The 144179-nt window shown below is 45.8% G+C and overlaps 1 non-coding gene and 1 pseudogene across 1 annotated transcript; one reads left to right on the top strand and one right to left on the bottom strand.

The window, feature by feature from the left end:
- Nucleotides 1–20115: 20115 nt before the first annotated feature.
- On the bottom strand, nt 20116–20188 carry TRNAS-UGA (transfer RNA serine (anticodon UGA)). The gene has a single exon. It is a non-coding gene; the product is annotated as a tRNA-Ser (tRNA).
- An 8126-nt stretch (nt 20189–28314) lies between these two features.
- Nucleotides 28315–110600, top strand: LOC146174878 (uncharacterized; annotated as a pseudogene).
- The last annotated feature ends 33579 nt before the right edge of the window (nt 110601–144179 follow it).

Here is a 144179-nt window from a genome sequence, read left to right as displayed (position 1 = left end):
CCTTAGCTGTGACATCCTAGGGATGGAATGGCTTTTGGGTGCGTGTCGTGGCCGGAAGGTGACGTTTCCCGGCGACTTCCAAAGCCCAGTCCACCAGCTGCCATTGGGCAACCGGCTCAGAACTGGACACCGCAGCCTCCCATCGCTCGAGGTTTGTGAGTTGCCATTCGGAAAGTGGAAGATGCTCAGGGCAAGAATAAAGAATGTGAGCAAAATCCGCTTTTGGAGCACCACAGAGGGTGCATTCTGCGTGAACAGTCCCGGGTGAACAAGGGCGAGGTAGGCAGGGGAGAGGAAAGTGCGGGATTGTAGCTGGCGCCACGTCACCTGCTGCAATTTAGTGAGATACTTGTGTGTAGGTGGATAGGCAAGACGTTGTTCGCGGTAGTGCACAGGGATCTCGTGGTATGTGACCATACGATCTCGAGCGTCACCCCAGGCGTCGGCGGCTCCTGCTCGGCTGACGAAACCTCGAGCAAAAGAATGAGCCGCCTCGTTACCTGGGTGGCCGGCATGGGCTGGGACCCAGAGAAGCTGAATAGGTCGGATAGGAACGGGAGATTGGCTGAGAAGCCGGAACGCGGGTTCGGAAACACGTCCTTTCGCAAAGTTTCGGATGGCTGTCTTCGAATCAGTAAAAATGAGGGTCGCGGATGTAATAGAGATTGCTAAGGCTACTGTCGCCTCCTCCGCTTCCGCGGAAGTGGAAGCGATGACAGTACCTGCGGTAAGAAGGGTGGAGGAGTTTGACACTACAGCTAGGGCAAAGGCGGGAGAAGATGTCTAAGAGGCAGCATCAATGTAGACGGTCTCCGGCTCTGTGCCATAGTGTTTGTGTAGGGCGGCAGCCCGAGCAGCACGACGAGCCACGTGATGTTCGGGGTGCATGTTCTTGGGTAGGGGGTGAATGGTAAGGAGTTCTCGTGTGTAGCGTAGAGAGAGAAGGTGTGGGCGTAATATCCAGGGGGACGTAGACCGATAGCGTCAACAATGTGACGGCCGGCTAAGGTGGAGGAGAGCCGATCAAGTTGTCAGACCGATGAGCGTCGATGAGTTCGGCGAGGGTATTGTGTACGCCCATCTTAAGAAGACGTTCATTCGACGTGTGGCGGGGAAGGTTGAGGGCCGTCTTGTACGCCTGGCGGATAAGGCAATTGACCTTGTTCTCCTCTATTCGAGAGAGGAAGAGGTATGGTAGTGAATAGACTACCCGACTAAGAACGAAAGCCTGGATCAGGCGACGGAGGTCGTGTTCCCGCATGCAACTGTGTTTATTAGCGATTCGTCTAATCAGGCGGACTGTTTGGTGAACGGTAACACTGAGCTTGGTGATCGTGGCAGCGTTCTTGCCATTGTTCTGAAGAATCATCCCCAGGATGCGAACTCTCTCCACCTCCGGGACTCGGACGGCACGAATAGTGACCTCGATTCTAGGTGGGGGAGCTTTGTCGATTCTCGCTCTAGGCGGGTGAAGGACCAAAAGTTCAGATTTGGTGGGTGAGCATGCAAGACCGACCCTCTGAGCATGAGAGGTCACCACATCTGCGCCAGCCTGCAGTCTCTCTTCAATGGTTCCCACATTACCTGTGGAGGTCCACAGGGTGATGTCGTCAGCAAATAGAGAGTGCGACAGGCCGGGAATGACTGACAGAGCCTTTGTCATTGGGATGAGAGCAATTTTGGTCCACAAATCATGCACAGCAACCACTGTAGACCTTGACCTACACAGCGACATTGAATATACCTTCATAAAGTTGCTACCACAACACCGTAACAGCAAGGGCACCTATATACTCAATATATATAGTCGCCCCAAACAGCGCCGCGCAGCCTTTGACGCTATCTTTATCAAAGCACTAAGAGAAGCTCACACAGCTCCCCTAGCTATAGTCGGCGACTTTAACGCTTCTAGCCCATTATGGGGATATCCAAAGGAAGACACTAAAGGCAGGAAACTAGCTTCCGCCATCGCTGACATGGCACTCACCTTACTTACTGACCCGCAGCATCCGACTCGAGTCGGTACCAGCATAACTCGGGATACCTCCCCCGACCTGACGCTCGTCCGCAACGCCCGCAACTATGAGTGGCTCAATACGGGAGAGACCTTAGGCAGCGATCACTACATGCTGCAGACCATCTTTGAAAGCAACAAGCACAGCAAACCTCGTGGGCAAGCCAGAATGACAGACTGGGAGAAATTCAGGAAGGATACTAAACTAGTTACATCGGAACAAATAACTAGTTACGAAGAGTGGGCGGCATCTATTCTCGACCTTAAAGAAAACCTCACAAAAACCCTTGCCACCACGGAGGACCACCCAGCTGTTAACAACCATCTTCTACACCTTTGGGAAGCTAGGCGTAGTCTCATAAAACGGTGGAAGAAACAAAGGCACAATCGAAAACTCAGAATTCGAATAGCGAAGCTAACTACTCAAGCAGACCAATACGCATGGGACCTCGCTCGCACCAATTGGCTAAAAAGGTGCGAATCCCTCAAAGGTCGCCTAGACAGCAAGACTACGTGGAACCTTCTCCGATGCCTAATTGATCCACCGAAATCGAAGAGTGAACAACGTAGAAATTTGCATCGAGCCTTACACAACTTTCAAGGCACGGATGATGAACTCATGGATGAACTCACGCGTCGCTATATCTGCACTTCGAGAGACGCAGAACCCTCAAATCCAGAATACCGGGGGGAACCGAACGAAGACCTAGATAAAGACTTCACTTTAGAAGAAATCATAGCAGCACTAGCAGATATGCGCCGAGGTACAGCCCCGGGACAAGACAAAATTACGGTCGGACTTCTAACCAACCTCGGCACGGAGGCACTGCAGCAACTTACGGATTACGTTAACGAATGCTGGCGCATCGGCACCATTCCACAGGCATGGAAAACAGCCAATGTACACTTTATCCCCAAACCCGGCAAGAAAATCAGCATTGAAAACCTACGCCCCATATCCCTCACGTCGTGCGCAGGCAAACTCATGGAAAAGGCAGTCCACGCACGTCTCTCCAACTATCTAGAGAACAACGAGCTACTGCCACACACGATGTTTGGATTCAGAGCACATCTGTCCACCCATGATGTGCTTCTGCAACTCAAACGCGAAGTCATTGATCCAGCACGCAGAAACAGTGACCGAGCACTTCTATCCCTCGACCTCAAAGGAGCGTTTGACAATGTCAAACATTCCACAATCCTCCAAAATCTCCAGACCACCAACTGTGGCCAGCGAGTCTACTCATACATCTATGATTTCCTTAAAGACAGAACAGTCAACATCAGCATCGGCACTAAACAAACAAAGCAAGTGAAGATGGGCACGAGAGGCACTCCGCAAGGGGCAGTATTATCCCCACTTCTGTTCAATATTGCACTCCGCAATCTTCCACCTCTTCTAAATCAGATACAGGGCATACGACACGCCCTGTACGCTGACGATATAACCATCTGGACAACTAGGGGTAGTATGGGAATGATGGAAGAACAACTACAAACAGCGGCAACAACAGTTCAGAATTATGCACGAGCGTGTGGACTAACCTGCTCTCCCGAAAAATGTGAACTCCTAGTCTTCCGCCAGCACAAAAATCAGGCCACGATCGACATCCACGTTGACAACTCACCCATAAAGGAAGTTCAGACCGTTAAGATACTGGGTCTATGCATCAATAACAAGGGCAACAACCACCTCGCCATCCAGAAACTCCGCCTCGTGAGCGAGCAAGTCGGCAGGATGATCGCCAGAATAACGACACGGAAATCAGGGATGCGCGAAGAAGATACTCTCCGACTGGTGCAGGCCTTCGTCGTGAGCCGCATCGTCTATGCGGCACCCTACCTTCGTCTCAAGAAGTTTGACATCAAGAACCTCGACGTCATAATCAGAACAGCCTACAAGAAGGCCCTGGGCCTCCCTCTTACGACATCGACGGACCGGCTTTTACGACTGGGCGTCCACAACACGGTAGACGAGCTGATTGAGGCACACCTCACGGCGCAGGTGGTACGACTCTCCACGACTCTGACTGGCCGACAAGTCTTGAACGATTTGAACATCAATTGCCCCGAACAGCTAGACCCTAAAAGCGACATCCCAGCCTCATGGAGAGGACAATTCAAGGGAACTCCATTACCGAGGAATATGCACCCCGACTTTCACCAGCCAAGAAGACAAGCACGAGCGGAAGCTATAAAAAGGCACTACGGCGGGCGCGAGGGCGTGTTCTATGTCGATGCTGCGGGTCCTGAACAGGGAATGGCGGCCGTTGCGGTAGTACACCAAGATAAAACAGTGGATGGACTAATATTACACAGCCATGACACACTGGCCGCGGAGGAAGTGGCAATTGCCCTAGCTGCGACACACACTACCTCAGAATACATTCTTACAGATTCACAGACAGCATATCGCAATTACCTCAGGGGCAGGATTGCACCGCTAGCAGCTAAAATCCTGCAAGATAGTTACACCCGTGGCTACCAACCCATGGATAAACACTTAGTATGGGTACCAGGTCACCAGGGCATCCCAGGGAACGAGAGCGCACACGCCTCAGCCCGAGCATTTCTCCCCCGGGCACCCAATACGGATCTCGTGGAACCTCCTATCCCATTGCTAACTTACACCGAAATACTTCAGCACTTAAGATTATCTCGCCGGGTCTACCCTCCACCGGCAAAGACACTAGACAAAGGGGAGGAGATACACCTCCGCAAGCTACAGACCAACACTTTTAACAATCCACGCAGACTACACGCAATAGATCCAGAGTCATTTGACTCACAATGCAAATTCTGCGGGGAGAAGGCGGACCTATACCATATGGTGTGGGCATGCCAGCGAAATCAGACTGTCACTATTAATAACCAGCCAACGCAGGAGGGGTGGGAGGCAGCTCTGACCAGCTCGGACGCAAGGGTTCAAAAAGAACTCATCGGAAGAGCGCGGACAGCAGCCTACGCCAATGGGGTTCCGGACTGAGGACTCCAACCGCCGCTACAACCTCCTAATCATTTTCATTAAAATATTTTTACCACCACCCTGAGGCGTGCCTCGGTTACCAAGGGTAAAGACAGGGGAGCAGAGGGAGCCAAATGTGATTTCAACTGTGCGCTGGCGAAGAAAGGCTGAGATGTATTGATGAATATGATGTCCGACATGTAGGGATGACAGAGCGTCCAAAATGGCCGAATGGTGTACATTGTCGAATGCTTTCAGGTCGAGGGCAAGCACCGCGCGCGTGCGTTTCCTGTTGCGGGGGTGAATGATGTCTTCTCAGACCTGCAGCATGATATCTTGAGTGGAGAGGTGGGGTCGGAATCCTATCATTGTGGGGGGAAAGAGGAGTTTATCATCCATGTGTTTCTGGAGACGAGCTAGGATTACGTTCTCGAAGAGCTTCCCGAGGCAAGACGTAAGGGAAATAGGGCGCTGATTTTTGATATCAAGAGGCTTGCCTGGCTTGGGGATGAGTTATGCAGGCATGAGTCCACTGTGAAGGGAGGGTTCCCGTTCGCCAGCACTGATTGAATAGGTCCGCTACAGCCTCTACAGACGAGCCGTCGAGATTGCGGAGCATCTTATTAGTGATTTTTTTAGCGCCGGGGGCTGAGGTGGTTCGGAGTTTGTGCATGGCCGCGCGAATTTCTGCTGGGGAGATATCCGCGTCGAGCTCCGGGTTGAGGCTCCCCGAATACGGAGGAAGAGGCGTGGGAGGGGTTGTGGTTAGATGTTGATCTTTAAGGGCTTGGATAAGGTCGTCGTCTGAGAGGGGGAGTTGATGCCAGATGTGTGAAATATTCCTGTGTTGGGTAGCCTTGGAGTGACCCGGGTCGAGGAGATGCCTCAGTAGGGACCAATTATTTATGAGGCCTAAATTGCCACTCATGCGGTCGCAGAGCTGTCCCCATTGTTGATGGGCTAGGTCGCGTGCATGCGCTTCAATCTCGCACACAAGGTTAGAGATGCGTCGTTTAAGAGGTCTATTATGCTTTTGACATAGCCAGCGCCGCTGACGGCTGGCGTGTGCTTCCCACATATGGAGAAGGCGGCTATCAGCACCCGACGTGTCCTCAGGCTCGGGAATGGTGGAAGTTGCGCGGGCGACATCGCGGGTGAGGGTATCGGTCCATTCAGAGAGGTCTGTGATGGTGTCCAGGGCCAGCCTCCGTATCTGGCGGAACTTGTCCCAGTTCACCACTTGAACTCCTCGTCGTTTTAGCGGGGTAATTGAAGAAATATTGAGCTCTCTGGAAATTATATAATGATCACTGCCAAGTGAATGGTTTGTGTTGACCCATCGGCTGTCATGGATGTGTTTGCTAAGTGTGAGGTCTGGGCTGGTGTTGTGTTGAACACTTGACCCGATCCGCTTGGGGAACATGGTGTCATTAAGCAGGGAGCGGCCTTCGTCCTGAATGAATGACCATAGGGAGGTGCCTTTACGACAGTTTTTGCGATACCTCCAGCTGATGTGGTTGGCGTTGAAGTCACCCATTATAAGCAGTGAGTTGTTCGAGCTTATCGATATCGCCTTGCGGAGAGCAGCAAGAAGAGGGGCAGGAGGACATTTGGGAGGGCTGTAGAGATTTAGGATGAAAAGACTGATTTGCGTGTGCTGGGGAGGAGCTCCAGCAAGAGACCGCCCACGTCGTCTATCTCTAACGGGTGCTCTATCGCAGTTAGATTGCGATGGACTAGTGTGGCGACCATGGTCTGTGGTGGAGTAGCTGGTTCGTATTTAGTGTAATTACGGAGCTTGACTGACGTTAGCGTTTCCTGAGGCGCAATGACACTGGGGGTGTCGCAGCTGGAAAGGGTCTGTAAGTGAAACTGCAGGTTGTCTCGTTTTGAACGAAACTCCCTGCAGTTTCACTGCCATGCCTTAATGGTTTGGGGTTCCGCAGCCATTTTGGACAATGACGGAGAGCGCGGAAGGTGTAACGGGTGACGTATGACCTTTGGGGGGACGCTCGAGAAATTGCGTTTGGATTTGCGCGACAGACGCCTCTTGATTATCTGGCGTGTGTCGAGCGCCGCCACGCGGTCAGAAATGTTCTTCATCCACATTTGAGTTTCAGTATAGTGCCTAGATATTCTAGGCACTATAGTTTCAGAGCGGAATGTGTTAAGTGTCGCCATCATGCGTTTCTCAAAATCTTGCATGAATGACGCGACCTGATGTACAAAGTTGTCAGTGACTCGCTGGGAAAGCGAATTAGCATCATCAGCGGGCTTCCGCTTAGCGGGAGCCCACGTGCTGGTGACGTGGCGCGTGAGGAGGAGGTGGAGGGGGTAGAGACAAAGGAGGAATGGGCATGTTTGGATTTGTCGGGGGTTGCACCACTGGGGGCAATGGCGCTGGAGAGCGTTCACGCCTTAGGAGGATTTGGAGCTGCTCTTTAAGAGCAGCGATTTCACGACCTTGGGATGATAATTTGGCTCAGCTCCGCGTTTTCTTTCTCGAGCGAGGAAGGCTGCAGCCGCCAGCTCACCTGGTTTTTAGATGAATCCTGGACCTTTTGGCCTGGAAATGGCGGGAAGGACACGGAACGGCTCCGACGGCGGTCAGTTCTTGAGCGGGAGGAAGAGCGTCGGCGGCTTCGCGACTCCCTGAGACTTTTGGGTGATGGATTTGGTGGTAGACCTGCTGGGGGCGTTGTCCCAGTATTGGAGACAGGCGTCTTGTTGCCGGAGCGTTCTAAACGCACTTTGCACTTGCGCGTTCCTGTAAAGTGCGCTCCGTTGCAGATGATACACTTGGGAGTGCAATCCGGCGTTCCTTTGATGGGGTGAGACGCACCACAGCGTGGACAAAGTCGTTCCTTGGGGCACACATCAGCACGGTGGCCTGGCTTGCGGCAGTTGGTGCACGCTTCAACTTTCGCCTTGAAAGGGTAACATGCGTAGGGGGTGCCGTAGAAGACAAGCTGTTTTGGAACCTCCGTAGTGTCGATGAAGGTAACCAATATTGACTTGGTGCGTCCTAGTTGGTGAGCGTCGGCGATCGTAAAATGCCGGCTAGCGTTCAGCGCCGCAAGGTCGGAGAAGATTTCTTCTTGCGTCTGGTTATAAACTGCGTTGTAAAGTATCCCCCTGACAGCGTTGTCAGGGGCAGCGACGTACGTGTTCACCGGGTACTGTTGGTCGTGAAGTCGCAGTTCTTGAATCTGGACATAGCGCTTCATTCGAGCTTCTGAACGCGTACTTACGGTGAATGAGTTGTAAGGGTTAAGCCGTAGCTTGTCTTGAGCCCAAGCATCTGCATAGTCAATCTCTGTGCCAGTGCAGAGAAGGTGGAGAAGAGCACCGCCATTCACGAGACGCAGGTCGGGACGACCACCCGGGCGGAACACGATCTTGAAATCTGAAGTTGGTAGACGAGGAAGGGGAGCATGCTTCTTGATTTTGTCTGTAGTAGATACGCCTTGCAACGACTGGGCCGGCTTGCCTGGGCCTGCCTGGGAACTGGACTCTGCTGATGCGTCATTTGATGACTGCTTCATGGTGGGGTAGAGTTTGTTGCGGGCCCGGACGGCGCGGGTCCACCGTGGATCATTTTCAAATTCTTGAGAAGAAATTTCTTCGCCTTCGACGGCGTACTCCATCTATGATGATGTAGGCTCGAAGACGCACGAGGCGACGAGCAGCCGGCGGCGTTAAGCCTAATCGGTGCACGTTCCTACGCCCGGCGGGACAGGAAAAGCTTCTTAAGTCGGTCCCAATGAGCGGAAATGTCTGAACAATGTTTCGTAGAGGTGCACGACACCTTCGCTGACAGTGTCGGATGGAGTCCAGGTCAGTTTAGCTGCGACGAGTAAACGTTCACGGAGCCCATGCCACGCACGTCCGCACGGCTCGAAGGCAAACGCAGCACCGTCCCAGCACACGGGCGCCCAGCTTTTCGCCTTCATCGAAAAGCGGTAGTCGGGTTTCGATCCAGCTTCCCTGGGAACAGTCGGGCTTGGGTTTAAAATTGATTTACAGCATAGAGAAGGCGCATTATCTATCACGATTCTCCGCGGAAACGTGACCGACGCCGCAAAGGAATGGAGGAATTTGAAACAGTAATCTCCATCTTTACTCGAAGCATCATTCACCGCCATATTAACCACCAATGTGTAGCAGAATTCGGCAATCAGGCTTTCAACGTTAACCACCTTATTAGTAAAGTGTCTCGTAAATTTTTCAAATAGGTAGGCAGGGTGGGTGAAAAATTTCTTCAGCCTCACAACTACTGAAGATTGATATGGGCGGTTGCGAGGCAAAACAACAGTATAACCTTGTTATTGTTTTAAGCGTGCTGACATATTCTTAGGAAGCTAAAAGCGAGAGGTTGTATTGCTTCCTTCAAATCTGAATTGTCATTTTCACTTAAATACACACGAACGGACACAATATGGTCGGTTTGTGGGGTTTAACGTCCCAAAGCAACTCAGGCTATGAGAGACGCCGTAGTGGAGGACTCCGGAAATTTCGACCACCTGGGGTTCTTTAACGTGCACTGACATCGCACAGCACACGGGCGCCTTGCTTTTCGCCTCCATCGAAAAGCTGCCGCCGAGGCCGGGATTCGATCCCGCGTCCTTGGGAACAGTAGTCGAGCGCCGTAACCACTGCGCCACCCCGGCGGGAACGGACAAAATATGTATATATATATATATATATATATATATATATATATATATATATATATATATATATATATATCATCATCAGCCTGATTATACCCACTTCAGGGCGAAGGCCTCTCCCATATTTCTCCACTTAACCTTGTTCTGTGCTAGCTGCATCCACTTGACCCCTGCGAACTTCTTAATCTCATCCGCCCACCTAACTTTCTGCCGCCCCCTGCTACGCTTTCCTTTCCTTGGAATCCAGTTTGTTACCCTCAGCGACCATCGGTTATCCTCTCTTCGCACTACATGTCCTGTCCATGCCCATTTCTTCTTCTTAATTTCCACTAGAATGTCGGTAACTTGAGTTATTTCTCTGACCCACTCTGCCCGCTTCCTATCTCTTAATGTTACCCCTACCATTTTTCGTTCCATAGCCCTCTGGGCTGTCCTCAACTTAAGTAGAACTCTCGTGGTTAGCCTCCACGTTTCAGTTATATATATATATATATATATATATATATATATATATATATATATATATATATATATATATATATATATATATATATATATATATGTGTGTGTGTGTGTGTGTGTGTGTGTGTGTGTGTGTGTGTGTGTGTGTGTGTGTGTGTGTGTGTATGTGCTAAAAAGCAAGCCAACCGTCTGCAAGGCTAAAGAGAGCTTTTTTTTATGTTTACAATTTGCTTTTTGCCTAAATTGGTACCGTAACCGATTGATGATGAAAATTACTTAACCACGGAGAATAAGGGGAAAAAAATCTAGCGGGGGACCACTAAATTGCGGTGAGACGAAAGCATTCATAGCGCGGTGGCAGTATCCTTCCACTATGACACCACTTTCACTATTTCGTTGTTCACCCTTTTCTTCTTTGCCCCGCCACGATGGCACAGTGGTAAGATGCCCGACTACTGTACCCGACTTTCTGGGTTCAATCTCGACCGCCGACGGCTGCATTTCGACGGAGCCGAAATGGAGAAGCGTCCGTGTACTGTGAGACGTCGGTGCACGTTAACTGTCCCCAAGTGGCCGAAGTTACACCCTTGACCTCCACTATCGCTCCTCTGTCTCTCTTTCCACTTTCACTCGCTCATTCATCCCTTTCCTTATTTATTTATTTATTTACAGGATACTGCCGGCCTCAGTTTGAGGCCCTTAGGCAGGAGTGGGCATATCAATAATACATCAAGAAAACGAACATAGAGAAAACCATCGCAAGTATTTAAGTGAGAAGTAGAGACGAAGTCCAGCAATAATAATAGTAACGAAAAGTAAAGCGCGACAAAAACAAGGCGCGTACACAGCAGCATGACACAACCACGCATGCTCAGTCACTTGAGCAAGAAACGAAATGTACAAACAACCTGGTTATAACTTGGTTCAGGCGTCCACAGAAAACGTCTCACAGATACTGCGTCTTTCCTTTCCTGTGAAGCAGTTTATTACGTAATATTATTAACTTTTTTCCTTTACTTACAGCGTGGGCCAGCTGTCCGAGGAAAAATGTGAGGTACAGCGCCTGTTCTATCCTGTAACCCAATTTGAAGCCGCTGATACTTTCTTTACTGGGTCTTCAGTATGCGGTTTGGTGCGGCGTTCGAGGATTAATAATAATAATAATTATAATCGGTTCACTAGAAGGGAAAGGCGTAGTATTTGTCCCACTTGTTTCTGTGGACACCTGAGCAGCGTCATAAGGAAAGGGAGGAAGCTGAGAGTGAAACTGGATAGAGAGAAAGTAGAGCCGTAGCGGAGGACTACGGAGTAATTTCGACCATCTGGGGATCTTTAACGTGCAGTGACATCGCACAGCACACGAACGCCCCTTCGTTTCGCCTTTATCAAAACGCCAAATGAAAGGTGCAGCACGGATGCTTGATCGGAAACCTGGCAGGGTAGTTATGTTGTTGTTGAGGTGTACGAAAACTAAACAAAATATGTACAGGCCTGACAATGGCTCAATCACTGGTGAAGTCTAGTGTGACAAATGTTGCGCCTTTCCTTTCCCCTTGCTATCTCGATGTGGGACACCTACCTCTCTATTGTGTTGTCAAAGCGAGCGCTATGCCTCCAACAGAAGGAAAGCAGCCACGTCTTCACGCGTGGCCATCCGTGTGCTAGGGCTAATGCTCCACTCTCATGGCGCGCACGGAGAAGTCATAAAGGCTCTCCAAACACACGCTCAACAGGCCACCCGACTGATTCGCCGCATAGCGAACCGCCGGGCTGGCCTACGCGAGCGAAACACCCTTCGCCTCACCCAGGCTTACATCATAAGCCGCACCGTATATGCACTTCCATACCTACCCCTCCGACAGAAGGAGAGAGACCGGGTAAACGCGCTCCTGCGGAGTTGCACGAAGATGGCTCTACGCCTTCCCCCCAGCACATACAACGATCGGCTTCTCAAACTCGGTGTCCACAACACCTTTGAGGAACTTACAGAAGCCACCTTTACGGCACAAATATACCGTCTATCGAACTCAGAGGCTGGCCGCGCTCGATTATCCAAATTAAACCTAAACCCAATTACACACACTACCACGGGTGTCCCCCTTTCTTCTATCTTCCGCTCTAACCTCAATATACCCCCCTCCCCAAGAACATGCACCCTGAGCGAGATGGGAACCGCAGAATAGCACGGGCTCGGGCCCTCCACAAACAGTATAGCGAGGACCATGCGGTGGTCTATGTGGACGCAGCGGAATATACGTCAAGCCACCGTATGGCCCTGGCGGTAGCCGACAATCAAGCAAAACTTCTAGCCTCCAGCTCAGTCATCACCAATTCGGCCATAGAGGCAGAAGAGGCAGCCATCGCGCTTGGTTTGACCTCTACATCTGCCAACATAATTATCTCTGACTCCAAATCTGCCATTCTCAACTATGGCAATGGCTACATATCTCGCACCGCTGCTCGCTTACTACGCTTCTGGCAGCCCCGGCACCCTGTAACCCTTATCTGTACGCCAGCACATGCCGGCCTCCCTGGCAACGAAGAAGCTCATTCTCTAGCCCGAGGTCTCACCTTCCGGGCAGGAGGAGATGAGCCCCTTCTACAGGCCGAGGAGCATCTGCTCTCCTTCCGCGATATTCTCTCATATTACCGGGACAAACGAAGAGAATACGCACCCCCAGCCCTGGCCCTTACCATAGCGCAGGCCGCACACTGGCGACGACTACAAACTCGCACTGCTCCATACCCCATACTACTACATTCCAGATACCCAGACCAATTTCCCTCCTCATGCAAACTTTGCGGCAAACCAGGAAATTTCCTACACACCCTCCTCACATGCCCCACCGTCCCTCATCCCCCATCACCGACCGTGGCGGAGTCTTACTGGGAAACTCTACTGACCACCACATCTGCTCAAGAGCAGCGCCGGATCATCTCCAGTGCTATGAGAAGGATAGCGCTCCAAGGACTATCCTTCGCTTTGTAAGGGTGCCCTCCTCATAGTGAGGGAGCACTCAAGTGCCATGTAGGGGCTACGCCCCCACTATTCATATTATTGGCATTAAATGTTTTTACCACCACCTTCCAGGCATGTAAAGCTTTCGCCCTAAAACAATACGCCGATAGTAGGAACCAAAACTATGACCCGTGAATATAGCGTTCGGGACTCTGCCAACAGAGCTGAATCTACCGCTGTCTGGTCTGCTACTTTCTTGGGTATTAACGTTGTCTGTTATCAAACTTCTTCTGAATATAAATATATATATATATATATATATATATATACATACACAGGAGAAAAATTGCTTCATACTGTTTCCAAGTTTATTTGTAGTCGAGGTTTCGGCAGGAACCCTGCCTTTCTCAACACTGAGGGTACATGATTCTTGTTCGTCTTCTTATAGCGTTGGCAAGAGGCGATTCAAACAGAATATGGGCACATACAGCTGAATCAGCTGGACACGCACAACACACACATACACACACAGGTGCGGAAAGCAGGCTAGGCCCAAAGGGTCATCAACCCAAGGCACCGGCCGCCGGGCGTCATCTGTATACAATACACAATACAGGCAACCGCGGAACAACCTTGAAAAAAAAGAAGAAGAAAACAGGTGGGGGAAAGTGTTGGCTGCAGATGGTGAGAAAATTATTTTTCTTGTTCTCACTAAAAGATGGGAGCGCTCAGCTTGATGAAAGAACCAGATGGACATTGATGGTTAGAAGAACCTGACAGCGGCGAGTAAAGTTCGAGCAACTCGCGACGATAGATGAACTTCAAAGAAAGAATAGGAAGAAAAAAAAATATGTGGGACAGTAGAATGGTGAAATACTTTGAGGTTTTCGCTAATTGATGTGAGCGCCAAGCATGAAGAAGGTTTTTTACGAGAAGTGGGAGGTGGAGGGTATCAAAGAAGCGGAGAAAAAAAAGGGGGGGGGGCGAAGAGGGGGAAGGAAAAAAAAACGAGGCAAAACTGTAAAAGGATAATGATTAATATATGTGCATGGCATTAAACTTGCAGGGCTTGTAAGGACGATATTGCCCCAATGTTTTCATTTATCCCAGTAATAATTGTCCTAAATTTATAAATAAAGTAGGACACACGCTGCTCCCGCTCCCGTGTATTATTGAATCCCCCCTGAAGATTTGTTAGTTTGACTGAGTCCAATTAGTGCTGTTTCTGGTTGATATTTTTTGAAAAAGGAAGGTTGGGCAGAGAGCTGACATGAGCTCGGTGATTATTAAACCGCATTCGTAGAGGGGTAGCTGTCTGGCCAATATACTGCATGCGGGATACACCGCATTCTAGGAGATATATAACGTTTGAGGCATCGCAATCAAATTTACCATCTATTCTCCAGTTAAAATTTGACGCTGTGCTTGTTGCGCAGCTTGATGTCTGCATGTGCCTGCACACCAGGCATCTACACTTTCCGCAAGGCAGGCTTCTCAACCGCGGGTTATTACCTATTTTTGAGTGGCCTAGGATGTTGCGGATGTCTTTCGGTCGTCGGTAGACAAACTGGGGAGGAGTCGTGAAAATACTGGAGAGACGTTCGCTCTGTTCTAGAATGTTGAAATGTTTCTTAAGTATTTTGTTCATGTTGGGGGGGGGGGGGGGGGGGGTACTCGTGTAGGTGAGTACCAGGCTTGTTCGATGGTCTTTGTTTTCCTTTCGTGGACGTCCATCCAGTATTTCCTCTCGGTGTAGTTCATATGCCTTTTTTATGGCGTCGTCAACAATATTTGCGGGTACCGTAGTTTCGTCACGACTTGTTTCGTGCGAAGTCCTGATCTTGGGAACAAATTCTTTTGAATGGATGAGCCTGAGAATTTTGAACGCTTGTTTTGGAGTGATGGGGATGAAAGCTTTGACAATGTAAGTATTGTTGGTGGTCCGTGGGTTTTCTGTATACGTTTGTGGTGAGCGAACCTTCATGAACCGCAATTTCAACATCCAGAAAGTTAATTTTGTTTCAGGATAATGTGTGCCTGAATGATATGCTAGGATGGAGGAGATTGAAGTTTTCAATGAAATGTAGAAGTGATTGTTCTGTGTCAGTCTAAATTAGGAAAATATCATCCAAGTAGCGTTTGTATAGGGTGGGCTTAATAGGGGAAGTAAGTAAAAATTCAAATTCAATGCTATGCACGAAGATATTAGCATAAGTAGGGGCCATTTTTGTACCCATGGCGGTGCCGTTAATTTGTAAGTAGTGTTCGTTGTCGAATTCAAAGTTGTTGTATTCTAGTACTAGTTTTGTCAATACATCTAGGACTTCTGTAGTGGGGGATCCTTCCTTCCTACCCTGATTATAGGCCTTAATTAGAGCTTCGATTCCGTCGGAATGCGGGATATTTGTATATAGGGAGACTACACCTAAGGTTACAAGGAAGGCCCCCTGAGGAAGATTTAGACCTGCTGTTTCGCGAAGGAAGGGGTTTGTGTCACGTATGTTAGATGGGTGTGTTTCAGGTATGTGTCCAATTAATGTGTCAGTGTACCTGGAGATTGGTTCTGTGATAGTGCCGATGCCAGATACTATAGGGCGGCCAGGATTACCCTTTTTATGAATTTTCGGAAGCATGTACAATCGGCCCGGCGACGGGTGTGAGGCGGTCAGGGCTTTGCATAATCGCAGGGATATGTCCCCACTTTTTGCGAGCTCATTTAGGGTCCCTGCTATGAAGGTTTGATGCTCTAGAGTGGGGTCCGCTATTAGGTGCTTATAAAATTTAGTGTTACAGAGTTGTCTAATTCCTTCCTCAGTATACTTGTCCTTGTCCATTACCACTATGCCGCCTCCTTTATCTGCCGGTTTGATGACCACATCTTTCCGCCTACTGAGCGCCTTCAATGCGTCACGTTCCTTTTTGGAAAGGTTTTCCTTCCTTGATCTGTAGTCCTTATAAGCTCTGATTACATCGTTCTGGACGGCACTAATGTACATGTCCAAATGTTTATCTCTCCCCGTATTCGGAGTCCACTGGTGATTTTTAAGGCTGAATTCTTTGCCATGCGCCGTGCTCTGTGTCCCTTCGAAAAAGTATTCCCTCAGTCTCAGAGTTCGCGCAAAGTTGTCAAGGTCCCTTAATACCGAAACAAAGTGCCGCAAGCGGGCCCCCTAAGAGAAGGAGAACCACTGCAGGCACTTCTCTGCACACCAAGGACCATGTGAACTCTGAAGCCGAGGGCATGATTCCGAGCACACCTGTGTCGCGTTACGATTTGTGAAAGCGCTGTGGTTCGGCACAACGCATCCGTCATGACTGACATCCAGGCCGCGTAGTACGCCGACTCTCTTCTTCTCACATTGCCAACAGCCTTCCTCAGATAACTCCAAATTTTTAAAGTTAAGAAAAATTGTAGATAAACGTATTAGACATGAATTTCATATCCGTAGCCTTAAGATTTATCTCCAGTCCAAAATCACACCAACGGGTTTGCAGGTATCACTGTCACCCTCAATGAATAACCTGTGTGACGAGGACAAGGAAAATTGGAACCATGTATTGAAATCTGCATCTTTAGATCTCCTTAAGTCGCCATTTCCCATCTTGAGAGGGTGTTGGTATCCTTGAGAACAGAGGAGAGTCTTGCTCGCAGAAAAAGTGCCCTTTCCACGCTCCAGGCCACCGAACTCATGCTGTTTGAGGAAAAACGAGCGACCGAGATAGCTGAAATCAAACGAAAAACATTTACCCGTGACGGTGTTCCTTACATTATGATCGTAAACCTAACAATACCGGAAAAAAGCTCGAACACAGAAGCAGTTACGCATTATTACCCTCTGGTTGAAAGCTCAGATTTTGATCCCGAGGACAGTATTATAAACCTTTCATCCACCCCCCTTACGGCCGAGGAACGATCTGTACTCTCACGTGGACTTACATTTTGCCCTACTACTGGAAAATTTAATGAATTTTCATATTGAAGGACCTTGACAACTTTGCGCGAACTCTGAGACTGAGGGAATACTTTTTCGAAGGGACCCAGAGCACGGCACATGGCAAAGAATTCAGCCTTAACAATCACCAATGGACTCCGAATACGGGGAGAGATAAACAATTGGACAAATACATTAGTGCCGTCCAGAACGATGTAATCGGTGCTTATAAGGACTACAGACCAGGGAAGCAAAACCTTTCCAAAAAGGAACGTGACGCATTGAAGGCGCTGAGTAGACGGAAGGATGTGTTCATCAAACCGGCAGATAAAGGAGGCGGCATAGTGGTAAAGCACAAGGACAAGTATATTGAGGAAGGAATTAGACAACTCTCTAACACTAAATTTTATAAACACCTAAAAGCGGACCTCACTCTAGAGCATCAAAACTTCATAGCAGGGACCCTTAATGAGCTCGCAAAAAGTGGGGACATCTCCCTGCGATTATGCAAAGCCCTGACCGCCTCACACCCGTCGCCGGGCTGATTCTACATGCTTCCGAAAGTTCATAAAAAGGGTAATCCTGGCCGCCCTATAGTATCAGGCATCGGCACAATCACGGAACCAATCTCCAGTTACATTGACACATTAATTGGACACATACCTGAAACACACCCATCCCACATACATGACACAAACCACTTCTTTCGCGAAATAGCAGGTCTAAATCTTCCTCAGGGGGCCTTCCTTGTAACCTTAGATGTAGTCTCCCTATATACAAATAACCCGCATTCCGACGGAGTCAAAGCTCTAATTGAGGCCTAGATTCAGAATCGGAAGGAAGGATCCCCCACTCTAGAAGTCCTAGAGGTATTGACAAAACTAGTACTAGAATACAACAACTTTGAATTCGACAACGAACACTACTTACAAATTAATGGCACCGCCATGGGTACAAAAATGGCCCCTACTTATGCTAATATCTTGATGCATAGCATTGAATTTGAATTTTTACTTACTTCCCCTATTAAGCCCACCCTATACAAACCCTACTTCGATGATATTTTCTTAATTTGGACTGACACAGAACTCCTACATTTCATTGAAAACTTCAATCTCCTCCATCCTAGCATATCATTCACGCACACATTAACTTTCTGGACGTTGAAATTGTGGTTCATGAAGGTTCGCTCACCACAAGCGTATACAGAAAACCCACAGACCGACAACAATACTTACATTGTCAAAGCTGTCATCCTCATCACTCCAAAACAAGCGTTCCATATTCTCAGGCTCATCGATTCAAAAGAATTTGTTCCCAAGATCAGGACTTCGCACGAAACGCAAAATGTATGCGGGAAGTCCTGACTAAACAACGGTACCCGCCAAATATTGTTCACGACGCCATAAAAAAAGGCATATGAACTCAACCGAGAGGAAATACTGGAGGGACATCCACGAAAGGAAAACAGACCGTCGAACAAGCCTGGTACTCACCTACACGAGTAACCCCCCCAACGTGAACAAAATCCTAAAGAAACATTTCAACATTCTAGAACAGAGCGAACGTCTCTCCAGTATTTTCACGACTCCTCCCCAGGTCGTCCACCGACTTCCGAAAAACATCCACAACATTCTAGTCCACTCAAAAATAGGTAATAACCCGATGCCAGGTGTGCAGGCACATGTACACATCAAGCTGCGCAACAAGCACAGCGTCAAATTTTAAGCGGAGAATAGATGGTAACTTTGATTGCCATGCCTCAAACATTATATATCTCCTAGATTGCGGTGTATGCCGCATGCAGTATATTGGCCAGACAGCACCCTTCTACGAATGCGGTTTAATAATCACCGAGCTCATGTCCGCTCTCTTACCGTCATTCCTTTTTCAAAACATATCAACCAGAAACAGCACTCATTCGACTGAGTCAAACTAACAGTTCTTCAGGGGGGATTCAATAATACATGGGAGCGGGAGCAGCGTGAGTCCTATTTTATTTATAAGTTTAGGACAAATAATACTGGGATAAATGAAAACATTGGGGCAATGTCGTCCTTACGAGCCCTGCAAGTTTAATGCTATGCACATATATCAATCATTATCCTTTTACAGCTTTTCCTCGTTTTTTTTCCTTCCCTCTCTTCGCCCCTCCTTTTTTTTCTCCGCTTCTTTCATACCCTCCACCTCCCACTTCTCGTAAAAAACCTTCTTCATGCTTGGCGCTCACATCTTTTAGCGAAAACCTCAAAGTATTTCACCATTCTACTGTCCCACATATTTATTTATTTTTCCTCTTATTCTTTCTTTGAGGTTCATCTCTCGTCGCGAGCTGCCTCGAACTTTACTCGCCGCTGTCAGGTTCTTCTAACCAGCTATGTCCATCTGGTTCTTTCATCACGCTGGGCGCTCCCGTCTTTTAGCGAGAACAAGAAAAACAATTTTCTCACCATCTGCAGCCAACAGGTTCCCCCACCTGTTTTCTTCTTTTTTTTCAAGGTTGTTCTGCGGTTGCCTATATTGTGTTTTGTATACAGATGACTCCCGGCGGCCAGTGTCTTGGGTTCATGACCCTTTGGGCCTAGCCTGCTCTCCGGCCTGTGTATGTGTATGTGTGTGTTGTGCGTGTCCAGCTGATTCACCTGTATGTGCCCATATTCTGTTTGTATCACCTCTTGCCAACGCTGTAAGACGAACAAGAATCATGTACCCTCAGTGTTGAGAAAGGCAGGGCTCCTGCCGAAACGTCGCCTACAAATAAACTTGGCAACAGTCATCATCATCATCACCAGCCTGATTATACCCACTGCAGGGCAAAGGCCTCTCCCATATTTCTCCACTTAACCCGGTATGGAACTTGGAAACAGTATGGAGCAATTTTTCTCTTGTATGTAACCTCTAGCAACCAAGTATATATATATATATATATATATATATATATATATATATATGACGGAAAGCCAACAGTCGGCGAGGCCAAGGAAAGCATTGGGGATTGTACTTTGTCTTTTTTTCTTTTTTTTAATTTTCACTTCGATAATCACATAAATTAGTGATGTAATCTGTTTAGGGGAAAGAGAATTGAACACAAAGTAGAAGAAAAAACAACGTGCCGATGGTGGGAACCGAACCCACGACCTCCGAATATCACGTCCGGTGCTCTTCCAATTGAGCTACATCGGCCGCTGTCCCCCTGCTACTTTCTTGGGTATTAATGTTGTCTGTATACGAACCTTGAGAGTGTTCACCAGCGCCACCCTCAGCCATATCGGTGGGCGTAGAACGTCCTGTGTTACCGCCAGTGTCACGTAGAACGTGATCAAGAGCGAGGGCGACAGCTGTGCTAGAACCCTCTTATGCTACCTATGGCTACAGTGGCTGGAATGATGTACTATGACTTCAAGACTGCCAGAACCGAGACCCCCGTAAGCTACAAGCCGATAAATGAAGGGGAAATGAGGGTGCTCGTTATAATACATGACAGAAAGAGCCAACAGTCGGCGAGGCCAAGGAAAGCATTGGGGATTGTACTTTGTCTTTTTTTCTTTTTTTAATTTTCACTTCGATAATCACATAAATTAGTAATGTAATCTGTTTAGGGGAAAGAGAATTGAACACAAAGTAGAAGAATAAACAACGTGCCGATGGTCGGAACCTAACCCACGACCTCCGATTATCGCGTCCGGTGCTGTTCCTTATATATATATGTATAAGGAACTTATATTATATATATATAAGTTGAGTGTTACAGCACACCTGACTGTTCGTTTATTTTGTCGACAGTTTCGGGAATGGTATTTCCTTTGTCAGGACAAGTTTACGAGGTCCAGTCTTGTGATCATCGGCTTGGAGAGGAGGTGTGACCCTGCCCCAGCAGCTCAGTCGAGAGTGAGGGCGAGACCGCAAGTATGCCACACTCAAAACGCGCCGCTTCGCTAAAAAAATTTACTAGAAAAGCAAAAAATAGAAGCGGGAGGGTAACAAAAAAAGGGCGAGGGGGGGGAGGGTAAAGCGACAGAACAACATTGAACGCAGCTCACAATGCGGCCGGAGGCAGCCACCACCACGAAGCCGAGCGTCAGCGGGCGGCGTATTTGGGTTTGCTCCGTACGGTGGCTCCGCAAGGGACAAAACGACAGAAGAGACGAAGAAAGCGGGCTGTTCCGACTAGCATCTACCGCCCCCAGGAGCCGAGCAGCCTAGCGATTACCGGCGCATGTTTTTTCAATGGGCGTCATGTTAGACGCGGCACTAGCTTGAGAGAGCCTATAAAACTACTACTACTACTACTACTACTACTACTACTACTACTACTACTACTACTACTACTACTACTAAATAATAATAATAATAATAATACACAAAGTAATATTTCTCTGCTAATGATTATTATTATTATTATTATATTATTATTAGTAGTAGTAGTAGTAGTAGTAGTAGGCCGAATTAACTGGCTAAATATCTTCACAGTTTTAATTAATAGTAATAATAATAATTGGTTCACAGGAAGGGAAAGGCGCAGTATCTGTCACGCTTGTGTCTGTGGACACCTGAACTACTCCGAAGCCCTCCACTACGGCTCCTCTTTCTCTCTTTCCACGTTAACTCCCACTTTCATTATTATTGCTATTAATTAAAACTGTGATGATAATATTTAGCCAGTTAATTCGCCCGTTACGTACAGACAATTCAGTGCCAACCTCGTGAAACGAGTCTTCCTCTATACTACTACTACTACTAATAATAATAATAATAATAATAATATTAATAATAATAATAATAATAATAGTAGTAGTAGTAGTAGTAGTAGCGTAGGCTTTCTCAAGCTAGAGCCGCGTCCAGCATGACGCCCATTGAAAAAGCATGCGCCGCTAATCGCTAGTCTGCTCGGCTCCTGGGGGCGGTAGATGCTAGTCGGAACAGCACGCTTTCTTCGGCTCTTCTGTCGTTTTGTCCCTTGCGGAGCCACCGTACCGAGCAAACCCAAATACGCCAGCGGGCGGCCCGTATCAGGTGTCCGGACGCGCGCTCTCGGGGAGGTTCAGAAGCAACAACCGAATGCCAATTAAATACCGCCGAACCTGCAACGGCCGCTGGCAACACCGCTTTCTGTGAGCTTTTGTTGCAATCCTTCTCTTGGCGTTACGTAAATTTGCTTCCAGACCGCGTGGCGCCTTCCTCCCATAAACATCAAAGCAGCCTTTCAAACATTCGCGGCGCATCTTTTTCCACAGAAATTGGGGCCCCATGAAAAAAAAAAGAACAGGGTGCTAGAAAAAACTGATTGATTTATAGGAAGGGAAATGCGCGTAACTGTCTCACTTGCTTTCTGGGGACACCTCAACCACGCCGTAAGGAAAGGGAGGAAGGTGGGAGTGAGGAGCCGTAGTGGACGGCTACGGAGCAATTTCGACCACCTGAGGATCTTTAATGTGCGCTGACATTGCACAGCATACGGACGCCTTTTCGTTCCGCCTCCACAGCATGCTAGAAGTGCTGCACATGCAAGACGAATGAGAAGAGGATTGAGAAGGACGGAGACATCTGTCTCATGAAGACATGGCGCTATAAACGAATAGCAATTGGTTCGCAGGAAAGGAAAGGTGCAGTATATGTCACGCTTGCTCTATGGACACCTGAATTGCGCCGTAGAGGAAGGTAGGAAGGTGGGAGTGAAAATAGGCAGAGAGAAAGGGGAGGGTAGTGGAGAGCTACGGAGTAATTTCGACCACCTGGGGATTTCTAACTGCGCCTAACTTGCGCTGACATCCTGGTTTCAGTTCCTGGTCCTATGGGGTTGGGACGGTGGGCCAACGCCGCTTGGTCGGGGGCTAGCCAGCCAGCGAAATTTTATCTGTTGTAGGCCGTCATTGCACCCGCCACCGCTTAGGTGGTGGTGGATGACAGCTGCTGTTGCGGCGCGCGTCTTTCTCTCCCTCTTCTTTTTTCCTCTCTATTTTCTCTTCTGTCCGCACGAGGCAGCGGAGGTGCCTCAGCTACAGAGCCAGTAGCAGGCCCGTGATTTTTCTTTTCCTTCGTTCTATAGCCACTACAACAACAACAACAACTGACATCGCACAGCACACGGACGCCACTCCGTTTCGCCTCCATTGAAATGGTGGTGGTGGTGGTGAGAACATTTATTATTATAATACATATAGGTATGTACACTAGGTGGGATGCCTAGACAGGCACTCCGTTGGCGTTTGCCGCAGCCTTGGCGCGCTGCGTTAAGACCTTTTAGGCCTCTAGGGTGCAGCAGCCGGACAGGGTCGCCTCCCAGTTCTCTCGGGTGGGGTTGGAGATAGGGGGCAAAGATGGGTTTTTCTGGCAGGCCCACACCATGTGGTAGATGTCAGACACCTCCCCACAGTGCGAGCACAGCCCGTCGAATTGCGGATCAAAATGTTTTAGAGTAGCCGGGCACAACATTGTATTGGTGAGCAGGCGCAGGAGCACCCGCTCTTTAGCCTTCCCCAGCCCTTTGCACGGGGTGGGAAGAGTTTGGTGCGTAGATCTGTAATATTCACATATTTCTTTAAATTTGTACACTGGGCTGAAATCAAAATCCTGGTCCGCGTCGGGTCACGTGGGAAATGCCCGGAGAGAAAGCGCGCGGGCGGCGGCGTCGGCTGCCTCATTTCCCTTGGAGACCTTGGTGACCTGGAGCCCAAACGAGATCGGTACGCGGGCGCCGGGGTGGTGCAGTGGTAAGACGCCCGACTACTGTGCCGGAGTTCCCGGGATCGAATCCCGGCCTCGGCGGCTGCGTTTCGATGGAGGCGAAACGAAGTGGCGTCCGTGTGCTGTGCGATGTCAGCGCACGTTAAAGATCCCCAGGTGGTCGAAATTACTCCGTAGCCCTCCACTACGGCCCCCCTTTCTCTCTATCCACTTTCACTCCCACCTTTATCCCTTCCCTTACGGCGCGGTTCAGGTGTCCACAGAGCAAGTGTGACAGATACTGCGCCTTTCAATTCCCATGAACCAACCAACCAACCAACCAAATCTCGACTGCAATTTTGGTATATGCGGTAAGCTAGAGGTGCAGTCCACCCTTGCTGGACGTTCCGACAAGCCCCTCGCGAGTCGGTTATGATGTATTTGGAGGAGGAGTCAGAGGCTGCGAGGGCGATGGCAACCTCTTCTGCGTGTGTTGGTGACTGGGCCTTGAACGTAATGCCATCTACTGTTTTGCCCTTGTGGATGACCGCGGCTGTGTACCAACCCCTAGGGTTTGGGCAGGAGACATCCCCTTAGAAAACTCCTGGTTTGCTTCCATAATGGTGGTCCAAAGCTCGCGCCCGCGCCAGGCGCCGACCATTATGGTCCTCTTTGGACATGTTGGTGGGGAGAGGCCGCAGATGGAGGGCGCGTCTCCATTTTTCGGGAATGCGACATCTCTCCTCTGTGAGTTGGGTGTGTTGGATGTGAAGTCAGGCAAGAAGACGGCGACCCGACTCTGTCTTTGTTAGACGCGTGTACTGATTGGTGAGGTGGGCCTCCCGAAGCTCCTTGAAAGTATTCACCACACCCAGCGCCATGAGACAGCTGGTAGAGGTGGAGACCGGGAGGTCCAGTGCTCGTTTCATGATTTTACGGAGGATAACTTCGATAGTATCCTCCTCCTGTTTCCGCAGGTGGAGGTAGGGAGTCGAATACAAGATTCGACTGGCCACGAATGCGTTCGCCAGCCGCAAGGCGTCCTTGCATCGTAACCCACCGCGCTTCTTGGAAACCCGGCGGACCATGTGGCAAACCTGGTCCGCCACCTGCCAGAGCTTGGCGAGTGTTGTGTCGCATCGTCTCTGGTTGTGTATAAAGAGCCCAAGAACTCTGATTTCCTTAGATTCCTGAATGGGACCGCTTTGCAAGGTGAGATTGATTTGAGTCGAGCATGAGCGCGAGGGGCGCAGATGCACGAATTCAGATTTCTGCGGTAAGCATTGGAGACCACAGCCGCGGGCATAGCGCTCACCTATGCTAGCAGCCGTTTGCAGGTTTGTCTCCATGTCCCCCAGACGCTCTTGCGTGGTCCAGAGGGTGATGTCGTCGGCGTACAGCGCGTGCTGCACACCTTCGACCGCACCCAACCGAGCAGGCAAGCGCATCATTGCAACGTTGAATAGCAGAGGGGACAGCACTGCACCTTGCGGAGTGCCCCTAGCGCTGAGCAAAAAAGGTCCGTGTTCTTGATCCTGTATTCGGATATAAGACAGTCTGTCTGTGAGAAATCGTTTGATGTAGTTAAAAGTGTTCGTTCCGCAGTGCGTTTGACTCAAGTGCGTGAGCATGACCTCGTGTGTTACATTGTCGAATGCCCCTTTGAGGTCCAGGGCGAGGACGATTTTGTCATTTCTTGTGCATGTGATGGGGTTCAATATTTCGCGGTCGAGTTGAAGCAGGACATCCTGTGCGGATCTGTCTGGGCGAAATCCGAACATGGTGTCCGCAAAAGTGTTGTGTTGTTCAAGGTACTCAGACAGCCGATCCCGCAACATCGTCTCCATCAATTTGCCCACACACGAGGTGAGAGAGATGGGTCGGAGGTTGTCCGTGTCGACTGGTTTCCCAGCTTTGCGAATAAAGGTGACGAGAGCTTTCTTCCATTCAATGGGACGGGGGTTTCCCCTGTCCAGATTGCATTGATATAGTCAAGAAGGCACTGGTGCGCCATGTCAGGGAGGTTCGCCAGAAGTTAAACGGTGACCTTGTCACTGCCTGGCGCAGTGCCCTTCTTCATTTTGGCCAGAATGGCCCGCAGATCGTGGAGCCGGAATGGGTTATCCAACTCCGAGTTTTCCCTGCCTGCATAGGAATAGGCCGATCCGCGGGGGTCCTGAATTGTGCACAGGTAGCGATCGCGTAGCGCCACTGCCAGCTGCATTGTATTTCCTTGGAATGAGTGCATGGCTTTGTGTAGATGTTTTTCCGTTTCCGTGCGCGTCTGTGTTGGATTGGTGAGGGCTTGGAAGAGCCGCCACGTGTTGCGGCTCGACATTTGCCTCACCGCCGTTTTGCAACGGTCCACCCAGTTAGAGTCAGCGAGTTGGGCCGCGTACTCTGCTGCCTGCCTGGTGAGATCCACAATGCGAGCTTTCAGCTTCTTGTTGTGTTTCTGACGCTTCCAGCGGCCCGTGAGGCCACGGCGTGCTTCCCAGAGATGCAGGAGGTGGTTGTCCACATCCGTAACTACCTCTGTGAGCTGTATTTGTTTCTCATGGGAGTGAAGGTGCGCCATGACTGACGGGGACCAGGTCGTGTAGCCCTGCTCTGTGATGTTCGTGTTAGTTTCTGTTGGGAAATTTTGGCGAAAGGTAGTCCAATCGGGGATGCGGGATTTCGTTGTGAGGCGCTTCTGAGGGAGTGTGTAAACTGTTGTGTTGAGGATACAGTGGTCGCTACCGAGGGTCCCCTCGGTGTTGATCCAGTCTGCGTGTCTCATGCTGCAAGTGAAGGTGAGGTCCGGGCATGTGTCTCGGGTCACCGAGTTGCATACGCGGGTGGGAAATGCTGGGTCGATGTGGAGGGTGAGGCCCAATGTGGACGCCAGTTTTGCCAGCATGCGCCCACGCACTTCCTCCTTACAATAGCCCCATAGCTGGCTAGGGGCGTTGAAGTCACCCACAATCAGCAGGGGATCACGACCCGCCTCTTTAAGCGCACGGCTAAAGAGGACCGCGAAGGTCACTCGCTTTATTTTCGAGGAGCAGTATACGTTAAGCACGTGCAGGACAGGATCCGATCGCCTAAGAGGTAGGATCCTCACCATCATGTATGAATAGGGTATGTTGAGATCGAGGTCAATTTCGGTGGCTGTGTATGATTTGTGCACGAGGAGACACGACAAATGGTCATGCTGGAACGTCGCGTAAATAGTCAACTTGGCTGCCACTCCTGGCTCTTGGAGGGCGACCACGGCGGGCAAAGCCTCGAATGTTTAGAGGTAGAGACGCAGGTTCCCGCCCTTTCTGCCGAGCCTTAAAGCTTCCACAGTTCCACTGCGTTACGGTTATGGAATTGTGAGCTTTGGAAAGAGAGGAACGCGTGTTAAGCCGTCCTTGCATGATTAGGAACGGAAATGATAGATGGGGGGTTATGAGACTCCGACCCAGAGCCAGCACCGGGTGGGGGTGCGGGTTTGGAGTCCTCTGATTTCGCATATGTGGGACTGACGACAATTTTCTTGTGCCTGTTGAAGGCTTGGATCCCTTCGAGCCGATGGCTCGTTCGGGTGGTTGATTTCATGCAGCGGGTGATGGCTGCAGGGACCGATGCCTTACATTTGGTCTCCAAGCAGCCCATGGCCGCTTCTACCATTTCTGGAAATGGGAGGTGAGGCGCGCCTCCATCGCGGCCATTGCCGACGCGAACGCGGGCGGCAATTCGGGCTCACTCTCCATGGCGTCGGGACTCGAGACACCCGTCACAGCGGACAGTTTTTCCTCTAAATTTTGAATTTTGGCGAGCAGTTGCCCGATCTGCGCTTTAAGCTGCTCATTTTGCCTGCGACTTTTGACATCAACGCCGTGTATCGAGGAAGGGGAAGCGAGTGAGGATGAGGGAATGCAGGAGGCGGCCCGCGCCCAGCTGCTCACCTGAGTGTTTTGTTGCTGCTCCGGGGCCCGGGATCCGGCAGCGCCATCTGGATTGTGGGCGGGGAAGTACTTAGCATCGTCTCCGTTGGGGGGCGGTGGCGGCGTCTGCTTTTTTTTCTTGTTTTTCTTCTTCCTTTTCCCCTTCTTCCCAGTTGACGACTGTAAGGGAGAGGAGGACTCTGTGTTCACGTCACTTTGGTGTGAGCCGGTAGTAGGATCGCACCGTGGCGCTCCGCCATTGGCTCTGCCGGTCGAGTGACCTTGCTTGCTTTCAGACGCTGGCGTCTCAGGTCCTTCAGGTTGTGAAGGTCTGGCTCCGCAAGATGGAGTCGGCGAAATTTGGCCGTGCAATCTCTCGATCCCGTGGGGTGGGCTAATCCACAGATTGCACAGGTCGGGTTGCATTCGTGTGGCGCAGGACCGTCCTGCGTCACAGTCACAGTTTGGCCGCAAAGGCCGCACCTTGGCGAGTTCGGCGTGGAGCAAATGTCCGAGCGGTGTCCCACAGCACCACACTTTACACATGCCGGCACAGTTCGCTTATATTCTCGGACGGGTGTAAGTTCCCCGTTGTAGTGGACGTATCGCGGGACCACCTTTCCCACAAATGTGATGAGCGCGATGGTTGATTTTCCGAGCCGGCGGATGCTGGCGATCTGGCCTCCTCGCCAGACAATTTGGGCAGTGAGCGTTGCGCTTGTTTCATCGTCCATGCCTCCGCTGATACCGCGGCACACGTCTCCGGTAAGCTTTAAATTCCCGTGCACTGGTAGGGGGCCTTTACCAGTTGGCAAATTAAATTCGCCGATGAGGCGATCGGCGAGGTCTGGATTTCTTGTCCCTACAACAAGCAGATTCTGCTCCCATGCGGTTACAATGTCGAGAACATTGTCGGCAGCAGAAATGCCTAGGTGCGAGTTCAGTGCCTTGCCTAGCTCACCGCGTCGGAAGGTGTTCCTCAGGTCCGCGGTTACCCTGGGCTTGATGATGACAACATAGTCTTGAGGGTGCATCCATGGCATAGGACGGGGCTTCCACAGACACGGCTTAGCTTGCTTTCGAAGCGATGAGGCAGATTCGTGCGCTGGCGCTTGCTGCTTGGTTTGGGACGCCGCCGGTGTGGCAGCCGCTGTGTTGGAGCCGGCTCTGGAACGCCGGCTGAGAAGTTAAAAGAGCTCCTCGTGCTTGAAACGGGCAGGTTCCGTCACAGCTTCAGGTTGGACAGTCGAAACAGTCTTCCAGACCATTTAGGAAGGGTCGTATCCCCTCAGAGAAGCTTGAGACGCCATCTTGATAGGTGACGAGGGTTAGTCACTGCCTCCGGGAGCGACGCAGCCGTTAGGCGTAGCGCCAACTCCTTGTGGCAGAGTCAAAATCTCCCCTCGCTAAATGAAAATTGGGCCACCTGGATATATTTGGCGTTCACAGTATCCTGATGATGTTAGGAATACAGTAGTACAAATTTCAAGAGGGCCCCAGTTGATATGCCGCAATAATTAGCGAAACTTGACGGAGACGATGTGGCATGCGTCCGCTCGCAGTCACCGCAGAAGCAAGCGTCCTCCATTGAAATGCAGCCGCCGTGGTCGGGTTCCAGCCCAGGAACTCCGGCACAGTAGCCGGGCGTCTTACCAATGCGCCACCCCGGCGGGGCTCTAAAAGAATTACAAGTTACAGTATTTTAAAAGGTTTGTCTTAGGAACAATGCCTTGAGACAGCCATGGTCTCATTATTTTCATCTATAGCACATATTCATAAAGGTGAAAAGAACTAGTGAGACGTTCAAATGCTTATGCGTCAAAAAAATGATAAAGGACAGGAAGAAAAAAATCTTAAATAAATTAAGGTACTGAATGTTACATGTACATCAAACATAAAAGTTTCATGCTGACAATGTTTTCGGCCTGCGGAACTGTAGTGTGGTCTCTTTTTGTCGCTGGCTGATCTAAAATTAGCCTCCAGATCCGACACGTCTGTTTTACACTTCAACGCTCGTTCCGTGCGCAACAAGCGTGACGAGATCGATAAACTATTGCGTGGATTCTCCTTCAAATTTAGTCCTAATTATATCTGAAACTTGCTGTATTCACGCATCAGACATCCCTCCAATTGAAGGTTACCAACACTTATTTCTGAATCGCCCCTGCAGACGAGGTGGAGGCTTGGTAATTTACATTGCTTAAGAATTGCATTGTGAACAAATAGAATTTTCCGCAATAACAGCTAATGTTGAAGTGCTCACAATAAAAACCAGTAAGGAAATCATTAGTGCTGTGTACCGACTTCCAAATGGCAATGTCGAATACTTTTTTACGTTTTTTGAAAGCCTATTGGAGTATCTTTCTCAAAAGAGTTTTGTTTTCACTTGTGGTGGTGATTTTAATATTGACATCATGGACGAAAATAACAACTGTGATTTTGATGCTAGGCTGCTTTCAGCCGGTTACAAAAATGTTATTACCACTTCAACACGTGTTACTCCTTTCACCTCATCAACGCTTGATCTTCTTATCACTAATCGAAATACAGATATCCTCAGTGCGGGTACTATTTCATCCGACATAAGAGATCACTGCCCTGTCTTCATGACTTATCCAGGCCCTAGCAAAAAGCACTTGTCCCAGGAATTTATTTACCAGCCTATTTCCGAAAGTGCGTTAAAATCTTTCAAACACGAAATTACTGCGCATGACTGGAAATCTATATTGGAACTCAGTGATGCTAACTGGGCCTACTCGGCATTTTTTGAAGCTTTTCTTCTTATCTACAATAAACATTTCCCTTTTAAGAAAGCAAGACGATTGCGGAAAACTAGGAAACCTTGGGTGGCCTCAGAACATGTCAAGCGTATCAAAGAAAAGAACAGCCTTTATCACGCTTTTCTTCGTTTGCGATGCGAGGAAAAGCTCAAGGAATTTAAGACTCTGCAGAATAAACTAAATGCAACACTAAAACAGGCAAAATGTTTGCACTACAAAACTCTCTTCGCTGAAACTATAACTAATAACCCACCTGTCGTATGGAATATTGTCAATGAAATTCTTGGCCGTAGAAAGAAGACCGCATCACCACAAACAGTAATTAATGATGGCGTAGAGCTGTCTGGTGTGCAACTTGTGGATCACTTCAACCGGCACTTTGCTAACATTGTCTCAGCAAGTAATGTAGCCCCCCCCCCCCCCCCCAAGTATGAACACCTTGAGCTACAGTATCTCACAAAGTTTGTTTCTTGAACCGACTGGCACCGAGGAGGTCTACCACACTTTCTTTAACATGAAAAATTCTAAAGCGCTAGATTCTAATAATATACAACTAAGACCAGTCAAATTGGTAATAGAATGCATTGCGCCTGTTTTAGCCCACATTTTTAACTTGGCTCTTGAACTGGGAATTTTTCCAAATGCGATGAAAAAGGCTAGAATTACTGTAATGCACAAAGGGGGTGATGTAAATGTCGTGAATAAGTATCGGCCAATATCTATCCTCTCGATTTTTTCAAAAGGACTGGAAAAGGTAATTTTTCATAGCTTTATTAGATTCTTTGAGAAAAGTAATGTAATAACTGACTGCCAGTATGGGTTTAGGAAGGGACGATCGACGGAAATAGCCCTGCTTTCGTTAAAAGAAAAGATAGTTCAAAATATAGACACTAGTCTTTTTAATCTAGGTCTGTTCATCGATTTCAGCAAAGCATTGGACTCCGTTAATCATAGTATTCTGACAGGTAAGCTATCACAATACGGAATGAGAGGACAGCCCCTCAATTTAATTGCGTCATATCTGAAAGACAGAGTCTAATGCATCCGTACAAATAATATTTAGTCATCTTTATTGCCTCTACATTATGGAGTACCGCAGGGTAGTATCCTCCACCCACTGGTATTCAACTTATACATAAATGATATAGTACACATTACCAAGTCAGCTAACTGGTTTATATATGCTGATGATAGTAGCCTCCTCTTTGCCGGTAAAGATCCAAATGACATGGCTGTTCAGTGCAACGAAACTCTTAATAAACTTGCATGGTGGCCCCAGCCAAACCGCATTGTAAATAATCCTACAAAGACGAATGTTTACTGTTTAGGTCCCGCAATAAAACATTCACACTTCAAAATTCGATCAGCTTTATGAATGATCGCAGATGAGCACAAGGTTTTGGGCATTACACTAAACTGTCATCTAAGCTGGTATCACCATATTAACAATATGTGCAAAGAGCTCTCAGTGGTAGCACGCACTCTGTCCTGCGGCAGGAATATACTTCCAGAACAAATGTAAACTGCAGTTATATCATGCTCTATTTGCAACTCACGTAAACTAGTGTGCTCTTGTTTGGAGCACAACAACAAAAGGGAATAATAATAAAATCAACGTGCTTCAGAAAAAAGTCTTGCGCTATGTTGCGAACGTTGGCATAAACACAACTACAAAATACCTATTTCCGAAGTATGACATTATCCGAATCACAGACAGTTATGAATTTAAATTGTTAAACCAACTCTACTTCTCTTATGCTGAATCTGTCGATTTTATTAAGCTTGTTGCATCATTACAACCCCGGATAACAGATGTATGCATTAGAAACCTTCCTCGCTTGTTAGTTCCCAATTTCCGCACTGAATACAAACTTCAGTCCTTAAAACATAATTTACCATCCCTTCTCAACAAATACCCTAAACAGGCGTTTTCATCTAAAAAAGAACTAAAAATATTCTTTTGTAATCTGTGCTACAATAATACGCATCACTTTCATCTTCTCGAACTTTCTGTTTCTGTTTATGTGCCTTGTCTAGGTAAGACGATGTAGGTGTTAGTTTTGGTTTGTGATGTGCTTCTGCATTACGACAGTTTCTATTTCATATGCATCTGCGTTTGGCACTAACTAGCCCTGTACATATTTTTGCGGTTTTGAGAGTGGATTGCTTTTATTATTCTTCATGTAAACTGAAAACTGCGTCGACTCCTGTCTTGCACTTTGGCCCCTGGGCGGTCGTCAAGTTGCTAAGTGCAACTTTTAGCCCAGGGGCCATTCAGAGTTGCTTTGTAACTGCTCTGAAAAATAAATGAACTGAATTGAATTGAAATAAACTGCGGATATGTCAAGGCTTGAGCCTTATTTCTGCGACTGCAACACTACAAGCGCTGCCATCAAATTTGCAGCGCGTCCTAGTCATGTAACTTCGTCACGTGACTCGCTGACCTATCACTTTTTGTAGGTCATCTTTCCTATGTGATTGTCGGATCATCTGATTACGTTATCAATTGTTACAAGTCAATGTGTTTTTCTTTATTTTGCTATGCAACGGCATTATCACATTTTTTACTTGTTACCTTGGCCATGCGACTCAAGTGTGATCTGGTGACGCCATCCATTTTCTAGCTAGTCATCGTAGTGATTTGACTAAATCATGTGGCTTAAAGATGTTTTCACCTTATTTGCAAGTCAACTTTGTCATATCACTTGATGAAATGATTGTCTTTTTATCTATGGCACACCACTCCTCTTTTTTTAGACCTCGCCCACGTCATATGACATCGTCATGATACTAATGATGTCATCATGTTTTACAAGTCAGCATTGTCATTAGACGCCTTTCTTTGTGACATCAAAAACTACTTAGGATTTACTGCTGCATGATTTCTTTGAAACTTTTTCTCGTCATATGAATCTTTCAAGACAATAATGACGTTACCATTCTTTATGTCATGAATGTCATCACACTACGCCATACTGATTCATCGACGCGAACATTTACAAGTTTCTATGTACTACTCGATCAGGTTTAGAAACCCTCCTGTAATAAAATTTTTCAACGATATCGTTTTCCTCGGTGCATCAAGCAGTACGTGATCAAGGATGAATGTCTGAATAAAAATAATGAATTAAAGGCTTGCTGATTGTATGCAGTCCCGAAGTGAGCGATATTGTGGTCCCTTCGTCCAGGCAATCTATGAAGCAGGATTTCTCAGGGAAAGGCCCGCTATAGGCCAAGTAGCGCAATCATGTCGGTTTCAGTGCTAAGTAGTCCCGCTCGAAGTGGTGAGTGCTGGCTGGCTTCAATAGTTTCACATTTCCATATCGAACACCGTGGCCGGGGATAATATTATGGAAATTGGACAACGTCAGATCAAAGACAGGAGCGATGGCAACCCTGACCTGTTGCCTTAGAAGCGCAACATGCTCTGCACGGGTGTGTCTGCCGAGGAGGGTAATTTCAATCAGATGGAGAGCACGTGTGCGGCGCCTAAGATGTTCCTTTCTCGATACTAGGAGAGCAGCGCGTCTTTGAATTACGGAGCCGAGGCACTGATGAGCCTGTGCACATGAGGCGGTTCGCTAAATCTGCATAGCTTTGAGAAAGTTCCAGTGGAACCTAGCCAATGGGTATAAAGTGCGGGAGGCGTGCCACGAGCTGGTGGATATCCTGACAAAGTACTGGGCAGCGGCAAACACGTCGCTGTAAGCGTACTGCTTGAAGATCATCAGTCCGACTGAGAAAGTGGGCTATAGAAAGCACCGTCATGATGGCTATGGAGCAGATTACCGTTTTATTGCGGATTGCAGCGAGCTGAGCACAAAAGGACGGAGAAGACTCATAATTTGAAACGTGGAGGTCTTATTAAGGCCAGGTCTGTACGCTGAGTAAACTGTTGTTTTCGATAAAGCAACCTTGGAGGCTTGCATGCTTGTATTGAACAATAATAACTTGAGACAGATGAAACTTGCTCTTCAAATGTTTGCCGATCGACGAGGTCCATTTTTAGGACGTTGGTCTGATATTATCTGTTGGGTAGTCGCTGAGCAATACAATCCTGAAGGGAGAAATTTTGCTGGCGCTGAAAAATGCAGTGGGAAGTTACATAAGCCCTGAGTGCTTGCATGAAGTGCAATATACTGACCTTCAGTCTGCGAGCATCACGGCTCTGCTGCAGCAACTCATCGGTTGAGTTGATTTGCGCATTCTCTGGTAAGGCCACGACAGTTGTATTGCGCGTAAGGCATGTAATTGTCCTTAGTCCTCATAGCTTCTTGCCTCACTGCTTTAAGCAGATCCGATTGTGCTTTCGTTTTGCCTTGAAACCGGGCTCTATAGCTAATACGTTGCTGCAGAACTGCCCCGACCATTTGAAGTGGAGCAGACGAGCCAGCGCTACCCAATTGAGGAGAAATTGGTTTAATTAAACTGACAAACTGATTACCTTGTTTTTTGTTTTGCTGAAAACGCTAAGCAGTCACTGTCCTGAATAGTGAATCATCTTGTATATTTGCACTACCACTTTTGAGTAGTGGAGACATGATAGAGAGAGACGAATTGAATATACTTCACATTTACGGCATCTGCAGCGTTTTGTAACCATCATGGATGTAGGTTTGCTTACGAACACCTGATGACCAATTAGTAAAATTTATATAGATGTAATATCCAAGGCAGATCGCATGGCATCCATCTGAGCAAGTAGATCTTGGTGAGTCCTCCGCCCCCTTTTTTTCTCAGGGATCCCGTTTAAGAGCCATGCCAGCGGGATGCGAGGAAGATTAAATAACGTAGGTGACAATACTGAAGCCTTATGCGCACCGCTTAGTAAAATAAATTTCTACATTTGATGAGTGATTCGACAAAGGTGCACGCTATAAAAAGAAAATGAAGCATGCGATCGATTTCAGGATGAGCGTATGACTGATGTCGTGACACTGTTGATGTCATCATTTTCCAAGTCATAGTTGTCATGACGCTAACATAAAGGTAATTATAAGTGAATTCTTTACATTGATATTTTGCAATCCTTTTATTTCGGCTGTCTACCTTATGAATGAAATGTTGGGAAGGTCGTGTCAATCTTTAAATCAGGAAGTAAATCATATATTTCTAATTACAGGCTCATTTCGTTAACTAGGGTACCATGTAAAATCATGGAGCACATTATTTTCTCCAAACCTATAAAGCATCTAGAGCGCCATAATTTCATTTCTCCATCCCAACATGGATTCCGTAAACGCCTTTCCTGTGAAACACAGTTAGCTGAATTTCTTCATGACTTGCACCTAAACTTAGATAAAAACCTAGTAACCGACGCTGTCTTTCTTGACTTCTAAAACGCTTTTTATAGAGTTCCTCATGGCCGGCTATTGCAGAAATTACCCTTTTTAAATCTCGATCTATTTGTCCTTACATGGATAGAAAGCAGTTTGTGGTAATTAATTGTACACCGTCTAATCCTGACAATGTTCTTTCCGGAGTTCCTCAGGGATCGGTGCTGGGGCCCCTCCTCCTTATTTTCATAAATGATCTTCCTCAGTGCGTATTAAATAACATTTGACTTTTAGCAGATAACTGCGCTATTTAGAGTCAAATAACTAATTCTGATGATGACGAGCTCGCAGCTCGCAACGCGACTTACTAAATTTAGAAATTTGTTGCAGAAAATGGCAAATGTATCTAAACACTGCTAAGTGCGAAGTGATGCACTTTCATAGGCGCCTAAATTTAAATGAACATAGCTACATTCTATGCGGATCTCAGTTACAGGATAATAAAACATAAATATCTATAGAATACACCTTTCTAATGATTTTGAATGGTCAACACACGTTACGCATATCACGTCTGCTGCGAGCCGGTCCTTGGGCTACCTTCAACGTTCTCTGAAGCTCACTCCAGCACACGTAAAATTATTAGCCTACACCACATGAATACCCCCTAAATTAGAATATGCTGCCGACGTTTGGAACCCACATCAAAAGTGCATTTCTGATAGTATTGAAACTATCCAAAATCGCGCAGTAAGATTAGTCTATTGAGATTTTTCATCATACACTAGCATAACCGAAATAAAGAATCGTGCCAACTTACCGCTACTTATTCACTGCCGAAATTTAGCCAGATTAGCTCTTTTTCATCGATACAACTATTCACTTTGGTCGCGCACCCACATCAAAAAACACTCCTGATTTTCAGTTCGTCAGAAAAACAGTCTACTGTTGTGATACCGCTGTCCAAAAAGCCGAAACGTTTGCGCAGTCTTCCTTCGTACGAACAGCAAAGCATTGGAACGGCCTTCCCGATATCGCTGTAATTATTAAAGATTTGAATAAATTCAAAGACACGCTGAAATGTTTTTACTCGCCTTAGTTTTCGTTATGAACTTTGTATTGTACTTCGCTTTTAGTTCCCAATTTTTTCTTGTTTTCAAATCCGTGACAAGATTTCCATCCGCTGTTCATCGCCTGCTTATCTTTTTCCTGTTATCTCTTTCATATAACCACTGCATAGCTGTGTTAGCATTCTATTATTTAGTCGCTCTATGTATGCATTTTGCCAATTATAGACCACGTTTTGTTGTTGGTTTAGTTGTGAATGCCCACCCTTTATGTAATGTCCCTTCGGGGGTCTTTGCGGTTACAAAAATAAAATAAAATAAGAACGGGGGACGTTATCAGTTGCAAGCTACGACAGACCACATGCGAAGATTAACTTCATTCTTTTGGACAATAACCCACGCCTTCCGACTTTTCTGATCACATTTCGTGCAGGCAATTTGGGGACAGCCTTTGCGGATAACTTCCGGTGTACGATTTCACGTCTTTCTCCTTGGCTTTCTCCTTAATGGCTTTCTCCTTAATAAAGAGAACAGTACAAGTTAGATCAGTTCGAAAAGCAATTCATTTTATAGGAGATTAGCGCCAATAATTGATATGTTAGATGGAATAAATGTTTTTTAGAAGCGAATGATGTAAGTTTATACGCATCATTTTTATCTACGGCAAATTATTCAGAACATTTTTTGTCCGAAATCTCTACACTGCTGGACATCCCTACACTAGCCCAATAAGACCTGAACCTGCTGAGTCCATTGTAGTCTCTATGACACTGTTTCAAATGCATCGCTTGTCATCTGTGTCAAAACCAGTTCTGAGTGCCTTTTTTTTCCTCTAAGCTTATGCATGTTGGGCAAATATTGAGAGAGGACGGCAAGCTTTTTGTAATGGCGTTCCTTGGCAACGCAAGAGGACTAAGGCGTTCAACAAAAACTGTACTGAAGTCATTATTATGTAGCAGCCATATTACCTCGATGTACCCGAGGTGGTATAACGTTATTTTCCGATAGGTAGAGGATACCTGGCATCAGCCTATTATCATCCTAGACGGTGGCCTGAAGCCCTTGGACATGCGACCACTTCTGTAAGTGTGTTATGCACCCCGAGTTTCATTAGCTGGCATATAAGACCTACTGATGTGGAGTCCGAGTATTATTTTATGCGGTTCCTTATGATTCATTTAATTTCTTTGGGTCTGTCCAGGTCCAGCTACGAAACTCCGTGGTATTTTGGGAGTACTCAGGGAGCGGAGTTTCTATATGCTGCCTGTAGTCTTTAAAGAGTTCCTATTCTAAACCATCGTAGGATTGGACAATCTTCTGAAGGCTTAGGTTTTTCCGGCTCTAAGAGGCACTGTAGTAGCGGCCAGCTGATCACATGTCCTATGGATATTTTCAGAATATTTCAGGTAGAATCCTAATCTGGTTTTCAGAGTTAATTGTATATTCTTATATTTTTTTCTATATCAGCAAGTTCGCCGCGTAAAGATATGTTCCATCATATTGCTTTAACGTTTTCTACAGTCACTTTTGGGTCTTGCAGAGAAACAAAAACGATGCTCTGTCTCCTGCAGTCCAGGTTCTTCGCGTTTCATCTTTAACATTACCACTGAGCGCTGTTAGCCATTCTTTCATATTTTTATCTTCCGTGCCTTCTGCTTTGATTCTCGTTTCCAGGAATGTGCCCCATGTCTACTCTTGTGCTGTTGTTGAATTTGGGTTTTACAGATTTCCACGAGGTTTCCACCAACTTTTCCACGATGTAGCCGTCACCGCCTATAGGGCCTGTTGAGTTTTACATCATACGGCGCATTTTACTCGTCTAGGAAAGGTGAAATCAGAACAATTTTGTTCGGTCACGCTTTTCCGCTTTGCGCTGCATTCTCAGGGGTGGTTAGTAGAGTTAGGCTCGCCCGTTGCGCGTCTTGCCAAGGCACCCACCCCTTGTTCTTGCAGCCGGCAGCGCCACAATAATTTGAGCGAGGATTTCAAATATCCCAAAAGCCTTCATTAAACTAAACGTGACACGTGCTTTGGAAGGGGTCGAGTTACCAAACACAATGTAAGTTCAAGGACGCAGCATGTCACTAATGATATAATTTTGTATGCGAATAACAAATAAAATTACGCATAAAATTTTGAATGTAGGCTAGAGACCAGGTTAGATACCAAGGCATTTGGATTCCGGATCAAACACGCTACTAAGTAATGCACACAAAACTTTTGTGTCATTTATTGCGTTCATATTAAAGACCGCGCTAAGCAAGCTTTAATGGATTCGTAACAAGCGCAAGGTCACTTGTATGTAAACCTCGAAGCACAAATCACAATGAGGCCGCTGATTTAATTTTATTCCATGGATTTAAAGGCCAAAAGCGACTAAAACTATGAGGGACGCAGTGATGAAGGCTCCAAATGTTTTTATCACGTTCAATTCTCTGTAGTGTAGTATCTAAGAACACGGGTGCTCCAATTTTCGCCTCGATCAAAACACAGCCGCTGTGCACAGATTGTGCCAGCATCTTTATGGTTCTATTCAGAAACGTAAATAGTTCGACGTTCCTTCAGTAAATTATTACTACCCTGACATACAAGCATATTGCGACGCAGATAGCTGAATCAAATCAAATATAACATGCCATGACGAGAGCTGCTGCAAAATAGGCATGGAGAAGCTACGATGAACAGCATAAATTTCCTTCGCCAATATGCAAGCATGATTTTTATTCTTCGCGCCGCACTCGTTCCATTTTGGGGCATGAATGATTGTGTGTAATATCATTGCGTTGGGGGGCATCAATCTTCAAACAGCATGACATCTTCATGAATACGATGCGTGTGGCTAATATTACTAACTTGCGCATTCTCACAAGCCTCAGAGAATGCGCAATATGAACTTCCTTTATTCTGGTAATCGTGATTAGTGCGTGTAAAAAGAAGGAGAGAGGAGTTAAAACACAACAAAAAATTAGCATAAGGCTGCCAATGTTGATGTATAATGTTTGCTAGTGCGAAATGCTGAGTAAATGAACGCGCCTGGCACGAGAAGGATTTTCAGATCCTTACCGATTGGTGAAGAAAACGTTCCCCACTGGAAGGTTTTTTGGGCGCCAAAGTGCTCAAAAAGGGGGAGAGGGACTTTGTGACCGTCAATGGCGATCATTGCCAATCGCGGCAATATGCCTTTGAGGCAACAGATGTCAGTGCAACGCCATTAGTGTGGCAGCGCAGGCTCTTGTGGAGGCTATCGAATACTAGTCAGCATCGCTAGGAGCCTCTCGCGCGCCCCGACGCCAGCCTTTCATGCAATCTCGGCAGCGGTACAAACGAACCGGTATTTCGTAAACAAATGGCGTTCAGCTAATTTTTTCAAGAATAGTCGAGTCTTCTTGTCTGCACAACTAAGAAGTGTTTAAGAGCACGACCTCTTTCTTTGTGAGTGATTCAGAAGGTTTGCTAAGACAGTGATTGTGGTTTTTTTGCGATTTCAGTGCATCGATTACCTCGCGCACCAAGTTTTCTCTGTGTCTGGCTAGAAATGTGCAGTGCGTGAATTCTAGCTCGCAGCATTCTGGATCTGGCAATCGCTGTCAATCACGACAGCGAATCATCCGATTCCCCTTGGTAGCTTGTTAGACATCGTAATGCTGTTCTTTTAACTCTTTATTCGTGTACCTGCTGGTTTTCATAATGTAAGCGTAGCCACATATAAAGGGGATTGAGCATACTATTCCTTATGTGAAGTCTACAAAGCGATTTTGATGTTTTATGGGGCAACCTTCCTTGCCTTGCCTATCTTAATTGACACTCTTATTAGGTACTGAACCTTCCGAGATTCAGAGAAAACATCAACGTAAACTCGACTACCTATTTCTTTAGCCGGTGTAATAAATTGTGGAGGTAGGGAACGCACACAACCCCTCTTTTGGGAGTTACGGACTTGAGGATATCGCCAGAGGTCTTTTTCAGGATTTGTTTAAGGCACTCGGCTAGAGATACCAGCAAGGGTGCAGGATAACTAGTGCATGACAAATGGGTTACTTGTTGGGAAAAACTAGATTCTATGGCGTGTACGAAGGATTTCATCAAGGCATATTTGAAGCAAAGTTTAGCGATAGCTCTTTTTTTTCCAGTTTTGAGGGAGCGAATAAAAATAATAAAAGCGGCTTGTTTGCCCTCGGCTCGTAGGCCCAGGAAGTGTGGTTTGCCAGGAAAAAACATTCTGACATCCAAGAAACGGAGTGATTCATTCTCTAGAATGTCTGGGGTGATAAAAGCGGTCTGAGATTTTCGCTGAATAGCCCTATAAAATGTTCCATTGTTTCGTCAGGATCGGAAACCGGCCATAGCATGGAAATAGGTAGCCATTCAAGAATCTACAAAATTTAGCGGCACAATTAGATACCGCTAGATTATTTTTTTTAAATTTTATTTCTTCTTATCAAAATTAAGTCACTTAGCACCGGCGTCTTCTTTTAGCAAAAACACACTACTTTCAAACTTAATAAAGGGTAACTTAAGGTATGTTTTTAACAGCGAGACAGAATGCTTCACCGACACGCCCGCGGCGTTTTAAGACTACTAAGACTACTCCGTAAAGATAAATAGCTGGATGGTGTAATATAGGTCCTTGATATCAGCACAGTACACCATGAACTTGGTAGGAGAGTTATGGAGAATGAAACCGCGTTACTTCTGAAGACTTTACACGAAAAGGGCCACCTGTGCTTAGCATGTTAGATTTCTGTTGCAAAAAAAAAAAGCGATTTGTTCCCATCTTTGAAACTATGACCCTAAATGGGCAGTATGCGCTTTTGCGGTAAATAAGATAACTAAGAAAAGATTCTTGCTAGAGTTAATAGTATTAATAGAGTTAATAGGACACTTTGACAGCAGCAGTGGCCACAAGAACCCACAGCCAATTCGTTTTCCGCATACGATTGCAGATTTACTACTGTCATATAAGCGAGTGACGTCCCCACGTGTGCAGGACTACGCAGAGCTACAGCGCAGAACTACAGCGTCTTCCTTTCCTGTTCGGCATCGCAGAAGTTGCCCTGTCATCTGCACAGGACTACGCCCCTCTACCGTGGTGGAGCCTCTGTCGCTGTCTCCAGCGGATATAAGATCACCTCAAAGCATCAAGCGCGACACTTTGGCAGCAGCAGTGGCCACAAGAGCCCACAGCTAATTCGTTTTCCGCATACGATTGCAGGTTGGTGGCTTTGTCATTATGTGTCTTATTTAAATTTTGTTATACTGCTGCTGCTGCTGCCAAAACATTTGCCATGTCTAAAATTTCTGAGTGCCCTGAATGTAATGAGAATGTGTCAGAGTCAAATGATGGTGTATGCTGCACTGTTTGTCAAACTATATACCATATGAGTAAATGCGCTGGCATCTCTGAGACTACGTTAAAATCAAAAGGCGACGTATATCGCAAAGCTTGGAGGTGCCAGCAGTGTAGAGGATCGAAAGTTCGGTCACAACAACCTGAGAAATCGGAAGGTAATGCTGAACGAGAACAGCGTGATACATGGCTCATGCTTTAGACAATCAATCAAAAACATGACATCATAATGCCGCTGAAAGAAACGGTCGATGGCATCGAGGATGCCATACAGTTCATGTCCAACCAGATATCCAACTTGCTGCAGCGCGTAGAACAAAATGAACGTGACATAAAGGAAATAAAGAGCAGAGTAGACAAACTTGAGGCACAGGAGAAAAACACTGAGTGCCTAGAAGACCAGATCGACCAACTGGAATGGCGACATCGGCGAGCAAACTTGGAATTCCATGGCATTCGGGAAAGAGATAATGAAGACCTTTTGACAGAACTTAACACTATCGCCCAAAAAATCCAGCTGCCACCGCTCACTGATCAAGACGTAGATGCAATTCATCGATTGCCAGCAAGGCGTGATAAGATCCCTGGCGTTATTTGCCGATTCACTAAGCAAAGCGTCATGGACGCGTGGTGGCTTAATAGAAGGAAAGTGGCCGATTCGGGCACCTGCTAGAAAACTTGACTAAAAGAAATCGAGAACTGTTAAAAGAAGTAAAAGAGTGGGCAAAGGCACACAATCACAAGTATGTGTGGCACTCGAACGGAAAAGTATTGCTAAGAAAGTCTGATGGTATGTCAGCAATTCACATAAGCAAAGCATGTGACCTCGAACGTCTCACTTAGGGCTACATATACATTACATGGTTGGCATTGACCCTAGAATTTTTACCCAATACGTTCATCCTGGCGAATTTAAAAGCCCTATCGGATCAAGGTTTGCAAAGAGCATGAAGTGTCTTCATTTTAACGCTCAGTCAATCAGAAACAAGGAATTAGAGTTATCAATTTTACTTCAGTCCAGCAATGAATCTTTTGATATCATTATGATCTCTGAAACATGGTGCACCAGTGTTATAGATATTCCTCGGTTAGATAGTTATCAAACATTTTTTTTAAACCGCGTGACTGGCCGCGGAGGCGGTGTTTGCGTTTTGCTTAGGAAAACATTTCAGCCAGAGTTGCTACCTCTGTTCACTACATCCACAAGCGAGTTTGAAATTCTGTCCATTTGTCTCGGCAACATTATTTTTGTTGTATGTTATCGTCCCCCTCATGGCTGCATTACCAATTTCCTTCATTTTCTTGAATCATTATTTTCGTATGTTAATGACAACTGTTTAAAGTTGATGTTCGGTGGTGATATAAACATTAATTAATTAGTCTCGGATACGCATGCTAAAAATCTACACGTTCTTTTGATGACGCACGGTCTCTCGAATGTAATCAATTCACCAACACGCATCACAGCTTCTTACTCGTCTTTACTAGATGTTTTCATAACGATTTTTGAAGCTCACTGTCTTACATCCGGCATCATTACTTATGATATCAGTGACCACTTACCTGTTTTTCTCTGTGTTAAAAACACTAAAATTAAGCCTCATAGTTCAAAAGACCACTTTCAGGTAATTAATGAGGAAACTCTCCTTAACTTCAGAGTAACACTAGAAAATGTCGACTGGACTAGTACTCTTCACGAAACAAACCCTAATAAGGCATATGAATTGTTTTTAGTCATCGTTAAACGTATATATAAAGAAAGTTTTCCCATAAAAGTAGCAAGGCGCAACCGCTCTACTCGAAAACCATGGGTTAATCGTCAACTTATGAGTAAAATTACTGAGAAGCATAATTTATATCATAAATTTATCAAAACGAAAGAACGCAGTGATTTGCAGAGATTTAAAACATACCGTAATCGCTTAAACAAAGAACTTGATCGAGCAAAAAAGAGTACTATGCAAACCAGCTAGCTACTACAGGTCGTACGGATGTTATGTGGAAAAAATGAAATAATCTTTTCTCTACCTACAATAGTCATAACGATATAAACGTTACAAACTAAAATGGGGTTAAAATATTAGATAAACAATTAGTTAACCAATTCAACAAGCATTTCATTAACCTTCCTAACCCCCCTGTGGGTACAATGACCTCAGTAAAATCCCTCTGAGCACTGAAACCAAATTTCTGGCGAAGATAATGAAGTACAAAGCGTGTTTAAAGAGCTTAATAATACTACAAGTGTAGACATTGATGGCATGCAGAAAAAACCTATTAAGTTTGTCCTTGATAGCCTCCTTCCGCCCCTCACGCATATATTTAATCTATGCATTGCTGATGCTGTCTTTCCTTCCAAAATGCAGATTGCTCGTGTATCCGTGATATATAAGAAAGGTGACGAAAACGACCTGGGAAATTACAGGCCTATTTCAGTGCTACCAGTATTTTCGAAACCCCTTGAAAATTAATTCTCAGACGCTTTGCGAAGTTTGAAAAGGCAAAACAGATATTAACAGATTCACAATATGGATTTCGTAAACACCGTTCTACTGAGCACGCACTATTAGATCAGAAAGAATACATATTAAAACAGCTGGATCAAAATAAAATAGTTGTTGGCATATTCATAGATTTTACAAAAGCATTTGATTTGTTGAATCATGAGCTACTAATCCGAAAGCTTCATAGGTATGGTTTTCGAGGTCACGCAGGATCTCTTGTAGAGTCCTATTTTAAGAAATCGAAGGCAGGCTGTCAGCATTAAAGAATATGTATCAGATATAGAACCGGTTTCTCGTGGCGTTCCTCAAGGTAGCATATTGGGTCCTTTCCTTTTTAATATCTTTATCAATGATATTGTGCAGGTATTTACTCCTGCAAAATATATAATATATGCTGATGATACGAGCGTATTTTTTTTTTCAGGAACTGACGTAAATGACTTAATAGATATAGTAAATTCTGCACTCTTCCATTTATACGTTTGGACAGAAAAAAAACGGCTTACAAGTTAATGCCACAAAAACTAAGGCAGTCATTTTTAAAGCCAAGAATAAGACAGTTAAACTAACAAAAGATATTTACTTCAATAGCGTTCCTTTAGATATAGTACCAACATTTAAGACGCTGGGCGTCGTATTCAATGAAAAAATGACCTGGGATGATCACATCTATTTTATTGTAAACAAACTCTCGCAGATAATTGGGTTGCTATATCGCCATCGTCATATCTTGCCTTCAAAAGCAATGCTCGCAGTTTGTTATTCATTATTTAATTCTCGCCTCAGCTACTGCAATTTAGTTCGGGGTAAAACATCAGAATAAAACTTAAGAAAGTTGCATATCTTACAAAAAAAGCTTTTTAAAAATACTTGAAAATGTCCCTAGAACATACCACACACTAGAACTTTTTTCTAAGCATAAAATACTTACGATTACTAAACAGTATAACTTTCATTTATGCCGCGCTTTAAAACGCGAGATTACTAATAACACCTCTTTTTTTCATAAACTGGCAAACACTGAACTCAGCTACTAAGTCTACGAAACGAGAAACATCGATAAGTGGCATATTAAAACATACAGGATAACATACGGCTGTCAAACACTGGAAAATACGCTGCCACGTCTCCTGAATTCCCTTCATTTCAATAATATCCCACTTGAACATACCTCATACAAAAAACTGCTTGTATATTTCCTACTCAGTGACACTCCATTAGAAAGTAAAAATTCTACATGGTGATTTTATTTTGCATGTGAATAATTATGTATGTGGTTTTATTTTTGTTTTTGTGACGAATACTTGTCATGTGCTTATGTAGTTGTCTGTGATGCATGTATTGTCGTTTTTCTAAATATTGTGTACTACTTTTGTTGCCAAAGTAAACGGCTGGGTGCCTGTGGCCTTGTGAAGCTGCCCAAGAGGCAGCTTTTACTGTAGGCATCCTGCCACCATGTACTTTGTGGTGGTGAAATAAAGTTATTATTAACCAGATTGTTCAACTTTAGATTAACACATATTTATTCTGGCTCTGGATTTGGCTTTTAACAAAACCACTTGAAAACACAATTAACTGCTTCCGTGGCCTTGGACTGAAAAGTGCCTTTGGGCGTGACCAAAAAATCGCTCTCCTTATTAGTAGGTAAAAGCGATATGGTCCGCTCCTTCATTTCGGACATAGTTCGGCCTGTGGGTAAGTTCCTGGCGGAAGGTCCGAACCGCAACACATCATCAATACTCGCCTAAGGGCCCCTGTCACGCTAACATTTGGGCAAGGAAATGGCGACATTTCGAATGATGGCGAGCATCTCCGGAATAATCTTCTGAGGAACGGCAAATTTCGGTCCCTTACTAAGCACTTCAATGCAGGACACGACATCGTTCGTGTGCACCTTGTTTTCGAACATTGGTGTTTTGGTCCTCCGCTCTTGGCTAGTTCCACAAAGTCACTACAAAGAGGCTCTCCAGATGGCTTCTTTCATCTGGTAAACGGTGCAAGACACCGTCAACCAACCCCTCAGTACATTTGGAGACCTGCCGTCGCTGGAGGTGCGAGCGCGGAGTCAGTGCCCGTTCAAGCAGTCTTAGCGGTAACATTCGGCTTTCGCTATCTTTCCGCATCTCTTTCTATGGCATGTAGATGGCTTGAAGCCTCTAAATAGCACCACCGCTTCAGGAGGTAGGCCCCGCCCGGGTGGTGCAGTGGTAAGACGCCCGACTACTGTGCCGGAGTTCCCGGATTCGAACCCGACCACGGCGGCTGCGTTTCGATGGAGGCGAAACGCAGTGGCGTCCGTGTGCTGTGCGATGTCAGCGCACGTTAAAGATCCCCAGGTGGTCTAAACTACTCCGTAGCCCTCCACTACGGCTCCTTTTTCTCTCTTTCCACTGTCACTCCCACCTTCATCCCTTCTCTTACGGCGCGGTTTAGGTGTCCACATAGCAAGTGTGACAGATACTGCGCCTTTCCCTTCCTGTAAAACCAATTATTATTATTATTCAGGAGGTAGAAATGTGTTTCGAATGCAGAAGGATACCGTGCGTGCCTGACTGATGAATAAGCTGTGGGGAAACAAATAACAGAAGTATCTGTATTGAACCACCGAAAAGCGCGCGATGTAATTGAAAAGAATTTCGCTGACATGAATGAACGGGCTTGTTCGTCATTAATCCTGTTACAACTGCACACCAAATACACAGGCGACGAACGAAACACGTTACAAGCTTTGACGTTCAACAAGGTTTGTGGAAGACCCTTGCTAAGATCAATTGTCAGCCAGGATGCAAACAGCTTCTCGATAATTTTACAGAAGAATGACAAAACTGCTATAAGTAGAAAATGATAATAGAATTTTTATTCCGATTCTGTTCCTGCCTTGAAATCTTCTTGTCTACCCTGACATGGTAGCTCAGTGGTTAGGCACGGCCGCTCAATGGAGGCGCACTTGGGTGCGGCCCGTCGCGTCGCCCAGAAGAGCCGTACTCATCGCCACCGCTGCGGCGCCACCGCCCCGGGACGAGTCCGGGCGGAGAGCTGCGCGCAGCGGCCGTGGCTGTGCTTTCGTTTCGGCGTCCGCGTGGTCGGTGCTTGCTCAATTTAGGATTATGAGCGGCGTTTCACACAGCATGTGTAACGCCGCTATTGATATTGATAAGGTGATAGCGGCAAGTCATCATCACTAGGCTTTTCCAAGTCATTCGTGGTCTTCCGTTTACAACGAGAACGAGGCAGTCGTGGGCTTCGCTGAGTGCGCACCCATTTAGTTGCGTTTCAACCACTGTAATAACGTATTAGATATTGCAATCTTGAAATCGGGACATGGTTTGGGGCCATTATTCTGCGTGCATTTTCTGGAAACTTACAATTCAGGTCGTAGCGTTCTACATTATAGTTCAGCCTGTTCCTCCATTTTCACTGGAAATAATATTCAAGTGGGTACCACCACCAGAACATACTAGCTAACACAAACTGTTACAAAAGAAACAACACAAGACAGCCAGTTCAACGACACGGCCGCAGGCTCAGGCAATTTCTTTCTCGTTTGTTTATGAAGCCGCGTGATGCACAAAAGACACGCAAGCTTATTTTACTTGAGAATGACTTTTCTCGAAAAAGGTTTATGTGCAAGCGTGTTTTTTTCCACTGTCTGATCGATGTTGCCTGTCCAGTTGGTCAGCAGTGGTCGCACTATTTTGGTTAGGTCCTTAGTGTGACTGCGGTCTTCTCTCTCGCAAATCAACTCCGGAAATTGCACAAAATAGGGAAGACGGGATGAAATTAACATGTTGCATAGCTTGCTACTTCTTATAACCTGCGGGCACTTCATCACCTTGCTAACAAATGTGCATGGTGATTTTCAGATACCTTAGGCGTCCATCATCAAGAATTTTGATAAGTCCAGAGTTTTGCAGGAATCACAAGGCACAAATTAATAAATGGATGGGGACTAATAAAATAAAATTATTGACACTCTAAAGTAAGCACTAGAAGTTATCTAAACTTTGGTAATATATATATATATATATATATATATATATATAATGAAAACACGGGCAGGCACTGAAAACAGAATAAATAAAAATGTTTCATGAGATTCTGTAAAATTATTCATACTTTCTCTTCAAATGGACGTGCAAGGTAACCAGCCAAGAATGCAATCGGTGCTAACTCTATCTCAGCTGCTGGATCACACCACACATATCCAAGCTGACTCGAAAACTCTCTCGCAGCACACGTTATATGGCAGTTGGCAAGGTACGACTTTAATAATCACGAATGCCAAGTTTTATAGCTGCCTATTGTTGATAGGTGCATTTGCAGACTAATGCTTGCAAGTTGCTAACCATGGCAAAATGTGTATAATCTCAGTCGATATATTTTTTTTCGCTAGTGGTGCCTTCAGTATTTTCCCCGAGGTGAAAACGGCAGCCCATGTGACAACTTTTTCGTTCCCGCCTTTGAATTGCTTTAGGCTGCTAAAAGGAGATGCTATAGACCCGCTTTCAGAGCCTGCTTTAGGGCGTATTGGAAGCTGAAAATAAGATTCGGTTAAATGCAATGCTCTAGTAAGGCACACAGAAGACATTGTTGTAAGATGCTTGATGTGATCAAGAAGGTCCTTAATTTGCGCCACTGTGGATCTGGTTGTCATGATTGTTGCTTCGTACGTTTGTTTGGTTAGCCTTTGCTCCGACGTGCCTACTTGGACCTGAATGTCTTCGATATGGCAAAGTCCAACTCTAACCAAGAGAGTCGCTTGTCATCTGACAAATAGAGCGGCTCCTCTTGGTGTCTCCATGGCTTCACTTATGCGATGTTGGGCAAGGCATACCATTTTGATATCATCGTCATAAAAGTGATCGTGGCGCAGCTATCTTGAAACACACATGCTTCAGGATGACACGGGGGGTTGTCCAGGAGGAAATGAAGTGTAGCTATAACAAGTGGGGAAAATAAAGCCATTGACCTGCGCACATTAATTTTTTCAATGTTGCTTGGCTCAACATGAGCCCGCGTGAGTAACTTAACTTGTAATGTGGGCAGTTCGGGAACACGGAGGGGACAGCTGAAGGAAGCAGGATCTTAAGTTTTATGTTCTTTCTGTAATCGTCATCTGTGAAGTGCAGTGAGTGTACCAGTGACTTATCACTCGGCTCCCACCGGCTTCCTTTTCCATCCTAGCCCTCCCGAGATATGTTTTCCGGCCATGCTGCTCGACGCTGTGAATCGCACGGGAACTCATGGTAACCGATCTTTTCTTGCTTTCGTGGTGCACAGCGGCACACAGCAGTTGCCTGGCATGGTGCTGCATACGCTTAGGACGCTGTTGACACAGGAACCGATGACACGCATGCAGAACTATCAGAACCACGCGGTTATGCTGAGTAGTGAAAACGGTAACACACGCCAACCCAGCCAGCGCGCTCCTTCCGCGTCGTCTGCTCGTCCGCGCCGGCGGCGCCTTGTCCTGGAGTGGCGCCCCCGTGGAGAATGACGGCGGGAACTGTAACTTCTCCCAATACGCGCTTCCCCAGCCATTGAGGTGCGACGCGACGGGCCGCACCAAGTGCGCCTCCATTGAGCGGCCGTGGGTGAGGAACTTGGCCATTGAGCAGAGAGATGTGCGATCGAATGCCGGCCGGTGAAGCCTTTTTTTCGAAGAAGGCGAAAGCATGGCACCTGTGCACTGTGCAATGTCAGTTTGTTCAAGAACCACAGTAGGCCAAAAATCCCTCCACAAAGCCGTCTCTCAAAGCGTAAGTCGCTGTGACGCGTTAAAATGTACACAACATATTCTGATCTTGGGTCTGCAATCGTAAGTCGCTGCCCCGTGAAGCAGGCGGAGGTACAGCTCTGTTTTCTAAAACCGGACGAGTGCTCACGTGTTTAAAATATGTAGCTGACATACTTCGCATGAGAGGTATGAGCGAGCCTCGGTTTTCGCTTGTGTCATACACAGATATAAATGGAGGCCTTTGTACAAGCACGACCATTGCCTCAAATATCGAACAACAAGAAAGAGTGATTCGCTCTAGCTTAAAGACCTAAACGCTACTGCCTGGAAGGTGTTTACACTATTTGGCTTCTTGCGTGAATTGATAAAAGCCTATTTATTCGGCAGTTCCCTGTCATAGCAGCCAATCCGCACCAGAATGTTGCACAGAGAATGTGTTCGGGCTTCAATGCTTTCATAAATCGCTAATATGGATGTTGGCGAATATCTTTTCGGTCAGATATACTAGCCGCAGGTCTCCGTAATTTGTTTTGTATTCCTTTTCATCCGGTTTCTAACGAAATGGGAGGATTTTGGCTGTTTTGTAACATTCCGCCATGCTCGAGATTTTGAACGTAGTGAAATCGTACGCTGTTCGGTGACGCAAGAAATTGTAACACGAAGTGGCAATGTCAATTTCTGCTGGCGGATTGCCTGCCCTCTGCTCTGCGCGACATTGCTTATGAGGAGTTGTGCAACCCGCCTGAGAAATAGAAAACTCAAAAGTTCGATTTTGACAAGCATTGCGGTTTTCTTCAGCAAAACGGACGACCCCTCGCATCCTTTTGAAAGCACTCATGTTGAGCAGCGTGTGAAGCTTTCATAGCATTAAAATGCGTCCGTGTTTATTTTGAATGTATTATGTTCTAAGCATAGTGCTTCACGTTTTTCTGACGCATATTATGGTATACCTGTGTCGAGCATAAACAAACCTCATAGGAGCGAGCCTATATTTTTTTACTATATTGCTTTCTTGTTCACACAGACATGAACGTTTCATAATGGGCATCTGCGAAGTTTAGCAAACATAAGTGATTCACTGGCTCCATTCCGGAGACGAAATGTGGTATCGCAATATCCAAAATTAAATTTTCATCTCTACACGTCTTCGAAACTCAGTTCAGTGAACTCCTATTAAATTCTAAGTTATTTTATTAGATTTGCTGTTCAGGGTAGTGGAGAGAACACAACTAGTAGAAAATGTGCGACAGAAAGTAAACAGACTCAATTTCAGCGTAGTGTCGTCCCGCCTTTCTCCTGATGCGTTTTTCGCGTCAAATAACACTTTCTTCAGAGACTCTTCTTCAGGGCAAAGCGTGCTTACTCTCTTGGCAAAGTTTATTCCTTGACATTAGGGGAACTGTAAAGGTTGCTTACGAAAACAATACGTAAATGTTTTGTCATCAAATGTGAAACATCGTTTTTAATCGCGTATTTCTCCTAATTGTATTTGCCGTGGTGCTTCAGAATTCGACACATGTTCAAAACGATAGTTTTCGCTTTAAACTTGTAATTAGAAATTCGTTTTTTTACATTTGCAATTATTTTCAAAGCAAAGGCACAATCAGAGTTATGTTTTTGACGGTCTCAAAAAACTGCGTTAATCTGAGTTGGAATTCTTGAGCTCCAGTACTATGTTTATAAACATGACTGAGAGATCTTATTTCTAGTTTCCCGTTGTCATTCCGTGCTGCAAAGTAATCCCTAATAGAATCGGGACAACCTTAGACAGCAACCAAGCGGAAGATCAAGCAAGTTTTTGGAAGGGTACCCTCCTATCGATAATATCGATACCATCAACCAGGCAATAGAAAAATGGTCGGAATAAAGCCAGCCCTTGTACATAGCATTTATTGAATATGAAGAAGCATTTGACTTAGTAGAAACCTCGGCGGTCATGTAGGCATTGCGAGATCAGGATGTAGACAAGCCGTACGTAAAAATGCTGGAACATATATATAGTGGCTGCACAGCAACCACAGTTTCGCCTAAAGAAAGTAAGAAAATTCCTATAAAGAAAGGTGTTAGGCAAGTAGACATGATCTCCCCAGTACTATTCACAGTATGCTCATTGCTTACAAAAAGTATTCAGAGACATGGAATGGGAACATTTAGGGATAAGGATAGATATAGAATACCTCAGTAATCTACGATTGTTGATGACATTGCCTTGCTAATTAACTCAGGGGATGAACTGCAAAAGTTGATGAGTACCTAGGCAGGAAAAGTATAAAGGTAGGACTGAAATTCAATATGCACAAGATTAAGGTAATTTTCAACAGCTTAAGAAACAGCAGTATGCAAAGTACTGGAAGTGCTAGGCGACTATGTCTACTTAGAACAGGTAGTAACCGCAGATCCGGACTATGTAAAGGAAATAACAAGAAGAATAAGATTGGGATGGAGCGCATTTGGCAAGCACTCGCAGATTATGACTTGCCGCTTACCGGAATCACCAAGAGGAAAGTATACAATACTTGCATTTTACCTGTATTCACCTATGGAGCTGAAACGTGGAGGCTAATAGTGTTCTACTTAAGTACAGGACAACGCAGAAGGCTATAGAACGAAAAATAGTAGAAATAAAATAAGGCATTGGAAACGAGCAGAGTGGGCCAGAGAAATAACTCAAGTTCCTGAAATTCTAGTGGAAGTCAGGAAAAAGAAATGGACATGGAGAGGGCATCTAGTGCAAAGAGGGGATAACCGATAGTCGTGTAGGGTACCAAACTGGATTAGAAGGGAGGGAAAGTATAGTAGGGGGCGGCAGAATGTTAGGTGAACGCTTGTATGGGTCAACTGGATGTAGCTAGCACAGGACCGTGTTAATCGGAAACATATGGGAGAGGCCTTCAGCCTGCAGTGGGTACAGTCAAGCTGATGATGATGATGAACCCGCGTTAGCAGCTCCTCCCAACTTTCTCATATCTGGTTGTCTCGTTAAGTCGCACATATTATTGAAGAATCACTGATCTGCCATGTCAGCTGCCAGCTACCCCCAGAAAGCGCTATGCTCGTAATTTATCACTCCCAATGCGAGACGCCGACACCGACGCGGGAATTTCGGCGTAATGTGCACTTTAAAAAACCTTGGCAAGCATATTAGAGACATCACACCACGTCTCAAGTCTTGTGAGCGGGTTTCATGAATGAAGAGGAAAAGATGGCCTGTTAAACATCTATGTTTAACAGTACATATATCCTCCTGTGATCATGAGACGTGATCACAAGAGGGTTATCTTGTTGCTGTCAAGAAACCTGGCCACAAAAAATGTAATGGGAGACGTTTTCAATGACTTTCATCGCACATGAATGCAGATATATGAGCGCTCTTTCATTCAAGGTCACCCGGATAAAAGATGTTTCCTCCAGAAAAGAAATTTAGGGTGGTGAGCCGCCACGTAATGTATTCGCCAATGTGATTTCGCTTTCGTTTCCTTAGCTTCTTTCTCATACTCATGCTGTTGCTGTTGGTGAAAATAACAATGATCTGAAACAGGAGCCGTACATGTGCGTGCCTCAATAACGCACGTCTCATCGCATCCGTCATCCGTTTAAAGTTTCACGCCAACGGGTTCATAGAACTTCTTTTTGGAAGTCATTTTTCCTCCTAACAGCAAGTCACTGGAACGACCTTCCCCACGAAATTGCAGCCGTCACCTGACCATCCGCCTTCCTAGACAAAGTCACATTGCACTTTTCATTATGAAAATGATTTATGCATTTATGGTAACCGCACCCTTTATGTAATACCTCCAAAAAGTTGTCTTTAAGAAAATCAAAATGAAATGAAATGAAGTTCAGGTGTTAGTTCGCGCGCTTGAAAGATTTGTGGCGTCCATTGTGTATTTTGGTAATTTGGTAGAGCACCTCTACTTCTGTGACGGAATGCTAATTATTTCAGTTTAAGCTCTGCTTTGAGGACGAAAGAGAAACCGTGCTAGTGTAATTCTCTCTTCTCATGTTTTCCAAACGTTCTGTGGTACTTTTCTCTCTCTTGTATTCATCCACGGTTATAAATTTGTTACATTTTTATTTGTGCTCCAGTCCTGCTGTATATGTCCAACGCTTCTTTTCCCCCACTTAGAGGACACATGCTTTCATGCTGAACACGTGCAGTCCCGCATAATAGTGCATACGTAGTTACAAAACCTGCTTCTCAGAGACAGCCGGGTTCTCTAGGAGCATTTAGCGACCATGAACTACTTCGGACATTAACAGAGCTAGTTGTAAATTGGGATTTTTTATCAACTTCCTCACCTTCAACTCTGATTTGCCATTTGACTGACATAACAGTCACCACATATAAACAAAATCATGGTATAAATAAACGCGTTTACACTTGTTAAATTGATTACACGAACAAGTTATTGCTATAAGTTGATTATTAAAACTTGGAGCAGCATCAAGCGTTTAAATTTGATCAGCTTTGAATATTATATCCGATCACAACAGAGATTACGCGTCGTAAACAAAGCTCTCCCTCCTTGCACGCAACACCATTAGAATGCGGTTACATGTGAGAACTTTGCCTCAAATCATAACTTTAATTCAAATATTGGCCCTAAACGGCTGCTTGATTTTCATACGCGCAACCGACTACAATGCGCTGCCATCCATCAATGAATTAAGCTCTCATGCAAAGCCATCTCTGCTCGCTCCACTTTTAAAGCGCGCAAAGATGCATTCAACAGGGTACACTTCGCAACATAAATGGCTGCGGTTTAGTTTCGGTTAAACCTAGTGTGAAGCGAAAGCTCCAGCCGAGGCGCACCGTGCGCATCTACAGTACTCAAGATAGACGTCAATGATCATGTGCCTCGCCACGCAGCTGCTCACGCTTTAAAATACTTCCCACGTCAATTGAACTTTGATCTTTGATATTCACCTTGACCTTTGACATTAACGTTGACCTTGATACTTGTCGTGGCTTAAGTTTCAACTTGACCTCAAAGCTTTTTGAAGGTCATGGACGCACATGGTGACATTGGCTTTAACAGGCGTAATGAAGCTTCAATATAGCACGGCGCACTCCAACCGACATGAAACACACCCTAAGGTTTGCGCTTCTCATGGGGCGCTTCGCTTTCATGCGCTCCTGCGGCGGATGACCGTGCACTGCGGAGAGCGCTACTACTCTGTGCCTCACTATTATTGCCATAACATAACTAGAAGCGGCCAAGCCGCGTTCACCTGCACATGGACGAAGCTAAAAATACAAAAACAAAAAGCGAAATTCTTTCGGGAGGGTCTGAAGTAATACTTGATAGGAAATGGAAAGCATATGTGCTATAGACAGGGAAAATGCTCCTTCCACCTGGGACCGGCAAGGTCCTAAAAATGGACGTGAATTTAAAGCAGGATAGCACCGACATTAGAGAAGAAATGCAAGCTGCTCGAGATGGAACGTATGGCCTAGGAATGAGAAGCTGGAATCTCATGCGGGGTGTACCACGTCCATCGCTATGAGAAAGGCAATGGGAGGATCAAAGGCGAACGGGCTCATTTTGATGCCTACATCCCATTCAGTTCGCTTTGGAGTATTGTTCATTGCTGCAGGACGACGCAGAGAAAAAGGTGCAGGACAGATTCACCTGCCACGCTGCAAGCACCCGACACAGAATAATATGAAGCAGCAAGGTAAAGTGCAAAAAGCCAACTAACATGAAGGAAAAAAAAACAGGAGCCTAACAAACCTTTATGAGAAATTTATTACTTGTGCGTTTACTCTCGAACATATCGATTTGAAACCTACCGTCTGCAGCAAGAGAAATCCATGTATTAACAGCTATTCCAACACAGTCAAAGCGTTTCCCATGACAGCAATTATTCTTTTGGTTTTTGTATAATAAGCACTTAAGATGCTCTCTGCAAAGGTGAAAAATATGCACTTACATCATTAACAGTTTGCGGCTATCTTTCGTCTTCTAAAACGGTGGTAATGCGATGACGTTAGGGCCATGTTTAGCAGGCAATCCGCTTCTGCGCCTTGGTGAGTGGAAAGTCATGAGCAAATCTTCTATAGGTGTTGTTGGTAGGTGGCATGGCAGGTGGCATGACAGGTGGCACGTGGCATGCTTGGGGGGCTTTGTGACGTCGTGAGAACACGACGTACCAAACACTGTTTTCTGTTGAAGACAGCAGCAAGGAACATGAATCCAACTTTCCACAGCCCTTGGGAGAAAAGTAAAATATGCTTCTTGTAGGGCACGCAGGCAACACTTAACGGGATGATTGAAGCGATAATTTACAGCTATGTTGGGTGATCCTCCGCATGCTTTTACAGCTGGCAAGTGCATGGTAATGCACTCGCCAGCTGCAGTTGCAGTTGTTAATGCGAGATAACAGAGGAAGGATATACAAGGTTGGTGATCAATGGAAAGTGGTAAGACGTGTATTTGCGTACAAGTATCTGCAAGAGGGTCTCCATTGGGGAACCATTAACGCTCTGATGAGATAAAAGCAAGGTCGGAATCTATGTGCCCCTCAATATCCTTTGAACAAGAAATATTTAGCAGGTATATAGAATTACGGATATAGTCACAGTCGCAGAAATTATCTTGTGTATTACCCGCAGTAAAATTAGGTCGCCAAAAACATTGATGACCATGACCATCTACTAAATATGTTGATTTCATTACCAGCAAGTAAACATTGAATATGTATCATATTTTTTCTGTTGTTAGCGAATTATATTCTGCCCTCTTGTTTCATGGCAATACTAGCCCAGTAATGCCTGAAACGATTATACTGTGAATTAGTGGAAAAGCCGTCAGAAAAACCATAATGGGAAATGAGGACACTGAAGTTATTCACGAGAATTATGATGTTAGTTTGAAATGCAGGCTTTTGCCTTGAGCGCTGACGCCAGCTGCTTCACCCCTTTTGTTCGCTCTCGATTGGGATCAAAAAATGTTTCAATGCATGGGGTACGCATTTGTAGTTCATTGTAAAATTTCTAACTTCATTATTACCAGGCAAAGTTCTAGACAACGAGAGGATGCAGCTCCGCACGACAAACGCCATCCGTTTCACTTCCGGTTGACGGTGCCGTTTCGCTGGTAATGACCCGTTTAAAAACTGCTAACAAATCCTCTCGAAAGTTTTAAACTTGCACAAGGCGGAAATGCATGCTTTCCTCCGGCATGCTAGGTAAAAGTTTCAGTGCTTTGTCGTCGTCTTTTTTATGTTTTGGTATTTTGGTATTATTTTGCGCTTTCCTTAGTAACTGATGCTTGAATAAAAGATAACACAACGTTGGTGACAGTTCGAGGATTTAGAGGCCTTGAACGATAAAGATACTTTCCCGTTTGGATTTGGTACATTTCGATCCTTGCATCAGGAGCATCTCGCTCTTTGTTTTAATGATTTGCACACAGGTAAGCGCTGGAAACTTCACATGTCTATTTTGACATCTGGTTTTCAAAGCGAAAACGATAACAAATTTACTTGCAGTAACAAAGTAAGGATCTTCACTTTGAAATTTCGAATATGGCTGAATTAAAAAATATGCTTCTGGCATATTGAGCAGTCGAAGTTTGGTAGCATGACTCAAGGCGCATGGGCTGCACTTAGCCACCAATCCTGATATTGCTCCCGGCACGCGTACACCTGTTTTTTATTGTAAACTTGGAAGTGAATTCAATTTAATTCAATTTGTTTCAACAAATGCATGATTGGAGCTCTCGGGCAAAAAGGTGCTCGGGGAAGCTTGATCAGACCAGACACTATAAGTTGGAGCAGTGCAAAAACAAATAAAACTGCTGTCATTAATAATATATACAATAATATATACTCATTTATATGCAAAGAAAGCATTAGTAAATTGAAATTTGACACTAAATGGAAGTAGTTGTGCTGCAATGTTATTGGTGAACTGTTCTCTATACCCTATGTAACGCATCACATACCTACCCTTAAGCCAAAAAAAATTATTACACAAATGAAGTCTCTAACAACATAAACACACAACAAAAATCAATCTTAGAAAAAAGGCATAATCTAAGCAAAAGAATACCAGACATTTAGGCTTGTGTTATGTTACGATTTCTTTTACGCGACACCTCTCCTAGTTCCATTTTAGGGTGTGTTAAAAAGTGGTTCCGCAAATAATTTGTTCTGGGGTTAGCATGAAATGTATAATTGTTATCAGTAAGGGGAGGTTGTGTTTCAATGACTGATGCTTGTAATTTGTTCGAAAATGAGGAACATGATAGTGTTCAGTGTTTCGTGTAGAGACGAATGTTTCGGATCGTTTTTGTGAAGCGGTTGCAATTCAAAAGTCATAGATTTAGTTATTTAAACAGACGTATGTGAACAACACCCGGAAGTCCTATAATTAAAAGACAAGAATGATATTATAGGTTTTAAAAACAAACATATGTGTTTGGTGTTCATGATTCCCGATGCACCGTATAATTGTTTTTTCCGACTGTAAAAATCGTTTGTTCATTTTTATTGGTTGTAGTGCCACAGACAAGATTGCAATAGCACATAAGTGAAACTCTCTATAGCGCGAGCACTTAGACGCTTCCATGTTTCATCATATCACCCTTCCGTCATCTCCGGCCTTCGGGCCTTCTTGGTTTGAAGGCTTCCAGTGCGCTGGTACCCTGCTGCACGGTGCGGCACTCCCGCTATCGCTAGGGACAAACGACTTGTAAACATCCCCAAAACTTAATATGATTGCTCATAGTAAGTGTAGGTGCTACAATAATTTTAATTTAGTTCTTTTATTGCGTCCTTCTGACTGTCTGAATTGACTGGTATGTGTAGACAAACCCGTTAGCCGTCCGGGCATTTTTTTCCCAATTTCCTATCTTACGTTTCTTGCGGAAAATATGGTTCACTGTAAAACTGAATAAACTACAAGCTAAATCTCCCCTCAAACATTATTTTTCAATTTCCTTGAGCAAAGGGCGAAATGATCTACAGACCTTTCTGGCTGAGACGCAGTATGAATGTTCACCATTTATCTTTGTCAAAAAATTTGCTGCACAATATAGACGCGCGTGTAATCCGTTTACCTCCTGTACACGTCCTGGATTCAAACGAATATTACACTGCTCGAAGGTCGGACAGGTGCTCAGCGCTGTTCACCTGCGCTCGGGCGAAAGTCACTGGAAACTGCACCAGAATTTATGACCGACAGTAGGCAGCCCGAGCAAGAGTAGGTATCAAAAACCTTGTGGTAAATCTCATCATTGACCCGTGTAATTTTTGTAAAAGCGACAGTTAATACATGTGTTGCAACAGTGCTTACATAAAGGTAAGCAATTCGACTGGCTTGACCACACTAACTTACCCAACTTATCAATTGTTCTGAATGCGTAGACGTTAATAGCCACGTGAAGATACTTCTTAACTACCTGCTAAAATAACGCGGCAGCAGTGCAAAGACGCAATATATACAAATCCTGTGAAAACGTCAGGGTTATACTCCTATTCCCATGGTTACCGACGGTGCTAAAATGAGCTGGTATGTGAAGTATAGCCTTTCCCTACAACTTACAAGGGCTTTCTTTTCCCAGAAAGAAACATGAACTCGTTATACACCTCCGAGAAAAACGGTGGCCTTGGCTATTATGTGCACCTTATGTAGAAAGCATCTGTCGTTTCTCCAGTAAACAACAAGCTCATTAGCTCTACTTCCCCGCAGATTACTTTGACAAGACAAATGACACCTGCATCAAAGCAGCGATGTTTAAAAATTAGCCAGGAATCTTACCCAAGCTGCACAGCAGCAGAGTGCACTGCGCGCCGATGTGTTCTGAAGGTCAGAAATGACGACCGTCCTGGTGGCGCTACCTGTTAGGGAGTGTGGAGCTACTCCCGGTAAACGGTCTGTATTCCTGCCCGTGAACACTAAACGTAGTCAGGGTAGGAGTATCAACTACGTCTACCAAAGACTTTGTTTTGAGACATTAAAGACAATGTTACTGTTTGCTTGACACATTAAAAATACATGGTGATATTATGCAAACTTAGACAGTCTTAGGTCATCATTTAGTTTATTTCTGGCTTTCTTGGAATTATGAAGGAATTCGGCAGTGCGTGTTCTGAAAAAGAAATGGTATAGATTTTTTTTTCTGCCTTATCATCCCCATGTGATATCTAATGAGCCACGATTTATTTATTTTCTTCGATTGTTAAACAGCCTTCAAGGAAAAGCGCTTAGAGTATATCTGTAAAAACGTTTTGATGACGGTAGTATATGCGTCTGTCTCGTGTTTCTTTATGTAGAAAACATCAGCCACAAGCAATTATCTCACTTCAAAACGATACCATTGCATCGGATGTTATGTTCTGAAACAAGAACACTTCCACAAATGAATGGTTTTCAGTATTCGTGTTTCTGTAACAAAACATGAATACAGGACAATGGTCAATCACATTAGACGGGACTGTGCCTGATGCTGAAAAGTCGATTCGATGTTTGTGATAATTAGATCCCGTGCAGGGATAATTGATAATGTGACACCTGTGGGCGTCGAAATTATGTTCGTGATCAATTCAGTGGGTAAGCCGATATTCGCAATGACCTTCGCGCCTTAAAGAATTGGCAGGCATCCGTTGACGTTGAGCTTAGGCAGATTTTGACTCGCATTTGGGTGCTAGATGTTTTTTAACATCCATCCTTCGTCAGTCGAGACGCCGGAGGCAGTGCTCGACATCTCTGGAAAATTAAAGTCAATGAATTGCGCTGTGATGATGCTGAAAATCACCTTCGTTGCTCAATTTACTTTTCTTTGGCTTACTTGACACATCCGATGAAAAGTGGCAATCCGAAGAGGAAATAGTAATTAAGTTATGCGGTGAAATCCTCGGGGTAGAAGTCGTACCATCTAGAATAGAACGGGCACTTTATCTTGGAAAATACCAAGCAGAAAAACGACGACCAATTTTTGTAAAACTTGCGTTATTCAAAGAAAAACAACGTATATTGGAAGAGGGGGACAAATTCAAGGGCACAAACTACGCTGTAAGAAAAGATTTTTTTTTTTTAGAACTCGGCTGGCTCGAAAACACCTTCCTGAATATGCTAAATCTAAGCCTGCATCATATAAACTAAACGTTGACAAACTACGCATAGGTGATGCAAGCTATATATTTGACGCGGTATCTGGGACTGTGGTCCGATCAAGCTAGCTCACACAGAAAGCAGCAGCTGGTACGATAAATCACTCCAACCCCTCTCCTCTGGACCATGCGCCCTCAAGGCTATATTTATTATACACTAACATGCGTAGTTTAATGCCCAAATGCATCGAACTATAGTTCGTATCTCGAAAACAGTAATTGTGACGTCTTGACGTTGACTGAAACGTTGCTAAACTCCGATATTTCTGATACAGAGGTCCTGATACAAAGAGAGAGAGAGAGAGAGAGAGAGGCGAACCATTGACTACGTCATTTACCGCAGCGACAAACGCAGCAAAAGGGGAGGTGGTGTCCTCATAGACATCAGAAAATGCATAACATCCCACCTCGTTAACTTACCCTGTCCTTTAGAGGTTATTTGAATCATCATAAAATTATCCTCAGGTAATTCATTAATAGGTACTTGTTACAGACCACATGAAACCTTTGACGTCTTCACTTCTCTTTTGCGCGATAATCTCCGTGCCATCAGATCGAAATTTCCAAAAGCCAATATCTTTCGTACAGGTGACTTTAACTATCCGAATATTGACTGGCCGACCTTAACTGCCAGCCCTCGCAGATCTAAAAAATTCATCGCCTTAGCTTTCAATTTTTCCCTCGTCCAGTTAGTTAACCTACCAACCCGTGCATCGTATCTATCGACCTCGTTCTGACGACTTGCCGACGTAAGCACCATTACCACTACAGAGGGATTTAGTGACCATCTGCTTCTAAACACCACTCTTCATATCCATTCACATACACGGCATCTGAAACTCAAATGTATTTTGAACAATAAAAAAGCTGATTCCAGCAATTAACATTAGGCTCCAGGAATTCTCCTGCTCATTCATTCCCACTCTTTCTTCCCGAACTCTCAATGAAAGCTGGACCATGTTCAAAGAAAAGCTGCTGGATCTAATGCATGCTCACATACCTCAAATTTCTTTCAGCAAGAACTTATCGAAATTATGGTATCACTGGTCCCCCGCCCCCCCCCCCCCCCCCCCCCCACGGCGATCACTAAACAAATAAAAAGAAACGGTTGTTCAAAGCAATGCAAACATCTAGTTTTCCGTCTTTGCAACTGAAGCAGACATTGTGCGGAAACCAACAATGCAGTGCCGTCCGGAAAGAAAAGAAGAAATGTTTTTCTCATGACCTTCAATCTCTTGTTCATAACAACCCGAAAAAGTGCTGGCGCACAATCTCTCCACATAATACGTAGGCCCATATTGTTCTCGAGTGTTGTGACTGGAGCTCCGGCCGAATGTTCGAGCTGTTCCTTTAGTAGCTGAGGACAGAAACCTGTCAAGCGGACACCGGCAAACGACCGCTGCCAAATGCAACGAAGCGGCGGCGACGGCGGGGAAGTGACCCTATGTCTGCTGCTGCGGTGGCCAACCCTCCCCACCTCCCCCTTCGGGACGGAGACGGGCTGCCTTTAGGGCCTTACTCCCCTTGGCATCCACGGCGGCGACAGCAGGGAACCTTCCCTTGTGTCGAATTATAGTTGAATGGGCCAGAGGCGCGTCTCCGAGCAGCATTGACCCCGCTCGCCAAGATCTCGAATCAGGTGGGTGGCATTGGAATTACGCGGTGGAAATGGCCGCCGCCAGCGGGCGACTTCACGGGCTGTTGCGGCCTGCTGCAAGCTCTCCACCACCAGCACAAGATCGGCATCGATATAGGAGACGTTTGCCTTCGCTATCGAAAAATATGAGAGGATGTTCGAGCACTACCCTCGGCAGTGGGAGGAACACCGAGTGATCTCTTGTGCCCCACTGATTGCACTGCGCCTATTTAAATTTGTTTTCCCAGCTAGGGAGTGGCGATAACCAACCATATTTATGCGGTGAAAATTGTCTCCACAAAGAGCTCCGTTTTCTACCTGCTACATGTAAATATCTCATCATGTAAAAAGTTGTATAAAATGCTCTCCTTTGCTTCTGCTGAACGGAAGGAAGACACAGCTCAAATAGATGGGACGTGTAGAAAGGCGAGACAGACAGATGAGCTGATTAACAACCAAATGATTTATTGCGACACAAGGAGCAATATATAGCAGAGAGCCAAAGCACATAACAAAAATCACTTGCTACACACTCATGGTCCTGATATCACACAACAACTATCAAAAACGCCCCCGATTGGAATACGTAATCTCGTTTGGGAATAAATTTCGTGACACGTGTGTCACGAACTACTCAGATGTGAGGTGTGAGGTCAGATCTTTATATTTGGCGATAATTGTGGTCTGGCTTAAAAACGCCTCACTCCTTGCAAGCGGTCAAATGGATGACTGTGTTATTTCGCATTGCTGGTTTTCTGTCTTTGGCGTGTTCGCGTAGTCTATCATTAATGCACCGTCTAGTTTCCGCGATGTAAATTCGGCCGCATGAGAGTGGAATTTTGTAAACAACAGCTAAACAATAGTTCACAAATTTCTTTCAGTGTTTTCCCATGCCTCCTTTCTAATTTATTGATTGAATTTCTTGCACAACGCTCTTAACTTATTCCTAGAGGTAAAAAGAAGCTTCACGCCGGCTTTGCTGACAATATTTTTCAGGTTTTGCGAAACTTTATGTGCATACGTTATGCACACCATGTTCTTATAATTTGAATCGCGTGAAACCTTCTGATTCCTGCTTACTAACAGTATTGACTCTGCAACGCTTGAAACGATCTTAGTCGAGTAGCCTGCAGTGGTGAGCCTAGTGATCTGTGCGTCAAAGCTGGTCTGAGTTTTGTGTATGCCTGACCTATACGAGGCTGCTTTCATGCAGGTTTTTCCTATCCCGCGGTTAACAATCTTCGAGTGAGCCGATTGGAAGGGCAGAAAACTCTTCCGGCAGCGTGGAGAGTACATCCAAAACACATGGTCATCCGATAGCAAAAGTTGCATATCTAAAAATATAAGTTTGTTGTCAATGGGAAATGGTGTGGTCAATTGTAAGTCATTAAGTTCAGTGCTGAACCTGTCAAAAATCTGAGCAACAGGTTGTTGGGCATCATCTTTGCGATAAAAAACTAAAAAATCGCCAACGTAACGCATAACTTTAACAACGGTGTCATGGTCAAGATTGGCTACAAGTCGTCTATCGCACGAGGCTAAAAAGAGGTCGCTAAAAACGGTAGCGAGGCGGGATCCTATGCAAACCCCTTATTGTTGGATGAAAAGCCCGCTATCCACACTAGCGAACGTGGACTGTAAATAAAAGCCAAGCATTTCTAGCAGCACGGCAACATTCATTCCGCAGGAATTCTGGAACTTTGTGACGCCGTGAAAATCAATGCAATCCCTTATTTCGGAGATCACTGCTATTTGCGGTAGGGAATAGTACAAGTCCTTAACTTCTACCGAAAAAGCGCTGACCTAGGCTCGACACTCACTTTGTAGGAACTCAGACACTGATTTAGGCTTTCTGATGAAGAAAGGTTCTTCAACGTCTAGATGCGACAGGCCCTTCTGCAAGAACACCGCTACCTCGCGTTGCCAAGTCCCTTGTTCGGAGACAATGACACGGAAAGAGCAGCCTTCTTTGTGTGTCTTTGCACTGAAGAAGAGGGTTATAAATAGATGCCTTCCAACACTTGGGATTTCATTCAAGAGAAGTTCAGGGAGGCTGATGAAGAGGACCTCAGAAGGAAGAGAGCTAAAGAAAGGTTGCAGCTCAAAGGATTGGATTTACTAATCGCAGAGATAAAGCGTACCGGACGTAATGCACTAGTAATCAGGCAAGCCCGGTCGACGCAAAAATCAAAATCAGAGATCAGCAACTGCAACGAAGAGGATCGGATCAAAAGCGCGTTTGATTCGGATAGAAGGTGGGTAAGCATTGTCAGGCGCAGTTTAATGCAAATGAGGGGGCCAATACTGGCGCGAGAATCTCGTCGGCTAAGGCCCCGCCTGGAGAGAAAAGTATAACAGATAGCACAAAAAAAAGAGGCGATAAAGGAGATCGATTTTAAAGCTAGGAAACCGGTCGTCGGTTTTCATTGCCAAGAGCCTGGCCATATTGCGACCAGTTGCCGTAAGCCAAGAGTTACCTTTTCGTTTCAGTCTAATAGCGACCAATCGCGTATCAAGTAGCCCTCTCGGGGCGAGTGAGCTATAAAAGGAAAACCGCGTAATGTTCCCCGTAACGTGGCTGCTAAAAAGGACGTTGTCCGCCTATTATACGTTCGGCCTTTGGAGTTACCCGGCGAGCGTGCCAGCGATAGGCACCTGGTTAAGAAGAATAGTCTAGGTTCGCACATTGCCCGCGACGACATCGGGGAGACATTTGAAGTTCCTCAGGCAGAGGCAGCCGTCTCGGAAAACCTACGCGAGCCTTATCCGTATGGGTTCTCTGATCACTCGGATATGTTGGTTAAATAAAAGGCCCTTTGTTTTGGAGACAACGACATTCTGGATTTCACCCGCTTGCAGCCTCAGGATAGTGCAGTGCAAGCGAGGCGCGGGAATGAAGATGGCGGAATGGAACCTGAAAGCGAAAAGGACTTTCATGGTCACGAGAAAGACCAGGAGGTGCGAAAAATTGACCCTGTGAGGGAGGCTGGTAGCGTACCCTGTGAGGGCTCTGCGAGAAGTAGTGACGCGCCAGTGGAAGTTTCCGAAGGGCAGCATCACACAGAGAAGCCCACACAGGAGGGTTTCAAAGAAATTTTGGTTTTGCTATGTTTTGGACCTCGCGTGGCTGAGACTGCTAACGCTGTCCAACGGGGAAGCAAGAAGCCACCGGCCAGTGTGGCTCGTGGCTGGACCGACCAGGCTTCAAGTCTCTTCGGAGAGCAACGTAGGCGGCAGCTCCTACGAGACTTCTTAGGCGGATGTGCTGTTGTGACTGGAGCTCCGGCCGAACGTTCGAGCAGTTTCTCCAGCAGCTGAGGCCAGAAAGGGCTCTAGTGGACACCGGCGAACGACCGCTGCCAAATGCAACGAAGCGGCGGCGACGGCGGGGAAATGACCTTTGTCTACTGGTGTGGCGGCCAACCCTCCCCATCTCCCCACTTCGGGAAGGAGACGGGCTGTCTTTCGAGCCTTAATCTCCTTGGCGTCTACGGCGGTGACAGCAGAGAATCAAGCCTTGTGTTGAATTATAGTTGAATGGACCAGAGACGCGTCACCGAGCAGCAATGGCCCCGCTCGCCGAATTGTCGAAGCAGGAGGGTAACCTTAGAGTTACGCGGGAAATGACCGCCGCCAGTGAGCGACTTCGCGGGCTGTCTCGCCCTGGGGCAGAATCTCCACCACCAGCACAAGATTGTCATCGACATCGGAGAGGTTTGCGCTCGCCGTCTAAAGATATGAGAGGATGTTCGAGCACCACTCTCGGCAGTGGGCGGAACACCGAGTGATCTCTTGTGCACCACTGATTCGACTGCGCCCATTGACGTTTTGCTCCAGCTAGGGAAGTGGGGATGACCAACCATATTTAAGTAATTAAAATAGTCTCCACAGAGAGCTGCGTTTTCTTCTTGCTACTTGTAAATATCCCATCATGTAAACAGTTGTATAAATTACTCTTCTTTGCCTCTCCTCCCTGGCTGCTTCTGCTCTTACCGCTCCACCTTGGGATATGTTTTCCAATGAAGTGGCCTTGTATGGCATCTTTCATGTTACGACATGGATCAAAATTTTAGCTAGCATATTTGCCAAAAAAAATCTTGTTTTTTTTCCTTGCCTCTCAGACATGGTCACTTTTGGAAGAAAATTAAAAATTCTCTGGACGAATTTTGTTTTGTTTTCTTTAATTTGAAATGGCAATCATTGTTATGAAGGCAGCGTGGCGCCTTAGCTCCTCATGGTTCGACTATGTTGAAGCCTAAGCCCTCTAACCGCAACCACTTCAACAGGATGACGCCAGAAATATCATTGCTGACGAAAAAGAAAAAAGTGCTTCACGTTTTAACAACATTTTTGCATCAGTGTTCACCGTCAAAGATCATTCTAACATTCCCAGAATCGCTGATGGTGGCTATAGATATATGCCTACAATCAAACTAATTGTTGAGGATGTCATGTCATTAATAAGAAATATTTACAATGTCAGTTACATCTGGTATAGACGGAATGCACGACAAGATTTGAGCTCAGTATAACTTCAAGTAGCCTAATCCTTATCATATTTTTCATCATCTTTATGTACAGGTCACCTTCCTGTGGGATTGAAAAATTAGCAACATCATCCCCGTGTTCAATTCCACCGACCGAAGCAATATCAGTAACTGCCGGCCCATATCTCTAACAAGTATTGCATGCAAGCTTCTAGAACATCTCATTGCGTCTAGCGTTGTGCAGCGTCTAGAACTAAATGGCTTCTTTTATCCTCACCAACTTGGTTTTAGGAAAGGTCTCATGTGATACTAAACCTATGAATTCACTCAGGAAGTACAATCTAACATGAACGATAACCAACAGAAGGATTGTGTTTCATTAACCTTTGTAAAGTATTTGACCTTGTAGCTCACTGTTGTTTAATTTCCAAGCTTTCCGCGCTTATAATCGACTCTATAATACCATCATGAATTAGAGACTTTTTGTCATTTCGGAAACAATTCACCTGCATAAATAAATGTTCATATTCCGTTTCTGAAGCCAGGCCAGTGTTTTGGGCCTTTATTATTTGTAATATACATTACCGACCTACCTACTGAAATTACCTCTAATGCACGTTTGTTTGCTGCATTATATAGAGTGAAATATCTAATCCAACTGATCACCTTGCTCGACAGGAAGACCTGGACCTTGTAACAAACTGGTGTGGTAATTGGCTAATGACAGTTAACACGGAGAAATGCAAACTCATAGCTTTCAGCCACAAGATAGCTAATTCCACTCACGTATTCGCTCAGTAATAAAAGAGTATCTGCGGCATCTTCATAAAAACATATTGGCATTCATTTCGCAGCTAACCTTTCCTGGTCGACACACGTAAATAAAATCACATCAAAGGCTTCACGTACTCTCGGATATCTAAAACGTAATCTTCACGCTGCGCCTTCTGCCAGTCGAGAACTTGCTTATCAGACATGTGTTCGCCCACAACTTGAATTCGCTTCGCCGATCTGGTCGCCTCCTTAAGGATACTTAATACATTGTGTTGAATCTGTACAAAGGCGCGCTGCACGCTTCATCGTTCGCAATTATAACCATCATTCTATGTGACTAAGATCAAGTCATTATTTTTTATTTTTTTTTAATTACAGATACTGCTGTCTCAGGTTTCAGACATAGCAGGAGTGGTTTACATACAAAAAATAGAATTCATGACACATGAAAAGGCACTTGTTTGACAAATTGCGCCAGTGGAAGCTGTCGCAACGCATCATCGAGTGAATTCCACATCTCAACTGTGTGCAGGAAAAAAGAAAATTTATGACAATTGAGGAAAGATCTGAATGGCGGGATACTCAAGGGATCTTTCCGGCGGGTCACACGTGCAAGACGACTAGTAAATGAAATGGGGGCAGCTAAAGAAACGAATTTGTGCACAATTTTGTGTAGCATTACAAGCCGGTCACATTTTCGCTGATGCTCGAAGGCGTTCAATGATAAAACATGGTAATGTTGTGCAGAAGAAAAGTTGGGATCGTAACGGCTAAAAAGTAATCTAATCGCTTTTTTCTGTATCGACTAAAGATTATCTTTTCTTGCACAAGGTGAGGTGACCACAGAACTGAAGAATATTCAAGAAGCTGCCTAACCAGGGATTTATAAGCTGTTAGTTTGTATTCTTTAGTAGCACCTTCTAAAGTTCTTGTTAGGTAGCCTAACTTTTGTAATGTGTTTGTGCATATATTATCAACATGCTTATGCCTTTATAGATTCGGCGAGAATACTACGCCCAGGCACCTGAATTCATGCACGCTTTCTAATGTGTGCTGTGCATTGCCGTACTAGAAATGTAACGGTTGTCTTTTAATTGTAAAGGCTATTGTCACCGTTTTCTGAAAATTATTCGCCATTTTCCAAGTTTTACTCAAGTCGTAAAAAGAAGAGAAGACGTTATTTAGTAGAGCCTGATCATTGTCATTATACACATTGGAATACAGAACATAATCATCAGCGTACAAATGAAGCTTAACAGGAGTGTTAGAAACAATTCTAATGCCATCATTGATATATATTATGAATAACAGGGGACCCAAAACGAAACCCTGTGGAACACCCGAGGAAATGTGAACCGGGAAGGGTTTTCTTGTTGTAGCGAACAAACTGAGTCCTGAGGTGCAAGTAATCTATAGTCTATTCAAGTAATTTACCACCGTAAGAGCCTGTAAGAAAGGTACGAAGTTTGGAGATAAGTTTTTGGTGGCGTACCTTGTCGAAAGCTTTAGAATAGTCAATGAAAATGGTGTCGATCTGCTCACGATTGTTAAGAAAGGTGGCAATATAATGCGTGAATTCAATTAAGTGAGCAACTGTAGAAAACGCTGCACGAAAACCATACTGATGCTTTGAAAGGATGTCGTTGCTAGCCAAGTATTCAATAATATGTCTATGAATAGCATGTTTCAGAAGTTTACAGCAGGTAGATATCAATGAAATTGGTCTATAGTTCAAAATTATCTGTTTGTATCCTGATTTGTGAATAGCAACAATGTTAGCGACCTTCCAAATCCGCGGTGCTTTGCTGGAGTCGAGTGAGCACTGAAATATTCTTGTTAGATAACGTGCATACCATTCCGAATACCTTTTCACAAACATGTTAGGAATATTATCCAGACCAGGACTTTTGGAAATGTCTAAACTAAGCAAGGTGTTATGAATTTTAAAACAGAATATTTCAGTATTTTGTAACGCTACTGGTGAAAAACTTGTTACAAAGGAAGGATCAGTGCCATTATCAATGAAAAAAAAACAGATTTACAATAAGTACTGAAGGCTTCCAAAATCTTTTGAGCGTAAGAGCAGGGCTCGTTTTCAATGATGAATGAAAACCGATTTGGAAAAGGTGGATTGATTGTCTTCCAAAATTTTGACAGGTTTTCTTTAATGAATATTCATAAAGTATTGTTTTATTAGAAGTCTTTAGCCTCGTGCGTTTTAGTTCTCAGCTTTGTCTTTAAAGTGCACAGCAGTCAATCCTGGTTACCTTTCTTGAATCGGGATTGCCGACGAAGTCGCTTCATGCGACGGTTAAGCTGTATTTTCTTATTGGTATACCATGGATATTTGGGATTGCGTTTGACATACTTGCTCGGTATAAACTTTGATATGCGCTGAGATACAATCGTGTAAAAGTTTTCCACTAACACATCCACGGCACCAAGTTGGCTAGAAAGCTTAAAATCACCAAAGGAATTGGCAAGCATGGAAAGAATGCCATCGTCGTCAGCATGTGAAGAATCTGTGACAACTTTGTACGCTGGCTTTTTAAGAACAACGAACAAAAAATTTAACGAAGACGGCATTGTGATCGGACAGTTCTTCTAGAACTTCACAATAAAAATCTTCATGTATCAAATCTGCTGCGGCAAACACAAGATCCAGGATGGAGTAATCTCTAGTGGGGATATCAGCAACTCGAGTTAAACCAAATGAGACGGCTAAGTCAATGAGTGTATAACAAAGAACCTTGTCACGGCAAATCGCGATGTAGGAATTCCAAGGGACGTGGGGTGTGTTGAAATCTCCACAGACAATCAGTTTACTGTCATGAAGTCTGTGCTTCCCGATATAGTAAGTGATAGCCAAAATGGAATTTCCATCGTCATCTGGTGGTCGGTATACAGCACCAATTCCTACAAACAATTTACGTACCTTAACCATGCACCAGACAGACTCTGTTTTAGGGAGTTCAGTCAGCGTCACTTAATAGATGCCATTTTTGATAAAAAGCGCAACACCACCCCCGCGTGAGAGCCCACCTTATCTAATAACCGAATAACCAGGCGGCATGAATTCTTTATCGAAAATTGATTCGTTCAGCCAAATTTCCGTGACACATATAACTGACGGCTCATGGCATTCGACAAGGTAATTAAAATTAATATACTTATTAACCAAACTGCGAGCATTCACGTTCAAAAGCGTTACAGTTTGTTGCTGTGGAAGTTGAGCACCGTTTTGCGCAATTGTACTGACCGACGTTTTAATAAGGGGCTTATTAAAAGCATCCCATGAGTACCGAACATTGTCGACAAAAAGTTGGTCAAACTGCAGACGAGATTTTCTGGCGCTTTTCCCAAGTTCAGTGGAATTTCCCCATAGGAGTTTACGCACAGAACGCACGTGCGACGAAAATTCCTCAGTTATGTATTCCGTGGATCCCTTTAGTTTGCTAACATTGCGCAATATAGCTCACTTTGTTTGAAAATCCAAAAGATTAAAGATCACAGGCCTTACTTTCCCCACTCTTTAAACGCCTAACCGGTGCCAGGGCTCGATACAATCCCACGTCCCACCTAGTTTTGTGGTCAGCAGATGCGTTATTGATTGGAGTAGCATATCGGGTTACTCGTCTGGCTGTTCGGCCAAGCCATGTGTGATTATGTTGTTCCTACGGGACCGATTCTAAAGATTATCATTTTTTCTATCAATACAGTGATTAATACAGACACAATTTTTTCTAGTTCTTCAACACGCATATTGACGTGTGAAGTGGCAGCAGAGGCCACCTCTAGTTTTGTAAAACGATCGTCAAAACAGGCAATTTTAGCAGAAATGACCGTTATTTCTTCGCTAATGCGGGCTTGACCAGCGAGTAATTCACCCAGCATAATTTTTGATTTCGATTCAGCATTGGATTTTTATCGTTATCGTTATCTATTCCATCTTGAGAATCAAATCGAACAATCGCATTTTGCTGTTTATTTCATAAAATGGTATACTGTCCTCATGGACACACATTGCCTTTGTCACAGCCATGCCGTACATCTCATCGCCTTCACAATCAAAATATTGTTTGCTTGTTTTGTAGGGTTTAACGTCCCAAAGCGACTCAGGCTATGAGAGACGCAGAAGTGGAGGACTCCGGAAATGTCAACCACCTGGTGTTCTTTAACGCGCACTGTCATCGCACAGCACACGGGCGCCTTGCTTTTGGCCTGCATCGAAAAGCGGCCGCCGAGGCCGGGATTCGATCCCGCATCCTTGGGAACAGTAGCCGAGTACCGTAACCACTGCGCCACCCCATAGCTTCACACGCATTTTCAATCGTACTCAAGCACTGAACTTGCCTGCCTTCCCGCGTGCCATAAGCCTCTGGAAAAACCTTCCTGACGTCGTCACTAATAATAGTGATACCTCAGCGTTCAGAAAAAAAATAACTTACATAAATGCTTAATATTTGGTCCATGAGTTTTTAGAAAGAATAACGTTTTGACATTTGACCTTATTTTACTTGATAAACTCCCGATGTATGGTACACGAAAACGAGCACTTCAACTAATTGAGAGTTATTTATCAAACCGTAAGCAATGCGTGATATATAATACAACCTCTTCAACACTAGAACCAATTTTAACAGGTGTGCCCCAGGGCTCAATTCTCGGGCCGTTGCTTTTTCTGTTATACATAAATGATATACCAGTATTCCATTCACACAAGAATTTCTCCTTTATGCAGATGGCACAAATGTCTTCTTTTCTGGCCCCAGCCACTCTAAACTAGAAATAGACGCAAACAGATGGCTATGTGAACTGTCTGAATGGTTAAATGCAAATGAATCTGAGCATAACACAAGCAAAACCAAATACATTATTTTCAGAGCTCGTAACACGAGAATTACAGCAGAATTTTTCTTGTACTTTCAAAGCGATGTGATAGAGCGCACAGACGTGATAACATTTTTAGGAGTTTTTTTTCATGAGCACCTCTTGTGGAATGCACATACGAACTACCTTAAGCTAAAATGATCTCGAGTGGTAAAAGCATTGTGGAGAATAAGAAACCAAATCCCTGAAAAATTTAGAGCACTTATTTACTCTACAATGATTCTGTCCCATATATATTACTGTCTTCTCGTATGGGGCATAACTACTGCTATCAATTTGGCAAGCATGTTTATTACACAGAAAAAAAATCGATCCGTGCCCTAGAAGGTTTGAAGTACAGCGAAAGCACGCATGCTTTTCATGCGTAGTGAGGGTGGATCAACTTTATGAAAAAAAAAAACTTGTGATTTATTGATGCATTGAAATCAGAAAAAAAAACCATGAAAATTTTGCACAGACATCAGTTCAGTTCAGTTCAGTCGTTCAGTCGTGTCCGACTCTTCGTAACCCTATGGACCATGTCACGCCACGCTTTCCGGTCTCTCACTGTCTTCCTAACATCACAGAACTTCATCTGCATGCAGCGCCTCGAGGATGCAATCTAACCACTGCTTTCGCTGCTCACCCCTTCTCCGGTAACCCTCAACCTTTCCCAACATCAAATCTTTCTCCAGCGACTGCTCTCTTCTCATCAGATGACCAAAGTAGCTGAGCTTTAACTTAGGATTTGACCCTCCAATGCGCAGTCAGGGTTTATGGTCGACAATATCGACTGATTTGATCTTCTGGCCGTCCAAGGGACTCTCAAGAGTCTCCGCCAGCACCACAATTCAAACGCGTCAATTCTTCAGCGGTCAGCCTTCTTCACAGTCCCACAGATATTATGAGCATAAATCAAAATTTTTACTTCAAGAAAAAACAATACAGACTACCAAAGCTGAGAACAAATTACGGTGGGCAAAGCCGGCGATCCCAAATACCCATGCTTTTGAACAAAAGTAAGGATCTTGTTGCCGTTATTGAACGGCATGCATCACTTAGTGTATTTAAATGTACACTGAACGAGATGCGGAACTAAGGGTTGTAATTAAAACTGTCAGCGATGTCAAAAATTGTTTAGCTTTTTGAGTGCCTGTCACTGTTGTTGTTTTGTTTTTTCATTTTCTACATTGTTCAGCGTTTTGAGTGCTTCTTACTGTTGTATTTTTTTATTGTTAATTTGCATCTGTGAGTGGAAAAAACAATTTCATCTGTGCAGCGCTGTTTCCTCTGTGTACAAATTGTATGGGGCACTGAACCTGGTCAGGTGCAAGTACGTACCTTTTGTTCGGGGTCCTTTAGTGTCTGTGTAAGGAAACTAAGAATAAACTTCAAACTTCAACTTCAACATTGTATAAAATCCGCATTATTATTCTCTAGTAATTTTCAGCGGATAATTAGTTTAGCCTTATTTTAAACTTTGTATAACTGTTTCTTTCCGAATTGTGTTAAACACTTTCTTTTAAACATTGTGCAACGTTTTCTTTTATTTGTTGTATTTGCTCTTACATTTTGTTACTTCATTTGCACGCCCCACGCGCATAATACTCCTATGCACAAAGAGCCTGTGAGTTACTTGAGTAAAAAAAAAAACAGTTGAGACCAGCCAAGAAATAAAATGAAAAGCTGTGTTACACGTTTTCTAACACATCTATGATAAAGTCACCGGAACATAAAAGTTGTAACTGCACTTCCGAAAAATATTCCAAAAACTCTTTAACAAAGTTCAAAGCACAACATGTTGCTGCCACGTGGGCGGTACATATTTGATAGTATTTCATTATTGTTACGTATTAATAGCAATTATTATTTCATGGTTAGTCTGCTATATTCCAGCATAAGTTCGCATTTATTAAAGTTTCCGTATTAAAGGCAGCGCCGCTACCTCTCCATCCTGGTCGGTTTGAAATAAAGAGAGAAAACACCCCAAGTTACCGCCTTCGTTTCAATTCTCTATGCCCGCTATGCCACTTCCCAAGCGGCGCCAACAGTAGATCGATAGAAGCACGATGGACATGGCTACGGGTGTGTTTACACCGCAGGTTAAGTGCCCGGGCAAACAGCTGGTCAAGCAGATTCCAAGACGCGGGCGAAAATGAGGAAAAAAGAAAGCACTAGAAAACTAAAGAAGCCTTAGGGCTCCACACGCAAACTGCGGCTAGTATCGTTCTTAGGCCTTCCTCAGGTTTTTTGTATGTTGCAGTCTGTTCCAGCAAGCTGTGTTAGCAGGACAGTACCTTACTCAAGAAGGACTTTTTGTTGGACTAGTTGGTGCAGCATTTTTCAAAAATGGACGAAGCGCTAAAAACACATTCACGTACCTTAGTCACGTAGGCAACATGAACTAAAGAACAAATTACTGCAGCCGTGGCAGCACCACGTGCTGAGAGCGAAGTCCTTGGATTAATGATTAGGCCCCTGGAGCAACTTTCTTTAGAATCCTATTCTCAATTGTCATGGTACTTTAGCTGATGTTCAAAAGAATTTCGCCTCCTCTCTTCAGAGGCACTTGATTTCGATGCATTTGTTTTATAATCATTATTCAAAACCCCAATATTCACGCCTCTATAGTGAAGATATACATCAGTTGCAAATAAATGGGCAATCGATGACATGTATTTGATGTGTGCGCCTTGAACACTTTTACCGTTCTAACCTTGGCGGTAAGAGCCGTAGGTAGCATTTCGGCATGTTACCATAACTTTTTGACGATTGGCGTTTTAGTTTTCATTTATCTGTACCAAGTCCACCACGAAATGTAGTACGGTTATTAAATTTACGCGAAAACATAACACACGTACGCGAGAAAGACAGTAGCGTATTACGGGGGCCAGAGCTTCTGGAAAAAAGCAGCGCCTTATGAGTTCAGTTTTCCATCACTGTCAAAATTTATGGAAAATTAAGGCGCCTTAATTTTATTCAAATTGAAGTAGACTGATTCATGTAGGGTCTCAACACATTTCAAAAATGTCGTGGAGAACAAATGCAGAGTTCTCGGCACGAAATGTGATGTGTTTTCAGTGAAAGGGCATTGAAATCTTTCTAATTATAAAATTCGCACATTTCAGCTTCTGCAGCTTTACTTTCTCAGTTATTTCTGCATGTGATGTTATTTGTGCCATCATATCCAAGATCTTTGATTTTCTTTCATGATGTTTACAATATTTGCCAGTTTTAATTTTTTTGCTAGCTAGATATTGCACGGAGAACTCTGGAACGCTAATTGTTTTGTAATATTAGACTAAACACGCCTTTACTTATATTGCTTAAGGCACCTATGAGTTTAATGAGGGTGGTAGATGGAAACCATCACTTGGCACCTGCATTCATTCCGCATTAAACAGCATCGCCACTCGTCTGTGTCTGTATGGGTAGCATTGCGACCTACTTACAAAACTTATATTGCTTCTGAAGCTGAGTATTGCCTTTGCCCGAATAGACATAAACAATATGGTTGCGAAGCTAGCCAACCTACAGGTGTGCCTGCTATTGCGAGCTAGGAGTGTTGTATTTTTTATTTTGTAACTCTGATTGTGTATATATTGTGGTCACTATGTAGCAGCTGCTTATGAAGCGTCCGGTTAACTTTAGGATTCTCCTGTGTGAGCTGTGGGGTATTGTATTTAAACGAAGGCTGCTCCTAAACTTCGTATATGCGTGTTCGTCGTAAAGTGTTGCAAAATAAATAAAATTGTTTGGTTTTCATCGTTTGCCAGTTTTAGAAAGCGTGGAAGCCAGCTCAGAATCAAATGATGGCGCTGTGTCATTTATTTTCATGACTTGCCATTGTACGTATAGGTATTCTCTTTATTTTAATTTTTTATTACAACTTCAACCTTCTTGAAGTACGTTTCTTTGAACCCCGAAGGAAATGCTTTCGAGGGCGAAATTTCGAACACACCAAAGAAATGAGAAGTCGAAGGACATGGTGGTAACATCCCACACGTTGCCGAAATTGGTTCTGATTTTTAAGCTGAAAGCCTTTTAAGGGCTCATAATCGCGACCGTTATCCTATACTTTGGCCACGAGAAGTGTCACACATTGCGGGATTGCAGGGGATACTGCAAGAGTGTGGCATCACCATCTGGTGACGTCTTCGGCCTGTCTACCGCGAGGAAGATGGTGAAAAATCTATAAATTCTGTCTCCACCATAAATCGACCCTCCCTGAGTTGAATTCCGAGCCGAGCGCTCTAACCAACTGCGCCGCACACGGGATCGTGAAGCGCATATAATTATCTTTTTCTACCTTGAGGATAATAGCAGCGATGACAATGACCCTGCACTCAGTGGTAATGACAATGATGGCATTAGCAATGATAATGATGATGCGCTTAATTGATAATGACAATGAGACCAAACGTGATGAATCATACGTGTAGCAGTAACGCTCAGGCTTTCGCATTTGTACAGTGTAGATTCCACGGTGCCCTGGAAATTTCTTTATTCAATTATGGAATAATCCAGTATGTCACACGATAAGGCGGTTTGGTCTAAAACCTGCTCCAAACTCCTATAACAATTCGACCATCGAAAGCACTGTTATATTCTGGGAGCTCAGATTGAGTGCTTTATACGGGTGGATAATGTTCGTGCGGCCTCTACAATTCCACGGGTCCGCTTTCGTCGATGGCGACAATGTGCGTGAAGAAGAATTTTGTAATTGAAGTCAAAACGTGGCGATGATGCCGGATTATATATATATATATATATATATATATATATATATATATATATATATATATATATATATATTGTGAGCCTTCGTGAACCTTCTTTCATTTGTACATACAATTATCATCGTACCGCGGCGCCGGCTCCGGCGCGCACCTGGGTTCGTGATCGGATTAAAACGCTAGACAAGGCTTCGCTGTAATTGCCGTCACGACCTCGTCTTCTCGACCTAGCCTTCTTTTACAAGTGGTGGAGGTGAAAGTTGATCCTCTTGCTCCTTGGGCCCTGCCTCTCGCTGGAACTACGTTCCGATCACCGTTTGGCTACTGCCACCATCGCTATGTCTACCGACAGTACCCACGAACCGGCCAGACCCTCTACCTCGGCTGCACCACCCCCTCCGACTGTGCCCACACGACAGCGCGACCTGCCGCTGTTCGCTGGTCGTCGCGATGAAGACGTCGATGACTGGCTTGACACCTATGAACGCTGCAGTGCCTACAACCGGTGGGACGATGCCCTGAAATTTCTCGACGTTTCTTTCTACCTTATTGAGGTCGCCAGGACTTGGTTCATCAACCGCGAGCCCCACACAACTAACTGGACCACCTTCAAACAGCAGTTCCGACAGTACTTCGCCGACCCGGCAGTTCGGACTGAGATCGCGAAGACCAAGCTCGCTTCCCGCCTTCAAGGTCCTAATGAGTCATATGCGTCTTACAAAGAGGTCATACTTGCACTCTGCCGGCGTATTAGGCCGACGATGGCGGAACCTAAGCGAGTACACACCGTCTTGAAAGGAATCAATTCTATGGCTTATAACACCCTAGTGGCTCAGAATCCTTACGACCTGCCAACGCATCGACCAGCTGCCGTCCTCCCGATTGCAGCCCGCCAACGCTACTGGCCCGACCTATACTGATCTCGATCTGCGGGCACTTATTTGAGCCATCATCCGCGAGGAGCTCCAGGCCCTCAAGCCTGTCTGTTGACACGGGTGCGATCATTATTCCGTAACTTCTAATGACGCCGGTCTCCGATGCATCATCAAAGAAGAGCTGGCAACAATCACCCAACCTATGGAATCTGACCCTCCTGCACCTCACCTAGTACCAACTTACGCGCATGTCGCAGCATCCCTCCCCCTCCTTTGGTTCCCCCTCCCCGACCTGCACCAACCTACAATCACGTCAATGCAATAGCGACGACTCAACCTACAACACCCTATTACGCACCTTGGCGCCCCTCCCGACCAGTTTGCTATTACTGTGGCATTAGAGGACATACCCGCTTCTGTCGTCGCCGCATCCAGAACGAGCGCCGTGGTTACGACACCTTCGAAAGTGACATGCCTTCAACGTCATATTACCAACGCCGGCTTATTCCAAGCCCACCTCGAAAGTCATCCCCACCTCCAGAATCCTCGTCTGAGCCTCGTGGAACCCATGCACCCCGACGCCGGTCCCTATCCCCATACCCCGCTCAGTTTCCCCTCTCCGACCCGCAACAACTCTCCCTGTCCGCCATCCGGAAAACTAAGGGTTGCAGTTTTCCGGATGGACTGCACTCTGCACTAAACTGCACTCTGCGAATTTACTAAAAGTCCTGATCGCCCGTATAATTTGATATCTGTTTTCGCTGAAGGATTACCGGTCGAAGCATTGATAGATACAGGGGCTGCAATTTCTGTCATTCACGCTGATTTGTGCTACCGTTTGCGAAAAGTGACGACACCATATGATAGGCCTGAACTCCGTGGAGCCATTGACGTCCCTTTGAGCCCTTTAGCGAAGTGCACCGAACGAGTTGTTATTGACGGCGTCCTCCATCATGTGCAGTTTGCTGTGCTCTCACCATGGGCGCATCTGATGATTTTTGGATGGAATGTTTTGTCAACCGCTTCGGCGTTAATTTCTTGTGGCGACCGTGTTATCCATATGACAGACAGCGATTTTTCATCTGTAGTTTCTGAACGATATCATCCCCTCGTTGCCGCCGCTGATACTGTTTTGCCTCCTCAGTGCGAAAAACTGCTTACCGTTGTTCCTGACCACATCACTGACTGGGACGTACTCATCGCACCATCTTATCATCATTTTACACGCGGTATCGCCTTCCCGTCTAGTCCTGTGAGGTTTTGCAACGGCTCAGTGACAGTAGCAGTCACTAACGCTTCACGTGAATCCCTCGTACTCCCAACAGGAACTTCTCTCCCTCTGCCTCAGCACCGTGTTTCGCCAGACGTCTCTCTTTCTGTTCTCACAAAAACTATTAATCCTAACCCCACGTCGAACCAACGCCAAGAACTCTTGACATTGCTTCGACACCATCAAGCCATTTTAGATGCCACTTCCCCACCACTGGGACGGACTAGCGTTGCGCACCATCGCATTATTACTGAAGGTAACTCTGTCGATCGCCGACGGCCTTATCGGGTTTCCCTCTCTGAACGAAAAGTAATTGAAGAAAATGTAAATGACATGCTCCATCGCAATATTATTCGTCCCTCGACAAGCCCATGGTCCTCCCAAGTAGTGTTAGGTAAAAAATGGAAGGCTCGGTACGCGTTTGTGTTGATTACCGCGCACTCAACAAAATTACCCGCAAGGATGTATAGCCAATGCCAAGAATTGATGACGCCCTTGACTCTCTCCAAGGCGCCAAATATTTCTCGACATTGGACCTCCGCTCAGGTTATTGGCAAATACCTATGCACGAGGACGATAAAGAAAAAACCGCTTTCTCAACTCCCGATGGCCTTTACGAATTTAATGTTATGCCTTTCGGACTTTGTAACGCACCAGCCACATTTTAAAGAATGATCGATACTATGCTTCGTGGCCTAAAATGAAGAACCTGTTTATGTTACTTGGATGAAATTGTCATCTTTTCGTCATTATTTAACGACCATCTCACGCGTCTGAATAAGGTCCTCCCGTGCCTCGCTTCAACGGGCCTTCAGCTCAACACTACGAAGTGCCACTTTGCAAAGAAGGAAATTAAAATATTGGGACATCTTGTCAGCCATGACGGCATTCGTCCAGACCCTGAAAAAATCATCGCGGTCTTAAACTTTGCTCGTCCACAACGGACTACAGAATTGCGCAGTTTTCTCGGCCTGGCGTCTTATTTCCGGCGTTTTATAAGGCATCTTGCAAGTATTGCTGTTCCACTTCATGAACTACTTAAAGCACGTAGCCCTTTCGTGCGGACTGAACAGTGCGAAGCTGCTTTTAATAACCTGAAGCACGCCCTCACATCAGACCCTGTTCTTGGCCACTTCAGTGACAGCGCTCCAACCATCCTGCACACTGATGCCAGTGGTCTTCATCATGCTCTTTATTGGTTGTCTTCACTCAAAAATTTGACAGGCCGACTTGGCCGTTGGATTCTACGGCTGCAAGAATACCATTTTGACCTCACTTTTAAATCGGGTCGCCAATACAAAACGCCGATGCTCTTTCTCGCTGTCTACTTTCGGATTCGGCTTGCTGTTTTTCTTCTCAATGCATTTCCACCTATGACCACAGCCGACCATCTGTTTCCCCGACGTATATCACAACAGTTTCATTTGACGACTCTGAGAACAAACACGCTCTCCGCTCACAGCAATTAGCCAATGCCTACTGCCGCCCCATTATCGACCGTCTTATTGGCGCTTCGGACCCACCCAATACTCGGCTTCGCCGACAGCTTCGCAATTTCAAGCTCGAAGATGGCATCCTACTCCGCTTCGGGTATTGCCCTGATGGAACTCGCTGGATCCCAGTCGTGCCGCGTGTGCTTCGCCCACGTATACTGGCGGCTCTCCACGATGACGCTACTGCAGGTCACCTTGGTGCTGACAAAAGCTACGACCGCGTGAAACAACGATTCTTTTGGCCTGGCCTATCTTCCACCCTTGCCAAATACGTCGCATCCTGCCCTCTGTGCCAACGTCGCAAACGGCCGACATCTTCGCCCGCTGGCCTTCTACAGCCTGTTCCCTGTCCCGCCACGCTATTCGACGTAGTCGGCGTCGACTTATATGGTCCCCTACATCTCTCCGATGGGGGTAACCATTGGATTATAACAGCTGTCGACCACCTTACACGCTACGCTGAGACAGCACCTGTACCGACCGGTTCCGCTCAAGAAGTAGCAAATTGCTTTTTACGATCAATTGTATTGCGTCATGGCGCTCCTCGGGGGCTCCTAAGTGACCGCGGGACGGCCTTTTTATTGACAGTTGTGGCCGAAGTTCTTTACGCGTCATCCACCCTTAATAAGACAATCTCAAGCTACCATGCATCCCCAGACAACCGGGCTGACTGAGCGATTTCACCGCATCTTATCGGATATGATCTCCATGTACATCACACCGGATCATTGAAATTGGGACACTATTCTACCATTCGTCACTTTCGTCTATAACACAGTAGTACAGCGGACTACCGGTTACTCTCCATTTTTCCTCGTTTATGGCTGTCCTCCCACTACAATTATCGACGCTTCCTTCTTCTCTACGCCCGACTACTCCAGATCAGTACCTACCCAGTTCTTATCTCGTGTCACCAGGTACCGTCATCTTGCTCGCCTCAATACAGTAGCGTGCCAGGAAGACCGCAAGAGGCGCTACGATTCTACGCATCGCGTGGTCTCTTATCGTCCCGGTGACGAAGTACTGCTTTATATACCACTGCGCACCCCTGGCCTTAGTGACAAATTTCACCACCGCTACCTTGGTCCCTACGAGATTATCAGCCAAAATTCTCCAGTTAACTACAAGGTCAAGCCTGTTGATCCCCCAGCGGATCGACGCCACCATGGAACTGAAATGGTTCATGTTTCTCGCTTGAAACCATTTGTGCGCCGCGGAACATCGGTTAGTTAGGAGCGACCAGGCTGGCCGCTTCCGACACCCCGGGCAGATCGCGTGAGCCTTCTGTGAACCTTGTTTCATTTGTACATGCCATGATCTTCTTCTTTCATTTGAACATACCATCCTCATCGTCCCGCTGCGCCGGCTTCGGCGCGCGCCTGGGTTCGTGGTCGGATTAAAACGCTAGACAAGGCTTCGCTGTCGTTGCCGTTACGACCCCCGCCGTCTCGACCTAGCCCTCTTTTACAATATATATATATATATATATATATATATATATATATATATATATATATATATATATATATATATATATATATATTGTAATAGGGCGTTTATTGACGCTCAGATGGAGAGCTGTGAGAGCAGTACCTTGCAACGGCGAGCCCAGCGTACTTCTTCTTTGTCTTCGTCGCACAACGCACAGGTTCATGTCGATGGCTGAAGTGCTGACTATCACAGTACATTTTCCCCCCGGGTAAAAAAAGGAGCCATCCTGGCGACTTATGGCGCGGAAAGCACAGCGGGGTCATAGAATGGCTTCAATCAGTTCACGTGAACTGTTTCACGACCACGGCGACGCAAGTCCGCAGAGGGCGTGACGGGCTCAACTACGTAGTTGACTGCAGATGTTTGCTGGAGGACCCTATATGGCCCGTGGTAGCGAGCAAGAAACTTCTTTGAAAGGGCAGGGGTTGTGGAGGGCACCCAGAGCCACACCAGTGTGTTCGGGAGATATGACGAAGCTTCGCCGGTATCACGGAGGTATTTTTGTTGCCACTGATTTTCTGTTGTGAGAGAGCGGGCGAGCTGACGGCATTCTTCTGCGTACGTGACGGCATCGGATAGCGGGGAAGATTCGGAAACGTCAGGGCGGTAGGGAAAAAGTGTGTCCATAGTACAGGGCGGCTCGCGCCCGTAAAGGAGAAAGAAAGGAGAGAATCCAGTAGTGGCCTGTGTCGCGGTGTTATATGCGTAAGTAACAAACGGTAGAACTTGGTCCCAATTGGAATGGTCGGTGTTCACGTACATAGCCAGCATGTCACCGAGAGTGCGGTTAAAACGTTCTGTCAGTCCATTCGTCTGAGGGTGGTACGAGGTAGCGGTGCGGTGTATGATGCGACATTCTTTCAGGAGAGCCTCAAGAGCGTCTGACAAGAAAACGCGTCCGCGGTCGCAGAGCAGTTCGCGAGGGGCACCATGGCGAAGAACCAGATTTTTCAGAATAAAGGCAGCCACGTCGCGTGCGGAAGCAGAGGGCAATGATGATGTCTCAGTGTAGCGGGTTAGATGATCCACTGCCACGATAATCCAGCGGTTGCCAGCTGAAGTTGTAGGAAGGGGACCGTATAGATCTATGCCGACACGATCAAACGGACGGGCAGGACATGGCAACGGCTGCAACTAAGCAGGGGACTTGAGAGGAGTTTTTCGGCGTTGGCAAGACTGGCAAGAGCGGACAAAATGGCGGACAAAGCAGTACATTCCACGCCAGAAGAAGCGTAGACGCAAGCGCGTGTAGGTTTTCAACACTCCGCCGTGGGCGCACTGGGGATCAGTATGGAAAGCAGCACAAATTTCGGCGCGGAGATGACGGGGGATGACTAAAAGCCACTTCCTTTCGTCGTGAAGATAATTGCGGCGATAGAGCAGCCCGTCACGAATTGAAAAATGGTGAGCTTGGCGAGCAAGTGCCCGAGACAAACGACCTGGAGAGTGACTTGAAAGTCCAGAAGTGTAGATATCCACGGGTCGCGCCGCTGTTCCGTGGCCATGTCGATAGTGGCAAGCGAAGACAAATCGTAGGCGCAAATCTCATCAGACAACGAAGAGGGAGGCAGCGGTGAGCGCGAAAGAGCGCCTGCGTCAGTATGCTTGAGGCCTGAGCGATATATGACACGAATGTCATACTCTTGGAGGCGAAGAGCCCAGCGAGCAAGGCGGCCGGACGGGTCCTTGAGGGACGCCAGCCAGCACAGAGCATGATGATCAGTGACCACATAAAATGGTCGGCCATAGACATACGGACGGAATTTTCCGATGGCCCAAATAATGGCCAAGCATTCTCTTTCCGTAACAGAATAATTGGACTCTGCCTTGGTCAAGGTGCCGCTTGCGTACGCCACCACATAGTCTCGGATACCAGGTTTGCGTTGGGTGAGAACGGCGCCTATCCCAATACCGCTAGCGTCAGTGTGAATCTCAGTTGGCACATTCGGGTCGAAGTGGCGGAGGATGGGAGGCGAAACTAAAAGACGGCGTAAAGTGTTGAAGGTGTCATCACAAGCAGGTGTCCATGCGCAGAGGTCGGAGCTGCCGGAGAGGAGCTGGATGAGAGGAGCAATAATAGAGGCGAAATTTAAGATGAAGCGGCGAAAGTAGGAGCACAGGCCGATGAAACTTCGTAGCTGCTTCAGTGATTTTGGGCGTGGGAATTCGGCAACTGCACGAAGTTTGGTGGAATCGGGAAGAATGCCATCCTTAGAAACGACATGACCTAGAATTGTTAGTTGGCGAGCAGATTCAGTTGGAGGCCGGCGGTAGCGAGACAAGTGAGAACGTCCTTCAGTCGGAGCAGGTGGGATTGAAAATCGGTAGAAAAGACTACGATATCATCGAGATAGCAAAGACAGGTTCGCCACTTGAATCCACGAAGCACAGTGTCCATGAGGCGTTCAAATGTGGACGGGGCGTTGCAAAGCCCAAAGGGCATGACGTTGAATTCATATAATCCATCTGGTGTGATGAAGGCAGTTTTAGAGCGGTCAGCGTCAGCCATTGGCACCTGCCAGTAGCCAGATCGTAAATCCAACGAGGAGAAGAACTCGGCGCCCTGCAAGCAGTCTAGTGCGTCATCGATGCGTGGCAGAGGATAGACGTCCTTGCGCGTGATCTTGTTGAGCCGGCGGTAGTCGACACAAAACCGGAAGGAGCCATCCTTCTTAGTTACCAACACAACTGGAGACGCCCAGGGACTGTGGGATGGCCGAATGACACCACGACGGAGCATGTCGTCCACATGATCAGCAATTACTTGGCGCTCCGAAGCCGACACGCGATAGGGGCGCTGGCGCAAAGGTGCAGTTTTACCGGTGTCGATGGTGTGCTCTACGACAGACGTGCGGCCCAACTCAGTTTGAGGAAAGTCGAATGAAGAAGCGAAGTTCTGCAAGAGGGCGACAAGTTGATCACGTTGCGCAAGTGGAAGATCAGCATCAATAGCATGTTGGAAAACGTCGGAGGGCGTCGAAGCGGTCGCAACATCGCAAGAGCACAGACTAACGTCGACGGAGGGGGTTGAGTCAGCAAGAGTGGTGATATGACTGCGATCAAGCTCTTCAAGACTCCAATGCATTCGCCACGGAGCAGGACTGCTGGGCAAGAAAATGGGTTCGAGGCGTAAAGTGCACTCTTGCCGTTTTGAATTTCGAGAACTGCGAACGGAAAAAGGAGGCAGGGATGACGGGAGGTGGCTTCGGAAGGTGTAAACATCGCAGTCAAAGGAGTTACCCACTCACAAGACAGTGGTACGAGGGCAGCAGAGAACGGAGGAATGTCGGTGTCATGGGCGACGAGAAGTTTTGCAGTGCGGGGAGGGGTATCACAGAAGGGGGCATCACAGAGGGGGGCGAAGGCAATTTGCGCACGAGCACAGTCAATAACGGCTTGATGAGTCGATAGAAAATCGTATCCGAGGATGATATCATGCGAGCAGTTCGGCAGAACAATAAACTCGATGGGGTACAAGACGTCTTGAATGAGCACACGGGCTGTGCAAGATGAGGAGGGGTGAATGTGCTGTGATGAGGCGGTGCGGAGCGAAAAGTCGGAAATCGGAGTGGTCACTTTGCGAATTCGACGGCAGAGCGCTTCACTGATGACGGAGACGGCTGCACCGGTATCGACGAGAGCGAGAACTGTGGCGCCTTCTACAGAAACTTTGATAACATTAGCGGGACGACATGGAGGACTTGAGGAATTCGAAACAAGCGCAGTTCTTGCCCCCGGAACTGCGACTGTTAGTTTCCCTCAATGGTGCTGGTAGAACGTCGCAGCATTGGAGAAAGCGATCGGCGCCGAGGAGAATGTGATCGACGAGCGGTATAGGTTTGGCGATCTTGTGGGACAAATTGAGAACCGGCGGAATCATTTGCGAGCGTGAGTCGGTATCGTACGGGTAAAGTCGAATGTCAGGCTGTGAAGGTTGGAGGCGCTGGCGACAAAGGCGCGCAACATGGCCCGGCCGACCGCAGGCATAGCAAATCGGAAGGTTGTCCGTAGTACGCCAAGGTTTCATAGGATGTGGGCGGAACCTTGAGGGTGGGGCTTGGAACGAAGGCTCAGCATGACGCGGTGAACGGTAGGCAGGGACCTGCACATAGGAGCCAGACGTGGGCGAAGGTGGTGGCCTAGCTGTTACTTGGGCATACGTGAGAGGTGCCGTCACAGGCGGCACCACGGGGTTGGACGGCAAGACATCAGCGACGTGTTCTTACACGGCACGGCGTATAGCAGGGGCCAAAGATGGAGCCAGTTCAGGAACGAGGCGGCCCGAGTCTTGAAAATGGGGAAGGAGTGAGATCTGAAGTGCGACCTCTTCACGAATAAAATATTTGATCTTTTGATTCAGCTGGCTCCCTTCACAAGTTGGCGAACCACCCAGGGCTAATGCGGATACGCCTTAATCGCACACACTGGAGCGGCGCCTAGAAGCGCGCCGCTTGCGGAGCTCGTCGTAGCTCTGGCAAAGCTTCACGAGTTCAGTAACGCTGGTGGGATCTTTCGCTACCAGCATCTGGAAGGCGTCCTCAGAAATGCCCTCGAGGATATAGCGGATTTTGTTTGCTTCCGGCATGGCCGGGTCGACTCGTTTGCAGAGATCAACGACGTCTTCTATGTAGCTTGTAAAGGTCTCATCAGCGCGCTGAACACGATCGTGTAAACGTTGTTCGGCACGACGCTTACGCACTGCCGGGCGGCCGAACACTTCCGCGAAATTCTTTTTAAATGTCGACCAAGATGACAGGTCAGCCTCATGGTTGCGAAACCAGAGGTTCGCCACGTCCGTCAGATAGAATATGACGTTACTGAGCTTGTATGAGTCATCCCATTTGTTGTAGCTGCTTACTCTTTCATACGATGACAGCCAGTCGTCGACATCTTGATCGGCCGTGCCGCTGAACAAGCAAGGGTCACGCTGGCGCACGACGCCAGCACACATGATCGTGGGTGGAACGGCCGGCAGCGTCGAAGTGGACTCGTCTTGCATGGCGGTCGTAGAGGGTAGTGTACGGCTTCGCAGTTCCAGTTTGGGTGGGATCGTTTCCGGCACCTCCGCCAATTGTAATAGGGCGTTTATTGACGCTCAGATGGAGAGCTGTGAGAGCAGGACCTTGCAACGGCGAGCCCAGCGTACTTCTTCTTTGTCTTCGTCGCACAACGCACAGGTTCATGTCGATGGCTGAAGTGCTGACTATCACAGTACAATATATATATATATAAATATATATTGTAGTATGGTGATCTGTCTTCATAGTCACTACCATGCATCGCGTGCTGGCGCACTCGAGGACGTAGAAGTTGGTCGCTGCCTTGCTGATTCGCCACACCTGACGCTTCGTTGCGAGTTCCTCCTGAGCGGCTGGATCCATCTCGTTTACCGAATAAACACACCCCTACAATTTGTGCAGGTGCTGCTGGGTACGTTCCCGTCCACCCTGGAACTAAGATGCCGCTCATTGCCATCTGATTCCACCATGCCGGACGATACTGCCTCGACATCGTCGCCCCTCCCAACCACTGTCCTGTGTTCTGGAACTCTACGGCAGCGTGACCCATGCCTCTTCAGTGGCATGGCCGATCAAGACGTTGACGATTGGTTGTCGGCGTACGACCGTGTCAAAAGTTTCAACCGATGGGACGACACTACCAAATTAGGTAACCTAATCTTTTATCTGACTGACGTGGCGAACCTCTGGTTTCGCAACCATGAGACAGACCTGCCATCTTGGTCTGCATTTAAGAAAAATTCTGCGGAAGTGTTCGCCCGCCCTGCAGTTCGCAAGCTCCGAGGAGAACAACGCTTGCGCGAGTGCACTCAGCAGGTCGAAGAGTCGTTCACCAGTTACATAGAAGACATTGTTGACCTGTGCAAGCGTGTCGACCCCTTAATGTCCGAAGCGGATAAGATGGAATACATCCTGAAAGGCCTCTCTGAAGAAGCTTGCCAGATGCTCTGGGTGAAAAGCCCTGCCCACGGTCAGTGACGTCATCAAACTTTGCCAGAGCTACTACATGCTTCGTAAAAAGCGCGCTTCTACCCGGCGGTCCGGTGTTAGAGACGACGCCATCACTACACTAGCGCTGGGCGGTTCTACTTCATCAGAGGACAGCCTTTTGATTCAACAAATCAACGCCTTCGTTCGAGAATAAGTCAGCCGCCAGCTATCACTGGTTCCTCAGTTACAGGATACTGGCTGTCTTGCTCCTGACACGGCTCCATCTTTGGCCCCTACCATACGGCGTGCCATGCAAGATCACATCGCTGATGTCCTCCCGTCCAGCTCCATGCTCCCGCCCAGCCCTGGGCTGCTGCCCATCCCCGTGCCGGCGCAAGTAACGGCACCACTCACTTACGCCCAAGTTGCGGCCAGGCCGCTAATGCCATCAGCATCTTTCTCCTACCAGGCCGCTCGTTCCAACCTTCCTTCGCCTTTGCCTGGATCTACATTCCATGTCCCTATTCCAAGGGCGCGCCAACGCCCTACGAACCCTTGTTGTACCGCGGACAATCGGCCAATCTGCTACTCTTGCGGACTGCCGAGCCATGTCGCATGCCTTTGCCGCCAACGCCTTCCACCTTCTCGAACTGACCTCTGGAACTATTCTTACGACACGGACCAAGCCTCACCGAGAACTCCGCCCGGTTCCGACTTTGTATCTCGCGACAATCAAACATATACTACTCGCCAATCATCTTCCCCTCGTCGCCGTTCCCCGTCTCCACTTCTGTGACGTTCTACCGGCGCTGTTGAGGGAAACTAACAGTCGCCGTTTCCGGGGCAAGAACTGCGCTTGATTAGAACTTTTCAAGTCCTCCGTGTTCTCCCGCAAACGTAATACAAGTGTTTGTCGACGGCGTCGCAGTACTCGCTCTTGTCGACACGGGCGCTGTCGTATCCGTCATCAGTGAAGCTCTTTGCCGTCGTCTTCGTAAGGTGACCACCGCGATTTCCGACTTTTCGATTCGCACCTCCTCATCACAGCGCATTCATCCCTCAGCGGCGTGCATGGCCCGCGTTCTCATCGAAAACGTCTTATACACAAACGAGTTTATTGCACTGTCTCACTGCTCACATGACATTATCCTGGGCTACAGTTTCCTTTCCACTCATCGTGCCGTTATTGACTGCGCCCGCGCGGAAGTTTCCTTTTTAGCTCTTTGTGATACCGTCTTGTGTGACGTCCCTACCCGGTCTGCAAAACTCCTTGTCGCCAATGACACAGACATTCTTCTTTTTTCTGCTGCCCTCGTTCCACTCTCCTGTGAAAGCACTACTGCTTCGACTGTCTTATTCACACCTTCCGACGCCACTTCACGCCAATACTACCTCCTGCTTCCATTTGCTGTTCTCAAGCACGAAGATGGCCTTAGTGCAATGTACGTCTCATCCATTTTCGTGCCCGTCCGTCCTGGTACGCGGCGAGTGCCTCGGTCGTATTGAAGAAATTGATCCTGTGCTTGTAAATACTCTTCCTGCCACGCCTACTTCATTAGACGTTAATGTTCTCAGCTCTTGCGATATAGCGACCGCTTCGACACCACCCGATGTTCTTCAACACGTTATTGACGCAGATCTTCCACCCGCACAACGCGATCAACTCGCTGCTCTTCTGCAGAACTTCACTTCTGCCTTCGACCTTCCTCACACTGCGCTGGGTCGCACGTCTGTCGTTACGCACACAATCGACGCTGGTACAAACGCACCTTTAAGACTTCGTCCTTATCGCGTGTCGGCCTCTGAGCGCCAAGTCATTGCTGATAAAGTGGACGACATGCTTCGCCGGGGCGTCATACAGCCATATAACAGTCCAAGGGCTTCTCTGGTTGTTTTGTTCACCAAGAAAGATGGTTCCGTCCGGTTTTGCGTCGATTGCGTGCTAAACAAAATCACGCGCAAAGATGTCTATCCCCTGCCGCGAATCGACGACGCCTTGGACTATTTACAGGGAGCTGAGTATTTCTCCTCTTTGGATTTGCGCTCCGGCTACTGGCAGGTACCGATGGCTGATGATTACCGCTCGAAAACTGCCTTTATAACAGCAGACGGCTTATACGGGTTCAACATTATGCCCTCTGGCCTTTGCAATGCCCCAGCTACTTTCGAGCGCCTGATGGACACTGTTCTTCGTGGACTCAAATAGCAGACCTGTCTTTGTTATCTGGATGGCATCATAGTTTTTTCTACCGAATTTTCTTCTTCTCCGCATAAAGCATGCCCTCACGTGTCTCGCCGACGCTGGGCTTCAGTTGAATTTGAAGAATTGCCACTTTGCCGCTCGAAAACTCACAATTTTAGACCACGTAGTTTCTAAGGACGGCATTCTTCCCGACCCCACCAAACTTCGCGCAGTTCCAGAGTTTCCGAAGCCGACCTCCCAGAATCATCTCCGCAGCTTTATTGGCCTCTGCTCCTACTTTCGACGTTTCATCTTAAACTTCGCTTGTATCATCGCTCCTCTGCCCAGCTCCTTGCCGGCAGCTCCGACCTTTTCGCCTGGACTCCAGCCTGCGATAAAGCCCTTGACACTTTACGCCGCTTTGTGATTTCGCCTCCCATTCTACGCCACTTGATCCGACTGCGCCTACGCAGATCCACACTGATGCCAGAAGTATTGGGCTTGGTGCCGTCCTTACACAACGTAAGCCTTGTTACAGCGAGTATGTTGTGGCATGCGCCAGTCGAACATTGACGAGAGTAGAGTCCAATTATTCAGTCACAGAAATAGAATGTTTGGCTATTATTTGGGCCATCGGAAACTTTCGTCCCTATGTGTATCCCCTTCAGGCGCTGCGTCCACATATGTGGACGCGACCCAAATGTCGTCGTAGCTTGCTCGCAAGGCGTGTTCCCACCTTTGAATTTGGCGCACAAAACAACTGGCCCCTTCCTGTCAAGTATGTGGCGCCATCTGTTGCAGGTACATCGAAATGTGTTTGTAAACAAGAAGTCAAGATAGACGTCTCCACGTTTTATGGCGGGGCGAGTAAGTTGATCTTATTTTCGCGTGCTCTCTTTCCAAATGGTCGTGAAAAACGGAATTTGTCATGTTAAATATGCCAGTAAGGTAATGTAGAAGGGGCATGCTGGATTTCATTACCGTAGGCAAAGAAGGAATGCTTCGGTGGGCTCTCAGAATTGCGCGTCCACAAACGTGGACACGGCGCCTTAGTGCCGAAAATATTGTTACGAGACACCGTTCTGTGCGTACGAGAAAAATGAGGACAAGGAACAAGAAAATGAGGCACGCGCGCTCGCTCGAGTAAGAAACCATTGACCATTGAAAGAATTAAAGAAGGAAGGAAGGGGAAGTTCTGATGAGAAGGTTTCAGAAAATGGCGACATTGTTCTTGTGCGCTGGCATGACAACGGTATTGTGAACATGGCTTCAACCGCCGTGGGCTTAGGCGAAGCAGGCACTGTACGAAGGTGGAGCGAGTCTTCTTAATCACACATCGACATTGAATGCCCTCAAGTCATCCTCGAGTACAACAAGTACATGGGAGGCATCGACAAGATGGATTTTTTGATGTCCCTCTACCCACTGCGCACAAGAACAAGGAAGTGGCCGGTGCGAGTAATATCGCATTTTGCTTCATTTGCTCTTTGCAACAGTTGGTTGGAGTACATCAGAGATGCAAACAATATGCAACTGCCGAAAAAAAGCACATTAGATTTGCTCGCATTTCAGAGTGATGTGGCTAATAGCTTGGTCGCCTGCAACAAAGCACCCCCAAAGAAGCGAGGCCGACCGAGCAACGAAGGTCCAGAGGAGATCAAAAAGAAGCCTCACAATGCAGAGCCATTGCCAACGAGCACAACGCGCTATGATGGCACCAACCACTGGCCCCAGGTTATGAGCATACCAAACGCACAATGATGCAGACGCCAGGGCTGCACTTCGAAGAGCCGCGTTCGCTGCCGCAAATGCGGAATTTTTCTTTGCCTGTCGTCACAGAATGACTGTTTTTATCTATTTCATAAGCCTTGAACAAGTGGCTACTCTTCTGTACCTTAGGTATTTTCAGAGTAAAACATTTATTTATTCCTCATACTTAGTAGAGAATACAAGAAAATGTTGTAGTGTTCGCACTCATGTAGGAGCTTTGAGGCGCCATGTCCACAAACGTGGACGCAAATAAAATGGGCTGAAATATGAAAATTTTGGCGTAATTTCTTGCACTTGACTTCTGTCTGGTGTACTGATCATGAATAACACAAGGAAAAATTTTTTCTTTCAGAAAATTTAATTCGCGCCTGAAGGGGGTATGGCCGACCGTTTTATGTTGTGACCGATCACCACGCTTTGTGCTGGCTGGCCTCTCTGAAAGACCCATCCGGTCGCCTTGCTCGCTGGGCTCTCCGTCTTCAGGAGTATGACATTCATGTCATTTATCGATCAGGTCTGAAGCATACGGACGCGGATGCTCTTTCCCGCTCGCCATTGTCTAGTGATACCTCGTGTGACCACGTCTGTGCTTACGATTTTTCGACTCTTGCCACTATCGACAGGGCTACCGAGCAGCGGAATGACCCCTGAATCAATACACTTTTGGATTTTCTCTCAAGTCCTATTCGCGGTCATTCACCCAAAGCGCTCGTCCGGCAAGCCCGCCACTTTTCTATTCGCGACGGTCTTCTCTATTGCCGAAATTGTTTGCTTGATAGACGGAAGTGGCTTCTAGTCATCCCGCGTCATCTCTGTGCCAACATTTCTGCTGCGCACCATGGTGACCCACAATGTGCTCAGGGTGGCGTATTAAAAACCTACACGCGCGTACGTCTTCGATTTTACTGACGTGGAATGTACCGCTTTGTGCGACATTTCGTGCGCACTTGCGCATCTTGTCAACGCCGAAAAACTCCTCAGAAGTCCCCTGTTTCGTTGCAGCCGTTACCCTGTCCTGCTCGTCCGTTTGATCGCGTTTACATAGATCTCTATGGCCCTCTTCCTAGTACTCCCTCTGGAAACCGGTGGATTATCATGGCAGTAGACCATCATACTCGCTACACTGAAACATCACCGTTATCCTCGGCCTCTGCAAGAGACGTTGCTTTGCTCCTTCTCAACAACTTGATTCTTCGCCACGCGACTCCGAAGGAACTGCTCAGTGACCACGGACGCGTTTTGTTGTCCGACGCTCTTGAGGCCCTACTGAAAGAATTCCGCACCATTCATCGCAACGCTACTTCTGACCACCCTCAGACGAATGGCCTGACGGAACGCTTCAACCGTACTCTGAGTGACATGCTGGCCATGTACGTCAACGACGCTCATTCCAACTGGGACACGGTTCTTCCCTTCGTAACCTACGCGTACAACACTGAGATACAGACAACCACTGAATTTTCTCTCTTCTTCTTTCTTTACAGGCGCGAGCCAACCTGCAGAATGGACGCGCGTTTTCCCTACCGCCCAGATGTTTCTGAATCGACGCCACTCTCGGAAGCCGCCCAGTACGCAGAAGAATGCCGTCAGCTCGTTTGTTCGCTTACAAAGCCAAACCATTGGCAACAAAAACACCATCCTGACACTGGCGATTGCGCCTTCATATGAACCCAACTCCCTGGTGTGGCTCCCGGTTCCTACCACAACCGCCGGCCTTTCAAAGAAGCTTCTTGCTCGGTATCACGGTCCATACGGAGGCCTTCAAAAAACATCTCCTGTCAACTACGTAGTTGCGCCTGTTACGCCCTCCGAAGACAGCGGCTTCGTGGACACGAAACAGTTCATGTGAACCGAATCAGGCCCTACTGCGATCCGTCTGTTCTTTCGGCTCCATAAGTCGCCAGGATGGCTCCTTCTCTACCCGGCCTGCGCGGCGCCACATGGAAGTTTCCACAATGTTCGAAAAAAAGCCTCCTTCCCCGCGTGAGAGAGCGCGTAGCTTTGTACGCGTCGCCGTCACCCTCTTTCTCATCACCCGGCGATGACGGTGACTCATCAGTCTGGAATATGCCAGAGATCTCGAGACATTTCTACGGGTCCTAGCCAATGACGACGAGCGGCGCGACGGGAGGAAAAGGGAGCGCTTTAACCATTGAAGCCAAGCGGGTGTGCGCGCTAGCTTTAGCGCGCCTTAACAGACAGACGCAGCGCGCCCTATTTATTGAGGCCGCGCCGCTTGCGTAGTCAGTCAGTCAGTGGTTGCGGGCTGTTCGCCAGTGCTTCGGCTGGACTCCCGGGGATCATCCGCTGCTGGCAAGCCCACGGACTTGCGGGGGAGCGGCCTCGTCTGGTATGGCGGCCACATTGTGACTCTCGAGGCGTCGGAATGCAACAGTGCCCGATGAACAATTTGGTGTTTATGTAACTCTCTCGTGTTTGATCTTCGTTGTAAAGCCTCTGTGTTATCGAATGCCTCTGTGGTTGCATGCTTAGCGTTTGTATTCTATGAACCTCTCGTCTGTGCATTTGAAGTGTTCATGTGTATTCCTTTGAATCGTCTCTTGCTGTGTATAAAATGTGTTTTGTTTTTTTTACTTCTGACTTCGAACCTTCCTCTGGCTTGAGCCGGCGACAGCTGGTCACCAAACGGCCACCCCCTTCTGTCACTACAAGGTAGTTGAATTCCGGCTGAGTTTGCCACGCAGTTCGAGGGCATCTTCTTCGCGACCAGAACATTACCCCCCCCCCCCCCCCCCCTTACTCTAAGGGTGTCTGGGACTGTGCGCACTGTTAAGGGTGCATCGTTAACAAATCCTCCTAATTATTAACGGGTGACAGGCGGTCATGTGCTAGCTGCATCCACTTAACCCCTTTTGATTTCTAAATTTCATCCACCCAATTAATTTTCTTCCGCCCCCTGCTACACCTATCTCCCCTTGGAATAGAATTAGTTACACTTAAAGATCATCGGTTATCCTCTCTTCGAGCTACATTTGCTGTCCATGCCCATTTCTTCCAAATGTAGACTAGAATGTCAGTAGCTTGAGTTATTTTTCTGACCCACTGTGCACGTTTCCGATCTCGTAAAATTACACTTACCATTTTCCACCCCATGCTCCTATGCGTGGTCCTCAACTTGAGTAAAACCCTTTTCGTTAATCTCCATGTTTCATCCCCATAGTTTGGTACAGGTAAGATACAAACGCTATGCATTTTCCTCTTGAGTGATACCGGTACGCGTCTAGTCATAATGTGTGCGTATCCTCTAAATGAGCTCCATCCCAATATTATTCTACTAGTTATTTTCCTTTTGTTTTCCGGATCTGCCGTCACTACCTATCCTAAGTAGAGAGGGGGAGAGAGAGGGAGAAAAGTTTGTTGTCTTCCGGTGTGGGCCGCAAGCCCGGCTGTTCAGCATTATCTTAGTCTTAGTCTTCTACATATTAATCTTTAGGCCTACCTTTTTGCTTCTCTTGTCTACACCATTTATCATTAGTTGCCGTTGGTCCCCTGAGTTACTTAGCAAGGCAGTCTCCCCAGCGAAGCGCAGATTACTGAGAGATTTTACATCCACCCTCATGAATAACTGCTACCATTCCACGCCTTTGAATGCGCTCTCTAAGCGAGCAGTAAATAGCACTGCGGAGATCGTGTCTCCTTACTTAACACCTTTCCTAAATTCCAATTAAGAAAGCCAAATTGAATATCGAAAGTGCGAATGGAATATCCGCCATCATGCCGAAATCAATAGAACACTAGACTCGAAATATGAAAGTTGTGGGTTCGGATCCCGTCGACGACATCGGTGACGAGCGTGTGCTACTGAAGAAGGGGGTATATTAAAGGAGTTTGCATTTACAGGAGCAGTACTCAGTAGAGTAGCAAATAATGCTTTCGCGTTTCTCTTTGCTTGAGTAGCAATATTGCGCTGGCGGGTGGCAACGACCGGATCATCTAGCGTGCTCTCACAACGGATAAGAGAAATAGGTATCTGCTGCTGCAGATTCCTCATTTCAAAGGCGACTTTCGTATTATCAACTGCGAGCCTCTATCGGTTTTCAAACTTGTGAAAACCCAAAAAGGCCACAGGGAGCTAATCAACCTCTAAAGACCGAACATAAGTGACCTCGTGTTTTAGGACACATTATTATACGAATGAGCATTCTCGCTAAAGCCGGAGGAATGGCACCGCCTCAACGATGGTCAGTTAAGCCGCTGTGGTAAGAGCTCAAAGCATATTCTTTCTTTTACTACACCGAGATTTACACATTAAGACAACATATCGACTACCAATTCACATCGCATGCAACAGAAATTCCTGGCGTTTTGCCTTATTCGAGTCGACGCCGTCACGGCAGGCATCCACTAGTATTCACTGGATAGCTTCATAAGCAATGAGTCACAATGGTGTAGAAATATTATATGACTTAAGATATAACAGAAGTGCTTTGAGTGGACGAATGTGCTATTTTACTACTCCAAATTTGATCATTTATTGTATGAATATTATCTAATAATAATATATTTTAGGTGAAAGGAGCGAAACCGTAGTTGTTATGACCACTTTCACTCTCGCTATCCTATGTCACGACTTCAGTAGCCTAGTTGGCATGGGTGGTTACCATCATACACATCTTACTTCATCAACCGTCTGACAAGGAAACATTGAGGACAGCAGAAAATGCCGTGCGAAAGAAGAAGTTAGCTAGCGCGCTAGAAAAATTGATGCGCTGGCCAGCCAACTTGAAGGAAAACTATTGAAAAAAAAAAAAAAGAAGACACGGCGCGATGTTTATAGCAGCCAGTGCACAGCACACAATTTCTACGCGTAGCCTTAGGTAGGCAATAAAAGAATATGTCATTTAATATTTAGCTGATTATAACTTTCAAAATTACAATAACATTCAAAATTGTAGACACTAAACGAAAATGAACTTATATAATGAACTATTCCCATGCTTGAGAGCACATATAAAACGCAGTGCAGTATCTAGGTCAAATTAGTGCGAAATTACCAACGGCTAACGGTATGTGCAACCGCCCAGCACATTCATGCTGTAGTAAAATACAAATTTCTACGAGGCCTCTGTATTTCTCGTTGAACAGAAATGCAAATCAGTGTTTGGAATTTAACCACACAAAACGAGCGTGTGGAATTGAACTTCTTGAGTTTATAGTTTGGCCTGAAGCTGAGAGTTTTATTTAAGTAACCACAAGGCTTTACAGCGGCCTAAAGTTTCTCACCGTGCAATTATGTCTGTGAGGTATTGAGTAAAATGATTAAACCAGAGCAGTTAACATGAATGTATTTGAAAAAGTAAACGGATGTAAGAAGTGTAAGAAACCTAGCTTTCCAAGACATCAAATTTTATCCCGAAGCAGGTGTGTATAGTGTATATAAAACTTTTACGAGCCCATTTTCGACCACGGTCTACGATTCCTACACGTAGCAAACAAAATTTTAAAGTTTCCGCTTTGCTTGTATAGGGAAGGGACGCCTGCCATAGCAAGACCAACACGGCTAGTTTTGGCAATTATTGGCAGATAGTATAGGCGCCTTATGACAGATATCTAGAATATATATTAAGTGTCATGATGCCATCTTTAGCTGTGCACCAAAGTTACATTCATAAGTAATTTGCATGCATAGCCTGCCCACGTCAAAGATTTCCGAGTAAGGAGGGCTGGTTACTGGAGGTGCACAAGTTGTAAATAGAATCATTCAGCAGCCTTTTATTAGCAAGCTCTAACTTGCCTTACAAAAATGTAAGTGCGGCGTGATGATCACCTCTGGATGAGATGCCTTTCGCTGAGATGTGAAAGATGACTCTCTATGAAACCTCTGAAAAGTAGGCAAAAAGCACCCTTAGCGGAAACATCTTTCATGCCAGGTGATCGCACCATGAATAAGGGACCAATTCTCTGTTCCCAAAACGTGTCGTCGATAGATGATGTTAAAGCAATCGAATGGTCCTTCCATGCTCCCCTCCTATGTTGCGTGGCCATGAAGATGCCTAAGTGCAGCGTACTTCTCGAGCACGTTGGATTGATGTTCAATCTGGGAGCATATTTTAATGGCTTCCATTTTTTGCTCGTTCTAATTAATTTGGTGCTCTGGTATAAGCTTGTGATGTGTACGCTTTTTCCGAGTGTCCTTGAGACCCGACAGGGCAATCGGCCCATTAGGAACAGAATCTCCGCAAGGACTGCGTGGCGCAGCATTGCAGTCGCCTGTTCTAGTGGTGATGGCTATTGCTATTACCGGCTGCGCAATCAACTCTCTTGTTAATCGTGTGATTATAGATGATGTTTGATTTCACCTTCCACTAACATGTTGCTGAAATCGTGCCGAACGTAATGAAAAACTGAAACTTGATGATTGGGGCTCTGGTCACAATTTACGCAGAGCTGATCCGGGCCAATGACCGAGCTCATGCCGCTTGTCCTGAGCGGGCACTAATTCTGGCTCGGCGGGGCATTACCAATCCGTCAGTGTGTCTAGTAGATCTAGGGCAATTAGCATTCGTCGTCCTTCGGTGGACTCATACATTTGGCGGATATCAGGCGTATGCGCTTAAAAAAGGCAAATACAAAATCTTTAAAGAGGGCAAGGTGAAATCTGCTTGATCGTCTTTATCTGACTAGATACAGCAAAAAAAATATAATGCAAACAGCGGGACACGAAGAATAAGAACGTTTGAAAATTTGCATTGTCCTAAACTATCGCTACTAAAATTACTAAAAACATGCCAGCATTCATAGCTTTTTAAACGCGGAACATGCGATTTGTTGAATACTTTCCCAGTTGCGTTTGAGTACAAGCTAGAATTCTCTCTCATAGACGTTCTGCCCCCCGCAGGCTCATACCAGTAGAGTCCGCGCTTCCCCGCGTAACTATTTTGCTGTCTTTTAGCTCGTCGCTCGCATACGTCACACACACACGCTTACATACATACATACATACATACATACATACATACATACATACATACATACATACATACATACATACATACATACATACATACATACATACATACATACATACATACATACGTACGTACGTACGTACGTACGTACATACATACATACATACATACATACATACATACATACATACATACATACATACATACATACATACATACATACATACATACATACATACATACATACATACATACATACATACATACATACATACATACATACATACATACATACATACATACATACATACATACATACATACATACATACATACATACATACATACATACATACATACATTCCGACTTCTTGCATCCGCCGGCGCGATGTTACCTACCAGGAGCGCATTCGAACAGCCTCCCGAAGGCTGAATATCAAGAATGAATGAGGGTTGTCATACGCGGAAACGAACTCTTAGGTACTCAAGCGATGTTGTGAGATGTAAAAACAGGGCTGCGTGTTAGAATCCTTATGTCGATAGTTCCAATTAGCATTGTAAATAACGCTCTCAAGTTGTTAGCTTACAATCTTGTTTATCCAAGCGCATAGTTTTTAAAGAGTGTTCGAACTGGGTAATGGGGAATCGGCTGTGGTAACGGAGGTCGTGGGTTGGACACAATCTGACGCTGGATCTCCGCAGTGGCCGTCACCTCGGAACCGTCACGATGACAACCGACGCGGCTCCATCTACCCCGCACCTCCACCAAGATGTTACGGGGATGTACTTAATGTAACAGCACTGCGATGGGCTGAACTCGACGCTGGGACTTCAGTAGCCGTGCAGTGTCCACTCTGTCAGCGTCGTCCTCTTTCTCAACGCTTTGTCGTGCCCGTGTTCCTCGGTCGTCGTCTTCGTCAGTGAGCACATCACTTTGGTCCCGCGTTTCCAGGTAACAATATGAAATTGACTTTACCTCCAAAAAATTTAAACAAGTTGTGCATTCTGATGATTAGGAGATTCCGTGAAAATTATTCGCCTCAAACAGGCGCAGTAAAGGAGCCGGTAACATATAGCCTAACACGTCTGACAGATCCGGATTGAGCGAGGGATAAAGGACATCACTTCAGTTTGTTCATCGCTCGCATTTTGATCTGACAGGATCTCCTTCGCTGCACCAGAAAAATATTCAGCGCACCAAAGAGGAGTAAAAGCGGCGGACATAATGGAGAGCGGTCGACCTTCCGGGCGAGAAGAGTTCTTCGAACTCAAAAAGAAAACCTTATAGATTTTTCTCGACTAATGGCAAGAACTGAACAAAAAAAAAACCAAAAAAACAAGGGAAACATTTCGCCTCATATAACTTGAGTGATCCTTGAATGCATAAAGCATTATCACTTTTTCTACAACGTGGGCGTAAAAACGTGTAACAGGAGTATCAACCTAGGCAGTTTCAGAATATCAGCATTTTTATATTTCGTTCGCCAAGAATCGATTGTAGACAGACAAGCCTAAAATTGTCGTCTTGAGCTAAACGTAAAGCTTCACGCAGAATGTCGAGAAAATTCAGTGGATTAATGTTTCAAAATGCATCTTTGCTGCCCTCAGACTGTTTTTATAGGCAGCATGGAGTATTTCATGACTGTTTTGTCTGTCTGTTTCTAGCTAAATTGGTTCTTGCGTTAGAGATATATCAGTAACCTTCATGCCCCCAATCCTATGTAAGGAGCTGCCTCAGCAAGCCACGATTATTCTATCGCACATGCAACGTCCACCAGGAAAAATAATTAGGTCAAAGCCTCAGTCATGATGCCTCAAATTGGCTTTAGCATCATTAATCAATTTTCTGAGCTTGAAATTATTCATGACTTCAAACTTTCCTAACTTTCTTAAGCGATACTATGAAGCAAAGCGGTCAACATTTCCATAATAAGAGCAGAACGTTGTCAAAACTGTACAACTAGGCAGTCAAGGTGTTGTATATTTTTCATGGGGGGTGTAAACACCACTAGCCTTCATTTGTATAAATAAAGCTTCGGTACCGAGTCTGGGGACAGCAGTTATGGTTAAACCAGCAGCGCCATCCCTAAATTATTCAGAAGTATAAAAAAGAACGTTTAAAATGTTCTAACAAAGAAAACACAAGCGTATCTTTATTGAAAAAAATTGATAACGTCTCACCGGAGCAGTAATTGCAATCATTCATGTGAATCTAAATACCTCAAACCTATGTACGTCTGCACACATTCTATTATCATATAATTATCCTAATTAAATATAACGTTGTATATGGGGGGTGTAAACACCACTAGCCTTCATTTGTATAAATAAAGCTTCGGTACCGAGTCTGGGGACAGCAGTTATGGTTAAACCAGCAGCGCCATCACTAAATTATTCAGAAGTATAAAAAGAACGTTTAAAATGTTCTAACAAAGAAAACACAAGCGTATTTTTATTGAAAAAAATTGATAACGTCTCACCGGAGCAGTAATTGCAATCATTCATGTGAATCTAAATACCTCAAACCTGTGTATGTCTGCACACATTCTATTATCATATAATTATCCTATTTAAATATAACGTGTTTCATTGAATGTACGAATTTAATGAAAATAGCTTTTCAGTAGCAAATTTTTGTTTGCCTTGGCAACACTGGTCTTGGCAGCATTACAAATATGCCAAAGAACAAACAAGCTACTTATTGAATTGTTACATTTAATATTGAGCTCTTTCACATATTTTTACTCCGCATGAAGATTTGTAGCTGATTACTAGTTGTAGCCGAATCACCTTTTTTAATTTCCATACGGCCTTACCAAATATAAGGAAAATAAAACCGCAGCAGACACAGGACAGAGGCTGGAGACAACACAGGGCGGTACAGAGCACACTGTTCTTCAAGGGACAAAGAACACATAAAAGAGCCTACGTCCGGAGACACAACTTAGCAGGGTAGATGTGTAGGCCAGTTGGTGAGATATAAGGAAAATAAGACTTGTACCCTACCAAATATGTTTGCTTTGTGAAACAAAATATATTTAACTTGTTATGCGAAATATGAAAAAAAAGCGCGCCTGCAGAGCAGGCTCGGCGATGTCCAGCGAAACACGCGCGGCTGTAACGCACAAGTAAGGCCCTCGTTTGGTCCATGCCTCGTCTGTTGCATGTCCGGTCTCGAACACAGCATGCTTCTTCATAATGCACTCCCTGTACCATTTTAGGTGGTACTCACTAGAGTTCGAAGCAATGTATAGCCAAAAAATTGCCGGCGAGGCTAGTTACAATTCTGGATTTGTAGGTTTTCACAAATTTCAAGCATATGATTTTTTAAAATATTGTAAATACAATTACCTTTTTCTCTATGGCTTCATGAACTTGGTTCAATTCTGGTGCAACTGTATCATCGCGCGATCGTAGGTTATATCGCAGACGTCCGTCAAAACACGTCGCTAATTGGATGGATGGATGGAATATAGGAGCGTCCCCTTTGAAACGGGGTGGTAGCAGTAGCTATCATGCTCATTTTTCTCCCCATATCTTAATTATTGATTTAGATTGCTTAACTAAACCACCATTCTATATATTAAATTTTTGTTTTTACATTACTAACCTTATGTCACTTCTCTGCTTTTAAGCCACCAATCTCCACTCGTTTTTTGCTAGTTTCCACCGCCGGTTTATTCACCCGGTCACTGGTATCTCTAAACCCCAGAGCTTCAGCAACAGTTACTGCGTCTGCATCAGCTTCCGGATGGATACCATTACATTCGAGTATAATATGGTCAATTGTTTCACTGGAGATATCACATACAGCACATGCGTCATCTTCATTGTTAAATTTCTTTTTGTAGTTGCGTGTTCTAAGGCACCCTGATCTAGCTTCACAAAGTAATACACTGCCTCTCGAGTTATCAAAGAAAGCTTTCTTCCTGATCTGCATTTTCCCTTTCGGTATAATTCCACACTCTGTTTCTTCCCCATCAAATTTATCCAATATTTACCTTCTGTGTTTTTCACGTGTTGCTTAATGCTCTTTATTTCTCCGTCCTTGTGACTAACATACTTACTAGTTAGTTTCCTAGTTCTTTTCTCCATTTTGAGTCCACGCTTTTTAAGTACAGGTATTTAAATAATTTAGCTGGCCATCTGTTAGTGTCCAATTTCCTCAGGCGTTTCTCATATATTATTTTACTCTGAGCTTCCCGTACTTTGAAAGATGCCCAGCCCATATCTCCCTGTACCGCCTCATTTGTGGTTTTGCCGTGGGCCCCTAGTGCTTATCATCCAACGGCTCTCTGATTTATTTCTAATGCCGACTGTATACCTCTGATTTTAGGCACAAAACCGCATTTCCGAAAGTAAGTACGGGCACCATAACTCCTTTCCAAATACTCGTCAAAACCTTATACCTGTTGTATCCCCGCAATGTCCTATGCTTTATTATCCCGGCATTCCTTCGCCCTTTGGCCTTAAGTGATTGCTCATGCTTTCCAATGTATGCCAATCCTTCGTTTACCCATACCCCCAGATAACATTCTGCTACTCTGGGTATTTCATGGCCTTGTATTTTAAGATCCTGATCAGTTGAGCCGTTGAAAATCATCAGACCCGACTTAACTGCGCTAAAACTGAAGCCTAGAGCGTCCCCTTCGTCTCCGCAATACTTAACTAGCAGCACAATATCGTCTGCATACATCAAACCGGGGAGGCGCTGCTCTACCGCCTTTCCACCTAATCTATATGACAGGTTAAAACCTAGGTTACTGTCTTGTATCCTCCATTCCAGGTTTATCATATAAAGCATGAACAGCAGCGGTGATAGAGGGCAGCCTTGTCTTAATCCTTTGCATACTTTGACATCTTCCGTACTTCTTATCCCTTCCCATGTTATTTCTACTTTGTTATACCGGTATATTTCTTGTAGGAACTCTATTATCTCATAACCGATACCTTCTTCTTTTAATATGTTACACAGGAGTTCCCTGTTTACGTTGTCCAGGAAGGCCAAATACAAAGGTCTATTTTCCACTCTAGATATTTCGATGCATTGGGTAAACACAAACAGGCTATCATCTAAGCGCCTACCATTTCTAAAGCCGTTCTGAAGTGCTCCGAGAATCTTGTTACTTTCTACCCATGCTTGCACCTTTAATTTCACCGCCTATATGGCCAACCTGTACATAACAGATGTTATGGTAATCGGCCTGTATGATTTTATATGCATGATTTCTCCTTTCCCTTTACAAATCAAATTCATTTTACTCTGTCGCCAGCTGTCCGGAATTTGCTTATTCGTTATGACTGTTTCCAGAACTTTTAACAACGTTTCCTTACTTTTTGGACCAAGTTCATTAATCAGCTTAATCGGAATTCCATCTATTCCTGTAGATGTGCTTTTAGGAATATTTTTTTCTGCCTTTTTTCCAGTTTAGATTGGTCAGTTCTAGCTGCTTTGTATTCTGCTACCTTGTGTTGCTTCCTGATTTTGCGGAGATTACCCCTATCGTCGCTTTTAAATGACTTGGCTATAACTGGTGTAATGTAGTTCACTGCGTTATCTCCCTTTAAACAATTTCCCTCGTTATCTTGAATCCGATCCTGCTTTGTTTGATTCTTCTTCCCTATCCGGCTTATATGGTTCCAGAATTTTCTTGCTCCGCCTCTAGAGGCATCGTGTATGTCAGCTATCCAGCGATAAGTGGACAGTTTTATTTTACTTTGGACGAGGGCATCTACCTCAAGTTTCTTTTGTCGATATGATTCCCATTTTTAGTCGATTTCCTCCGGCGATACCTGTGCTTTCTTTGCCACTCGGTGTTCCCTTGACGCAGCCCGTCGTTGTTAAATAGCTTCCCCGATTTCCTTATTCCACCAGCTCCGTGGCTTCCTCTTTCCATTCCAGCGGTTTGCTACTTTAACCTCCTGAAGTTTCCTCCTTATGAGTAGTTCTACCTGTTCATAATCCCAGTCTTCCATGGGGCTTTCCTCTATTGCTTCCTCTATGTCTGCTGCTATCTGCGCTATTTGATTGTCGTTTAATTTTGCGTTTACTTTTTGTCTATGTTCCATTTCTCTTTTCATCAAGGGTTCCATCTGCAGACTATTGGCAAGTCGGCCGCCAATGTAAGACGTTTTGATTTATTTCTAGAAAGGCGTTGATGGGAGCAGGATACGTAAATTACCCCAGATACGAAGAAAATGTATTGAGGCACACAGCTTAGAACTTTTTCACTTCCCCAGTTTTAAAAGCTTATGTGGTTATAGTCGACGACTACCTAAAATTTCTATTTGCAACCTAAAGTTATCTGCAATAATTAGAAGTAAATTTTACGATATAACCGGTTATACCTAGTGAATATCTTTGAAGTCTTTTATGTCGTTTGCCACATGGTAATACGAAGGACAGAAATCCTAATCCATCAAAACACCTATGGTTAAAATTTGTCGCAGGCTTCTCCGAAATGGCTGCACCGTATGTCGCTATCGAACCGTTATAAAAGCTCTGTGAATCAATACATCAACAGCCTCACTGTAAGGAAATCACTGGAAAGTTGCTTTCCTCAGTGCCATCACATAGTTGCCCGGACAACCAGCTTTAGAATCGATTGCTTTTTAAGCAATAAGGAGTGACCCATGTGTACTGCTGGAATTATTGGCGTACTGAGCTGCATACAAGCGACTCTGACAGACACGCAACATGAGCGCACCTTTCGTGGTCGTTGCGAACGCAGAACTATTCTTGCTGCTTCATCGTTTTTCTGGGAAGAACGCTCCATCTGTTTCGCAGAAGTGACTTGGCTATTGATCCGTCAAACCATGGCGCGACGCCTATGTGTGGTTTCTGCGGAATACATTATCTTCAGCGGAATTGTCATATCGGCTCTGAGCTTAGCTTCGTAGAAAAGAAAACAATTTATGCTCGTCACCAGAGCCTTCATTAGGAGGAGGCTACGAAATCAAATGACAACATCACGTTCTTTTTACTAGTTCCGATGGTAATAGTGCCGAATAATCACACACAATCAAGGGCACCGATAGTTGATATGTTATTTCTGTTAAATAGGAACAATCGAAGATATTGATAAAAGTACACAAAGTACATGTAATAAATTCTGAATCTGAGGTTTAAGTTTATGTAGTTAGGCTGAAAGAAATATTTCTCGGAAAGCTGTTGTGACGTCGAAGCCCTAGACTGAAAAAACTGAAACTTATCTCAGTTAGAAAAAGAGACCGCGATTCGAGTGCTTATGGTCGAACACAAAGCCCGTATGGTAAATGTATTGCCTCCATGGAACATACTTGCAGATACGTGCAGTCCATTAACTACGGATTCCTTTCATTCAACGTTTTGCATTTAGTCAGAGTTATTTACCTGTAAATTAAATATAAATTTCTGAAAAACAGAGTATTCTTTCCGTAATCAAACAAAGAAGTTGATAAAAGCCGTTCTTATTGTTTGACAGCCCTTTTACCCAGTGTTGAAGCCCCAGTTTTGACAAAAATTTAAAATCGACATTGCCAGCGTGTACGTTCAGAGATAAACAATTAAGGCATATATGCCTCTGGCAGACATTAGCTGAGCGGCAGTTCGCCAGGTATGTCGGCTTATGTGACCTCAGGAGAAAAAAATAAAGTGACCAAATAGGTAGAGGCTGCACACAAAGGCACTTTTCTAAGGCGCGAGGAGGAGATTGGGATCCAAACATTCGAGGCCGTTGCGTCCCTACTCTCCATCCTTAAGACATGGCAGAAAATTTCGTACGGGTTGTTATAATCACGGTTTATACCTAAGTGGTGTAGTCTTTAGCATAATCTTTAACTTAAAGATTTTGTCATAGATTAATCGCCTTTGTGCAAACGAGGCCTTGCTCAGACACACTAAACAATGATTCTCCTTCAGAAGCGAATAACTTCAATAAACATTTCACTCTCGCGCCAGAAAAGATGGCTGCTCGACAAGACCCCAATAAGTGCAGACTAAAATAATATTTATGAGCTTCGACGTATCATTTGAGGCTATGAAAGGAATATCCTTAAAGCCAAGACGAATCAAGCTTCCCTATATAGGACATTCACGCTTTATTGGGTCAACAAAATTTTCCTTCTTTTCCGAAAATCTTGCTTTTTATTCAACGGGTCTATATAAAGCGCGGTAATTGGGGGAAAAAGCGCAAATGAAGGGAGAAAAAGAGACGCTTTATACTTTATAATTTAAGCCTTTTATACAGTGGAACATAATACTTTTTGTTCAGAAACTACACCTGTAGGGCATATAGGTTCCTTTTATGTTGTTCTAAAGAGTTTTCGCGTAAATGCGTGGAAGTTGAATAAATAAACTGCCAAGAACTACACAGCGGGAGGCTGGCACTGAGGGTAATCGTAGCTCAGGAGTCAATTGTATCTTCTCTGTTTTTCAATATATGTACACATGATTTGAGGTCAACCATATCCGACTGTTTAATTTTCCACTACGCAGAAGACGAAGCAAAGCTAGGCAAACAACTTATTTTTTGAGACAGCAGTAAATTTGCTGCAGGAAAAGGTAAATCCTTATATGAAATACAGGTTTTCCCTCTGAATTTAATCCTAGCGCCAGCGGAAATAATCTGAGTGCCGACTGTTATAATCTAAGCGCCATGTAATTTAATTCGAATGCCAAGCATTTAATCATAGCGCCAGCATATTTAATCCAAGCGCCACCTCGAATAATGTCCGCGCCAACCAATTTAATCCGAGTGCCAACGCAATTAATACAAGCGCCAGCGAATTTAATCCGGGTGCCAACCAATTTAATCCACATGTGAAAAATGAATGTGGTGGAGGGCTCCAAAGCATGAAACATAATTCCAGAAATAAATAGAAATTCAGATCACATTCCAGACCATATGCGACGAGTAAGCGAAGCGTTAACTTATGGGATGACTTTCTTCAATATTATGACAAACGCACAATTTCGGTACTGAAATATTGAAGGGTCCCAGAGCTGTGGCTTACTGGCTCTATATTCCAAGAGGACAATTTATCCCACAAATGTGCGCACTGCTGCTTACAGAATATATACAGAATTAGAATGTATTCGATGAAACACAATTATTTTATCACGCAATTAAAAAATGTTTTAATCAACCGTATTTAATTTAGCTGTATGTAATTTCATCAGCCAAACATTACACAGCCAATGCCAAAAAGTTCCAAAGCAGACGGCAAGTTTTCCGCCTCCGTTTACTCGGTGCCGAATTGTCGTCTGTTTTTGCGCTATGCTAGGAGAAGGAATGAAAACACAGACACGTGAATTCACTATTAGAAATAGGTGTACTTTCGTTTGCAAGAAATAGAAATGTTTTCTCAAGAGCATAAAACAAAAACCGCTATCAACGCAGAAGACAAGAGATTTCAAAGCAGGCGGCAATCTTCGAGCCTCCGTTGTGTGTGCCGCGTTGTCGCCTGCATTTGCACGACGGAGTAGAGCCGGACGGTGGTGGTGCGTACTCGTATATTAGTCAGGTGGTAGTCTGCGTGTTTTCATTAATTTTGCATGAACTTTAACGCGCATTATTTTCTTCAGTGGAAGCTGAGGAACAGTGCCCTGACATCCTAATCGGGCACCGAAAACGGGGACCGCCGTTCAAGCCTCCAGGTGCACCAAAAAGAAAGAACAGCAAAGTATCCGAGCATGACAGGGCCAGAATTCTCGAAGTGTCGAGGCGTGGAGGAGATGTGAAAAAATTGGCAGACACGCTGGGCATCAATTTAAAGACGGCGAGATCCATTGCAGCGAGCGATAGAGAAGCGTTGAAGAAAGACGGAACATCGAAGAAATTCGGAAATGAGGTAGTAACGGCTCTAAAGAATATTGTGGATAACAACCCTGCTTTCACGCTAAAGCAAATAAAGCAAGTAGTGCAAGAAGAATTGCCGGGAATCGCCATCAGCACAAGTACCATTGATCGCCTACTGGATTCGCACGGTTACTCTATGAAGTTGATGACTCAGAGGCCGATTGACCACAACAGAGACGACGTAAAACGCAGCCGCAAAACATACGCGCAATGGCTGCAGTGTGAAGGACCTCGCTTGTGCAGGTTTTACGTCGATGAGACTAACTATAACATATAATGTTCAAGGAGCTTCGGCCGTGCAGGGAAGGGACAGTCTGCGGCGCAGACGACGACTGGCACCAAAGGAGCAAACCTTAACATTCTCGCCTGCATGTCCGCAAATGGTGTCATTCATTGGACGGGCTTAGACGAGGTTCACTGGGTCGTTTTCAATGAATTTTGAGCGACATATCAGCCCGTGTTGAAAGTGAAGAACCTGGTTCTGAAGCGGTTTTTATTTTTGACGACGCTCCAGCTCACAGCCGTGCGGAACAGACAAGCCTGGCCAGTCAGACGCACTCGATCAAGCGGCTGCCTCATTACAGTCCATTTTTCAACCCTATAGAGGAAGTCTTTTCGAAGTTCAAGTCAGAAGTCAAAGCTTTCCTCAGCGAGTGGAGAGACCTGGTGCTAATCACTCCTCCCGGAATGACTAAAAAGGACCATCGGCGCAGTTTGTTGCTCGACGCTGCCCGACACTCTATGCAGCAAATGCAAAGGGTAGAGTGTGCTGCTTTTGACCGCCATAACTTTTCTTTTATACGGGCAGCTTTGCATGACGACGATATGTAAAACGTTCTGAGTCATACTTAGACCTGCCTAATGTCTCCTAGAAAATAAAATTGCATTTCAGTCGGCTACTTCTGTGTTTGTACGTGCTTATAGTTTGTTGGCAACCTACGCTGCTAAGATTGCCGCCAAGGCAAATTAAGTACTGCTGCTAAGGTGACCATAGTGAGAAGCCAGTAGCTATTCCTGGCCTCGGTTGTAAGCTCCGCTGTACATACTTTCATTCACTCTACCGTGTCGCGGCCAGACTGAAAGCAGGGGCGCGCTCTCTCTTTCCGTGGTAGCGTTACTCTAAGTCTTCACGCCGAAACCAACTGTGTGTTACACTGATCCTTTTCTGCTAGTGGTGTTAAATCATGATTAGAAACCCAAATACATTTCTGCACCGGTTGCGATTTCTAAAAACAGCCGGCTGTTGTGTGAAGACCGCACTTGCCATCAGCATGCAGATTCAGTGCATAAGACAACCCATGATAAGTAGTGCTTAACAAAACAATTAGAAGATGACAGGTATATTTGTTCACTTGCCATGCGTCTAAGCTAAAAGCTGCAAGAGACGTGTCACAAACCGCATTTTTTTTTTTCAGCTGCACATATGGTTCTTGGTTGTTGAAAAAATATAAGAAGAAAGCGAAATAGTGCATGCAGATGTGATGCTTACTCGTCGCATGGTTTGGAATGTGATCTCAATTACTATTTATTTCTGGAATTCATGTTTTGTGCTTTGGAGCCCTCCACCACATTCATTTTCCACATGTTGATTAAATTGGTTGGCACCCGGATTAAAATCGCTGGCGCTTGTATTAATTGCGTTGGCACTCGGATTAAATTGGTTGGCGCGGACATTATTCGAGTTGGCGCTTGGATTAAATATGCTGGCGCTATGATTAAATATTTGGCACTGGAATTATATTGCATGGCGCTTAGATTATATCAGTCGGCGCTGAGATTATTTCCGCTGGCGCTAGGATTAAATTCATAGGAAAAACCTGTAGTTTCGTAAGAACTAAAGCACAGTTATTATGAAGAAAACAGTGATCATGGGCTGCCTTTCAATAAAACATTTATCGATAAGTCAGTGTTTTTCATCAGATTTTATTATCCCCCTTACACCTGTCAACCTGTCGAAAACGTAATAAAGTACAAATATCTGACTGTGATCTTTGATGGCTACAAATGTTACATTAAACTTCGATCATGTTTTTCAGTAGCTTCAAAGATTTAATGACATTTTAATATGAAAACTTTGGCGCCGCTGTCAGAGAAAATCTTATTAGGCATTCGCTCGCATTGTATCCTTAGACGTATGCTTTATTTTGTTCTCATTGGTATGTTCGCGTGAATACTTTCTTGAAAAACATGTTAAACTCTATTGCATGTTGTCGCATAAACGAGGACCATTGCAGCTGAGTCCGAAGCAGAGCCCAGGGTTCAGTAACAGGGTTAGAGCTCAGCGGTAGAGCTAGTTTCTGTTTCCCCACCTCTAGGTGTCGTCGTCTCTAGCGCATGCTACAATAAGCCCCCACTCCCCTGTTCAGAGTGGGGTTGCAAAAGTGGCACTGTTATCAGCATGAAAAGGCTTCAGGCGGACTACGTAGACCTCTTCCGAATGCTTGCTACGTTGGCACTGTGGTTCTTCATGAGGAAGAACCACATCTTGAGGAACCACACCTTGAGTTCACCAAAGCGTCGAGGAACGCGGTAGGGACCGAAATAACGGCGTAAGAGGTTTCCACTGAGTCCGCGTCATTGAATAGGGTACCAAACTCAGACAAAGTCACTTGGAAGATATTCTGCAGTCTGCCGCTGCATGCTGTACCGTTGTGCATCTCGACCTTGCTGATGCTGGATTCCCGCCCCTGCGAGTTGGCAGGCCTCTACGGCAGGCTCTAGAAAAGAGGCGGCATCGTAATTTGGACTTTAATCTACATGGGGTAGCATGGCGTTGAGCTTGGTCGTTACTTTACATCCCTAAAATAGGCTGAAAGGAGTCATGTTTGTCGTTTCCTGAACGACGGTATTATATCCAAATGCTACATAAGGTAATACTTCTTCCCACGTCTTGTGATCGACGCCCACATATATCGAACACATGTCGGCAGTAGTCTTCTTTAGACGTTCCATTTGGATGATTGTGTGTAGCTGCTATTCTGTCGTCCGGCGATGGTTGGCGCGACTGAAAATAAGGATATTCTGGATGAGCTCTGCAGAAAATACAACTCTTCTGTCTGTAATCCGAACCTCTGGAGTGCCATGTTGCGGGACAATTTGAACAATGAAACTTTCACAACTTCAAAGGCGGTAGCGTGGGGAAGAGCAGCGGTTTCCGCATAACTGGTGAGTGGATACAATAATCTACCAGCTCTCAAACGTGGGGTTAAGAAACTGGCCGAGCAAGTCCCTCCCTAATAATTTTAATGGTCTAAAAGGTGGTGTAATGGGCTTTAAAGACCGTTTGGCTTCCCAGCGGAACCTTGCGGCGCTGGCAGTCACAGCACCTTCGAACATAACGTGTCAGATCACTTGAAAAATGAGGCCAGTAGAGCCGTTCTTTTATTCTGGAGTGCGTCCGAGCGACTCCCTAGTGGCCGGATGTGGGTTCGTCGTGCAGGTGGGAACTATTTCGTCCCTGAAGCTTGCTGGTACAAGTAGGTATTACCGACTGTTCGCGGTAACATTCTTAACGAGAACGCTGTCACGTAGACACAGATAAGACAAACTGTGACGCAAAGAATTAGGTATCATGCTACTGGCACCTCGGAGAAAGTCAATTACCTGGATAATCACGGGATCGTTCCGTCAGTTGTCGGTAAAAGTTGGCTGAACTGATTACGTTCAAAAATGCGTCGTCGTTACCATTGGCATCCGAAGCTGGCTGCACAGTATCACGGGAAAAGCAATCGGCGTCTAAATGCTTACGACCTCACTTGTGCATTATAGGGACGTCATACTCTTGATGTCGTAGGCTCTATCTTGCGAGGCGTATAGAAGGGTATTTGGGGGTCGCCAGCCCGCAAAGCGCGTGATGGTCGGCCAGCACATTGAAGGGTATGCCATATAGGTAAGGTCGAAATTTCAAAAGAGACAACACTAAGGCGAGGCATTCTTTTCAGTGGCAGAGTAGTTTGCATCGGTCGGCTTGGACTAACCCCAACTAGCGTAGTCGATCAGACGTTGTTATTTGTTCTATATCTGTACAAGAACAGCGCCCAAACCGACATTGCTAGCATCGCTGTGCTGTTCGGTATCTGCGTTTTCATTTAATTGTGCTAAAACTGGAGATGACTGCAGGCGAAGTTGAAGCTCTTGAAATGTTTGCGTTTGCAGTACTCCCCACATGAAAGACATATCCGTCTTAGTCAGAAATGTAAAGGGGCGGCTATTTTCGAGTTTTTCACGAAACGCCATTAATAAGCACATATATCAAAGAATGCGGCGAAATTCTTTCTGGTCCCTCGATGTTATAAAATTGGCTATGACAACTGTTTTTCTAAGATCGGGCAGAACTCTTGCCTGATTCACAACAAGGCCTTAAAACTTCAGCTCTTCTTGCATTTCTCGGCATTCAGAGAGAGGCGCGACAATTGAGTGGCTTCTAGTGCCGCGTATAGGTGATGAAGGCGCTCCTCAAAATTCATGGAAAAATACAAAAACGTCGTTCAAGTACACAAGACAAGTCGCTCGTTTCAGATCTTCGAGATCACTGTCCATGAGTCTCTGAACGGTTGCAGGCGGGGAGCAAGTCCAGAAGGCATGACTTAGAATTCGTATAGCCCGTCGGGTGTAATGAATGCAGTCTTTTCGCGGTCCCTCTCACCATCTTCTATCAGGCGCTATCCAGACTTGAGATTCATTCAGGAGAAGTACCTTGTGTTGCACAGACGTTATAAGCTGTTGTCTATTCTGGGCAAGGGGTGAAGATCCTTTTTTAACGTTATTCAGCCGACTATAGACATCGCAGAAACAGAGTGTGCCGTCTTTTTTCTGTATAAGTACTACAGGTGCAGCCCAGGGGCTTCGGGAAGGTAGAATGACATCACTGTAGACCATTTCTTTGACTTGTACTGTGATGGCAGTACGATCTTTTGCGGAAACTCATACTGATGGAGTAGTTGACACAGCTTTATCTGTAGTGACGCCGTGCTTTGCAAGGTGGGTTCGACCAACGCTTGACGATCTGGCAAATACCATTGTAGTAGCGACTGAGGGGGTGCCGTAGTTTTACTTTATATTTTGGAAGTAATGCCGTGGTAACGCCGCATAGCGGTTCAGTGTTTTTGTACGATTCTCTTGCTGAAGCGCTGATTAAAATGCGTACATATCTAGTGTCAGTTATGGCGTCAAGATATGCCACAGTTGTTTTTATGTTCAGAAGTTGAGGTTCGCTGCTGAAGTCGTGAGAAGAACATCAAATTTGCCGTTTAAAAACCCTTCTGCCTTCGCAACTGCAATGCTTCCTTCTATAAGCGCTTTCTAGCTGTTTCGTATCGACGGCCCCTTCAGTGTCTTTCATTTGGAAGGGACTCACGGATATTATAATGCTCGAAGGTGGCGGCACGCTCCCATCTGCCATCTAGCGCTAAAAAATTTCAGCGCTCCGGTTTCCCAGTTTCCCATTTTATTTGTTCAAGCAGTCTTTCATTGCTATTTTTGAAATGAAAATTTTAGTGCCTAATGCTCCGAGTAGAAAACGCGTAAATCAATTATTTATATTCTGTCGCGGAGTTAGAAGCCGTACGGATTGTTAAGATGCTGCACCTTTATGTCCGAAATTTTTAATGCATTGCCAGATGAGCTTTCTCCGTTCCAGTTTGCGCAAACTGAAGATGCACTTGAAAGCTATGTGTTGACCGCGTTTGTCTTCCTTTTTATCATGAAGGCGCTGATAATTCTGTTGCGAGGTATGTTTTCTTTTGGCTTATCCTCAAGCTTGGAGCTCGATTTGTGAATTATTTGATAATTGGAATTTTTTGCCCCCGTAGCAATGACTGTTTTAAATTGTTTTTGTGCGATTTGGTCCCTCTGTTTGGCTCCCAAGCCAAGTGACTGAAGCCCCTTGTTGGCTTGAACAGGCCTGAACCTTTTCGCACTGTATATAAAATGACAACAGTAAAATATTATTAAAATAATAATAAGGAAGCAATCACTTGTTGGCATCCACCCAAGAGCAGCCAAACGGCTACAAAATAAAGCTATACAGCCTTCTGAGAAATTTTGTAAAACAGAAAAATTCATCCTGATGCAGGGGTAGAACTCGGGGCACCGCATTTTCTGGGCAATCGTAACTTTCGGGGCCATCGGGAGTATTACTCCCTTTTTTACAAATCTGCACCACCTTGGATAGTCCTCTAAATATACGACTCTAATAGTTACAATTGTTATTATACTTTTTTAGGGAAAGCAAAAGGAATTATATGCTCTATTTGGACATAAGTGCCTACGATTGGAAAACTACTAGAATAAAAAAAAAATTCAGAAAATTTCAAATCCGTCGATAACAAAAGTCAAAACTATGTACAGTGGTAATTATGTGTAATATCACTGTCATAAATAATTGCGGCCGCTCCTGTCGTAGTTTTTCGTGTTCAAGACCTCGGCCCTTCTCTGAAGCACGCACACTTTCACATTTCAGAAAAAGCACTTTATGAGGCTCATGAGGTTCTCGCAGAAAATAACAGCACATAAATGGAAGAAAGCACACACAATTATTAAACAAATTACTCTTTCTCACGCACCGCGGTAAGGAAGTAAGTATGTACCCATAATTCACGCTTGTAGAGGTTGCAAGGGAGAGCGCGTAAAACATTTTTCTTGCGATTTGTGGATTAAAAACAAAGCAGCAACAGGAATATATTGGGGTGTCTAATTTCTCATATTTATCTTTTTGATTTGTTGAACACCAAAAATTAATTTGCATTGCGTATTCCAAGCTGCGAAGCACTGGAAAGGAATAATCATTAATAAGGAAAGGAATAAGCATTAATAATTTTGTCAGCAAACAGACTAATTGTAATTTGGCGTCCGTGGGACGAAGTTCTGCTTAATAATGCCCAAGCAATTCGCGGACAAATAGCAAAATTTCGTTCAACTTTTGATTGAAACCCCCAGACTAGTTTTCCTTTCCTACCTATTTGACCACAAAGAACCTTTGCAAAGTCTCGCGAAAATGCATCGGTCTCTTCACAATCTTCGCCATTTTATCTCCAGCGCTAGAAAAACACCCTGATTTACCGATTCCTTGAACCTACTTATAGCCATGCGACACAAAATTTCTTAAGAACCTTTATTAGGAACCATAATACATAACATTGGTAAATTGACTGCTAGAAAGCATAACATAAAGTTCTGCTCACTCCCTAGCCATGTTGGAATTGAGGGGAATGAGAAAGCGGATGTATGTGCTGCACAAGCCCGATTTGGTCAAATTACACAAGTGAGCATGCCACATAGGGATTGTTTAAAGCTCGTATACAGTAAATTAAGAAGTAAATGGCAAGCTATATGGAACGAACAAGTAAGCAACAAATTAAAGTTTATAAAGCCATTTTCATCTGAATCGAATTTTTGTAGACATGAGGAACGTTTTAAAGAAGTAATTTTATGTCACGCATCAGATGCACTCACCTCACCCACAATTTCTTACTGAAAAAACAAGACAAACAGCTCTGCGAAAGGTTCGGTGATGAACTCACAGTAAACCACATCTTAATTGTCTGTTCAGATCTAGATCTAAGAAAAATATATTTTACAATATTTTATGAAGAACACATCCTATTACACCCCATGCTCCTTTTAGGTGAACAAGCACTTCTTGACTGCGCAGATTGTTAAGTTCTTTAAAGACGCAAAAAAATTAAACCAACTGTGACAATCAAGATATATCATTCTAAAATCATCAGTTTTAAACTTGTGTTTGGTGCAGCATAGCGTTGGTCGCTTTTGCGCCATAATACCCAATATAACTAACTGATATAACTAGTTTATAGATTAAAGATGACTTTGAATAGAATTTCGTTTTTCTGTGTATCAAGAAATTTATTAATGACCTTCCCCATCCCTACAAATATCACGCAGGTACGAATGCACATAGAGAATAAGTTCCTGTTGACGAAAAAGTACACAGCAAAGAGCCTTGAGTGAAAGGTCAATAAGGGTGTAAGAAACTTCTCGGAGGGCATTACCGTTGACATGGGCAACAAAGCGTATGACGCGATTTAGCAGCCATGTTATAGAAGGTTGTAATCTTCCGTCGCTGAAAACAAAAGAGATATCTTGAGGGAAAACTGGGCGTGGGTAACTAAAGCCGGATCAAACACAAGAACACAGCATTACATGGTCTTCGCTGGATACACTCGCAGCCAATCGAATCAATTTATTGCTCTGACGGCAACAATAATCCTTTTTCATGGGGAAAATCAAGAACAAACTGCAATATTTTGCTCTGGGATTAAATGCTGCATTTTGATTTCCTGCGGTTCCCATTGTCAGGAGAGAGTTGTGAGCATTGTAGCGGCAGTCTGCAGTTGTATCGGACTGTCATAAATTACGAAGAGGCAAGAGAGCTTCCAATTAAAGTGTCGTTCTAGGCTGCACAGTAACAGGCTGGGGTGTAATGGCCTAAACAGCGACTTGAACGCACGAACAAGATATGTCATGTTTCACAAAAAATTGTTGTAACATTTTTATATCATTTAGAATGTAGTGTAGGGTAACTTACTGGGTATTGCCTGGTCGACCTCCCTGCCTTTCTATTCTATTTTCTCCCTCTCTCTCTAGGTTCGTAGTCTAAATTCTGTGCAACCTGCTTGCACAGAAATGCCAATTATAATTGATGTGAATATGAGGGCGATCGTTTTTTTTTTATTTTTTTTCCTTTCCTGACTTCACTTTAATAGATATCCTTGACATTATATTCTTTTTTTTCCGTTCACTACATTTTCTTAGTGAAGTACTTCGAAATATTTTCTGAAATACCTTGCATTATTTATGCGAAAATTGCTGTCAGCTAGTTCTAATAGGAATTTCTAGAAACGGTATCATTGCTGCTTTTTTATAAGAATGTCAGTACCGCACTAGAAGACAGTCATCATTTGCTAGGTTCTTGATATTGCCGTCTTACAAATATTTGTGGCAAGAGGCTTTTCAACTATGAATAATGAGGCTAATTGGGCATTTTGTAGTGCATCTTAATGATACATTTTTGAAGGGCGATCAGTTGCAAAAATGGAAAGGGCCTGAAGAGTATACATTGCTAGTTACTGCGCCAGCTACCCCGCACGGAGCAAAGGAAAGGAAACCTGAGAGTAACTGCTAAGAAAGTTGTTCTCCCGCAAGCTGCGCATCTTAGATATAACAACTGGTCGAACATGGAAAGTTTTTTGTGTCTTTTTTTTTTTGTACGCAAGCTTGTTACACCACGAGAAATTAACCTTCTTCTCCAAAACAAAAAAGAAAATGCAGAAGATTGGGAGGGGAGAGGAAAGTTATAAGATATAAGAGAAAGAAGGGAAAGGGTTGTACGGAATAGGAGAAGGAGGGAAAAAAAGGAGCGAAAGGTTGAAAGGCCGACCGCTGGTCCCACTGTTTGGGGTATCCCGGAGGCTCAAAGGGAGACAAAGTGTTACCTTCGTTGAAGGCACCAACGGTATGCGCTGATGAAGCTGCTTCCTCAAGCTCCCGATTCTGGCAAACCCATAAGAATGGTACAAGGATTTTCACTGCAATCAGAGCTTGTTTCCTCAATAACTAATATATAGATTCAAATATAGGTTTACTTGTCATACTCTACGGCAACTGCAACGGACAGTTTAATAAGAATTTAAGAATTTAGCTGGCTTAAATTTCCGTCGGTCTTTAAATGCCGAAACTTTTTGTTCCTTGTGATGAAACTATTTTTCGATGATCAAAGAAGTCTTCAAAATTCCTTAGTCCCTACTCACCAAAAACAACATAGGCAGGATAACGATAGCGATATAACGAGCTTTAAACACACGTTTAAAAGCTGAGGTCCATCAAATAACTCTCGCTAAAAATAGTGTCTCCTGTTCGAGATGAAGACGAAAACGTTTACAAAGCGGTTCACTCTGTGTACATTTTTTGAGCTGTTGCACCTTAAGCTATCCGGTGATCATTCAGAATTTACTCATCAGGCATCCCTGAAAAGGCTTCTGAACGTTTGAACTTTTTTACGGTAAACAACCACAATGCCAGACTGCAGTCGATGCTTAACTCTTTTACATAAACAAGGAAGAATGCACTCAGAGGAGGAGGAGCCTAGCTTCACTCGAATTAGTGCTTAGTTCCTCTAACCTAGACACATTGCGGGCATAACCAGATGAAGTACGAGAGAAACAAAGTACAGAACGTTTTCTGGTCTGCTTCTGGCCGTCATTCATTGCTCCAAAATTATGGCCTGCTTTAAAAGGGGTCTGGTTTGGTTTCCTTGGATGTACTTCGCCTTAGTTCTCTATACTACCGCGTCTGACCACTGTTCGCACTGAGCGTTTTATACAAACGATAATAAATGTCTTTTCGTTTTCTTTGTAGTCAGTAGATACATAGCTGCCTAAACCCTAGACAGAGTAAGTTCCGCAGTGTGCTTTTGTCTCTTTGCTCACATAACGTAGCAATATTTTCTTCAAACAATTACAGCACTAAGATTTGAGAGCCATGGAGTTGAGCAGCATTAGAGACGTCATTTCACTCCCACAGATTTCAGCATTCAGGGGCCATATCACCCACTGTTGTTACATTTTAGGTTTGTAATGGAAATTAATTGAAGGACATTTCTTTAACCTTCAGGACTGTGTGCACTCAAAACAGCAAGAGATCTCAGCATTTCCCCAGTTTCTAGATGAGAGTTTCTATATCACTTAATTGCTACGAAGCTACCACTGTATTTCGCCGTAAATTGGATGAAATTGCTGAAAAATTGCTGTTATAGTTCCAGTTAAAATCAACTGGTAAATACCAAGAGGCTCCCGGCCAGGCAAGTTGTTCTTGTACTGTGCTGATTAATCGCTGAAATTCTGAATTGCAGCATATAGAATGTTTTGAAAGTCGATATCTTCAATTCCAAGGCTAGACGCCGCGATTCCTATGGCAAGAATGTAAATGTTCGATGGCGTAATCTTTTTATTGTGGGTCACCGTATTTTATGCATGCCTTTATCATTAAGCTACAATTGGTCGCAATATGAATGCATTGTGCAGCAATAACCTATAAGCTCCGACGAACTCAGAACAGAGATATAAATGTTGTCATTACAGACCTTAATCCAAATGGCCGCTCTAATGAGGCGAAAATCTCATTAGAAAGCGCAAATAGGCAAGGAAAGCTCTTAAGCAGATCTGTGATTCACGCGCGAATTGGACGGGTAAATACGTGAGAAAACAGTGCCGACTGCATTCCTGAAGTATATATCGGCGTGTTCTTCTCATGGTTGCCTTGACAGCAATAAAATCTCATGCTTCATTTTGTAGCAGGAAACATTTTTTTTAAAGGGTTTAAAAGATTATTGGCGGGCAAATAAAATTTTGTGTCCAAAAGCAGTATTCTCTGCCCGTGTTTTGCGCTCTGGCTTCTAAAAAGAGCAACCGGCCACCTGGCCTACGTTCACAACATTTTTGACGGTTTGTGGGGTTCAATATCCCAAACCAATTTAAGCTATGACAGAAGCCGCAATTGAAGGCTCAGGCAATTTCGACCGCCTTACGTTTTTGAACGTACTCTGATATTGCGCCGCACAAGGGTGCCTTGCATTTTTCCCTCATTAAAGACGGCTGTAAGTATAAAACGAAGTTTCCCTCTTGTTAAAGCAAATGCTCAAAGTAAAAAAAAGTGATGTACTAGATCTCTGATTTCTTTTTCTGTTAGTGGGTTGTGTCAAACGTGCACAATCAGTGAAACAGAATAAATCTAGTGGGGTCCAATGCTACTCAACAGAATATCGAGGATAACTCTGTTGATTTAAGACACAATACTGGTTTCAGTGTTTGATCTGTTGATTTCTTTCCCCTCTAACGATTACGAACACAACCTTCAGATTGCTCTTGTAAAATGCCGCGGTTTCTACATTTATTGCGGCACCTGGGTGATTATCAGATCTAGCGCCGCGTTCCAATGTGCGGGTAGGCATGTTTCCATGAAAGACCATCATGAAGCCAAATCTGCGTGCAATACGTCTGGAATCGTCGTCTGTGGTGCTATAGTAACTCGAAAAAGATATTGGTTGTAGACGGTGCAGCGTCCCTGCAGTAGCATCGACGTGTGCGGCCCCGCAGCAGAATTACTTCTGTCAAATGAAAGGATATACAGAAAAGCTATTCCGTCAGACAGCACATGCGGACGTTCCTTGTTAGGTGGCCATCCAACTGCGGCTGACGACAACCTTGTCTGGACTGTCGGATCTTAGCTGGCCAACACGGCCTCCCACTGCTTGAGAGCAGGATCACGAATAATAGCCGTTGTCGGCGGCGGTTTGCTGCACTCATATAAAAATGGTCATAGGTTGCCAGCTCTTGACAATGTTTACACTTTGGTGGAATCGCCTCCTGGTATATTTTGCTCTATAATGTAGAGATTCAGGAAAGGTCTAGTTTATAACCTTCTCCAGACGCATTCTTGTGCCTTAATAAACTGCTTGTTCGGGGGTCTATCACTGCTCCGCTCATGTTTATAAGGATTTGTGATGTTATGAAAGGACACCAGCCCATCTGTCGCGGACCTCCTCGGAACAACCGGCTCACCTGCTTAGCTGACAAAACCTCTGGGTTCATGTGAGCCGCCTGTTTCCCAGGGTTACCAAATAGCACCGGTTTCCAAATAATTTCCGTGTCCCTAGGGCATCATCCCGTGGCATAATAAAGTGCCACTGTGACAGATATTCAGACCTCGCCCAGCTTAGAATGGCCGTTTTTCTGATCGCTGAAAATCAGGTAAAAGGTTAGTATTAGATATAGCTATTACTTTGGGCACCTCGTCTGCAGTTTCTGGGTAAGGTTTTGCCTGTACCAGATATGACCGAGTATCCCCATCTCTCCACCACCACAACTGCTAATTCGTCTTTCTCCTTAACTCTGCGACATCTACATAGTCGGCCAGTTGTACTTCCCATACTTAGCATGCAACGCGCTTACTGCGGCCCTCATAATATAGTGGATGCATATTCCTGGGCAACGGCTTTATGTACAAGCTTTGTGCATTTCCCGAATACCCTTAACTATACAAGTCCCTGGCTCGAGCCTCAACTTCCATGCCTATCCTCTCCAATATGTCCCTTCAACTTTTGTTTTCGAAAGCCTACAGAGTGACATCAAGTGCACCTCACGCGTTTTTTTAGGGTGTTTAGCACCTCTTTACCATCAACCTTTCGGTAGATGCGTTGTTAGGCAAAGCAAAATCCGCTTTATAGGCCATACTAATCACAGCAGGCACCTAGTTGTTCTCCGTCGCATCCATATTCATATAAGGCGCCACGTAAACTATAGTCAGATCACGAACGCCTGCGCCGGCTGACAAATCCTTTTCCCCTAACATGATCTTACGACTGGTGATACTCCCAGTCAACAACATCGTAGTATTCAACATTTTCCTAAACTCCTAAGGTCTTACTCTTCTTCCTGTTTGTCTGCAAATGCATGCCAAGAAATCCTGATCGCCTAAATCTCAGCGACCGGCAAACTCCCCATCTTTGCTTCTATCGATGGTGGCAGCACATAGGACCTCGCGTGTGTCCCTAACCATAAAAACTCGGAATTGGACTCAGAGGACGAAAGTCCTTCCTCTCCTGCTAGCTCTTCCATCACATCGACAGCCTCGTGTAGCGTATTCTTGAGTTGTCTGTCGCTACTCCTGGTCACCCACGCGTAACGTCGTCTGCGTATAATGTGTGTTTCTATCCGGGTATTCCTTTCAACCATTGGCGGTGTCTCAATCAAAGCTTAATTAAAGAGGACCACAGATAAATCAACTCTTGCGGTGTCCCCTTGCTTCCCAAATGGGAGGAATCTAATCTCACTTCCCCGACCGCAATCTCCGCAGTCCCGCCCTCCAAAAATAGTCTGATGTACTGGAACGTTCTACCTCCCCCCCCCTTGCTTTAGTATCGTGGGTCCCTCGATATTGGCTTATATGCAACAATATCAAAAGCCTTAGTTAAGTCCAGCTGCAATATAGGTTTGGTGCCATGCCGCAAACGGGATCAACCACGTCCTTTTTAATCGGTATCATGACGTCCTGCGTCGAAAAATTGGCCCTCAAGCAGGTCATCGCTGCAGTTATCAACTGCTTCTCCTCCACTCAAGCCTGGAACCTGTTTACGACCATGTGCTTCTTCAGCTTGCCCATTCTTCAGCTTGCGAGTTAACTCTTGTCCGTGTCTTACTTCCTTCCGTCCTTCGTGTACCTTCGCGCTATTTTCCATCATGAATATTCTTCCCCCCAAACGTTATCCGTGTTGCCTTCTACTTGCCCAAAAACTCACGCATCCAAACTTTTCAAGCCTTCGTCTCCCTTCAGGTGTTCCGCCCGAACTTCCTCCATCGGACATGCGTTGTAGCACCTCCATCGCCGTTTAGCGAAGGGGAAGAAAAGGGGCATCCCAGGTGTGCTAGTCGCCACGGAGAAGTCAGGACGAGGGTAACGGCATCCCCTCTTAAGCGTGCGCGGTCGCAGCAGTTCCGCTTAATAACTCGACATCCGATGATGAGCATTTGATCAGTGTCGCCTCTTAAATGACACTGATCGAACACTGTGCTCTCATGACCCGATGTTGCGTGAATAACTGGAGCTGCTGCGGTAGTACGTTCTTGCGAAGGGATGCTATTACAATCCTAGTCAACTCTCTACGACGACACGCACATCTGGGATACTTCCTTTCCTCCCCTGCGAAACGCGGCGTCGATGGCGCTGCACGCACCTGCCAGAGCTCTCTTCGGCACGCGTTCATGATACGTGAGTAGAAATGCCTGTGGCTCATTAGAGGCCGAATTGCGCAGCCAGATATCATCGGCAGACACTCACCGGAGGGTTTATGATAGGAATAGAACTACCCCTACCCCTAACTATGCTGTCTCTAGATTGAATGTGTGTCACTTGAGTCGCGCATTTATCTTCGTGCGTGCGAAAGTACCAGGTGAAAAGCACATGGCAATGTTGATTAGTGAAAACTCGAGATCGCGCTTGGTCTTCGTTATAAGGAGGGTAACATTATGAAGAAAACGTTCAGCTTACAGCAAAAAGCCAAACGTGGTTAGCTCGTCTCATGATGTCTGGCCTACGCGACAGTACGTACAGAAAGCAATTTTGGTGTTCTCCGGTGGGTTGTTTATTGCTGAATATTCATGCTGCTCGATGTAGGTATCTTTGTGTGCCAGTATATGTCGGTCTCTCCTGACTAATTTGTCAAAATCAACATCCTTTCAGGATGCCTTCCACAAACCCCTGTTATTCTATTACTTCTCCTCCTATTCCGGTGCTCTAACGTGCGCAGAGTATTGATGCAAGATGTAGGGAAAGAGGAATTTCATTTAGTGACATTGCGGTAACCCTTCCCTTTTCGCAGTAAAACCAAGAATGTAAAATATTTTCCGAAGGCAACTACAACAAGAAAATCATTTTAGTGCGTAGCACTACTATCCGCAATCACGGATTTCCCCCATGTCCGAAGCCGTTCATTCTCTCTGTCTTCATGAACTTGTTGTGGCGAAACAGAGGTTGGCGTCGCGCGGTTAAGCATCAAGGAGGCGGAGCGGCCGCACAGCTGCAGGAGAGGTCGCTCTCCCTCTTTTTCTCTCAGTTCGTCTCTCCGTGAACTTGGAGAGGAGAGGAGAAAAAGAAATTGGCGGAGCGGCCGTACAGACAGTTAGACAGTGGGCGTTTCAAATTTACGGACGCTGCGGCCGCCCCCGGGCAGCGTTCTAGAAGCGTGATTCACTCCGGGCCGAGCAGTCGTGTGTCGCTCGCGCGTCCTCAACTTCGGCATCTCTCCCTTCGCATCAGTCACTCCTCAGCCTTCACGGACAGGCGACGTGTATTCACGGTGCTTCCTGGACTTCGGCAAGGAGCCGGCCGCCGCCTCTGCTTACCTCTGCGCATTAACTTGCACTCGCCTTCAAGCTCAATTCCCTGCTCTTGGATTACCTTTCTTCGTCTGGAAACCTCCTTTCACTGCTCGAAATGTGTTGCTGCCGAAACTCTAGAGCATGCGTTTTGCCCATAAGCTACGTGTTCCTCAAATCTCTCTTTCTCTCCCGCTATGACCCCTGCCCTCCCCTTTCGGGCGCACAGCAATGCATTCCAAAGAGGGATAAAATAAACTGTGCCTATTCCTTCAGTTGTAATAGGAACCACCGAAGATGTTTTAAGGATGTTTTAGGTGCCTTTGTTCTGTATTTTCTCTTTATTTCCCACCCTGTAACAGCCCGTGATGGCTTACAGTATTGTAAATAAATAAATAACTAAATAAAAACAGAGAACGTGGCTATGTCACGCGTTTCCTTCACGTCACAATTGATAAAGCCCGGCCGTCTGGTACTGCGGCGCGGGTCCGCGGTGCTCAACGTGCCGAAGTACAACTGTTACGAGGACATCGGGAACGTGCGTCTACTGATTCGAATAGTGTAGTTAGGGTGCGCATAGAGCCCAGAAGCACAATTAATATCAAAGCAACACGAAAGCGTCAAATGCACGAAAACGATAGCAGGGATAAGCAGTGTTACGCTCCTTCTTCGCATTTGATTAACCATGGATATGTAATCTTTTTGAGCTCTAAAACTATTATTGTCCGGAAGAGGTGACACCGGAGCTCCGGTATCGCTCGCAGGCGTCCAGAGAGCCCGATGTCACCCTTAGGGCCAGGGGTTTGTAGACGAAGCGGTTTGCCGCTTCGGTTGCCAGATGGATATATATTGGCCTGTGTCGCCGGGTCTTCGCTATGAGGCGCGGTCTCCCATGCTTTCCGCAATCATAAAGCAGATAACATGTCACATGAGCTCTAAACCCCAGGCCTCACTTGAGTGGTGGTTTTACATCTCAGTCACCACTAGCCGGAGGTACTGCCTCCAAGAAGATGCAAGTCGGTGAATGGCGAGCAGTTCACCTTAACAATATATAGGGCACTTAGCTTTTTATTTCATTGGCAGAGCAGCGAATATCTGCACTACACTTTGAGATCAAGCATAGATCATAGACATTTATTTAGGTTATTTAAATTTCGCTCGTTATAGAAATGAATTAATCAGTTACGGTTAATATTTCATCCTATACTTTCTCGAGGTGCTAATTATGTCACAGCTTTAAAGCCTCCATTCACTAGAAAATTTGTCGTTGCCGGCTTTACATTTTTCGGAGCGAAAAATCAAGCCCGTGAATCTAGCAAGAAGGCAAATTACCGGTAACATGACGAAGTACTGTGTTGTCGGTGGATTGTCCCAAATTACGCGTTCATATGACATGGCAGGAGCTGAAACCCGTGCTTCTATTTTCATTTCGTGTGCAACACGCAAATCGAAACTTCTAGAACGACGAGGTGTTCGTAAGATGCGCTATAATTTGGCCCCGCAGTAATGTGTATAAAGCATGGTTAAAGCGGGTATTTATTGATATATCATCATCATCATCATCATCATCATCAGCAGCAGCAGCAGCAGCAGCAGCCTGACTATGCCCACTGCAGGGCGAAGGCCTCTCCCATATTCCTCCAATTAGCCCTGTTCTGTGCAATCTGCATCCACGTGACCCCTGCGAACTTCCTAACCTCATCCGCCCACCTAACTTTCTGCCTCCCCCTGCTACGCTTTCCTTCCCTTAGAATCCTGTTTGTTACCCTAAGTGACCATCTGTTATCCTCTCTTCGCACAATATGTCCTGCCCATGCCCATTTCTTCTTAATTTCCACTACAATATCAGTAACTTGAGTTATTTCTCTGACCCACTCTGCACGCTTCCTATCTCTTCATGTTACCCCTACCATTTTTCGTTCCATAGCCCTCTGGGTTATCCTACACTTAAGTAGGACCCTCTTGGTTAGCCTCCACGCTTCAGCCCCGAAGGTGAATACAGGTAAGATGCAACTCTTGTATACTTTCCTCTTGAGCGATACCGGTAAGCTGCTAGTCATAATCTGCGAGTGCTTGCCATATTGCGCTCCATCCCAATCTTATTCTTCTTGTTATTTCATTTTCATGGTCCGGATCTGCGGTTACTACCTGTCCTAAGTAGACATATTCGCCTACTACTTCCAGTACCTCGCTACCTAACGTAAACTGCGGTTCCTTCTCGAGGCTGTTGAACATTACATTAGTCTTCTGCATATTGATTTTTAAGCCTACCTTTCTAGTTTTCCTGTCTAGGTCATCAATCATTATTTGCAGTTCATCCCCCGAGTTGCTTAGCAAGGCAATGTCATCAGCGAATCGCAGATAACTGAGGTATTCTTCACCTACCCTTATCCCTAACTGCTCTCATTCCAAGTCTGAATACTTCCTCTAAGCAAGCTGTGAATAGTACTGGGGAGATCGTGTCTCCTTGCCTAACACCTTTCTTTATGGGAATTTTGTTACTTTCTTTATGCAGAACTATGGTTGCTGTCCAGTCCTTATATATATCTTCTAGCACTTTCACGTACGGCTCGTCTACCGCATGATTTCGCAATGCCTGCATCACCGCCAAATTTTTAACTGAGTCAAATGCTTTTTCGTAATCAATGAATGCTATGTATAAGGGCTGGTTATATTCCGAGCATTTTTCTATCACCTGGTTGATGGTATGGATATGATCGATAGTAGAGTACCGTTTCCGAAAACCTGCTTTATCCTTTGCTTGATTGCAGTCTAAGGTTGTCCTGATTCTATTAGCGATAACCTTAGTAAACACCTTATACGTAACAGACAGTAAGCTTATTGGTCTGTAATTTTTAAGGTCCTTAGAGTCCCCTTTCTTATGAATGAGGATAATGTTTGCATTCTTCCATGGTTCCGGTACCGTCGATGACACCAGGCACCGCGTATACAAGGTGGCCAGTTTCTCTAGCACGATATCCCCCCGTCTTTTAACAAATCTGTAGTTATCTGATCCTCTCCAGCTGATATATAGGCCTAATATTGATATATAGTCGTAGTGATTTTTCGCATAACTAAGTAGCCAAGGACTGTACGCTAATAAATATGCGTTAGATGACAGAACCATAAATTAGGGGTTTGGAGATTAAGTGAAGCCCCGCCGGGCTGGTGCAATGGTAAGACGCCCGACTACTGAGCCGGAGCACCGGGTTTGAACCCGACCTCTGCGGCTGCGCTTCGATGGAGGCGAAACGAAGTGGCGCCCGTGTGCTGTGCGATATCAGCTCAGGTTAAAGATCCCCAGGTGGTCGAAATTACTCCTTAGCCCTCCAATATGGCTCCCTGTCCTCTAGTTCTACTTTCATTCCCAACTTCCTCCCTTCCATTATAGCGCTGTTCAGGTGTCCACAGAGCAAGTGTGACATATACGGCCCCTTTCTCTTCCTCTGAAATTGTTATTATATTGCCGCATAGAAGACGACGCCAAATATGATGACTGGTCCCACAAGCGCGAGCCTGGAGGAGAAGGAAGTTGGAGCGCAAGACTCGTCCAGGTTGATTATTAAACCCGTCCTATCTTTGGGTCCTCCTTGGCGTTCTATCGAGACGTGACACTGGTGGAGCGCGCTGGGGTATGCATAAGACTCCTTCCGGCAGTCCACAGCGAATCCCAGACATCGACACGCCTGTACATCGCGCTAGCCGCCGCCTTCTAGGCCTAGCCCCGGAGTACAACTATCTGCCAAGCCGCTCTTCAAATGACCAAGTCCATCAGGTCTCCCAAGCCATGGCACATCCCTACCCTACGCCGGTGACTCTTCAGAACACCAAGGTGTCAGAGTGCTTTCGCGGGGAAGCGTTTGAAGATGTCGAGGACTGGCTTGACCAGTTTGAGCGTGTGGCCAAGATTAATCAGTGGAGCGAAGATCACAAGCTTTGCAATGTTTATTTTTCCCTTCAGGATAATGCTAGAACGTGTTTTGAAAACCACGAGGCCAGCTTATCCACATGGAACGACTTCCGCCGCCAGCTTGTGGACACCTTTGCGAGAACTGATTGACGTGACAATGCGCTGCGCCTGCTTGAAGTGCGTGTCCAGAAGCCGAATGAGAGCGTGGCTATGTTTGCGGAAGACATGGCTCGCCTTTTTCGCCGTGCCGACCCTGATATGAGTGAGCCAAAGAAGTTACGGCATCTCATGCACGGTGTCAAAGAACAGGTGTTTGCCGGCTTAGTACGCAACCCACCTAAAACCGTGAGTGAGTTCATTAAGGACGCTACGGCTATAGAGCGAGCCCTCCAAGATCGGTGCCGCCAGTACAGCAGCGGTGCTGACTGCAACAGATCAGACCACTCTTCGAGACATGATTAGAGAAATTGTCCTTGAGGAGTTGCAGCGAATTACGGTTACGAAAGCTCAATCGTCAGAGGCCCTCGTGCAGGCTGTAAGGAATGAAATTCGGTGCTCCCTATCACCGTCTGCCCAGTGCAACGAGTTTCATCCAGTCGACAACGCGGCAGCCAATTCCGAACCACCATACCGCGTTCCACAACCGGTCAACTACACGGCCAACATTCCTGCACCTTATCACGAGCCGCAATCTGAGAGCTACGCCGCGGACGTCGCCCGCCTCCAGACCACGCCCCACCGAGCTCACCAAGCCGTCTGGAGACGCGATTCTTCCAGGGGCCTCAGTGGGCGCCTTCCAGGCGCTCTCAACCACGCCGAACGGACAGGTGGCGCAGTTATGACAGCCGGCCACTCTGTTTCTACCGCGGACAGCCTGGCCACGTATATCGGTACTGCCGCTACCGCGAAGAGGGGCAGGCCTTTCCGTCTGCTTCTGCTCGCCGCCGCTTCGACGCTGACACTGCCCAAACCGAGGACGGCCTTCCGGTCAGCAGGGAAACCGAATCCCCGGGCTTCCGCCGCCGCTCCTCCCCATCGCCACTGCGTTATTCTCCGCTGATGCGTCGTGGCAATGCTGACGTTGGCGGACGGCGGTCCCCTAGCCCTCACCGGGGAAACTAACAGCCGCAACCTCGCGAGGGGAGGTTGCACACAGTCTAAAAGTGTCAAAACCCTCACCACCGCCGCAACTGCCGACAGCCCGTGCTTCTGACGCTGCCGTTAGTATTGACATTGCCGCACTACCGCCGAAAATGCCGATTGCATTACTACCACCGAAAATGCCACACCAGATGAGCAGCCCCGACGACGAAGCTGACACCGCTGACTTTGCCGCACTTCCGCCGAAAATGCCGAAAGAGACGAGCAACCCAGGTAGCGTTGTTAGCGCTGACCTCGCCGTTTCCATTGATGGGCTGGAGGTACATGCTCTGGTGGATACCGGGGCGGATTTTTCAATTATTAGCCAGAAACTGGCTGACACGCTGCGCAAAGTAAAAACCGAATGGACTGGGCCAGTAATAAGAAGTGCTGGGGGCCAGTTACTGGCACCGACAGGGAAGTGCACTGCCCGAATAGGAATAGGAAACGCGGTGTTTGTTGGCAGCTTGATTATTTTCCCTGACTGTTGCAAAGATCTCATCTTGGGCATGGACTTTCTGCGTCTTCATGGGGCTGTAATCAGCATTCGTGACAGCGTCGTTGCGTTCACCAACAATCATGAAGACCTTGGTTATGCGGAAGTACCACTGATGCCCTTACGCGTCGCCAATGAGACAGCGACATTACCTCCGCGATCATGCTCTCTTGTTGAAGTGAAGTGCGACATGGCGCATACCGGCGATGGTATCGCCGAAAGGGCAGTCGCCTTGATACTAAGCCGAGGTGTTTCTATAGCTCAAGGTCTAGTCAACTTGACCAATGGACAGACCGAAGTGCTGCTGACAAACTTCAGCGACGAGCGTCAGCAAATTCCGAAAGGCACAACTGGGGCCTTTTTCGACAGCCTCCCAAATGCGCAGCACTGCTTCTCACTGCAACAGGAAGGATCAATGTGCAAGACGCCCGTAACCATCGTCGAGGTGAGTCCAAATTTGTCTTCTTCAGAACGGGACTGTCTTTTGGACGTCACAGATCAATTTCGAGACTGCTTTACTTCCGAATCGCGGATCGGCCAAACGCCTTTGACAAAACATCGAATCATGACGGATTTATTTATTTATTTACACATACTGCAGCCTCGATGAGGCTATGGCAGGAGTGGGCAAACAAAGCAAACTGTACCAAGCAAATACAAACATATATATATATATATATATATATATATATATATATATATATATATATATATATATATATATATATATATATATATATATATATATATATATATATATATATATATATAAAGGCATTGGGAAGCAATGGCAGTCAAGAATTGTTCAATTGGTAGCGAGCGGACGTGTCCAGGCAGCGAATTCCAGAGTTCAATGGTGAGAGGAAAGAAGCTATGTTTGAATGTCTCAGTGCGGGAAAAGAAAGGGATGAGATTTAGGCTATGGGAACTTCTAGTTATGGAAGGCTTGCTAATGTTCAAATAATTATTTAGTGATAGAAGGCGCTGAGAGTGAACCAGTATGTGCAAAAACTTCAAACATTCTATTTGACGGCGAGATGATAGGGTTGTGAGAACTAAATCTGTATTATGGGAAGAAGGGGAAAAATCGCGGCCGTAGTTGTGAAAGATGACTCGGTTCGCCCGATTCGACAAAATCCTTACCGTGTAGCTCCGAAAAAACGTGCAGCCATTCAGCGCCAGGTGGCCTGAATGCTTAGAGATGACGTTATCCAGCCGTCACAGAGCCCCTGGGCTTCCCCCGTGGTACTTGTTAAAAAGAAGGACGGCAGCTTACGATTTTGCATAGATTACCGCAAGCTCAACCAAGTAACTAAAAAAGACGTGTACCCTCTTCCTCGCATCGACGATTTCCTTTATCGCCTACGAAATGCACGTTACTTCTCATCAATGGACTTGAAAAGTGGATATTGGCAGATAGAAGTAGACGAGAGAGATCGGGAGAAGACGGCATTCGTCGCTCCCGACGGATTGTACGAGTTTAAGGTTCTTCCGTTCGGTTTATGCTCAGCACCAGCAACATTTCAGAGGTTGATGGATACTGTGTTCTCGGGACTTAAGTGGCAAACATGCCTGGTGTATCTTGACGACGTGATTATGTTTTCGGCCACATTTGAAGAGCATCTACGCCGTTTGCTAGCTGTATTTCAGGCCATACGATCTGCGGGCCTCACACTAAAACTCGAGAAGTGCCACTTCGGGTACGAGGAGCTGCAATTCTTAGGTCACGTCGTTAGCCAAGAAGGTGTCCGGCCTGATCCTGAAAAGCTCTCCGCAGTCGCCAAGTTCCCGACACCTGCGGACAAAAAGACATTGCGGCGTTTCCTGGGTCTTTGCGCCTTTTACCGCCGGTTTATTGCTGGATTCTCACGAATTGCCTGGCCATTAACTTCGCTGACGCGTGACAACGCTGTCTTTCACTGGCGTGAAGAACAGGAACAAGCGTTTAATGAGCTGCGGAGACGTTTACAGACACCCCTGTCCTGGCGCACTTTGATGACGATGCCCCTACACTGCTTCATACGGATGCCAGCAACGTGGGCTTAAGTTCTGTGCTGGTGCAGCACCAGGATGGTGTGGAAAAAGTAATTGCTTACGCCAGCAGGACCCTATCTAAAGCAGAAGCGAACTACTCGGCAACCGAAAAATAATGCCTTGCAGTGGTATGGGCGGTTATGAAGTTCCGCCCTTATTTGTACGCTCGCCCCTTTCAAGTAGTTAGCGACCATCACTCGCTCTGTTGGGTGACGAATCTAAAGGACCCTTCAGGGAGACTCGCGCGTTGGAGCCTTCGATTACAAGAATTCGACATGGCAGTTATTTACAAATCTGGAAAAAAGCACATGGATGCTGACTGCCTTTCGCGAGCGCCGGTCGAACCTTCCACTATGACCGATGAAGACACTGCGTTTTTAGGTGTCATAGATGACGCAACGCTTTCCCAACAGCAGCGAGAAGACCAGGAATTGCTCCCTCTTATTGATTTCTTGGAAAAACGAACTACCGTTGTGCCTAAGATTTTCACCCGAGTAAACTCTTCATTCTTTATTCGCAACAGCGTACTTTACAAGAAGAACTTCCGCCCTGGGGGAAATGGTCATCTAATCGTCGTCCCATCTGCTCTCCGCAGTGAAGTTTTGCAAGCGTGTCACGACGAGCCAACCACCGGTCACCTAGGCTACGCCCGCACGTTGGCTAGAGTCCAGCACGGATACTACTGGCCAAAACTGCCTGCGACAGTGAAACATTATGTACGTACTTGCATAGACTGCCAGCGCCGTAAATCACCCCCTGTAAAACCAGCTGGCCTACTCCATCCTCTTCAAGTGCCAACAACACCTTTTAAGCAATTCGGCATGGACCTCCTGGGACCATTTCCGACGTCGACAGCCGGAAATAAATGGATAATTGTCGCCACCGATTATCTAACCCGCTACGCGGAGACCAAGGCTCTGCCAAGGGGTACCGCCGCCGAAGCAGCTCGGTTATTCGTGGAGAACATAGTCCTGAGGCATGGCGCTCCGGCGCTCATTATAACTGACCGGGGAACTGCATTTACGGCCGAACTTTTGGAGATCGTTCTCCGCCTCAGTGGTACCTGTCACCGTAAAACTACAGCCTATCACCCCCAAACCAATGGGTTGACGGAACGCCTCAATAAAACCATCGCAGACATGCTTTGCATGTACGTGGACGTGAACCACAAGAATTGGGACGAAATTCTTCCCTACGTCACGTTCGCCTACAAAACGGCACGCCAAGACACCACTCGTATGACACCATTCAGCCTCCTTCACGGGCGACCAGTAACAACTATGCTGGATGCAATGTTGCTCCCGAATGCCGACACCGACGATCTCGATCAGGACGCCGAGGAAATCGCTCAGCGTGCAGAGGAAGCCCGCCAACTAGCGCGTGTGCGGATCAAGAATCAGCAAGAGCATGATGCACGACGCTACAATCATAGACGCCGACATGTCATGTACGAACCTGGCGACAATGTGTGGGTCTGGACGCCTATTCGCCGCCGTGGACTCTCCGAAAAACTATTGCGGCGATATTTCGGGCCATATGTTGTTCAGCGACGTTTAACCGATGTCACTTATGAGGTGGTGCCAGACGGGGTGTCGACCTCAAAGCGACGCCAGCACCAAGCTGACGTCGTCCACGTTGTACGCATGAAGCCGTACAACTCGAACTGACCTTGACCTCCTACTCCCTTTTATGCTCATCGGGACGATGCTTCCTGAGGAGGGGGGCAAATGCCGCATAGAAGACGACGCCAAAGAGGATGACTGGTCCCACAAGCGCGAGCCTGGAGGAGAAGGAAGTTGGAGCGCAAGACTCGTCCAGGTTGATTATTAAACCCGTCCTATCTTTGGGTCCTCTTTGGCGTTCTGTCGAGACGTGACAATATTATTATTATTAAGCGAATAGCAAGATAGATATACGAGACGGCGGATCTGCAAAAAAAGTCGAAGGCAGGAGAAATTAAAGCTAAAACATCATGCAATTAAGAACGCGTTTTGATTGTTTCCCCATGTGCTCTTGCAGAGCTTTTTGCTGTGGCTAGTGTGTACACAATATTTTTATTCATACAAGTCAATTATATCATGTACTGAATCGCTGACTTGTTTGAAAGCACTGAAGAGGGTAAGTACAGAAGTACAGAAAGTACAGAAGAGGGCAAATTTAATGCACACGAGAACACAGTAAAATCATCTCTAATCTTTGGGAACGTTTTAGAAAGAGATTAAATTAATATATTCCTTCCCTGCGGTCTTCCTGTAACATTTCTGCAAAACATAGGAATACCCACCACCTTCATTTCACAGTCTCAATATACCTCACATTTTTTTCTCTGCAATAAAGTACATTTATTTATGAGAGAGAATTTCTGAATTTGCCAATATAGCTACTTTGAAAGGCATTGAACGCTTGCTAACCACAAATGTTTTTAAGGCATAGGGCAATATTGTTTGAAAACAATTGACGATATATTACTTATGATGAAGAATGGAATCCGAGCAACATGGATCATCACCCCTTCACTTTTCATTAGCATTTTTTTATTGCTCTCATAACACGGAGAGGACGAGTACCCACTACACCTCTCTATCGATGTGCGATGTCTTTATGAAGGCCAACATGCTGTGTGAGTAAATAAACTGGATCCTGCATGCATTTTTGATGAACACAAGGTACATACTCTTGCTGCTTGTATTAACAGCAAGTTCGAAAGCAAGATATCGGAGCTGTTTTTTGTTCGCCGGCAACATTGGCACATTCTATATTGCGAACAACGGCAGGTGGTGTGGTGAACTTTTCACATGTTTGGATTAGAGAAACAAAACCGAAGAGAGAACGATACGTCAAAAGTACCTTCACGAAATAAGTTAAGTAAACAAGTGTTCCTAATCTCCGTATACGGCAGCGCATGCTAGCCTAAATATATTCATAGGTTCAAGCTGATGAAACGTTTCCTGTACATTTATATATTGTACATAAATGCCAATGTTCTAACTTTATATGTGAAGGTGCATTTCTTTAGAAATCGAAACAAGCTTTGGCAAGAAGTCTAACACTCTGCAATAGTGATGCTGCGCAAGTGTCGCTCTTCAGATGAGTGCCTTCTGCGGAGTTGGCTCAAACAATATGCGCATTTTTCAAACTGTGTTGTTTTATAGCGACAGTCATCTCACCCTTTCATGCAGGATCACCCTTTCATGCAGTCTACAACTTTCATGCTGGGCTAAGGCGATCGAAGCGCAGCTGCATTCCTCCTATGCGCTGCTCTACTCGCTAGCAAACGATATTTTTCTCAGACTAGTATCACGCGTATCTGTGCTTTCTCACTAAAATACCAATGCTTTTTTTTTTCTATACATCTAGAAACAATTTTAAATCATAGCCGAATAACCATTCGGCTTTAAACCACTCTACGCGTCTGTTGCCATGACGTCCTTACATCGCCTGTCTTTTTCGCATATTCGATAACACAAAATACACAGACATTTTACAGCAGTACTGTTTACAAACTCCGAAAGAGAGACAGTGAGCACAAGCGATTGGTGTTCTACACTGGAATGAGCTTCTCGCTTCATTTACAGTGAGTGCGTGTTAAAAGAATACGAGGCTCAAGCGCACTATTTAATACATGTATACAGCATACTGTTACTGCATTGCCACTCTCGGGGTGCAATATTACGCACTCACGCTATTCTCCGCCTTTTACTGCACTCACCACGGCGTACAGAATATTTAGGTAGTGTCGAAACGCAATAGACGCCGTATTCTTGTGTAAGCATGGCATTATCACTTTGCTGATAGAGTAAAAAATAAATTTGTGTTCGCGCTGCGCTTGGGCAACTCAGGCACATTTGCGCGACTTTGTTTAAGTGTGGTCCTTCGTAGAAGTCAGATAGTGTTGCGTATAATATGGTACATTATGGGTGCATGCTAAAGATGAATTGCCAACAGCAATTAAACTGAAAGCCGAGGTTCCAGCTCACTGATTCCATTTGGCGTAACTACTGCTAGATCGGCGCTCATTTTTACTTTCTGTCTAAGACATTTTGCCTCACTTGGTGGCCTCTGAAATTGTGCATTGCACTTTTCGTTCCGAAGTTGTTGCAAATGCACACGTTCTTTTTCTGAAAGTCAGAAATGGGGCAAGTTTTTTATAAATTCATTTTTACTTGAACTCCCAGCCATAAAATGTCCCTCCCACTCAAGCAATTTTATTTTAATCGCAGGTGTTCGCAGATTTTCCTTTCTCTAGAGTTTAAGGTCGACGGTTCTACTGTCGCATCTTGCAGGATTTCGAGGAGACCCTCTCTGGTCACTGACCTCGGCACATTGCCAAAAAGTGTGAAACACAAGGTTCCGCCGACATATCAAAAATTTCGTGTAACAAATTACCAAGCAATATAAATAAAGGTCAAGTTTGCAATAACGTAGAAAGACAGGCGTGACGACATCGTTTTCTTTTTTTCTAAATGACGTGCATATAGCGTTGGAAACGTGATCCGGCTCGAATAAAGTTGACTGACGGACACTCTCAAAGAATGGGGGCTGACCCCAGTTGAAATTTTTAGGAGGCAGCAATGAAGTTATTTTGGACGATGTATGGGATACAGGCAGCGATCGTGATGCGAGATATTACCGTACTCTACGCTCCGCATATCTGCTGGTAGACAGCGGTGTCCTATTAGTAGATGAAGCGATATATTCACCAGCACGTTGCGCAAAATCAGGTCAGCCACTCGAGCAGCGTGTGGTGGGGCCAACAAGACTGCCACTGTATCGAGTTGCATTCTAAATATATTTTCTGACTATGCGCACGCCGCTCTCCCAATGGCTAGATGTTTTATAGTTGCCGCTCAAATTTTTTTTTTGAATTTCGACCTCTTTCTTCATATATTTCAAATCAGCGCCGTGATGTAGCTCTCTGTTTAATTTTGCAAATATAATTGTGACGTAATGAGCCCTCTGTTTCATATTTCATATCTACGATTTTCTCCGGGAGCAATTTCAATCATAAGATTTTAATAGTATGACAAGCATAATGATACCGTAATTATCTGTGCATTGATTGCTGTGAGATGCATACTCATTTCCTTCTTCAAAAGCCTTTTATTGAAACCTCTAGCATGAGCTCATTTTAGTATTTACGACTGCTGCATTCTCAGCCATATATGACGCTAATTGTGTTGAAATATAACACTGCATTCTTTCTTCCATCGCAAATAATGTTTGTCACCATTTACATTTGTTGTGCCTGTCGCTCCCCCTAAAATGGATAAAAATGGCTTCCACTTGAAACTCGTATAACGTTCCAGCCTAATGCTACAACATTCGAGTGCGTGTTATATAAAGGCTTCACTAGCTGCTTCCGTTCTAAATTAATGCTCTAACGATGGTAGGGGATATTATTTGGCTTGACAACTTCGGCGGGGATTTGAGAAGCGAATATTTCGAACAGTCTCGCTTTCTCATTAGAAAAGGAGACGTGGGCGGGCACTGCTAGGTTCATTCTCAACGTCAAGGTGATTTGCGACACATTCTTACAAGTGTCGTACAATTGAGCGTATTAATAAGCCGAAATAAGGTGTTCCTTTTTTTATCCGAACCACGCAACCTGCTTAAGTCGCGTGACAGGTGCGCAGGCGCTGATATTCCATGACAAAAAATTCGCGTCCTGCTAAAGCCATTGATACTCAATGCAATGCCCATAATTATTTAAATTTATTGTGGGAAAAGGTTACCTTTTTGTAGGTACAAATTTCACATATGTCATGTTAGCTTAATCCTAAATAAAGCTTTTTGAAGTGCTTATGAAACAACAAGCACGGTGAAGGTGAATAGGTGCAAAATATTTGAACTCGACTTCAACAAACGTAAAATGATATATATTTATTGTAGGGGTGTGCTTATTCGGTAAACCCAGATAGATCCAGCTGCTCAGGAGGGACTCGCAGCGGAGCGTCAGGCGTGGCGAAAGAGCAAGGCAGCGAACTTCTTCGTCCTTGAGAGCGGCAGCACGCGACGCATGTCAGTGGTTATATCGATGAAGATTACCACACTACAGTTTCCCCCCGGGCAGAGAAGGAGCCATCCTGGCGACTCATGGAGCCGAAAGGACAGACGGATCGTAGTAGGGCTTGATTCGGTCCACATGAATTATTTCGCGTCCACGGCGACGCAAGTCCGCAGATGGCGCAACGGGCTCAACTACGTAGTTCACAGGAGATGTTTTTTGAAGGACTCGGTATGGACCGTGATACCGAGCAAGAAGCTTCGTTGACAGGCCGGCGGTTGTGGCAGGAACCTAGAGCCACACCAGGGAGTTGGGCGCATATGAAGGCGCCTCACCAGTGTCGCGATGGTGTTTTTGTTGCCACTGATTTTCCTTTGTAAGCGAACGAGCGAGCTGACGGCATTCTTCTGCGTACTGGGCGGCGTCCGAGAGTGGCGTCGATTCAGAAACATCAGGGCGGTAGGAAAAAAGCGCGTCCATTGTGCAGGTTGGCTCGCGCCCGTAAAGAAGAAAGAAGGGAGAGAATCCAGTGGTGCTCTGTATCGCAGTGTTGTACGCGTAGGTTACGAAGGGAAGAACGTGGTCCCAGTTGGAATGAGCGTCGTTGACGTACATGGCCAGCATGTCACTCAGAGTACAGTTGAAGCGTTCTGTCAGGCCATTCGTCTGAGGGTGGTAAGAAGTAGCGGTGCGATGAATGATGCGACATTCTTTCAGTAGGGCCTCGAGAGCGTCGCACAGGAAAACGCGTCCGCGGTCACTGTGCAGTTTCTTCGGAGTCCCGTGGCGAAGAATCAAGTTGTTGAGAATGAACAAAGCAACGTCTCTTGCAGAGGCAGAGGGCAACGGTGATGTTTCAGTGTAGCGAGTCAGATGGTCTACTGCCACAATAATCCACCGGTTTCCAGCAGGGGCAGTAGGAAGAGGGCCATAGAGATCTATGCCAACGCGGTCAAACGGACGAGCAGGGCAGGGTAACGGCTGCAACGAAACAGGGGACTTCTGAGGAGTTTTTCGGCGTTGACAAGATGCGCAAGTGCGCACGAAATGTCGCACAAAGCGGTACATTCTACGTCAGTAAAATCGAAGACGTACGCGCGTGTAGGTTTTTAATACGCCACCCTGAGCACATTGTGGGTCACCATGGTGCGCAGCAGAAATGTTGGCACAGAGATGACGCGGGATGACTAGAAGCCACTTCCGTCTATCAAGCAAACAATTTCGGCGATAGAGAAGACCGTCGCGAATAGAGAAGTGGTGGGCTTGCCGGACGAGCGCTTTGGGTGAATGACCGCGAATAGGACTTGAGAGAAAATCCAAAAGTGCATTGATCCAGGGGTCATTCCGCTGCTCGGTAGCCATGTCGATAGTGGTAAGAGTCGACAAATCGTAGGCACAGACGTGGTCAGACGAAGTATCTCTAGGCAATGGCGAGCGGGAAAGAGCAACCGCGTCCGTATGCTTCAGGCCTGATCGATAAATGACATGAATGTCAAACTCCTGGAGACGAAGAGCCCAGCGAGCAAGGCGACCGGATGGGTCTTTTAGAGAGGCAAGCCAGCACGAAGCGTGGTGATCGGTCACAACGTAAAACGGTCGACCATACACATAAGGACGAAATTTTCCGATAGCCCAAATAATGGCCAAACATTCCCTTTCTGTGACTGAATAATTAGATTCTGCCTTTGTCAATGTTCGGCTGGCGTATGCCACAACATACTCGCTGTAACCAGGCTTACGTTGGGTAAGAACGGCACCAAGCCCAATACCGCTGGCATCAGTGTGGATCTCCGTAGGCGCAGTCGGATCAAAGTGGCGTAGAATGGGCGGCGAAACCAAAAGGCGGCGTAAAGTGTCGAAGGCTTTATCGCAGGCTGGTGTCCAGGCGGAAAGGTCGGAGCTGCCGTCAAGGAGCTGGGTCAGAGGAGCGATGATAGAGGCGAAGTTCAAGATGAAACGCCGAAAGTAGGAGCAGAGGCCGATAAAGCTCTGAAGCTGCTTCAGGGAGGTTGGCTTCGGGAACTCTGCAACTGCGCGAAGTTTGGTGGGGTCGGGAAGAATGCCTTCCTTAGAGGCTACGTGGCCTAAAATTGTGAGTTTTAGAGCGGCAAAGTGGCACTTCTTCAAATTCAACTGAAGCCCAGCGTTGGCGAGACACGTGAGGACATGCTTTAGGCGGAGAAGGTGAGAAGAAAAGTCGGTAGAAAAAACTACGATGTCATCCAGGTAACAAAGACAGGTCTGCCACTTCAGTCCACGAAGAACAGTGTCCATCAGGCGCTCGAAAGTAGCTGGGGCATTGCAGAGGCCAAAGGGCATAACGGTGAACTGATATAATCCATCCGGTGTTATAAAGGCAGTTTTCGAGCGGTCATTATCAGCCATCGGTACCTGCCAGTAGCCGGAGCGCAAATCCAAAGAGGAGAAATACTCGGCTCCCTGTAAACAGTCCAAGGCATCGTCGATTCGCGGCAAAGGATAGACATCTTTGCGCGTGATTTTGTTAAGCCTACGGTAATGGACGCAAAACCGGATAGAACCATCTTTCTGGGTGACCAAAACAACCGGAGAAGCCCATGGACTGTTTGATGGCTGTGTGACGCCCCGGCGAAGCATGTCGTCCACGTTGTCAGCAATGACTTGGCGCTCAGAGGCCGACACGCGATAAGGACGCTGTCGTAAAGGTGCGTTTGTACCAGTGTCGACTGCGTGCGCAACGACAGACGTGCGACCCAGAGCAGTGTGAGGAAGGTCGAAGGCAGAAGTGAAGTTCTGTAGGAGAGCAGCGAGTTGATCGCGTTGTGCGGGTGGAAGATCTGCGTCAATAGCTTGTTGAAGAACATCGGGTGGTGTCGAAGCGGTCGCTGTATCGCAAGAGCTGAGCACATTAACGTCTAATGAAGTAGGCGTAGCAGGAAGAGTATTTACAAGCGCGGCGTCAAGTTCTTCAATACGACCGAGACACTCGCCGCGTAGCAGGACGGACGGGCACGAAAATGGATTTCAGACGTACATTGCACTAAGGCCATCTTCGAACTTGAGGACAGCAAATGGAAGCAGGAGGCAGGGATGGCGTGAAGCGGCGTCGGAAGGTGTGAAGAAGGCAGTCGAACTAATAACGCTTTCACAGGAGAGTGGAACGAGGGCAGCAGAAAATTGAGGAATGTCTGTGTCATTGGCGACGAGGAGTTTTGCAGGCCGGGTAGGGACGTCACACAAGACGGTATCACAAAGAGGTAAAAAGGAAACTTCCGCGCGGGCGCAGTCAATAACAGCATGATAAGTGGAAAGGAAATCGTAGCCCAGGATGATGTCGTGTGAGCAGCGAGACAGTACAATAAACTCGATGGTGTATAAGACGTCTTCGATGAGAACACGGGCCGTGCACGCCGCTGATTGATGAATGCGCTGTGATGAGGCGGTGCGAAGCGAAAAGTCGGAAAGTGCGGTGGTCACCTTACGAAGACGACGGCAAAGAGCTTCACTGATGACGGATACGGCAGCGCCCGTGTCGACAAGAGCGAGTACTGCGACGCCGTCGACAAACACTTGAATTACGTTAGTGGGAGAACACCGAGGACTTGAAGAGTTCGAACCAAGCGCAGTTCTTGCCCCGGGAGCTGCGACTGTTAGTTTCCCTCAACAGTGCCGGTAGAACGTCGGAGTGGGGACGGGGAACGGCGACGAGGGGAAGGTGATCGGCGAGTTGTGTACGTTTGATTGTCACGAGATACAAAGTCGGAACTGGGCGGATTTCTCGGCGAGGGCTGGTCTGTATTGTAGGAGTAGTTCCATAGTTCAGGTCGAGAAGGTGGAAGGCGTGCGACATGGCCCGGCAGCCCGCAAGAGTAGCAGATTGGCCGGTTGTCCGCGGTACGCCAAGGGTTCGTAGGGCGTTGGCGTACCCTTGGAATAGGGACATGGAATGCAGACCCAGGCAAAGGCGAAGGAAGGTTGGAAGGAGCGGCCTGGTAGGAAAGAGATGCTGATGGCATGAGCGGCCTGGCCGCAACTTGGGCGTAAGTCAGTGGTGCCGTTACTTGCGCCGGCACGGGGCTGGGCGGCAGCACGGGGCTGGGCGGGAGCATGGAGCTGGGCGGAAGGACATCAGCGATGTGATCTTGAACGGCACGCCGTATGGTAGGGGCCAAAGACGGAGCCATGTCAGGAGCAAGGCGGCCAGTATCCTGTAACTGAGGGACCAGCGATAGCTGGCGGGCGACCTCTTCTCGAACGAAGGCTTTGATTTGCTGAAGGGCTGTCCTCTGATGGGGTAGAACCGCCCAGCGCTAGTGCAGAGATGGCGTCGTCTCTAACACCGGACCGCCGGGTAGAAGCGCGCTTCTTACGAAGCACGCGTAGCTTTGGCAAAGCTTGATCACGTCACTCACCGTGGCAGGATTTTTTACCCAGAGCATTTGGCACGCGTCGTCAGAGATGCCTTTCATGATGTTTTCGACCTTATCCGCCTCGGTCATTAGCGGATCGACACGCTTGCATAGGTCCACGATGTCCTCTATATAACTAGTGAACGACTCTTCGACTTGCTGAGTGCGCTCACGCAAGCGTTGTTCTGCCCGGAGCTTGCGAACTGCAGGGCGGCCGAACACTTCTGCAAAATTCTTTTTAAATGCAGACCAAGATGGCAGGTCTGCCTCATGGTTGCGAAACCAGAGGTTCGCCACGTCAGTCAGATAAAAGATTACATTGCTTAGCTTGATAGCGTCGTCCCATCTGTTGTAGCTACTGACGCGCTCATATGCCGACAACGAATCGTCGACGTCCTGGTCGGCTGTGCCACTGAAGAGCCACGGATCACGCTGCCGTAGAGCTCCAGAACACAGCACGGTGGTTGGGAGGGGCGACGATCTCGAGGCAGTGTCGTCCGGCATGCTGGAAGCAGAGGGTAATGTGCGGCTTCTTAGTTCCAGGGTGGACGGGAACGTGCCCAGCAGCACCTGCACCAATTGTAGGGGTGTGCTTATTCGGTAAACCCAGA

Source organism: Amblyomma maculatum, chromosome 11 (genome assembly GCF_055883805.1).
Source record: "Amblyomma maculatum isolate TAMU_Amacu chromosome 11, ASM5588380v1, whole genome shotgun sequence".
Classification (NCBI taxonomy): domain Eukaryota; kingdom Metazoa; phylum Arthropoda; class Arachnida; order Ixodida; family Ixodidae; genus Amblyomma; species Amblyomma maculatum.
This window is presented reverse-complemented; position numbering and strand designations above follow the sequence as displayed.